The sequence below is a fragment of the Opisthocomus hoazin genome, chromosome 1 (assembly GCF_030867145.1).
Source record: "Opisthocomus hoazin isolate bOpiHoa1 chromosome 1, bOpiHoa1.hap1, whole genome shotgun sequence".
NCBI classification, from domain to species: domain Eukaryota; kingdom Metazoa; phylum Chordata; class Aves; order Opisthocomiformes; family Opisthocomidae; genus Opisthocomus; species Opisthocomus hoazin.
This window is the reverse complement of record NC_134414.1, coordinates 155,398,446-155,504,990: the sequence shown is the minus strand read 5'-3', so window position 1 is coordinate 155,504,990 and position 106,545 is coordinate 155,398,446. Positions and strand designations below refer to the sequence as shown.

The 106,545-nt window shown below is 44.7% G+C and overlaps 1 protein-coding gene across 1 annotated transcript; it reads right to left on the bottom strand.

The window, feature by feature from the left end:
• Positions 1-6,351: 6,351 nt before the first annotated feature.
• Positions 6,352-81,016, bottom strand: LOC104334099 (ephrin type-B receptor 5). The gene is made up of 18 exons (XM_075442735.1): positions 80,739-81,016; positions 62,568-62,786; positions 51,089-51,153; positions 47,346-48,042; positions 31,059-31,214; positions 28,589-28,927; positions 20,332-20,456; positions 19,033-19,195; positions 18,114-18,228; positions 15,283-15,338; positions 15,048-15,167; positions 14,397-14,644; positions 13,249-13,464; positions 12,049-12,198; positions 11,709-11,902; positions 10,305-10,460; positions 8,576-9,242; positions 6,352-6,402 (listed from the first exon to the last, which is right to left on the bottom strand). The coding sequence occupies exons 2-17, from the start codon at positions 62,659-62,661 to the stop codon at positions 9,134-9,136; spliced, it is 3,003 nt and encodes a 1,000-aa protein (XP_075298850.1). The 5' UTR covers positions 62,662-62,786; positions 80,739-81,016; the 3' UTR covers positions 6,352-6,402; positions 8,576-9,133.
• Positions 81,017-106,545: the final 25,529 nt, after the last annotated feature.

Sequence of the window (106,545 nt, the reverse complement as noted above, 5' to 3'; positions counted from 1 at the left end):
CCTAGAGCTACCCAGACAGAGAAATACTCAGTTCCAAACTAACTAGTCCTAAATCAGAAAGAAAAGAGGCTCTTGTACTGATAACCTATTCCATCCACTTCAGGATAGCAGCAGACCACCTTTTTGATATTTTTTCTTGTCTATTCAAAGCCTCTACTCCGCAGCTGCTATCCTTAGTTTTTAAAGTGGATGTGTTTGTAGTGCATTGAGGGGATGCAGGATGCTAACAAATTCCTTTCTCTTACTGAAGCTGAGTAGGGACTACCTAAGTGTCTGTCATAACTAGGAGATGAGGTTTTTTTTAATCTTGTTTCACAGAAGTTCTCATTTTCTGTCAGATCTCTACAGGTAAAACTGTTCTCCATATCCTGGGTCTTCAACCCAACAAGACTTATGCCTGCCATGTGTACAATCTCCTCCCCTCTTATGAAAGGGATAACATGGGGCAGGAAGCTCTGGACCAGATTCCTAACAACTAGGGACTCCCTCCTTTCAAGCTAGCAGGTGTAGAAGGCAACATGATAGCAAGCATGGGAATAGCATTCAGATTACCTAAAACTGTTATCATTATCACCTCCCGAACTGAAAGAGTTGATGGATTACCTGTGTATGGGACCACTTAGATTCATAAATGCAGCTGCCCAAGGTACAATGTGATAAGACTGGACGTCTGCTGAGATATAGTCAAGACAGCAGACAGGTCCCCACTATGTAGACTAGCTAAACAAGTGGCTATTACGTGATTCTGTATTAGTCTGCCTGTTTTATTCAAAACCTCTTCCCTTATTCTCTTTCTGCTCTTGTGTGTGAAAGGTAGGTAAAGCTGTTAATGGAGAGCTCTGCTTATCAATACCTCTCAGAAAGTGATGATTTATTTCCATTTTATGGATGAGGAAACAGTCATGGAAGAGAAGAAGCTAGCACTTCGAAAACCGCTTGCAATTTTTAGCGCCCCAGTTCAACTGACAATATGAAATATCCATGGCCATAGTCTGTGGAATAGGTATCCACAGTTCCAGGCAAACTCTTTGGCAATTCAAATGCCCGTTTTTCTCTGAAAATCATCCTCTACTAGATTGTCTACAGCTGTCAATCTGTGAGATGATTAGGTAGGCATCATTAGCAGTGGAGACCTAAATCAGTTTTTCTTAGACTAAGTCATGCACGCTTCGCTGGGCTGCAGAGTCTCCTAACAACATGGAGAATTATGACAGAAGCTATACCATGAGGAAGAGTTGTTTGTGTTGGTCACCACCGGGCCTGCTTAAATGGTGCCTTGTGGTCATATCTTGGTCGGTTTCTGACATAGTGAGATCTCTTTCAGGAATCGTATGTGACTCCTGAGGATAACCACCGGCTGGTGGCAGAACTGGTCACAGTGATGGGGGCTACAATAATACTGATCTTGGAGGCAAGAGAGAACAGTATACCTTTATAATATTTCCCCAGTTTGAAATTTGACTGAATATAAATGTAAATAATGTATACCTCTTAGATTTCAGATATCTTCAGAGTTGGAGCAAATACTTTGGACAAACCATGTTGGGAGGGCGTTTCCACATCACCAGGTAAGGTCCCATTCTTCCAGGTCTCAGCGTGATTTCGTTTCTGGGATGTATGTAACAACATTTCCATTTTATAGATGGATGGAGGATGGTATCAAGGAACATTAATAAATGGAAGGTACCTGATGGGACAGGGATGTAGGAGAAGGTGTGATTCTGACTTTGCATTTTTGTCTCTTCTTCCTTTGCAGCATCACATATGCTTGCATGATTCTGGTAACCATGGTGATGCATCTCACCAGCACAACTTGAGAGGTGGTGCCCATGTCCTTTGCCCTGAGCTAGGATGGTGCAATGTCATGTATATCGCCCAAGGCTTCCAGATGCTTGGACCCTCATCATCCAGAAGGTTGTGCTCACTGTATTTAAGAAGAGCTTACAACTCAGGAATAGCTAGGTGCCTGATTCTTCTGACAAGGAGGTCCTGAACAAGCAAAGGAAAACTGTGTCTAGGGAAGAAGTGGCAGACACTGACATATTTTCCTTAATTCAGGTGGTTCTCGTGAGTATTTGGTTTGAGATTTGTATAGCAAAGTTGTGATAAAATGGACCTTATGTGGTCCAAACTTGACCTATGGACCATTTTATGGTCTATTATTTTTGAAGATTAGATTGATAATACTGACTAAAGACTGCTTAGCATTGTAAAATACCAATATAAATATCTGGTTTTTTTGAAATGTCTCATGTAAGGCTATTTCTTGACAGCTCGGAAAATAAGAGCGCACATTCTATCTACCAAGAATGGATTTCCTAAAAAACCACTTACGTTGGACGGAGCTGGGTGTCCTAGTAGCCAAAGAACTCTGTTGTGAAAGGCTTACTGTGATCGACGGGTGAACAAACAGCAAACAGAGTCAGTGTCAGAAACTGTTTTCCTGTTCATGTATAGTATTAGTGAGACTGATTTTGTCTGTTCTTGATATTCTCCTCTTAAAAAGGATGCCCAAAAATGTGATGGAGAACCATAACAATGAGAGGGTCAAACGAGATGTGTGACAGGGAGACATTTAAATATTTCAATTTTTTAAAGTATAAAGAAGAAAATACGTGACCTGATCATGGGGGGAAATGCAGAAATACTAGATTACAAACAGCTCTTTATCCTCATTGAGTAGTGTACAAAAAGTGCCAGGCAAACAGCAATTTAAAATTATGATAACAGTAAGATTGAGTAGCCATGGTGGAAACCAGTCCAAGGTATCTGGTAGGTTCATTATTCCTGAACTAATCAAGATTAGATGCTTACCGTTATTAGATGAACTTACAGTTCAGCTTGCCAATTGTGCTGTATTCTGCTTGGGTAAGAGAAGTCTCAGGAATGGTTCATTTACTTTACTGAAGCTAAGATCCTCAGTGTTAGCTTAATAACTCAGTACTATTTCCTAGAGAGGTCTAAAAAAGCATCCTAAATTTTAATACGAAGTCTAGCAGTCCTAAAAATAAATAGTACATCCTCATCGAGTTCTATGTGCATGCAGTTAAGCAGCTGGTCACATGATCCTAAGTATATCCCTAAGCTGACATTTAATTTCCTAACTGGTAGGTTTACAGATTGAGCTTTCAGCTTGCAATAATATTTCACCTGTCAAAAAAATACATTGCTTCTCAGTACAAACTGCAGGCACCACAGCTGTTGGACTACTGCTATCTTACTGTAGTTCTCTTCACTGGGGAAAATCACATTTGTTTATCATGACCATTGTTAATATTGTTGTTGTTTGCTCTTGCTATGAGTCTGCAGCGATGACAGGTTAAAACAGCAACAGTTTTGCGACAACTTACAGCAGAGACATTAGGGTACGTTATAATCACTGCCTTTAACAAAGCAACACGAATAGATCTATTTTCAAATAGCTTATTTCAGCTAGTGCCTCCTCATTCATATCTGTCAAACTAGCTGGCTTCTCTGAATAAACCCAATTTTCTTCTTTTTAATCTCCTGTTCACTTGCAGAGTCAACGTGGTTCAAAGAGGACTACAGTGTGTTCTCAGCTACCGAATGGTTTATAAACCATCAATCTGCTACAGTTGTCCAAATGCATGGGCAGTAGCAGGTTTGTATAAAAGTCGCCAAAATGCCATGAAAGAGCAAGTTGCACAGATGTAACTAAAATTCTCGTTATAGCCAGCAGCGTGTGTAATGTCTAGTGCTACTGTAAACTAGAAAAAAATCTAACCTTACTTATTAGCATGGCCTGAACTTCAAGGATTAGTTTTCAGAAGCAAACAGCATTATCACTGTTAGCTAAACAGAATCACAGAATCACAGAATAGTAGGGGTTGGAAGGGCCCTCTGTGGGTCACCCAGCCCAACCCCCTGCCCAAGCAGGGTCACCCAGAGCAGGCTGCACAGGACCTTGTCCAGGCGGGTCTTGAATATCTCCAGAGAAGGAGACTCCACAGCCTCCCTGGGCAGCCTGGGCCAGGGCTCCGTCACCCTCAGAGGGAAGAAGTTCTTCCTCGGGTTCAGCTGGAGCTTCCTCTGCTTCAGTTTGTGCCCGTTGCCCCTTGTCCTGTCGCTGGGCACCACTGCAAAGAGTTTAGCCCCCATAAACACACTTGGTCTTGTATAAGAGCCAGAAATAACTGACTCCATTATCTAGTAAAAAGATCTATTAACTAGTTGAGGCATAATTGCCAAGATGCCAAACCATTGTACTGCTACTTGTGACTTGCTCTTACAGCAGTCGACTAAAAGACCACACTACTCTGTTCACTCAAGGAACAAAGATCACAGAAGAAACTAGAAGGAAATGTTGCTATGTTTTCATGACTCTGCATGTTTCAGCTGAGGCTATTTCAGGAAAACAGTTTTCTCATCACCCAGAAAAGGGAGACAAAATAGACGAGCTAGAAGGCTTTCTGAGGGCTGCTAAGCCTTCTCTTCTGCCTTTCAGGTGGGAGTGATTCCTCTTTGGACAGGCCCGAGTTACAGAACGGCACACTGAAATTCAGACAGGGCGGTTTCCCATCAGCTCAGCGCAGCCCGCTCAGTCACGCGGCAGTGGAACAGCTTCATGCACAGAGCACGATGATCCTGAATGCCACCACAAAATCTGTATTCTGAGGGAGGTGCCATTTTTTCCATAGATTTGAAAGGTGAAGGATTAGACTAGCTTTTTAGTAGAACATGAGGTTTGCTCTTCCATACTGTCTTTTAATGCTATCCAGAGATTCAAATTTAGGTTATGATCCACAATGCTTAGGATGCTTGATACCCATGAATTGTTGCTAGCATGGAATGCACACGGACAGCCTATTGCACTGCCCCCTTTAGCATCAGCTGGTTTCAGCCAAGTGGAAGAATCGGTTTTGTGCCGAACCCAACTCTGTTGCTTAGCTGCACCTATGTGCAGAAGAGCTGTGTAGCTGACTGCTGAGACAGCATGCCAAAGGCAGGATGGATTCAGGCTGGTTACCTTCACTCGCACTACCCCCCAGGTAGAACCATCAGCTGGAATCCCTGACCAAAGAAGATCCAGTGGCAGGGACAGCTCTACCTTTGCTTATTAAAGGTAAGTTCCTTGGTGTTGCTCATCATTTCCCACCACACCCAGAGCTTTCAGTTCAGCTTAGTAACATGTGAATTGTCTGGGACTAAAGAAGCTACAGCAGCTTCTTTCTTTCTAGATAGTCCCATGTGCTGAATATCTTCGTACTAAACAGACAGACTCCTTCAGCTCTCCTTCAGCTGCATTAAGCAGCTTGTGCTCCCTCAGCTAGCCCTAATATAGTGTTATCAAAATATGCACTAAGATTACATCCTTGAAATTTATAAAACAAGCAAACCAAAAAATAGGGACTGCAAGCCATATCATCTGCACATACACTGAGGATACTTGGGTGCCAAAACACAGAAACCGCTGTGTAAGTCATGCTGTCATCGAGCCTTTCCTCAACATCATTTCAGGCATGGATGCAAAAATCTCAGCTTCCATGTTTGTCTTTGAGCACCCTGGGTGAGCAGGGCCTGCTTTTGACAGGAACATGCCATGGCTAAGTGAGGCAAGGGGGGCACAGACACGTAGCTCCTGGCTGAGAATTCCACTTGGCTACTGACCCAGCATAGAGGGGAACTTGCTTGTTTGACACGCTCTTTGGCAGCACGATACGTTAACTGACATGATGGTGCAGACCCTTGTCTGTCTGGGAGACTGTCCAGCAGCAGACAGCAAAAAGGCAGGTGCAAGGAACCTCATCAGGAATAATTACAAACCAGCTTGCCTTAAGGTGAAGTTCCTTCCTGTTTCCGGATAATGAAAAGTTGGTGTTCAAGCAGAAGAGCTATTAATCGTTGCAATATATTCTTTCTAACTGTAGGTATGACTCTTAAGACTTTTCACACAAATGCCAAATGCCCTCATGAAGGTCTACGCTCTGATACCTGTGCATTTAATTTACTCAGTCTCCTTACGCACCGCATATTATAGATATCAGATGGAGTAAATGTGGGCACCACCTTGTTAATCTCCTGTTGCTTCTCTGGCAAAGAATATGGCTCCGTAAGACTTTTTTGCATTGTTTCTCCGGTGAAGGACAGGTATCAGGTGCCTAGGTAAGCCCCAGTCCTATCCCTCCTGATTCTCATCCCTACCTGTTGAGGGTGCTCAGGATATCCCAGATGATGTCTGTGGAAACAGAATGTAGGATTTCCGCTTTCATATGATTGAGAAAAGTGAGACCAGGATATTTTTAATGCTTTTGCCATGACTGCCTTTCCTCCATGCTTGCAGAGTTCAGGACCGACATGATGCAAATAACACAACATGCATTGCGACACGTGAGCCTCTGCATCCCAAATTACGGAAGAAGTACTCTGAAAATAGGGAATACCCTGCAAATAAAGAAAATGGAGAGACTTCTTACAGAAAACAGTCATCATTTTGCTCTCTACGATCCCAAGCCTGTCCCTGTGCAGTTCTAGCCACAACCAGGACATCTTGAGACTTCATGCCTTTGAACTATCATAGGGACATTTCAACCTTGCCTTAGAACAGGAGAAAGAAGTGATCTATGATGCCAAATCACTGCTTGCCTGGCTTGGTATAGCAAGTTCATCCCTTTCCTCTGGCTGTGAAAACAACTTTGCCATAAACTTCACAAGCAAAAGTAAATGTCCTACTGCCCAAACTGCCACCAAACAGTTTCAGGGCAGCTCCCCATAACGGGCTATTAAATCTTACTGTTGTTGGTACGAGATTCAGACAAGACTCCTGTTTTGTCTCCAGCTGCATGAAGAGAGAGAATGTATTTTTTTGCACTAGGCTGAAAAAAGGCCATAGGATTTGAACTAGATCACTAATTCCTCCACGAATCTTGACCTCCCAAGGCATGGAAACCATAGCCTGCCGTGTTTCCCTGAATGGCCCACAGAACTTCCAGAATACACTCATATATGAGTACGCATACACGCATTACTTTCTCTGGTGAATACACATGGAAGGTGCTAGAGACCACAGATTCCCCTCAACATCTTGTGCTCAATATGCTTTCTGAAGAGGACAACACTTGTTCAGTCTCAGATGCTGTAGGTGGAGCTGACAGTCAGTCAGCATACGTGTAACTGGATTTGTGAGTATTACAAGTTTGTAGAAACCCCTTAAAAACCAACAGGCTCAAAATTTCTAGGATTGGACTTACTCTGGTCTGAGGTGGTTTTTTTTAAATCTTCATTCTCTCTCTGTACTGTTAATGTTTTATTCTTGTTTCCTCGTATTCTTTTTGTATTGACTTTTTATACCTTGAAAGAATGCACTGCTCTTCTCCCTCTTTACATAAAAAAACCAAACACAACAATGTTGCTCTAATGGTGTAATAAAGAGTGGGAACTGTGTTGGCCATTCTAGTGCAACTATTCTAGAGCACCTCCTATCATATTATGGGACTCTTCAATACCTACTAAATGTGGCTTCTCAGTCTGCAGTTGCTGGGTTGACTGGGGGAATCCTTAAATCAGTACAGAGTAGTATCTGCAGAGGTTGTACTTTTCTAACCTTGACAGCTGGAGAAATACAGTAAGTTCATGACTAGTTCAGTGAGCCAACAGATGGGCACTGATGGGAACAGCTAGGGTGATTTCCTCTCTACACAAAGAAGGTATCTTTTTATGTAATGTCTTCACTGGGGTCTTGCTTAACAAGGCCATTTCCATTTCTCCTCCCATGTGTTGGCCTGGTGGACAAGTGTATAGTTTGAATTTTCCTCTCAAACTCATGTGTTCATGCTCCTGCATAGGGATAGATACAGAGGTACAGTCCTGAAGCTCTGCTCCTCCTCAAAGCAGATCTTTCCTTGCACAGGTACTAGTCTGTCTGAAGGGAGACCTAAACTCTGTCATTCTGGTCAATCTTATGCACATCTACCAGGTAACACAGTTGATCCCAAGGATATTGTTATTGCTTTTTTGAGGACTGAAGTGACTTGTGGGACTGGTACCCTTCCCTGATCACTCTTGATAAGAACTTGTGAAAGCCTGTCACCTCCCTTGTTCCAATTTTCTATTTGGAGTTGGCTACTGCAGGTCTGCATTTTATTCAGAAACAATACCAGCCAGCTGTGCCCATTGATGTAGCTGGTTAGGGTGAGAAAAAGAGCAAGTATTTTTCAACAGCAAATGGGCTTCAGATTTTTTTGTCACATTCTTCAATGTCTGTAAAGGGGTCAGAAAAAACCCCAAGAAATTCTGGGTGCTCAGGATTTCAGAATATCACAACTTACACCTTTCCTCTCAAGAAAGGCTTTGTGAGGACCAGAACCTATTAGTTTCCCTCTCCACTTGCAAATCCAGCAGGATGGATTCTAGGAATCCTCATTGTTCCATTCTGTTGCAGTCCCATAAATAGAGCTGTGCAGGACCAAGGACTTCCAGTTCCTTGTGTCAGCACAAAGGATTGGTAAATTTTCCTCCTGGATCATGGAGCAGACCCAAGAACTGCACATGAAATAACACAGAATTTTCAGCCCTTTACTCTCACCCTTTTTACCAGGTAACGTGTCTTATTGCTTACCACATACTGTGCACTAAATGGAACTTGAGTTCTGGACCAAGCTGGGATACCAAGTGATAGCCTGATGCTCATCTCCATCTGAGTAATAATCTCTCACACCAGGATGGCATTCTTTTGGAAAAAAAATGGTAATTTTTTGTTGCTTTTATTGTGTCTTTGTAGCTTTGCTGGGCTCCCAGCCACAGATAAAGCCTGCTAATGGCTTTGTAAAGTTGCCTGCTAACTTCTGTGAGCACAGAAGAGGTTACATGTGTTTGTGATCTCTCCAAGCTATTGTTCCATCTCCTCCACGTGTGATTACAACTCTCCCGCCTGCAACCCACTCCCAGTGTATGATGTCAGCCACAGTTCAATGCCACCAGTTAATTAGCTCTGCTTTCAAATCTTGGCAGGGCTTTGTTTTTGTTCATGAAACGGGACATGTAGCGTGCACTCTCCGGGTGCATTAAGTCTTCAAGCAGCATACTGACATCTCTTCTTCTTAGAGTGAAAATCCCTCTGCATTCCTGCAGAACCCTTCCAGAGTTTGAGACTAGTGGAGTAAAGTCGGTGTAAACATCACACTTCAACTGGTTCAAGCTGATTCAAATGGACTCGCATGAGCTGGATGCTGTTTAGAATCTTCTTCTGGTGACCAACGAGCGTGATGCCAATACGCTCAATATCTCTGCAAGAGAACAGAGGATGTTGAAGGTGTTAAAATGGGCTTCTTGTTCTAGAACAGTCCCAGTTCATTTCCCTGTAGATTCAAATTAACATGTGTGGATATATCTGTATCTTTTCTAAGAAACAATTGACAAGGCTTCTGCTTTTGCTTGGCAAACGTGTGGGTGGAGGGGGTGTTGGCAGAACTTGGTAGGTTATGACACAAAAAGAAGCAGCGGAAGTGGGCCATGAAAATGATCAGAGGGATGGAACACCTCTCCTATGAAGAAAGGCTGAGAAAGTTGAGTTGTTCAGCCTGGAGAAGAGAAGGCTCCAGAAAGACCTTCTTGCAGCCTTTCAATATATACAGGGGGCCTACAAGGAAGGAGAGAGACTTTTTGCACTTTTTACCATGGCCTGTAGTGACAGGACAAGGGGAAACTGTTTTAAACCGAAAGAGAATAGGTTTAGATTGGATATAGATTGGTATGGTGGTAAGACACAGGAAGAGGTTGCCAGGCAAAGTTGTGGATGCCCCATCATCGGAAGTGTTCAAAGTCAGATCGGACAGGGCTTTGAGCAACCTGATCTATTGAACGATGTCCCTGCTCATGGCAGCGGGGATGGACTAGATGATCTTTAAAGGTCTCTTCCAACCCAAACCATTCTACAATTCTAAAAACATTCCTTTTCCTGACTTCTGTCTTCTGCATAACACTTCAAGCCAGCATATGGTACGGCTGGTTCTACACGTCCTCTCAATAGTGGTTGTTACCTGTGGCAGCTGCCATGAACGTTCTGATGCAATGGTCTCTCTCAACACTGCCAATATGTTTTGTAGTGTACACAGGATCAGTATTAGTGCTTATAGAAATGGATTACAAGTGTACAGTTATATCGAGGGTGTCCAGAGGCCCTAGTAAGATGCAAAAAACCAGTAACTGCTTTGCTCTGGCTTCCCTCTCCTTTTTCATGTGTATCTATTCTCCATATAGCCCTTACTAAATATTTCTGAGACTGCCTTCACTTTTCTGCATAGAAAACTCAGTGTCTGGTATCTTCTGCTCTCTGCCCCGCTACTTACTCCAGAGTCATGCGTGATATGACATCAAATGTGATCAGACCAGCCTGGTCAAAATTCTCCTTGTAACGGCCCATCTTGATAGCATCCAACCACTCATGGGCATTGCTGAGTGAAGGGAAATCTGGAGGACAGTTGCTCAGGAGAGGCTGAGATGGTCTGCAAAAGAGGCAGGTTCTAAAAACCCAAGTTATCAACATCAGCTGACCACACTAGTAAGGGAAGAGTTACGAGAGGGAGAGAATACAACCTCTGAAGAGCACAGAATGGAGGAGAACAATGATATTTGTTCTTCATGCCCTGATTCCTGAAGTCCCATCTTGATGCCCTGTTTCTAGGCTACCTGGGTTCCCTTTTCTGCCTGAAAGCAATCAACCCAACCCAAGAAATAGATTCTTCTTTCCCATTTCATACTCTCTGTGGCACATTTTCTTCTTGTTGCCCCAGATCTTTTCACACTTTCTGGGTCTAGACTTATTAGCTGGGCAAAGAGTTGCGGTGAGGAGTTTTCTGAGGCAGAGATGAGACCTTCTATCTTTTTACCTTTGTGACTTGCTCTCCCTCTGCTAGATGCACTCCTTGGATCAGAAAATAACCTGTGAGACAACGAGTGCATCGTTTCAGCTCCAACACCCATCAGATAACAACATAGTAGTAAAAGGCCAAAGAAATGACTGCTTATTCATGGCGTTTGCTCTTTTCCCCATCATCTGAACCTGTCCCAAAGCTGTAACTCTCTTTATGTGCTCTTCTTAGTAAAATGGGCATGACTAGGCACTTTTCCCCTCCCCCAGCTGTGGAGTACATTCCACTATGACAAGATTTATAACCACGGGGAAAAACCCTCCAGGCCAGCAGGATATAATTCCGTCATCAGCCCAACAGACATTTAATCTTGGCACCATTTACCCCCCCGAGACTTCTCCTTTGCTGACCTTCTGCCTCTGGTTCCATCAGGCTGCAAAATGCAGCTGGGAAAATACAGAATGCAATCTGCAGTTCTACTTAAGTCTTAGCTACAGATTTCCTTCCCTCCATCAGTCTTCTCTTCCTTCATCACCGCTTGTAACCACATTGTGTGTGATCACAGAATATCTTGTGCAGCTGCACCCAGATGTGTCCCTCCTTTCATTCCCTAAGATCCCTCACTCGTTCATCCTCAGTGCACTTCATCAAGAGATTTATGTTCCCTCACATTCAGCACTCACAACTCCTCATCACCCGTTAAATGAATCAGGATATACAGTTCTTTCAACCCTCTCCCTCACTTTTTTCCTTCCTATTTGTTCCCAGCCTCAGATGAGAGGGTTGCAAAAAATACTATATAGCCTGATCTACTCCTTTCTTTTCCTCATGATACCTACTGAGAGAAAAGCCCTATTATTTTGCACTCAATACTCATCTCACCTGCTGCTCCCAGTGCCAGTGGCTTTGAGGGCAGACGGCTTGCGGATGATTTTATCTAGGGCACTGACGATTTGCTCAAATTTGGGTCTCTGGACCCGCTCCTTCTGCCAGCAGTCAAGCATCAGCAGGTGCAAAACAGTCGGGCAGTCTGGGGGTGGTGGCAGGCGATAGTCCTGGTCAATGGCATTAATTACCTGCAGGAAAAGAAGAACAAAGCTTGATCACAGCTGGGAAAATAAAAAGACAAACTTCAATCATTTGGTGGCGTATGACTTTCTTCTACTCGAATCGATATGGGACAGAGAGGCAGATGTAGATTCTCATCACTTCTAAAACTTACATCCTGATTGGACATGTCCCAGTAAGGCCTCTCACCATATGACATCACCTCCCACATGACAATGCCGTAGCTCCAGACATCACTGGAGGAGGTGAACTTGCGGTACTGGACAGCTTCAGGGGCAGTCCAACGGATGGGGATTTTGCAGCCCTGGAAAGCGAGAGCAAGCGGAATGCTGGTGAGACAAGGACTGCTTGTGAAATGGACACCACTGAACCGATCAGATGCTGGTAGCGCGACACAACTCTGAGCATGGGCTGACAGTCCAGCTGATGCTGTCTCGTAGGCATTGTTGGTTTAAATTCAAACTATGTTCAAGGTTTCCACCTTGTTCTATTGGCAAATACAGATGAAGAAACAGAATCATGCCTCCTTGCTGCTACAAATCCCAGCATGTAATAGATTTTAACTTTTCTAGCTCTTCTTTGCAGCGTTTGAGGGGTGGCAGATAGTAAAATACTCCTGAAAGCCACAACCATTTGGAAATCTAAAGCTAATTAAACAATCCCAACGTGCCACACTAAGGACAGATACACTGAGTGGGTAGCATTAACTCCTTCCTCTTTCCATCTTGACCTCTCTGACTGCAGGTATGACCTGCCAGATGAAATACCATTAAAGTGTCGGTTCTTCCAAACATACACATCTAAAACTGGTTTCACTTTTCAGTGACTGAATTCTTCTTCATCACCAAATGGTAATCACAACCCGCCTGTTCTACTCCCATCATTTCTGTGGTATGTGTAAGACATGTCAGAACTTCATAGGCAAGAAGTTCCTTTGATGGCTGGTTGTAAGCCCATAAATATACTTATGCCAGTTAACTTTTCTGTTAGGAAAAAAACAGCTCATCAAAGAGTGGTAGTACAGGACTTTGATCCCTCCTTCAGTCCTTTATGCTTCCTGTATGAAGCTAATGAAAGGGGAAAGATAACACCTACACCAGGTTATGAGGTTTGTGCTATTCACCATCATTCCACAAAGAATGGCATCGAGACTGTATTTCACACAGAGTGGATCAGCTATTCAGATATTTTTGGTTTTTACCAGTTTGGTAATAGTCCACAAGACAGAAGGCTCCACCCCACTGGTCTCTCTGGTCTCAAGATGGAGTAAAAAGTGTACTCTAAATCAAGGAGTAACACAGGAAAAATCATAGCTGGCCGCACTGCAGTAACTCACTCCACAGTGGTAACTCACCAGAGCTCCAGTATAGGTGGGATTTGAAGCATCATCCTCCAGAAAGCGGGACAAACCAAAGTCTGACACCTTGCACACAAGGTTACTGTTGACTAAGATGTTACGGGCTGCCAGGTCACGATGCACATAGTTCATGTCTGAAAGGTAGCGCATGCCAGCTGCAATTCCCCGTAGCATTCCCACCAGCTGTAACACACTGAACTGTCCCTCCTTCTGCTGCAAGTGAGGAGGCAAACATAGGCTTTTGTGACCACACAACATGAAGCCAACAGGGCAGACTAACAAATAGCAAGGTAACAAGGTGAACTTAGGAAGTCAGAGAACATACATCCTAGCTTCAGGCAAAATCTGAAGGTTCAGGGACAGCAAATAGAAAGGAGGGTGGGCTTAGGGCAACGAATCTCAAAGTCAGACACTGCTGATCTATTTCTGAAGACAAATCTCATCTTGTGGCCATATCCTCCTTTAGCACCCTTTGCCTAGTCTCATTAACTACTAAGACGGCTAAATGAAGGGGAGCAGACAAACCTGCTCTTACTACTTCAAGGTCTTTACAATGAGTTCTATGCAATCCTACGCAGTGGGTTCATGTGCTCTTCAAAATGTACCAGCCAAAGCATCTGTAGGTGAACTGGCATAGGAATCAGTTAAAACAAAGAAGTTAAGCACCTATACTACAAAAATGTCTATATTTATGTTTCATTACTAGAAAAAATCCTGGAAACTGAGTCCAAAAATAACTACAAGTTTCATTACTTCATTACAATGTTGAAACTTGAAAACATTGAGTGGAATAAAGTCTGAAACATTATTAGAAAGGCAAATGTTGGAGCATGCACATAAGGAACTGGAAGGCTGTGTACGAAAATAAGGAATTCATATTGTTTAGCATTAATTATTTGAGCTGGAGAAATCTATAATAACGAAGAAATTTTATATGATGCGTGAGCTTTTGGAATATTTTCACCATGTTGGCCCAAAACCACTTACTCTGGTAATCTGCTACTATTTCTATTGCACCTGAAGAGGGCAATTGAGGACGTATAGAGACAGGAGTGAAGAGGAAGGACAGGCAAAATTATCAGATCTGAGACTGGAACACAGCAAGATGAAGAGGTAACAGTTGTGGGAGACTCTGGTTGTGGTACCCTGAGGAAGGAATCCAGTGATCCATTCTCCATGAACTCTGTGACAATCATGACTGGTCGGCTCTTGGTGACCACACCCTCCAGATGGATGACATTGGGATGCTCAAATTGCCCCATGATGCTGGCCTCGCTCAGGAACTCCCGTCGCTGTTCATCTGTGTAACCTGACTTCAGGGTCTTAATGGCTACTGTGTATTCACGCTTCCCTGGGTGTTTTAGGCGCCCAAAGCACACCTCTCCAAACTCTCCTGTCAGGGAGGGAAGAAACACACCTCAAGTGAGGAAACACAGCAAAGAATTTTAGTCAGGTGCACTAAAACATTCTACTGAGGAAGACTCCAGGTGCTTCATGGAAATAAGTTACTAGGACTGTTTGGATTAAGGTAGAGTTCATGATGAAGGCTCTGAATTCAGTCAGGTTGGAGACTACATCTTCAGGGTTCAAATGAGCAGCTCTGAGTCTTCAAGGGGTGTTTTAAACTTGGTTTGGAGCCAGCATCTAAGAGTAAGTAGGTTAAGATGAATTTTGGTAAAAATGAAGGTTAGCTATCCTGAGACACTTGATGTACCATGGTTGGGTCCACTGCAGGACAGTAGTGTGCCAGGCCTCACGGTGAACAAGGCACTTCAGAATTTGCATTCTCACACTACCTGATCCAATGACCTCCTCAATCTTGATGAAGGACACATCGATCTCCTTGGCAAATTCTCGAATAGCTTCATTGGGATCTTCATAGGTTGAAGGATCAATGTAATACTTCACTCCAAGTCCTGCAGTGGAGGAGACAGCCCAAAATATCACCAGAATCAAACCCTGAGAGAAATGGGTGTTAACGAGTCCTAAAAAGAGACAACCCGTTGCCATCTGTTGCTCAAGAACACTTACCTCGTGCACTGATATACTGGTGCAGGCGGTCTGTGTATGGAGTCTCTCGCCTTTTACTGCAGGACATAAAGGAAAGGAAAGTCAAAACACACACAAGAGCGTCTTACAGGACGTAGGGGTAGGCTTCTCAATGCAAGACTCAGGGAATCCTTGAATTTAGGACAGAAGACGGGTGTTAAGATCCCGCCCATCTCTTGGTAACCAGTGCATGCTTGTTTTCTGTCTGGTAGTTTGTACACAACTGTTTGCATCCCCACTTTAGATACGACAAATGATAGGGCCTCCAGCACTATCCTGAAAAAAAAATATTACAGTCTAACACTACTGTCTTGGAAGTTTTCTTGATATTCAGGCTAAATTTGCCTTTTAATTTCACTGAATTACAACAAATTACTCTTTTCAATACTAATCTAAGGCACCTCCTGTGATGTCTTTTAAGTTCTTCAGAAACATTCTAAGAGCCATTTACTCTAATGCTTAATTCGTATAAATTTTCCCCCAAGATTAATTCTTCTTTACTTTTCCTCCTGGTCCCTTAACAGCATTTACTTTGGCTATTCTTTTTATAAATTTTCTTTTTTTACCCAAAACCAACCACACAGAGCCAGATGGACAGAAATCTGTTCCATGATGTGATTTTCGCACGTGCAGATCAAAACAGGTATGGTCTTTATTAATGTAATATTGCATATATGCATCTAATTTCCAGTAAGCATAGGTCCTTCTCAGCATAGGTGTTTCTCAGATTGCTTCTCCTCTTAAATGAGTGTGATTCAAGCAACTTTTTCCCACGTGACCTAGATGTTTTATAAGTTTCATCCCAGTCTTGGTTTGCTTTAAACATATTTTCCATTTTCAAGTCACTTCCTTTGTTTCCAACAGTGTTCATGTTTTTTTTCAAAAAATGTACAGCTTGTGCTAGCTTACAATCTTTTCTAAATTAGACCAGATTGGAAATCAAACTCTGTGGTATCCTGTAATATCCCTGCTGTATGCATGGATTTGTGTCAACTTGTACGCTTTGCTGTTTCAGCACAAGAGCTTCTAGCTGCTGATTCAATTAGCATTTGAAGACAGTGTCATGAAACATTATGTTATTTTTCTTTCCTAAGATAACTAATTCTGTCATTCTAAAAGGTAACTCTGTGTATTATTCTAACTTGTCAGGCTTATCTCTTTAAATCCTCCTAGGACTGCAAAAACAGAGATAGTTCCACCTTCAAAATCTGTTCTGTTGCAGAAAGAAATTTGCTCTACCGGGGGCCTATACCTAAGAGTTCTAACTCTGCTGTTGCAGCTGAAAGCCAGGTCTACATTCATTTTTTTTAATAGGTTACCTGACGTACTAATGGTTTTCCATCATTAAAAAGAACTCAATTAGCTAAAACAGGTATTTGATGTTGTATATGGCCTGGAAAATGTGTACCAACAATTGACAAAACCAAGTCAAAATTATAGTATTTGACTCTTCATATATTCAGCCTCTTCAAGAACTACTCATTTCACGTGGTGTTCCTCATTTCCTACATCTTCAAATTTATTTTGCTTAGCAACGACAAATTTAAAATAGAAATTTGGTATCTCCACTTTTTCTGAACAACTGTCTACTGCGTAAGATCCTTCAAGTATAAATGAATCTATTTTTTATGACATTTTCTTTTATCTAGATATATTTACAGAAACCCATTAATGTCTTTCCCCAACACAGTTTTGGTAATATTAATTTATTCTGGGTTTGGTTTATTTTTTTAGAAAAATATACGCTTTATTGAGTTGTGCACATAATATCACATTTCCAGCTGTAACAAGAAATTATATTTTTAACAGTTCAAAGCTACAAAAGGAGGCAACAATACAAATATAACAATATTCGATAATTCTTTTCTTTCCAGAAAGAAAAATATTAAAAGAGAATATACACAGAAGGAGAAAACAAATGTAGAAACGGGAAGAGAACAAAAAAGAAATAACTAAACCTAGACGTCACTTTCTAAAGTTAAGTAGTTTATACATTTTTTAGGTCATCAGAAAAAACTAAAAAGTCCCTCTAGTGCAGAGGCACAGTAGAGCAAAGATACAGAAATCCATTGCTGACAATCTAGGGGATTATGTTCAAACCTCAGTAAATTCAAGGAGTGGGTAATGACTGTTTCTCTTCTTCAAATCACAAAACACCCACTGTTTGTTTTCGTACTTCTATAAAAGTAGCGACCCTTACTCTTCTCTCTTTCTCTTTCAAATTTGTCCTTCTTTTTTTTGCCATAACAGATTATCTCTACGTTGACTTATCTACCTTTTTTTCTTTCCAAAATGGGAAGTGGTATTTGCTTTCTTTAACCTGTATTTTATGAGTCAGTGTTGCGTGGAACCATTGGGGTTGTACAGATTTTATTCTTCAGCAAATGAGCTACTGTCTCTTGGTCCTTGGTTAAAGGGTATTTAGCATCTTCTAAATAAGTGGATCTAAATACTATTCCACCAGTCCTTCTTCACTACATTGCTTCATTCTCCACTTGCTTGCCTAAAATGCAATTTACAGTCCCTTCTTTACAGTGATGCATTTAAATATCTTTTGAGCACCAGCTTTAAAATGCTTCCTTGTGTTCATATTGCTAACTAGCCAAATATCAGCTAAGTACATGAGTGGTTTACCAAAGGACAGGCTCCTCAGATAGGAGTAATGGGGCAGGATCCTTCCTGAATTAGAAAATGGCATCTCAAGGACATCTGGATAAATGTAGATCAGGCTGTTTCCCTTGGGATGGGGTTATGCAGCGGGGGTAAGAAAGTTCCACTGTCTGCAGTGCACATGAGCAGGTCAAGCAATTCACCTCTTGAAGATGATGGCAAGGATGGCAATGGCAGCAATTACCAAGAAGGCTAGACCACCGAGCGCTGAGCCCACGATAAGCGGCAGTCGGTCCTGCACCATCTCCGAGCGCTCCCCTAGCAAGGAAGACACATGCATACACACACACAAATGCAGAGGACAGGATCTGTTAGAGTTTCCCTTCTACTCGACTAGGTCTCACCCAGAATTCCATCCCTACAAGCCCTTTGCTTCCCAGGCTGGTCCTGACAGTTCAACAAATGCTTGCCTTGGGTATGCCTTTAGCCCTTCAGTCACTGTGCTTCTCCAGCGCTCCCTCTGAACTCACTTTTCCTTCCCCTGGTCCCCTGACCGGACACTGAAGTACAGGTAAACTCTACACCTGGGCTATGACCCCATTGTCCCCCATTAATTTAGCTTGTAGATGACAGACACGAGCGCCTTTGATCCAGACCAAAGAGTATCACAAGGTAATACACAGCTCTTCGCGTGGATGGATGGTGATACTGCTGGAAGGCAAGCTTCTGGGTATGTGTCCTGTCCACCACCCATCTTTAAGCCTTTCACAGAGCGTTCAGCTGTAAGCTGTCCTGGGACAGCTGGAGACCAAACTACAGCAGTGTGTAGTGCTACGTACTGTAGCACCCTGCTACTAACACGCTCTGCTCCGGCTGGTCGGAGGCGCAGAGGCAACAAGGAGCAGGACTGGGTGATATGGCAGTAGTGTAAACAATATGCTCTGACAGCCTGGAGCTTCTATAAGTGACCCAGTCTGCATAGGCAAATTATGATACACAGAAATATAAGTTGACTGGGAGTGTCTGGTAGCTGTCCTCCAGAGGGTAAGCTACTACACCCCAGGACACGCACAAGTGGAAGATGGTCGCATGCAGATCTGAGTAGAATATGGTAGCACTTACCTCCAATTAAAGTCTGGAAATACATCTTTCCACTGTATGGCCCATAGCCCACAGCTGTTCTAGCTCGTACTTGGAATGCATAGATCTTGCCTGGGCTCAGGTTTGATATGGTGGCCATGTTGGTTTCGCTGGTCAAGGTGAATGAATTCTCCTCATCTTCTGCCTGTGAATGTCAGCGACCAAAAAGGAATGTGAGACTTCTGCTCACACCACTGGGTCTCCTCATCAGGGAATGCTCATTTCCATGTTGGCCCAGTATTCTTTGAATCTGTTACAGAGCCTTCCAGCCACAACTGCTCTTCCAGACCTGACTTCTTCGCACCCTACTCGTTGTTCCTCACTGCTGCTTTTCATTCCCTTAGGCCTGGGCTTCCCACAAAGCTCTGCAAAGACCCTCAGTCCTGACCTAAACAAAACTGAGAAATGAGACTACCTTGTCCTGAGGTTCCTTGCAAAGCACATCCATAAGAAAAGCCCTGTCCTGTCCTGAAATTTTGCTTTCTACAAGCTCCAAACTCATGTATTCTCCTAGGAGAATCCAGAGCAAGAACACATGCAATGCTGCATCTAGGAAGCTGCCAGACATGTTATTACAAATAGCAGGCCCCTTTACTGCTAGTAAAAGAGTAGCCCTTCACAATCCTGCAAAAATATGTATGTCAAAGATCAAGAATATGGAATGGGAGCTTGTCTGAACAGCCCTACATACCTCTTCCCCTCAAATCAGTTGGATTAGGAGTCATGAAAGATGTGAATGGAGAACAGCCTTCTACTTGCCACCCTGTAACTCCAGCACATAAACAGGTAACTGATATCTGCCACTCAGTGAATGAAAGAGTGCATTCCTCCTCCCAAAATTTCTTAGAGATGTCTGTCCAGGCATAAATGGGGACACAGGACTTCGCTCCACAAACACATGACAGAACGTTGCATGGAGTCCAATTCCAATATACACTTTTGGAAACTTCAGCTCCTTCCACTGTTACCTGTGCCAGCTGGTGCTAAACTCACTGAGTTGTTAGCCACGGGTTTTTAGCTTAGCTACAACTGTCTTCTCTTTTCTTATTTGCATTGTCCCTAGATGGATCCCAGTCAGGAAATGCAGATGGACTGATCTTAGATAAAGCTTATATTATGAACTTCTGGTTTTGCTACTGCTTGTTCTTCCCTGATAACCGAAGCCTTTTTCTTCACCTTCTCCATCCTACTCCAGGGGTGCATCTTCCCAACAGAAGATTTCCCTGTTCTCTCTTGCATAAGAGCTACAAAACAATCAGCGCTGCATCACTTTCTGCTCACCTTGTCAAAGTAGCGTAGCTGGTAATCCAGGATGATCCCATTGGGCTGGTCTGGTTGAGGCCATGACAGTGTGATGCTGCTGGTAGTACGACTCACCTGGTGCATCATCGGGACAGCGGAAGGGACTGGAACAAAAGCGAGGAAAGAGATTGCAAAGGGATAAGCTTAACAGCGAGCTATACTTGAATATTCATTATGATGAGTTAATAACTAGGTCAGTTCTTCCTTTAATTTCCCTTAATTTGCATTATGAAGTACTTTATAAAATAACCAGAAGAAATCCAGGCACAGTTCCACTCTACTGAGAGATACAGTCACTGACAACTTGGACAGAAAGAAAATAAAGAAATGCACATCCCACTGAGAGTGCACAGTGAAATGGTCTACGTTGTGGCTGGAACATTATTCTGATCTTCAAATTTGCAATTTTTACATGCAAGACGACAAGGTGTCCAGTGCCACTGCCTTGTTCTAGGATCACGCTTGGACAAACAATGTGATAGTGGGCAGAGCAAGATCATGGCACACTACCTCTCTTCTGCTTCTCCCCCAGCTCATAATTCTTTGCCTGGGGAGAAAAAAATCAAGTATGGGCTACCAGAGTAATGGAGTCCTTTCATTACCAGATCCTGATTGCAAACTAGAAGATGGAGGCAGATGAGAACACTGATGTGTAAAGGAACAGACTTTCAAGTATTCCTCAGTTCAACAGCCCCAGTTCAGCTGCAGATCACAGAGAATGAAAGCATCTCAAGTTCATAGCCTGATACACACCCTTGAGGTGTTCAGACTAGCTCCTGGATCTCTGTTAGGACTGTTGCCCAGATGTCAAAACTGCCACTGTCTTTGAGACTCCCAGTCCCTCTGTGGGCCCTTAAACCACAGAAGTCCAGTCTGAACGGGCTTCTAACCAGCACTACTGCCTGGAACCACCACCCAAAGGTCACTGCCGAGCGTGTAAGTGTGGAAGCTTCACGTAGAGTTCTTCTGTCTGTTCTTAGACAGCTTGCTAAGTTTCTGTCTTTTGGTAAATAGACCAGCCTGGTGTACTACCCAGATGGAGCTGCTAGCTCTCTTGATTCCATTATGATATTAAGTGCTTATATTCTGTGTCAGATATTAATTACCGTGGGAAAATGTCAACTTCCCTTTATGTACAAAGCAAGGATCTGGACAGCAAACATAAAACAGGTCTTTGGAAGCATGAATCTAAACCAGAAAGCAAGCAAGAACTTGTGTCTACCGACTGTAGAAATCCTTTGATTGGCTATTCCAGAAGTCTGAAGTTCAGTTCAAGACTTGCGAAATTGCCATACTTATAACCTGAAACTCATTAAATCAGTAGGAAGGAAACACAATATTATCTTGAAGATAATATGATTAATGATTGCAAACATCGTTCACCGGACTAGAACTAGATTACAACGACAAACAACGCAAGCTACTATTCGGAGTAGTTTGGCTTTTCACTTTTTTGTCTTCCTAGAGGCACCATTCCCACGTTCGGAAGACAAGAAAAGTACAGGACACCCATTTAAGAGCCAGCCCTTTCCCGAAGTAGTGCTTCTAAAAACTGTCCTCCTATCAGGAAGGGAGATGAAGGGTTGTTAAAGCCACTTGCACGTGAAGCTTGCTGGAGAAGGAAAATCCACTTCTACAAAACACGTCCATGAATCTACACATACATACACACTCCCCAGGTTCACGCAAAAGAATACGAGTTTCTTCTTAGAAGGGATTCATGAGAAAAATTTCAGGAAGATCTTTCAGCCTGCCTGCTGTCTGTCCACAAAGCTCTTCCCCAGTTTTATATTCTCTCTGCAAGCAAAATGTCCTGTTGCCAAGAAACCCCCAGGCAGGCAGCTAGGGAACCCTCATTTTCCTAATGAAAGTAACATTTTCAGCAACATTTAAATTTTCCAGAAAAAGCACGCCAATGAAAAGCTGCCACCTAACTCCATTGGTTTTACACAATAGACAGAAACTTTCTTGATGTGAGGAATGAAGCAGAGACATTTGGCAAATGATCAAAAACTGCAAAACAGCATTTTCTTCCCTCATAATTGTGAAAAAAGGATGGTTTTTAATAACAAGATACAATTGTTCTGAAAGACGCCATTCAAATGGGCTCCAGTCAAAAATGTAAATGATACAAAAATGTAAGAGTATAAACAATCATGCTTCCTCTCATCCTTACTCCTTTTATTTCTTATAATTGCTTGTCTTTCAAACAAGATACACCACTACTTCACCTACTAATGACAATGTTGTGGCAAAGACGGGCGACGGCAGCAATTAACCAAAACCATATGTAGCATTTAAGACAAAAAATGAAGAACAATGTATTCAAATGACAGCGTGAGGAGAATGGGGTAACTGGTCAGTCAACATTTGATCAAGGCAGATTCCGCTACATTTTAATGGTGCAAAAAGTTTAATTTCCTTCTGATGGGACATTAAAAACACACAGGGAGAGGTGCAAACCTAAATACACAGCTACACTGCCAGGGAAGAGCCCACTTCCTTCTAGTTTCAAATGAAGATTTTGCAGAGTGATTGGAGTTAAATCTCCCCTCCATTCCTGCCCTCCCTCTTCTTTTCACAGAATCACAGAATGGTCGGGTTGGAAGGGACCTCTGTGGGTCACCAAGCCCAACCCCCCGTGCCCAAGCAGGGTCACCCAGAGCAGGCTGCACAGCACCACGGCCAGGCGGGGCTGGAATATCTCCAGAGAAGGAGACTCCACAGCCTCCCTGGGCAGCCTGGGCCAGGGCTCCGTCACCCTCAGAGGGAAGAAGTTCTTCCTCATCTTCAGCTGGAGCTTCCTCTGCTTCAGTTTGTGCCCATTGCCCCTTGTCCTGTCACTGGGCACCACTGGAAAGAGTCTGGCCCCGTCCTCCTGACCCCCACCCTGCAGATATTTATGGGCATTTCTAAGGTCCCCTCGCAGCCTTCTCTTCTCCAGCCTGAACAAGCTCAGCTCCCTCAGCCTCTCCTCACAGGAGAGGTGCTCCAGTCCCCTCCTCATCCTCGTAGCCCTGCGCTGGACTCTCTCCAGTAGCTCCTCATCTTCCTTGAAGTGGGGAGCCCAGAACTGGACACAGCACTGCAGATGGGGCCTCACTAGGGCAGAGCAGAGGAGGAGGAGAACCTCCCTCGACCTGCTGCCCACACTCCTCTTGAATGCACCCCAGGATGCCACTGGCCTTCTTGGCAGCCAGTCCTAAGTCTTTTCTGCAGACTTCAGTTTACTTCTGACCCTTTCTCTAAATACCTGAAAATCCTTTAAAAGTATCTTGGGTTGTCTTCTGTCATAACCTTGTATTTTACTTCCTGTATTCTATGAATCTTGAGTTGTCTTCTGTCATAACCTTGTACTTTACTTCCTGTGGATTAAGAGTACTTTGGAAAAGCCAGTTGGTTAGCGATTCTCACTTCCTTTATCTCTGTTATTACCACTTATCGTGTATGGGTTCCACTCATGCGTAATCAACAGGAAAAAAACCTTTATGCCACGTTTTACTATGCACCTCCTATCTCTACATCCCCAAAAAGTATCTATCTTCATTTAACAGCTGCTAAAACCTGAAATTTGAAAACAATCACACTCATTCTCTGCTCATGCTGCAGAGAAAGGGCATAGTAAAGAGAGAACGTGGAATAGTTTCTTTTTGTGGAGTGAACACAGACATTTTTATTGAGGCCCAGTCATAACTGGGCAAATCTGCTGAAGACAGCACAGCTGACAAATGCCACCACAGAAAAAATTAAACCTTAAGAGTATTGTTGTTGTTCTTATGTAAGAAGGAAACAGTACAGTTAAATTCTTAGGTGTGTGCTCAGAGTTGGCAGTTAGATCGTAAATAAACAAACAGCGTATTACTTTAAAAATAATGTAGTTCATTCAGAGGACAGCGAACACAGAGCTCCCATTCCACTTGCTTTGCCTGCTCGTTTTAGCCTGGCAAAATACAGTAGTGTGTCGCTTTCGACAGCTCTCTTTTTATTCCTTTCCTGTTATGGTGACCAAAATGCCTTGCCTGTGTCCCTGCTCTTGCCAACTGCGTCTACTGGACTTTTGTCTCTCTTTGGAAAAGCAAACGTGTTCAAGCAACTCCTTCATTTCACTTCACAATCTCATAATCATACTTGGCATTTAATTCTTTTCCTCTTCTCACACCATTTCACCTGAAAATCTCCTGTCAGGTCCTCTTAAATTTCCTGACACTACCCCTAACTGTCCTTGTCCCCATTCAGCCTCTCACACAAGCCTTCAGACTGTCTACCTTCCCTTTCTGCAGTTCTGCAGAGTTCTGGTACTGCCAGGTCCCACTGCTCTGAATCCAACTGATGCAGAAGGCTGCTACAGATCTTTTCACAGGTACGAGGCAACCTGGTCACATAACCTTTATCCTCACATATCTCCATCAGCTCTCATAATGTCTGGGTTCAGTTAAAAAAAAAAAAAAGTACTTGTTTTTAGAAGTCTGTACAGATTTGCTCCAACATTTGAGTGTCTGCTGTCTTTATCTCTCCCACTTCTTTCTCTACGTTTCTGTGTAACAACTGCCTGAATGAGTAAGTTCCATAGCGTGTCTCTGGCGACAGACGTTACTGCCTGCTTCAGTGGAAGGTGTAGGGAAAAAAATGGACAGGTAGTTACAGCTGTGTACAGAAAAAGTTTTTTCACAATCCCTTAAATGAAAACCTGACTTCTGTCCTGAGACATGAGATTATTTGTTTACCTGATAAATCCAACAGAAGATGTTAAAATCATCGTTAAAGTTTTGAACAGATTGATTTTTTTTTAGTAATCTGGTTAGATTTTAAGTTCTTTGCTTTCTTTGTGTTAGGTTCCCCTCTGTGAAGAAGCAGAACTCCATTACAACTACATAATCACCTTTCATCATCCAGTTCATGCTATCTAGAACTGCCTCCCAACATCTTTCCACATATCCTGACGCTTCTTTAGGTATCACCCTCAGCACTTCAAACCTGCGCTGAGAGCAATTCCCTTCTCTCATCTCTGGACAGTTTTTCCTTCTGGTGATTTGCATATCATATTTGCATATCATACTATTACTGTCCAAACAGGTTTTATTATTAGTATCCAAACAGGTTTCAGATGCTTTTTGCTCTGAAAGGTTCTGTCTTACTACATTAAAGGAAATTTTTCAGTGCCAGCCCATATTCTGTCTTCAAACACATTGTCACTGAGGAGCAGCAACACCATACTCAGGCTGCCACAGAAAAACACAATTATGCAACCAAAGGATCCTACCACACTTTGAAGCAGGGCTAGCAGACTGCTAGGGGTAAGCAAACTCTTCGATGAACAGTGTTTTGGAGACAAAGATGAAGAGTGAACAGATTGCGGAGGAAAAAGAAAAAGAAAAGTAGAACTGTTCCAGTACAGAATGTTGCCTAAGATAGCTCTAACAAAGGGGCAGAGGGTGGGAAAGAGGATTTTTTGGATCAGCAACTGGAAGAATCGAGAGAACTCTGACTGATACATGAGTAAGCAGAATATTCAGAGACTGAATATTCAGAGACTGAATATTCAGAGACTGAATATTCAGAGGCTTGAGGGCCTTTCTTTGATCGCCTTTAATTCAATGGAGCGAAAATTTTTGCTATGGCCATTTATTCTGAAAGCTTATCTTCCCCCAGTTTGCTTTTTTTATACCCTTCATCTCTTCCTGTCCCCTCCTTGTCTCTTTCAGAACACAACAACCTGAAATGCCCATCTCTGCTTGCATAAAAGTAACAATAATAGTTATTATAATAACACAACGACAAGCCATGCCGAAGTGAAAAGCTGCTGAGGGGATGGAAGGGAGGGGGCACGGACGAGACAAGCCACGTGATGGGGGACGCAGGGCCTTGTTCGTATGAGCTGTCACTATGAATTGAGGGCAGCTCATCTCAAGCTCACTCCCAGCGATCTTGAGGAAGAGCAAGGAAAAAAAAAAAACCCAAACATCAAAAGAAGCCGTTCAGCACACACTGCTGTTTGTTCACGCTGGCCTCCCCTGAAACTGCTTCAGTGCACGAGAGGCACCTCAGCGAGAGACACCCAATGCACCCAGAGACACCAAGAGACGCCTGGAGCAACAGGAGTGGTCAGAAAAGTCAAACAGAAGCAAAAGGGTAGATTTGGTGATTCCAGGCAGGGGAAGGAAGCAGCTACTCACTGAAATTCCCTCCGATATAGATGAAGAAGGCTGAGATGAGAAGCATGAAGAAACAGAGCTCTTTAGGATGTTAGTAGAACACCCACCTGTCTTTCAGCAGAAGCCAAAGGAATCGCCTGCCATTGCCAGACGATTACCCAGCCATATTTTTGCTGTAAACAAAAACTGATCATCCACTTGCAGCCAGCTTCTTCAGGGGACCAAGGACCCTGTACATGTTCTGCTGCTCAGTGCCTGTCAGGTAACGTCTCAAAGGGAGGAAACGGACCTTGTCAAACCCCTGGCATCTGCTAACCGTAGGAAATTACTTGGGGTGTATATATATTCCTTTCCTTTCCACAGCATAAGAGCAGAACTGCAAAGATGTGATTTAACAGAGATCATGATGCCACATCTGGTTTTGCAGCATTTCTCTTGAGCTTTACTAAAGTGTGGTTTTGCAGGGGTTTCTACGACTACAGTGTGGAATCTCATTAGGGATTTGTTTAACATTTACACATCTCTAAATATTTACAGGCATTTTCTGTCACTTAATTCAAATTGTTCCCCCTCTTTCTCCTCCTCATCACTTTACTCCTCATTACATCCTCTTAAAAAAGCTGTGTACAACTCCTCTCCATACCAGCTTACACATGCTTATAAAGAACAGCATATGCCCAGTCTCTTATTGCTGACATTTAGCAGAACTGCACGCCTGAATGCATGCGGCTCTCTCCAGCTCCAGTCCTTGTATACGACATTTACAGAAAATCAGAATTTGCTTGATGCCATTCTCCATCTTCCTCCATCTATAAGCCTTCCTTATGCCATCCATCGGTCTGACCTACTGTTCAACTCTTTCATCTCTCCCCTTCCTCTGACTGCCCACACAAGCCATTAGTATCTTAGCTTAGTTTAGTGCTTTAGTTCCTAGTTTCGAGGATCACAACACCTTTTATACAACCGTACAACACATTTTAGTATTTCTACCATGTAAAAGGCAAAAAAAAAAAAAAATTGTTTCTTATTTGCAGGATAATAATATTCCAAGACCACTTATCAGAACAGCAAGGTTGAAAAGACAAGAACAAGGCAGAATACGATACATGGCACGTGGAAGAACTCAGCTCAATTTCAGTAAAATAGGAACGGTAATTCTGCTTCTGGATTCTTTGTCAAAATTCAATTTAACACCTCTCCAGGAATTGTAAAAACTGTAGTTTTCATATCCTTCTATGACCCACAGGACTGTGCAGTATCATCACATGCCACCCCAGGGTCATGTATATTTAGGTGACGAGAAAATATCATTGCATGTGTTCTTTCTTGTCATACAGTGCCTGTCTGTATCTTTAACTGTACCTTCACCTTCAGACAGTGCCTATCTGTCTCTCTATTTTCCACTTCCTTACTTCGATATGCAGGCAGGCAAAGGTGGACAGATTTGACAAAACACTCAATACAACCTGCTAAAGTGCACTAGAGTACGAACTGAAATGAGAAGAATGGAAAGTGGTGTATAGGAACATGAAAGAATGGAAAAACAGTACCTCAAAATATAGACACACCAAAAAAACAAGTGAAGAGGGGAGAAATGCTACAAAGACTGACTGAAATATAAGAAGATGAAATGAAGAAGAGTAGGAGAGAGACAAGGTGAAAAGGAAATGAAGAACTGATCTCTAAGAGCTGCTGTGGAAAGCTGATGCTCACAAAATCCCTGTCAGACCCCGATCGTGTCTCCTGTCTCGCACGGTGAAGCGACATGCTTTGTCTGACCCACAGAACTACCTCTCCCATTGCTGTCTTCTCCAGAGCAGCTTCTGCCCCAACAACTCTACTCCATATACAACCACATCAGCTGCTAAATTCAGTTTTTCCACCAAGGAGGAAGAAAGGAAAGCCCACTCAGAGAAAGCAGGAATGAGAAGGGTGGAAAAGAAATCACGTAACTAGCAGGGTAAGATACAAAAAGGCACAACACACAAGTAAGAAGACAAAGCTCCAGGATTCAAAAGACAAAAGCAAATCAAATGAGAGGCAGAAGCAGAAATTTTGGGACTCCGATGCAGGGGTCTCCTCACCTGACTGGCTGGTGCTAACATTGATGGTGGCATAGTGGGGTGCTTCTGAACTCAACTCCGTCACCAAGTTGACAGCCTGGACCTCAAAGGTGTACTGCACGCGGGCCAGGAGGTTGGAGACTTGCACACGACTTTCGGTCAGGCCCACCTGGCGTGGCTCAAACTGCACGGTGTCCCCACAGCGCACGCACGGCCCCGAGGAACCTGCTGGGCACACTTTGCAGACGACGTTGAAGAAGACATCCTTGCGGCCGCCCAGGTCCTTGGGCAGGCGCCAGGTCAGGAGCACGTTGGAGCCCACCATTTCATAGCTGAGGTCACGGGGAGCAGAGGGGATGCCTAGAAGACAGAATGAAAGATCAAAATCTCATGAAAGAATGGGAGAGAGGTGGGGGAGGGGAGAAGACCAAGCAAGGGGAAAAGAAGAGAACTTTTTCTTCTCATTCTTACTCTTCTCTGGTTGTTTCTCTGAACAAGGCTAAGGAAAACATATTCTTTGCTACATCACGCACACACTTACATACATGAAGGAGTAACTGTACCATCACATTTTAAAGAAACAAAATTAAAAAGAAGAGTTTTTGTTTGAAGGATGGATCTTTTGCTTTTCCCTAGAAGAACAGCCAGCATTTAGGGAAACTCCAAGCCTTTGAAATTTTAAAATTTGCACAAGCTTAGTGTACTGAGACGTCTAATTCTCTCCTTTGGTACCTAATACCTCTGAACTCTCTCAAGACTTCAGTTAGCCCATTCCATCTCTTGCAGGAAATGAACACCAGTTTCCCTGTGATTATTCCTGCTGCCAGCCAGATTCCTGAATGGCATCAGGATTAAACGGACAGCTGAAAAACTGCCCATTCTGTGCATCCAGCACTTGCTCTGCTGGTACAGAGATAGTGAAGAAAAGGAGGAAAAGGCAGAGGGTAAGAAGATAGCATGGCAATGAGAATGGGACAAGACACTAGAGCTAGTAAGTGAAAAGCTCAGATGGGTAAAAATAAGCAGTACCACTGCACTACTAAACCTGGGCACAGACACAAAGTAAGATGGGAAAGGCAGGGACAGGGCAGCTGAGCTCAGTAACAGACAGGGGCAAGTGAAACATAATTTACAGCACATTTCCCTCCAAAGGCTGGAACGAAACCCAAGAATCCTCATTCTCACCATTACTCTGTAGTCAATAAATATCGATGAAAACCACGGGCAAAACCTTTTCTCTGTCTAACGCTGATCAATATAAAGGATGACACCTTCTGTTAGTGCAGGTGGATGAGGTCTTTGGGGGGGATCTTTCTGGCTGCAACCTAGTTCAGCACTGGAGCATCAGAGTATTCCAATAGCTGCATTTCCCTGCGGACTCGCATTTCCAGTGTTGTTAAAAAAATAATTTATGCTGGAAAATTGCACGCGGAAGACTGTTTAAAAAAATGTATTATTGACAAGACGAAGCATTTGTACGCCAGGAAATGTCAGAATTAAGTTTTCTTTTGTGATCTTAACTGGACCACTCTGCATTTGCATTGTGGTACAGTAATTGATTGCATGACCATACACGTAGTAGTCCTCCCTGAGGACTATCAATGCAGTGAGGGATATCACAATCAATGCAAAGGACAGACAATTCCTCAGGAAAAATAATCCCTGTGAAGTAAAGATTGCTTGATGCTGTTGAAAATGGATTCTGTGGAGTACACAAAGCAAGAGATTACACAAAAAAACCCACAGTCACATTTCCTAATTTCTGAGTGTTTAAATTCAGGGCCATAAAGTATTTCCAAGACATTTTAGGAAGTTATTTCTTTTCCCTGTTACTTCCACTAAGTTCAAGGGTGATGTTTGAAATATTATTTAAACTATTTATATTTATATATATATATATTTATATTTTATATTTATATTTATATTTAAACTATATTTTTGGGTGCTGATCACTAACCCTATTTCATTTTCTGCATCTAAGTATCCTTTATTGACTTATTAGCATTCATAATCAATTACTGTGAAAAGTCACAAACTGATGAGAAACACAGAGAAGCCAATGAAAAAATTAATTCCCACAAATAAAATTTGCAGAACTTGAAATCTATGCAGTAAATATGGTCTTCACATTTTCAATGATAAAGGGAAGAAAATATTGGCTAACTCCTTCAATGAACAATGTTTACCCTGCGTATGAAATGAGTTTAGCATTTCATAAGAAATTAGTACATTATTCTCTCATCATGCATACTTGCAATGGACTTGTTTAAAGTTTCATAAGTCACCTAAAATTTGACATACTTTGATTTCTGAGCACCTGGTATTGCAACATCTCAGCATTCACAAAACGCAGTTCCACCACCGTCTCACCATTGTAAAGAGCAGGTGGACAGACGATAAGCAGTGAACTGCAACTCCTCTGAATCGTTCAGGCACGTTCTCTCTCATTAACTGCCCTGCCTGCCTTCAGACCCTCCATCCCAACACCTACCAGTGCAGGGAGCGTCAGCACTGTCCGAAGCAGATCGATAGTAGCGGTTCTGACACGCGCATTCACTGGAACCTGGCAGCGGAGCGTGGCTGTGGGCAGGGCACAGACGGCAGGGGTCATCTCCCACAGACACTTTGAAGAAACCAACAGGACAGGCTACGAGGAGGAAAATGAGAGAGGCAAAAGCAGGAGACTCGTTAATACAGATTCTAGAAGCAACGTGATCTTCACAGAATCACAGAATCACAGAACAGTAGGGGTTGGAAGGGACCTCTGTGGGTCACCCAGTCCAACCCCCCTGCCCAAGCAGGGTCACCTACAGCAGGCTGCACAGGACCTTGTCCAGGCGGGTCTGGAATATCTCCAGAGAAGGAGACTCCACAACCTCCCTGGGCAGCCTGGGCCATGGCTCCGTCACCCTCAGAGGGAAGAAGTTCTTCCTCATGTTCAGATGGAACTTCCTGTGCCTCAGTTTGTGCCCATTGCCCCTTGTCCTGTCACTGGGCACCACTGAAAAGAGCTTGGCCCCATCCTCCTGACACCCACCCTGCAGATATTTGTAAGCATTTATAAGGTCCCCTCGCAGCCTTCTCTTCTCCAGGCTGAACAAGCCCAGTTCCCTCAACCTCTCCTCGTAGGGGAGATGCTCCAGTCCCCTCACCATCCTCGTAGCCCTCCACTGGACTCTCTCCAGTAGCTCCTCATCTTTCTTGAACTGGGGAGCCCAGAACTGGACACAGTACTCTAGATGAGGCCTCACCAGGGCAGTGTAGAGGGGAAGGAGAACCTCCCTCGTCCTGCTGCCCACACTCTTCTTGACATTTAGCTCGTACTGCTGCTGTAGGGAGAAGTTATTACGTACAGTAGCTACTACTGGCTTTGTTGCTTTATGGAGTAGGAACTGTAAAAGTTGCCATTTCAAAACAGTTTGTTTTATGCTGTACATTAGGTGCTTAAACTGATCACTGGCAGTTGAAAAAGAACGAGTCCAGACACAGCTTTGTCCATGCGAAGTAACTGTCTTCTCGTTACTCATGCAAAGAGCTTTCGTGTCGGAGGAGCCAAAGATCACAGTCACGTGATCTGGAAATAGCCGTAATTTTCAGTGAGTATCCACACCTCCTCCTCCCCACCCAGCACAGCCACAAAAATGGATTTTTTATGCTGCCTTCAACAGTTTCATTGCTTAAAATAATACAAGCTATCATGGCTGATTTTGCATCCAGGTTAGGAGCAGGCACTCAGAGTGGCAGTCCTATGTTTTCCTGTAGGTCTGGAAACTTCCCAATAATGAATTAATCTAGTCAAATTTAATCTGCAAATGCATAGGAACATGCCTATGCAAAAAAGCTGAAACAAGGATGGCAATCCATCCTACAGGGAAATAAAATGAAAAACTAATATCTTCTCTATATAACTTCTAAAATGATAACTATGGCACTTGCTAGGTTTGGCAAAGATGCCATGCTGAATTACCTAACAGAGGTGGTTGGTCCTTACACTGAAGCGCTAGGATAGAGTTTTTACAATTTTTACCTAAGTTTTCTATAAGTTTTCTAAAGCTGATTTTCTATATACATAGATACAGCTCTTTCAGATTTTACGGACTGACAAGCTCCGGTGAAATTTCATTTGTGGACTGATATCTGGTTAGTCAAATTCATGATAAAGAGCATTGACAGGGAACAGGCAACTTTCAGGTAGACCTCAGATGAGTGTTTGATGTCAAAAGACACAAGAGACACAGAATGAGAAGAACTGTACTAGTGATGACCATAAGCAGAACAATCCAAAGGACTGTGGATAGTAACAAGTTATATATAAAAAAAAAGAAAAATATGTAAGAGACAAATACTGCATAGAGGTGTTAATACGAAATTACGGTATCTAATGAACGTTCCAAAATGGAACACCACACCAGAAGCTGAGGAATTAGCCCATCTGGTTATTAATTACTGTACTTAGAGGATTCCACCTCCAATAACAATTGTTTGGAAATGTTTCTAACCCACATAGATGTTGAGTAGCCATTGATGCATCTTTTTTAACAAATAAACAACTTCAGAAAAACGGAGTAGCTTGCTTATCTAACCTTCTTCTTGTGTGTGTTCAGTTCCCTTTGTTCTGGGTTTTCAAAGCCCATTTTAGAATTTCTGATGTATACTGTGGGGCTGCAAACCTTAACAAAGCTGAAAAGGTTACAGCTGTAGTCCAGGCATAACAGCCAGTAACATCTGTGGAGTCCCATCAACTTTATGCCTGTTGTTTTACTTCATCTTTTATGTCAGACGTCTTCTTGGCTGTAAAGTAACCTCCACATGTACTGTGATAAGAGTGGTAAGTCCTGGACCAGGTAAGACCATAAAAGGGGACTTTAGTAACTCTGAATTATAGCTAGATAGGACAACACTTCTTCTTCCCAGCACTAAGAAAGTGACAACACCTAGTGTGTGATGCATTGCCATATGGAAAGGAAAAAGTAAGAAGAGATTATAATTTTGCATATGATGGATGATGGTAAGAAAAGAGCAACTGCCTTTGCCTTCAGGTCTTTATCTAGCAGAAAGTCAAATTATTTTCATATCCAAGAATCACTGATTCATAGAATAATCTGGGTTGGAAGGGACCTTTAAAAGTCATCTAGTCCAACCCCCCTGCAATGAGCAGGCACATCTTCAACTAGAGCAGGTTGCTCAGAGCCCCGTCCAACCTGACCCTCCTTTCTACCCTTTTTACGAAATGTGGAAAGATCTGTGTGGGCATTTAAAAAAATATGGAAAGATCTGTCTCTCTGTTCCTGTCGGCAAAAAAAGTAAGTAAGATATTGCTTTCATTCGGTTTAAGGCTCTGCTAACAGCCACAGATGCAGAATATAATTTTCACATTTCTTGGCAAACGCACCTGTACTGAAACGATGAGTATTATGAATGGGAAGTTCTCATCCAACTCACTACACAGTCATTCAACCAAAATTACCACTTTCAGGGATCTTCCTTTATTTATTTCAAATTTGAGAATGCTCAACTGAATAGGAACATCTTTATTTTCTTACAAGTCATTTCATCTCATTCATTTCTTCTTGCATCAAACCCCTTCTCAAGCTTTTCTCCAGACTTAGAACTAATGGCACATTCAAGGTAGACCCTGGAGAACGGTTCTTCTTCTTCATTCAGTACTAGAGTCTGACATCAAGTGAGACAATGACCTTTGCTGCTAGTCACAACAGTGAAAATGAACACATAATGATAATGCCTTCAGTCTATGTGATGCTGAAAGGAAATCTGTAGAGGATACAGATTTACCCCTGCAGTGCAAAAACATATTTACACTACAAGGATAATACTAAGAGAGCTCATGTAGATTAATCTCTAGCCCAATTGCAAATCACATAGAAAGCAAGACAAAGCTGTGAATGAAGAAGATTTTGTCTGGTATTCAGTAACTAAAATTTACTTTAAAATAAACATGGTTGGGTTAAAAATAAACAAGCATTTATTTTTACATGGTGCTTTGAAGTGTAATGGCAACTTGCCGTTGAGCCTGGGGATGCAGGGACGAGCTCTGCAGGGATGGTGCGCTGTTGATGAATTAGACAAAGCTATTCAACAAAAATGCAACACTGTACATTTGACATAATGGAATGAACACGCCAGCAGCACTAGCACCTCAGCTAAGAAAGCCAGTCTGTATTAGGCAGAGAAAGTCTATTGCTCAAAAGGCCATGCAAGCTTTCATTGATGCTGTGGGCAGTCACTCCAGTGACCAGCAGCGTTCAGCAGCTGCTCACAGATACCAACCAACCAACCAACCAACCACCCAACCAACCACCCACCCAGCCAACGCAGCAAGAATACAAATCTTTGCACAGAGACAGGGTGTCTGCTAATGGATACAAACGTTATCTACTCATACCACAGATACAGTACAATACTACAGAGATATCCACAGAGATATGCACGTGGGTGCATTCCATCGGGGCCCATGGATTTGTGTCCAGTTCTGGGCTCCCCAGTTCAAGAAAGATGAAGAGCTACTGGAGAGAGTCCAGCGGAGGGCTACAAGGATGGTGAGGGGACTGGAGCATCTCCCCTACGAGGAGAGGCTGAGGGAGCTGGGCTTGTTCAGCCTGAAGAAGAGAAGGCTGCGAGGGGACCTTATAAATGCCTACAAATATCTGAAGGATGGGTGTCAGAAGGATGGGGCCAAGCTCTTTTCAGTGGTGCCCAGTGACAGGACAAGGGGCAATGGGCACAAACTGAGGCACAGGAAGTTCCGTCTGAACATGAGGAAGAACTTCTTCCCTCTGAGGGTGACGGAGCCCTGGCCCAGGCTGCCCAGGGAGGCTGTGGAGTCTCCTTCTCTGGAGATCTTCAAGACCCGCCTGGACAAGGTCCTGTGCAGCCTGCTGTAGGTGACCCTGCTTGGGCAGGGGGGTTGGACTAGATGACCCACAGAGGTCCCTTCCAACCCCTACTATTCTGTGATTCTGTGATTCTGTAACACTCTGGAAAAGGTACTCGTAACACCACCAGAGATCAAATACAGCTATTCTTTCACATTTGTCTCGCAGAATCTAATTTCTTCACCCACGCCCCGTGCCTGCCATCATACACCTGCCCCACATGCAAAGGTGGGTTAATGCTGTCTCCTCTGGCATGGCCCAGTGCGCTCCTCTTTTCACGCTGTCACACCTGAGTGGTTTCTTGCTATCTGTTCTCTGGCTTACTCACTGAGGCAGCATCTATTCTTGAATGCCATCCCAGAACTGTAAAAGTCAGTGAGTGAAGAACTGTTTATTTATGCTGAAGAGCAATGTCAGCATGAAAACAGATCACTTGAAAGTAAATCACAGGTTTAAAGAAGAAGAATGCTTACACCAAGTAAAGCAGAATGCTTCTGAGAAAAATTTCCAATACAAGCAGCACACAAGCGAAGAAGAAAAAAAGCCTAACCACATTTAAGAAGGAACCTGGCCCGTTTCTGAAGTGATTTTGTGGTACAGCTGCCACTGACAGCAAAGTAGCAGACAATGTAAATATATTTCCCCTTCCAGTGACTCCTGGTCCAATACTCCCTTGTCCTATATTTAACATAAGCGGAGTCCGAAGCAGCTCATGTATAAGCACTCCACCACAGTGGAGTAAATTGGACAAAAACCCCCCCACTGCAGCCATTTCACCAACAAAACAAATTTCAGTAATATTTCTCAGTCCTCACATTCTCCCTGCCTTCTGGGAGAAGAGGTGGGATTTCTACCATTTTGGCTATCCTGTTTCTCCTCACTGACCCAAAGCAACAGATGAAAGGGGGGCAAAACAGTGGGTTAAAACCTCAAGCCTTTAGTTAAAAGTTAAACCCCAAAATGTGAAGTTACCACATTGGCGAGAACGGAGCTAAGAATCACAGAATCACAGAATCACAGAATCACAGAATCGTAGGGGTTGGAAGGGACCTCTGTGGGTCACCCAGTCCAACCCCCTGCCGAAGCAGGGTCACCTACAGCAGGTTGCACAGGATCTTGTCCAGGCGGGGCTGGAATATCTCCAGAGAAGGAGACTCCACAGCCTCCCTGGGCAGCCTGGGCCAGGGCTCCGTCACCCTCAGAGGGAAGAAGTTCTTCCTCATCTTCAGCTGGAGCTTCCTCTGCTTCAGTTTGTGCCCATTGCCCCTTGTCCTGTCACTGGGCACCACTGAAAAGAAGGCTCCCTGCAGAAAAATATCAGGAGAGCAGAGCAGTGTAACAGTACCTGGCGATCCCTACTTGTGCAGAGCACAGCCAAGTGGCATTCTCAGTAGACCATGAACATCTCTGGCATGTGACATCTAGTCCATATTCCGTGCAGATACCTAATGACAGGCAGCTGAATCCCATCCTCGGTCAATACAACCAGTGGAACCTAATGAGCAATTCAGCTCACTCCAAAGCAAAGACCCAAGGAGCAATTCAGTTGCCCACACATTTGAGAGGCCCCAGGTATCCATTCTCTCTGTCATTCAGGTGGCATTCTAGAAAGTGCTGGGTCTTCCAACTGTTCCTATGTCGTATCTGCTAGCTCGGAGTAGATGTCTTGGCTACACCAGCGTGTCTCAGATGGCCTTAATTCTTGCACACGAAAAACTGAATGGTGCTGACAGAGAACAGCTCTAAGGAGCCTCACATTTGGAAGCACTTATCCTCAAGGGGCATTTCAACCACCCTTGTATCTCCTGGAGGAGAAACACAACAGGGCGTAAGCGATCCAGGAAGTTCCTGCAAAGCATCAGTGACTATTTCCTGACCCAAGCAACAGAGGACACAATGAGGGGAGGTGCCATGCTGGACCTCATGCTCACAAACAAGGAAGGACTCATTGGTGATGCACAGGCTGAAGGCAGCCTTGGCTGCGCTGACCATGAGATGGTGGAGTTTAAGAGCCTGAGAGAAACGAGCAGGGCAAAAAGCAAGCTCACAACACTGGACTTCAGGAGAGCAGATTTGACCCCTTTGGGGATCTGCTTGGAGGAGTCCCATGGGATAAGGCGCTGGAGGGAAGAGAGGTCCCAATAAAGCTTGTTAATATGCAAGGATCACCTCCTCCAGCTGCAAAAGAGGTCCACACCAACAAGCAGCATCTCAGGCAAAAATGCCACCAGGCCTGCATGTTTGAACAAGAGGCTCCGCGGTAAACTCCAACAAAAAAGGAAGCATACAGAAGGTGGAAGCACACACAGGTAACCTGGGGTGAACACAGAGGCACTGTCTGAGCATGCAGAGACACGGTTGGGAAAGCCAAAGCCTGCCCGGAATCAAATCTGGCAAGAGATGTCAAAAGCAACACAGTCTTCTCGAAGTACATAAGTGGCTACGGGAAGGCTAGAGAAAATGTGGGCCCACTGCTAGGTGATGTAGCGTACCTGCTGACATAGGACATGGAAAAGGTTGAGGTACTGAGTGTCTTCTTCACATCAGTCTTTACCAGCAAGACCAGCTTTTAGGTCCCAGAGACCAAGGCGAAGTCTGGAGCAAGGAAGATCTTCTTGGTAGAAGATCAGCTGAGAGAATAGTTGGGCAAAGTGGACCTACATAATTCCATGGGCCCTGACAGGATGCACCCATGAGGGAGCGGACCGATGTCATTTTGAGGTCACTCTTGATAACCTTTGAATGATCGTGGCAACTGTGAGAGGTGCCTGAGGACTAGAGGAAAGCAAATGTCATTCCTATCTTCAAGAAGGGCAAGAAGAAGGACCCAGGAATATGCAGTCAGCTCAGCCTCCCCTTGATCCCTGGGATGATGATGGAACAAAATACCCTGGAAACCATTTCCAGGCACTTGAAGGACAAGAAGGTAATTGTGAGCAGCCAATATGGATTCTCAAAGGGCAACTCAGGCTTTACCAACCTTCTACGATGAAATTACTGGCTTGGTAGATGAGAGAAGAGCAGTGAATACTGACTACCTTGCTTGAGCAAGGGGGGTTTGAGAAGATGTTCTCCAGAGATCTCTTCCAGTTTCAGCTGTTCTGTGATTTCCCTTAAACGTGAGCAAATTAAAATGTCTGGATAGATCCCTGTGGTCTTGGCTGCCCCACTGCCAGATCTGTCACCAAAGATGTGATTGTGGGTGGGCAGGGAACAATGAATGGAAAGTTCTTGGCACTAGGCTACATCTCATTTCTGATGTTCAGAAGTGAAATGAGAATAGGATTGGCAGGTTCCTTCTAAGGGAGGAGCCCGAGAAAAGTGTTTAAAGGAGACAGAAAAAAAGTGTAAAGAAAAGCAATAAGGAAGAGACTCACCTGCCTAGTTCAAGTTACATGACAGAACTGGCAACTGAAGAACTATAGAGTGGAATCCAGAGCAACTTAGGAGGAAAGATCTCTCTGCAACGACTGTTCTTATATTGTTCTACTAAAAAACTTAATGACTACATAAATCTATAATCTCACGCTGGTATTTCCAGGAGGGATGGTAGATACAGAGAAAGGATCATGCTTTGAAACTCTCATTCTGCCCCTGGGTATTTCTCCTTCCAGAAGAAAAAGAGCAAAATGAAATCATACAGTATACTGCAAGCAAAGCTGATTTGCAGTGATTAAACATGACTCACATCTCCCCAGCCTCCTTAATGAAAAAACAGTCGGAAAAAAAAAAAGAAAGAAAAAGACTAGGACCTAGAATTTGTAGTTACTTGTATTTCACATTTGCAATTTTGGCTGATAAGGCTGGACTGACTGGAGTAGACACTAACTGTTCTTCATGTAGCACCCTTCACGGGCAGGGACTTCAGCTATCACGCATCTTCTGCTTCCACCTAAACCCTGACCCCTGCCTCTGCAGCCAGTCAGGGAGCTGCTTACATGCACGAGCACCTTTATCCCTTTCCAAAATTGCCTAAGATATGCTAGCTCCCTGCACTCAGCACTTTAGCCCAGAGATGGCAACAATAGTTGTTCCCATGACATGGAGCTGCTTCTGACATTGCCTCAGTCCAGTCACTCCATAAACAGCATAGCAAAGGTCAAGTTTGGAGGAAAGAGAAAACGATCCCCTGGCAATGTAAACTTCTTTTCATTCCAGCAGTTACAGTGAGCCTAGGGCTGTCTTTCCACACACAGACAGAATCCATCTCCCATTTGTTTCTGAACGATCCCTTTTTTCAAACCATGAGATTTTTCAGTTTTCATGAACCTTACACTCCCTTCTTAACGCAGATCGTGGCATCATGTCCACTTGCTGCGGTCCTACAATCTCTGTGCTCACCAGAGCCAGTGGTAACGAATACCCAAGCTGAAGCAAGCCCACATCACTAGGACTACCATGTTCTGCTTTAGTGAACGTTACCATTCCAGGACCACCACAGAGAATGCCTGAACAAGGGCAGCTTCTCCTGGATCACCTCCGCTGTGTGCCTGCAGAACAGCTTCACACAAAACACTGACACCAGTTAAGCCACAGGCCTTGTCACTGGGGATAGTAAGATTCGATCATCCCCCAGGCACTGGTACTTCCCAAGAAAACACAGATTTAGCTCTCATTGATTCACAATACCCAAGGCAGGACAGAGGGCTGCAGAGCTAGCACCTCAGGGGCAGAGCAAGCTGCCACTTCCCATCAAGTCAAGGTTACTATGAAAGCAAGTGCTTTGCTCTCAGCTTGTCTCGGTCATTTTTCAGATCTTGGCACGGTGTTCGGAATGCCACAACAGTTCAGCTGGGCACAGCTCATCTTCGAGACGCTGACCCAATTTTCCTCAGCTCCCCCTACAACGCTCGCTCCTGTGTTGTCTGTATTTGCCTGACTGCTCGCTGGAGACAAGTTCCACCAGGGAGGCCAGAGCAGCAGTTTCGGACAGACTTCTAACCATAACAGATATCAAAACCCGCAGAGAAAGGTGCTGGAATCATGGAGGGGGGGGGGAGGGGTGTGAAGAATATGAAAATGGGGAGGGGACAGACCAAGAACCAAAGAAATGAAGAGAGAGAAAGAGGCACTGAAAAGCCTACTGGGACAGTAAGGGCAGAGAGGAAATATTCTGAAAGCAAAACAAATTGCAGCAAGGGGAGTGGGATCAAGAAGGGCAGTTGGAAACTTCAACAGAGCTTTATGTACCCCCAGCAGGGTTTTTAGGGAATGTGATACAGGTGACACTGACTTTTTGTACCCAGATGTGATCTGGAACTGAACTGGGATACAGAAAGACATTTAGAATTGCATAAAACTGCTCTTTTCTTGACTAAGTGAGCTCTTAGATGGGAGTTCTGCTCCCCGGTGTACCGTGGGGCAGCAAGAACGAGTACTACATGTGAGAGCATCGAAAACAACCAGGGTCAAAGCTGGCCCTGGAGTCATACCGTGAGGGATGAATGGACACAGCTGAATTGGAGGCCTAAGGAAAGCTGGATGTGCAGAGCTACAGAGGACCTCAAAGGAGAATGGCTCCAGGCAAGGCAGAATCAGCATGGAGCTCGAAAGAGAAGGTAACTGGTATGGGCGATGCCACGTGCTTTACCTAGATAATGGGTGGCACTGCTATAGTAAGCTCTGAACTCAATCAGCTAGAAAGAGGGATGGAGTTTGGCAGTTACAGAGGGCAGGATGATGGAAAGAATTTAATAATTAATAATACTGTAGAAATGCGATTTAGATATTACTGTCTCATAATGCAAGAGCAATGGCATAATTAGCACGCAGAAGACACACTAGAAAATTCTAAGTAACCTTTAGGTAAAACACTTCTTTTATTCCCCCCAGAAATAAGCCTATGACTAGCTTATGGTGATAGGAAGTAATTTCCCACTGGGGCAGGCTATTCCACAGCGACCATTACCATGTATTTTTGCATCTTGTTTTGAGTAAGAAAGGATCAGCCAGAATAAGAAGCAAGGCATGGTGAAGCGATAGTTGATCTAGAGTCTCATAGTTTGTTTTTTTTTTTTTTTAGGTGGGGAAGAGATACTGGAAAATGAAAGAAAAAATAAGGAGACAAGGCTTTTGGGTTTTTTAAATGGAAAAGGAGAGCATGAAATCAATGGAGATAAAATAAATGAAGCGACGAAGAACTGCTTCCTGATAAACCGTTGATAGGAGATCAGTTGAGCAAGGGATTTTTAGGTGAAAGATGTGGAGCTGAAGCAATTACTAGCTGGTTATATATTGGGAGGACTGCCAGGGAACGGGCTGTGTGAAGAAAAAAAAGGCAAAATGAGAGGAAAGATTTGGGCAGAGGAAGGATGAAATATGAGTGCAGAGCAACCACGGGATACAGGAAAAGCAGTGAACCTCTTGAAAAGTGCCAAAGTGTATACGCATGTAGCAGAATAAGGCTGGAGAAGCTGATGAAAGGAGTAATACATAAGAAAAAAAAATATAAATAGGTAATCTAGCACAAGGCACCAAACACCGAACTTTGTTATCAACTGTGAGATTACCTCAAAGTTAAAGCTCTTACCCAGCAGAGGCTAAGACAGTGGGTTGGTTTGTTTTAAAGAAGAGAAGGCTTTTGGGGGGAGGAATTTACAGCTGGCATGGGAGGATATAAAGAAGGTGTAAGCACAAGGTGGTAGAACATGAGACAACAGACACAAGTTGTACTAATCTCTTACTACATCTTATTACAGTCTCCTGTATAGGAAAAAGAAATTTCACCACGAGTGTCGTCAAACATTGGAGTAGTTGCCTAAGGTCATTGTGGAATCTTCATCTTCAGGACTAATGAAAACTAGGCTAGAACAGGCCTTGAGTGACCTAACCCAGTCTGGTCCTGCTTTGAGCCTGGGGTTGGAGCAGATGACTTCCACGGGTCCCTACAATGTAAATTATTCTATGGTTTTAAAGGAAGCATCTTCTAAGTGATTAAATTTTGAGAAGAACTTGTGTGAATTTTTTTTGCAAATAGTATATGCATATTTTCAGTAGACTACTGAAGCTTATGCTTTAACATAAATCTTAACATTTCCTCAGCCTCACACACTAAAAAAGTTAATCCAGGCTGGTGAGGAAGGGCATCTTTTAATAACACACAAAAAAATAATGCAATATTCTTTCCAAATGAGCCTTCAGACAGTGGCGTGCACAGTTACTAGCTCCTGCAGTTATCAGTAATACAGATGTGATTCCTTCTGCAATCAGAAGGGACTACATATGGCCACAAGACACGGGAAATCTTATGGAATCCTCTTCTCCATTTTTCTTCTTCATACGCCCTTGCATCCTACAGAAGGAGGGTCAGTTACAGCTACTACAGAAGACAGGTGGACCTTTTGCTTCCTTGATGCTCTCGGAAACATCCAGGGAAAGCAGAGAGGAGAAGAAGCCGTGTGGTGGCTTAACCTTGGCAAACCTTGGCCAAATGCCCACCCAGCCACTCTCTCACTCCCCCTCGTCAGCAAGACATGGAGAGGAAACAGGATGAGGAAGCTCATGGGTAGAGATAAAGACAGGGAGATTGTTTAGCAATTACTATCACAGGGAAAACAGACTTGGCTTGGGGAAAATCTATTTAATTTATTGCTGATTAAAATAGATTTGGGTAATAAGAAAACAAAAACAAGCATTAAAACAACACCTTTCCTCCTCTCTCTCTCAAGCTCCACTCATTTCACTCCAAACTCTCTTACTCCACCCAACCATCACAAGGTAGTCTATGGTGCGTGCAGTTTCTCTCTGTCACTCCTCCCCTCTCACACTTCTCCCCTGCCCCGCTGTGGGCTCTCCATGAGCCACAGTTCCTTCAGGAAATATCCATCTGCTCTGGTGTGGGATCCTCCAGAGGCTGCAGTGCGGTTATCTGCTCCAGCGTGGGCTCTTCCACACGCTGCAGAGACTATCTGCTCCAGCATCTGGAGTACCTCCCCTGCTCCTTCTCTGTCCTTGGTGTTCCCTCTGCTGTTTCTCAGCCTTTTTATTCCCTCCTCCTCTCTCTGGCTGGCGTTTGGACAGAGGTGCGACACACATGGCCAACGAGCTCAGCTCGGTCCTGTGGTGGATCCGTTCCGGAGCTGTCTGGAAAAAGTGATGTCTGCCATGGGACAGCCCCTGCCCTCTTGCCACAGAGGCCACTCTGTCAGCCCCCACCACTACCAGAACCTTGCCACACAAACCCAATATACTATGATACCCAACAAGGGGATCAGCAGTCCAAGTCCAGCAAGGGGACTTCAACAAGGATGCAAAGACCTGCCCCCAGTCTCATGACTGAAATGCCTCCCTCCACCCTATCCCTTTCTAAATACGGTTCCATCTATGTTTTTCTCCTATGGTCCTGTGATCTTCTCTCCCTCAGACATCAAAACTGGATAAAGGGAGAAAAGTCAGTCTTAGCTACAGAAACAGCAGGTGGGTAGCTGGAAGGTAACCACAGATGCAGGGGTGTCCTGATACAGAAATGGCACATTTTCAGTGATGTGGGACAAACGTCATTTTGGATACTGCTACGGGACTGAGTAGAAAAGCAGACATGGAACTTGATTGGCAGAACTGACTTAGAATGAATCTGTATTTGGACTTGAAAGAAAAAACAAGATAAACTCCGTATTATTAAATTCATAGTTCTACTTCAGTGATTTTTCAAGCTAAGAGCTCACCTTACTTCTTCATTTGGAAGCCAGCTTAGCACTTTACCAAGTAGCCATTGTTCCCTTCTTTTTTCTCCACACTGTCATTTTGAAATACTTTTAAAAATGTCTCAGTCATGAATTCTAAGTATTATTTTCAAAAGCACCTGGTAACTCCAGTCCCATGTGATGTATAGCTAAAAGGTGACGATAAGCAGCAGGCAGCGAATCCCAAGAACATATTATATTGTAAAATGGTTTGTGGGGATGGAATCCAGGAACAACTGCGTTCAATAATCAGTCTGAGAGTAGACTTGGGAGAACAGCCAGTCAGTCCAGAATTTTGGGAACCAGGAGTCTAGGACGGCCTAATCATCCAGAACTTTCAATTTCTGGCCTTCTATATGGAAAAACAAAGTTGCAGGAAACCTTGCAAGGCAAAGCACCCGACAAGTACACATCTACAGAAAGAAAAGGTGTTAAGGTCCTTTTTCCTCTGTAAACTGCCATTCACCTTTCTGACTGTTCAGCATGAGAAAAAGCCTACTTGGTTCAAGTCAAAAGTGAATTCCCCCCACACCACATCCCACATCACCTATAGGGCTACCTAAGGGATGTTGTTTCACTCTTGTATTTAGCTGGAGAAACTGGCCATATAGTAAGAAACAGCAGGCAGTCTTCTGAAACTAATGAAAGAAAGTACCTTCACTCATGGTAGGGGGTGGGAAAAAAAAGGTTTTCTAGCTATCTGCTCAGCATGGTTCTTGTCAGATTCTTTGTTCTAAATAAAGAGGTAACAGTTGGTCCAGGGAGGCTCTGCAGGCTTCCATATGGTGAGGGGGAAGGCAATGCCCACACACTGTTCTACTGAAGTGCAACAGGGAAACTTGCTTTTCCTTCCTACCCTTGGTTCGTTCTTCGGTCTTACTAAGAAGAGCTCTCTGCAGGATCATCAGTAGAAATCTGCTCTGGGGCTACTGCTTTTGCTCTGTGTTTCATACAGAGCACTGCAGCAACGCTGTATCACAATGTACTTCAGTTCTTAGGAAGCAGAGAGAACAGGCAGAGGAGAACTCCTGGAAAGGTCTCCACACAAATAAACACCACGCTGAACGGTGCCTCTGTTCGGACAGGACAGCAACATACTGTTACCAGTAGAGATCAGGAATGGCGATCAAGCCAGAGGTATTTACGAGAAATACGAGGAGAAAAAGCACTTTCTAACACTACGGTTCATTATTTGGTTGTCTTTGCCTGTTCTAAGCTGCTCATGGAATCTCAGGAAGTAAATGATGGAAACAGTGTTTTATAGTTTCATAGACTGTCATTATATCAGTTATTCCTTAAAATATTTACCATTTTCATCTATCTCCAGCTTCTGTGATAATGGGGCGGCGAGGGAGTATCAGCTTTCGCTGAATGCTACAAAAAAGGGAAGATGATAGATTTTTTAAAAATCTCTAATTTGCCAAGCCTCATTTCCACACTTTTGAGTGCTTAAAACTACTATCTGATACTAAATTACTGACTGGTGGTTTACCTGGCTTGTGAACTAACCATGCTACTGATGCAGGCAACAAAGCTTGTGCCATACAGAGCTGCTCTATGTCCATCCGAGCGTCCTGTCTCAGGAGCAGCACTGTAGGTAGTTACATTCCTTTCACGATGAGCAGGCTAAAAAGGCACACACATTTTAATCGTTCTCCAAACTTAAACAAATAAAAAGCACTTACCAATATCAATTGCTTTATAAGCCTCCAGCACAACGAACTGTATTGTAATAAAGCTATTCTGCACGACCACAATCACTTCATGAAACAGGAATTTAAGGTAACATACTGACAACCATTAACTACCCATTGCATTTCCACTTGGTGTTAACCAGAATATTTGTACTCTCCATGTCCCAGTCCCAGTTTGAATAAATTACAGTCCAACTTTAAAATTGTGTCTGCAGCCAAACCTGGGTTCCACATCACATTTCATTATTTAGAGCACTAAGTGTGGTCCAGCAACGTTTTACATTGCTGAGAGATAGTGAGTGAGATGCATATTAAAACCACGGAAGCACCAGAGGAACATTATACACAAAATTATACAAACAACATAAGCAATTTGGTCTAATGGACTGTCTCAAGCTTGAGACAGGAAGACAGTCATGACGTTAGACTGGGTGTTCAGGCTTGGCTAGATCATGGCCCAATACCATTGCTGGGTGATCACAGAATCACAGAATCACAGAATAGTAGGGGTTGGAAGGGACCTCTGTGGGTCATCTAGTCCAACCCTCCTGCCCAAGCAGGGTCACCTACAGCAGGCTGCACAGGACCTTGTCCAGGCGGGTCTTGAATATCTCCAGAGAAGGAGACTCCACAGCCTCCCTGGGCAGCCTGGGCCAGGGCTCCGTCACCCTCAGAGGGAAGAAGTTCTTCCTCATGTTCAGACGGAACTTCCTGTGCCTCAGTTTGTGCCCATTGCCCCTTGTCCTGTCACTGGGCACCACTGGAAAGAGCTTGGCCCCATCCTCCTGACACCCACCCTGCAGATATTTGTAGGCATTTATAAGGTCCCCTTGCAGCCTTCTCTTCTTCAGGCTGAACAAGCCCAGTTCCCTCAACCTCTCCTCGTAGGGGAGATGCAATGTGATATGTACAAGTACTTCACATAAAACACCATGGATGCCAGGGCAGAGAGCACCTTAGAAGTAATAATACCTTTATAACTGTTTTTTCATACCGAGCCAGGCTCACAGATCCCTGCTGCACGTTCCCCACCCCACGACCAGGCTGCTGCCATTTCCCCTTTCTTTTTTTTTATCACTAGTTCCAACAGCACTAGGAAAAGGACCCAAACTAGTTAGGACGGTAGAGTGTATTAGCTCCGTGCTCAGCTTTGCTCCATGCAGCATCTCTCCTCCAGCACTGTTGCCTCTGGGTGAAGAAGTGGAACTGTGTGAGAGCTGCCTGGCCACAAGTCCTGCTAACTCTGTGTGTGTAGCCTAGCAGGCTGTCTCTGGTGGCAACTTCAACTAAGGCCTGGGTGGAGTTTCCAACCACGCTCTTAGCACCAAGGTGGTCGCTCCAGCTCCACTCGGAGGTACCAAAAGTGTCAGAAGAGGCTCCTAGTAAGCATTCTCTGTGAGAAATCATTAAATCTCCAACCCCTACGAACTTTTGGCAAATGCCAAATACTACTAATACAGAGAAACAAGAAAGAAGTGGCTGCCTAAGAGTGGGGAAAAGGGTCTCTCACCTTGGCAGGCTTGCTCATCATCAGCAGGCTGGTAGCCAGCCTTGCAGGTGCATCGTCCAATGGCCACCATCCACTCCCCTTCTCCATTGCAGTGCAACCGAACACCTGAAGACCCAGTCGTGCTTGTCTCTTCAGCATTTGGTACGCACACCCCTGGTGACTCCACCAGGGAGGTCCTCTCACCTCCAGCAAAAGTCTCAGGGAAGGAGACAAATCCTCTCACCACAGCTGGGCACTTGTAGAAGAAGACTTGCACTGCCACCAGGGACATGCAGGCTCCTGAGTCCTGGAAGGCCAGGTAGAATCCACGCTTGGTGAGCGGCCCAAAGCTACGCACTTTAACATTCATCTTTACCACCCTCCCGGTGCTGTCCACCTCGGAAAAGCTTTCATCAGCTGCAATAGTATCCACTTTGGTCCAGGGGCCTTCACGCCACTCTGGCAGCTCCTGAGAGGCTATGTCCGCCTCCGACTGGTGGTAGTAGAGTGTGAAAGTCTCCTTGCAAGAAGAGGCCACAGTGCGCATGCTGGCACAGTCTCTCACTGAGAAACGGAGGCGGACATGGACTCGGTGGGCTCCACGTCGCTCTATGAAGTGAGTACGCAACCAATTATTCTGACCTGGTTCAGCCACGTTACAGACTTCAAAGGTTCGGATCTGGTGCTTCTTGTCATCCAGGACACTTACCTCATCCCACTATAGTGGATGTATGGGAGAGAAAAAGAAGAAGAAATAGTAAAAAAACATACGGATTCAGTGTTCAACTGCACCAAAAATACAGGACAGGCCTTCTCCCTCCCTCCCTTCTCCCTGCCATGTCTACGACAAGACTTGATCCTGCTGATGGCACATGCAGCACAGCACTCTAGACAGGGCAAAGTATGACCCTGTAAAGAAGAGCTGTTGAAGCCTGTAAGAAATGCTGCGACAGAAAACATGATTCATGCCTGCCACATGGCACTGAGAATCTTAAAATCAGAGAGTCACACCTTCTTCAATCCTATTTCCCATCTCTTTCCTCCAAAGACAAGACACACGACACAAACGAGACAGGGAAACCAGACACTGTTCTTTGGAGAAAACATTGAAGCCGAAGTCCCTTCAACCCAACTTTATCCCAGCTGGAGCTGTGCACTGCCATCTCCAACGCACACAAGCCAACTCAGCATGCCCGCTACCAGGGCAGCTCCAGGATCTGTTCTGTGCCAGGAGGAAGGCACAAAGGAGAGACAGGGAGGGGTGGAAGCAGGTTAGTGCACAGAGCTGCAAGAGAAACCCCTCCTTACCCTCTCAACCAGCTTTACAGAATAGGTACAAGGCCCTGGGTATGGCAGACGAAGCGCACAATGAGACAGAAGTAACCTGTGCAGCCACTCTCGCCAAGGTCACATCAACAAGTTCCTCACAACAAAACCTCCATTAAGACCAGTGCCGAGAAGAAACAATGGCAAGTTATGGTCATTGATGACTCCGTCCTGTGCAAAATGCAAGCGTCCACTTGCAGACCACTCTTTTCAGGGAAGTCTGCTGTCTCCCTGGGGCCCCAATTAGGGATGTCACCAGATGATGGAAGAGGTCAGTACAGCCTTCAGACTATTATCCACTCCTCCTTTGTTACCTGGGTACTAATAATTCTGCAACAAAAACTCTAAGGTCACTCAAAAGAGATTTCAAGGCCCTAGGAAGAACACTAAAAAATTCAGGAGCACAGGCAGTGTTTCCCTCAATCCTCCCAGTAATGGGGACAGACTTTAGAAGAAACAGGTGATTCCAAGATATCAATACTTGGCTTCAGGACTGGTGCCTCTGCCACAGCTTCTGGTTTGGTAACCATGGAAGTCTTTCAGGCACAGGGTATGCTGGGGCCTGACAGAATCCATCTGTCCCGATGGGGGAAACTTGTCTTTGCTCATCAGCTGGCAGGACTAACTGAGAGAGCTTTAAGCTAAATCCGTGGGGGAAGGTGATACCAACAGGAGAGCTGAAGGTAAGCCAAGAGTTGGCATGGCATCACCTGAGGGTGGCAATGCTAGTGGGAACATTTATGCTGCTCCTGGGAGAATGGAGGGCTCAGGAGGACATCTGAAATGCTTGTACACCAGCGCATGCAGTACGAGAAACAAACAGGATGAACTGGAAGCATTGGTCAGTTCCCAGAGCTACGGTATCGTTGGTTTTAGTGACACTCGGTGGAATGAGTCCCACAGCTGGAGTGCTGGGATGGAGAGCTACAGGCTGTTCAGGAAGGACAGGCAGGGCAGGGAGGTAGAGGACTTGCACTGTATGTAAGGGAGAGGGTTGATGGTACAGCCCTTACTGTTAGTGATGATGTGGTTGAGAGCCTCTGGGTGAGGATTATGGGGATGGAAAATAAAGGAGATGTTACAGTGTCTACTACTGATCACTCAGCCAGGATGTTAGCACTGATCAGTTATTCCACAGGCAATAAGGAGAATCTCTGGATCGGTAGCCTTTATCCTTAGGGGAGATTTCAACTTCCCAGACATCAATGGGGAATACCATACCGATTTGATGAGGAAGTCTGGGAAACTCCTGAAGTCTGGGGAAGAAAACTTCTTGTCACAAGTAATCAGTGAGCCAACTAGGGAAGAGATGCCCTTCTAGACTTGATATTTGTGAATAAAGAAGGACTTGTGGGAGATGTGATGGAAGCTGGCTGTCTTGGCCACAGTGATCACAAAATGGTTTAGTTTAAAGTTTTTGGTGTAATGAGAAAAAAAGCACAATAGAGTTTCTGTCCTGGATTTCCAGAGAGCAAACTTCAAGCTATTCAGGGAGCTACTTAGCAATCCCTGTGAATCTGCTTTTGAGGGCTCAGGAGTCCGCAGTGCTGGTCCGATTTTAAGAACCACCTTTTAGAAGCACAGAAGCAGGCAATTCCAGCCTGTTGGAAGGCAATCAAGTGGGGTAGAAGACCATCTTGGCTGAGCAGGGACGTCCTCATGGAGCTAAAGAGGAAAAATAATTGTATGATCTTTGGAAGCAAGGTCAGGCTTCGCAAGAAGATTACAGAGCTGCTACGGTTCGTATATGCAGGCAGAAGACATGAAAGGCCAAAGATTAATCAAGAGTTGAAACTGCCCAGTGTTGTGTCAGACAAGAAGAAAGGTGTCAACAGCAAAAGGAGGTCTAAAGAAAACATTGGACAGATACTTGTTCAGGATGGTCACCCAGAATAGGGACGAACAAAAAGCGGAGGCATTCAACGCTTTTTCTGCCCCAGTCTTCTATAATACTGAGAGACCTCAGGCTGCCCAGTCCCCTGAGTTAGGGGACCACGAATGCAAGAACAGTGACTTTCCATTTATGAACACTGGCATTTGGACAATGTCCTTAATAACACGCTTGAACTTTTGGTCAGCCCTGAAGTGGTCAAGCAGTTGGACTAGATGATCACTGTAAGTCCCTTCCAACTGAAATATTCTATTTTATTCTACTCTATTCTGTTCTATTCTAGTTGGTCTGTCTGGAGGGATGGCTGGAGACTCCATGAGTATTTCTGAAGGAGGGTGGAAGAGGGTAAGGAGGTGGCAATAGTATCCCACCCAGCACCCCCCTCTCTTAACAGTCTGGCTTTGCACAATGTACCAGGTTCAAATTGTCCACATATACAAAATTCATAAAGCAAGTCTCATTGGTTCCACTTTCCCTTTCTCCATCAGCTGCATGTACGTCTTCCCACCAGAGGTGTGGTCAAGAAGAGGACAAGGGAAACGCTTACCCCATCAGAAGGGTGGGTGGTCCAGCCAATCTCTGAGGTCTCTCCAGTTGTATCCAGAAGTATTTCTGTTTATATTTAAAAAAAATTAAACAAAGAAAAAGTATTTTGTGCTTTTCCAAGTCAGGCTAAAATCTTATCTTTCTCTCACAAGATTGCAAAAAAAACCCTAAAACATGTCTTGTAGAGGGCTTCTACACACCCAGAATATAAATACATGTTATGAGATCAAATATGACAGGCTACATCTATATTAGTGAATCAAGCAGGGCCACAACAGGGGCAGAGGCACTGGGCACATGATCATGCTAACTCACGGTTAGCAAGTTGCTTGGCAATATTCTGGCCAGACAAAAAGTTTCCCAGGCAAAGTGTAAGCACACGGACAGCATGGAGCAAAGCTATCACAACGAGCAGTACCAATGAGGCCACCCTCTTTTTGGAAAGGAAAGGGTGGGACAGAGAGATAAGTTGTATGAATGCACGCCATGTCTGCCCGTTTTATTTGCAGGTGTAAACGTGGACGCCAGGCTGAGAGACGTCCGTTCCCAGCTCTGGAACCAAATTTCTGTGGGAGTTTGGGATGACGACCCAGTTGATCCTGTAACGGATTCACTTTGTTCTGGAGCTGCGCATGAGGCTGCAAGCCTGTGTAGGAGTTCTAGTTTAATCAGAAAATCAGTATTATCTAATCTCTTGCATTATACCACTCAGGAGCAGAGTACATACAGCACTTCCCAGGCCTAGCTTATTCCCCCAACCAGTCTGCATTTCAGTTGTTACTGAATCTACCACTGGAGACAGGCACTAGACTTGACTGCTCTTGGAGATCTTATTCTCTGTTTAGGTACAAAGAAATACAGAAGAGATTGTGACAGTGCTAGCTATACACAGAGTATTCTGCAGAAGTGAATGTCAGGGTCCGAGGTGACCCTGGAAGTTACTGGCACGCATGTGTGCTTTGCTGTGTGCTTTTATAGTGAGGACATAGGGGAAGAAAAAGACTCTGTTAAACAGGTATTTACCTGTGTTGATACATACTGTACAACTGTCTGCTTTTTCTAAAATTTTAGGAAGTCCATCTCTTTTTTTTTGATTATTTTAATTTTCATTTTTCTACCTTGTTGCTTTGTTTAAAAAAAACAACCCAAAAGCAAACAGAAAAAAACAAACCCCAACAGCAACATTCATCTTCTTGACAAACAGGATTCATTATTCCCCTTGAAAAGGTTTAACGATGTGATTTTCCCATGTTTTACACAGGAGAGATCCTCAATAGTTTCTATTTCCCCATTATGGACTGCTGACTTCACTGTCCCTATCAATGCTCCTGGGGATTCACTTCACGTTCACCAGCAGGAAGGAAAGACTCGACTCAACCTAACGCAGACATGGTCAAGTGAACAAGTTTATCCAGACCTCAGGCTTCATCGGTGACCCTGAACTGATGTTCCCTCTATTGCTATAGGAGAGCATATATTTTTTAGACCTTCCTTAGGAGCCGATGCAGTTCCTTGCTCCAAAAGCAGTGCAAAATATCTGAGCTGGCTTGCCAGAACTGGAAAGAGCTACTGGTTACAGCTAAAGCACAACCTCACTAAAAACACCTAACAGACCTCAGGAAATGCTGAGCAGCTCGGTACTCAAGGACGGCTCAGCTCAGGTGGCTCCTCTGAGGGGTAAAACATCTGTGAAAGGCCTATGCCTGCTTCAGACATAGTCTTACCCCAGGCTGTCCTGGCAGCAGAGGGACTTGGCGTTCCCCCATGCACGTTACTGTCTAAATTTCACAGTCTGGAGCAGGGGTTGCGCTCTGTGATGTCAGTACTTTGCCACTGGGTTTCCAAACACGGCTTTGATATGCTGGAATAACATACAAGGTCATTTTTCAACAAAGAAAGAACTTTTTTTCTAATCAGGTCTGAGTCTCCCATTTAGCAAAGTATAATGCAACTATCCCATGGAAACTCTAGGAGAAAGTAAAATAGAGAAAAGTTAATTATCTGGCATGGAAAGACAGATAAAAAGTGAGAAAGGAAAGGAGAAGAGAGAAAACAGAGAAGCCTTGCTCAGCAGCCTTGGCTTTGCCACAACTAGCAGGAAGCATATTCTCCAGACGTCTTCTCACCAGTAAGCAAGGTAATCTTTATCAAGCACATGAATATTTCACAGGTGAGCAGATACAGGCAGCCTGAAGCAGACAGAACTGTCCCTCTCACACTGAATATTTTAAGTCAGGAAGCATTAGAAAAATAAGAAAAGTATACAAGAATGTTGCGTGCATAAGTCTCATTTAGCAACCTACGGTCAAAAGTCCCTCACTATTTTTTTTCTTTTTCTCCCTCTCCTACTGGCTCTACACCTTAAATCAGATCTCCAGTCACACTAGCTGTATGTACACTCATAAATCTAATAAGCTGTCAGATTGGTCTCTAATTCTGATGACAACAGGCACAGTATGGCTCGTGTTCACATGGCTATAAACTCCAACCCCACAGAAGTGCACGGTTGCATCCCAACTATCTCTCGGGAATGGTCCTTGGTCCATCCTAACTTCTGGCCTACACCCAGGTACTGTTTAGGAGAAGGTTAGCTGGCATGAGCCAAACCCATGACTGTGCCAATAATTTAGCAGAATGAATGACTACATACCAGTGTACAGGTATAAGCCACTCTGCCACTTTATTAGTACCGATGTAGCACCCCACATCCTCACTGTGCTGGGCCAGACCGGCATTCTGCTGTTTTTCAGAGCAGACAGCAATGAACTGTTCAGCTGAATTCACGAACCTGGAAGAAAAATGGCTTACACCCTTTCTATCTGGCTCAAGATCAAGGGTCTCACAAGATCAGATCAGACCCAGGCCCAGGACAGTCCATGCTGCTGCTACAGACAACACTTACTGAGGTGATCTCAGAGCATCAGCTGAACAATACTCCACTCTGGATTAGAAACAAGGAATGATCAAGGCATCAGAGCAGTCAGGAGGCTGTTAAACACATGAAATGATGACAATTCTTCTTTGACTCTTGCTTTAATCTTACATTTTTGGAGAATGAGATGCCAATTTCTTACCAAGGCTGTTACTTTAGTTCAAAGGAGAGAAAAAAAGCTGGAGAGAGATTCTCCTTATTTCTCTTCCCTGAACTAAAAAAACACTTCACCTGTTATAGTAGAATCAAATGGACTCATTACATGCTTTGTAAAACAAAATTCAGAATTAACTACACTCTCATTTCAGTGCCCTCTGTTCTTGCATGCCAGAATGGGTGAAAAAAAATCCTGAAGACTTCTGTTAGTAACAGTTTATACTTAGACCACAAGCCAATCTCTTTCTTGGGTGCACTATACTACAATGTCAACATCGAGATCAGCTGGGCAGAGGTTGGAAGTTGCTACTACAGATCAGGCTGAGATCAGCTGGGCAGAGGTTGGAAGTTGCTACTACAGATCAGGCTGAGATCAGCTGGGCAGAGGTTGGAAGTTGCTACTACAGATCAGGCTGTTCAGACTAGGCACGTTAATGATTTTCAGATTTGGTTAGCATATACGTTCAAGCAAGACACTTTAATGCATGTGTCACAGGCGAAACGTTCCCCTGATGCACAAAGATGGTAATTCACCCCAGCATGACTGACCCTTGGACAACAGTCATGAAGGCAGAGATGGCCTAACAGCTTTCTGGATTGCAGAGACAGCCTAACAGCTTTCTGGACTGAGGCACGCTTGTCCTTAGTGTCTTAACAGTGGAGTGGTGCAAGAGGGAGTTCTACGACCCAAGTCTAGGCAAACTACAGCCACTGAGAAGAAAGCTGATCCTGAGAAGACAGCGAAAGAATCCCTTTACCTGTGCGATTAGAAGCTGGTGCTAAGAATGACCAGCCCATAGAATCACACCATGAAACAAGCTAGAAGGGAGGTATGGAGGTCACCTTGACCAACACCCCTCTCAAGGCCAGGCTAAATCGCAGCAGGTTGCTCGAGGCCTTGTCCAGCTGAAGTCAGAATATACCCAACTGCACATGTGCATTGGCAGACAAGGCAAAGGGCACTAGTGTAAGAGGCAACACTCAGAGAGCTTGCTTTGCTATGCACCTGAATGCCCCAAGCAGCAAAGCTCTCTGGCTTAACAGACTTCTTGAAAAGAACTGAAACATTACTGGGCTTATTTTGCCTCGTACGATCATGCCTTGAACATGAACAAGTAGGAAGACTGTGAACGTTCTCTAGGAGGGCTGGAAAGAGAAAGCATTCTCTGGGCTTGTGCAAAAATATTGTCAGGGCTTGCCCAATCCAGTAACCTTACATAAGCAAGGCTGCTGCTGCTCCATGTCCCCAGGTCCAACCAACAGCAAAGCTGCACGGGTATTCCCACCGGACATGCACACACAAACACACGTAGGCACTGCACATACGCAGCCAGCCAGCCAGGAAGACCACGACAGACAGAAACACTCACCAGTCACGCAAACAGAGATGTACAACACACAGACAGCACTCCCAAAGGACCCCCAGAATTTATGGTCTCCCCAGTAGTTGGCCCGGACCTCCTGATCTTCTCAGTAGATAGCTCCTCCAGATGTCTTGCTCACAGAGACACATACACGCAAACAGGTGTCTCATTCGTCCCCCGGACTCTGGTCTCTCCGTGGCTTCCCAACCTACTTCCTACACTAACCGGCTAGTCTGGCTTGCTGTTTCCTAGAGATCACAGACTCACTCATACAAGCTTGTTCACTCCAGCTACTGGCATCACAGATGCGCAGATCCTATGACCTGTGGTCCAACTTCCATTCCTGGCACTTTATTTTCATCCATTCCAGGGTCTGTAGCTGCTGACAGCACCGACACATGGGCCCCTATGACCTGTGGTTCAACTCCAGTTGCTGGCATATACGTTATGTATCCCTACCACAGAATCACAGAATCACCAAGGTTGGGAGAGACCTCCAAGATCATCAAGTCCAACCATCAACCCAACACCACCATGCCTACTAAACTGTGTCCCAAAGTGCCACGTCTACATGTTTTTCGAACCCCTCCAGGGATGGTGACTCCACCACTTCCCTGGGCAGCCTGTTCCAATGCCTGACCACTCTTTCAGTAAAGAAATTTTTCCTAATATCCAGTCTAAGCCTCCCCTGACACAACTCGAGGCCATTGCCTCTCACCCTATCGCTAGCTACTTAAGAGAAGAGACCAACATCTGCCTCACTACACCCTCCTTTCAGGTAGTTGTAGAGAGCAAGAAGGTCTCCCCTCAGACTCCTCTTCTCCAGACTGAACAACCCCAGTTCCCTCAGCCATTCTTCTTAAGACTCGTTCTCTAGACCCTTCACCAACTTCGTTGCACTTCTGGACACGCTCCAGCAACTCAATGTCCTTCTTGTAGTGAGGGGCCCAAAACTGAACACAGTATTCGAGGAGCAGCCTCACCAGTGCCGAGTACAGGGGCATGATCACCTCTCCCTACTCCTGCTGGCCACACCATTCCTGATCCAAGCCAGGATGCCGTTGGCCTTCTTGGCCACCTGGGCACACTGCTGGCTCATGTTCAGCCGGCTGTCGACCAGCACCTCCAGGTCTTTTTCTGCCGGGCAGCTTTCCAGCCACTCCTCCCCAAGCCTGGAGCACTGCATGGGGTTGTTGTGACCCAAGCGCATGACCCAGCACTTGGCCTTGTTGAACCTCATACAGTTGGCCTCGGCCCATCGATCCAGCCTGTCCAGGTTCCTCTGCAGATCTTTCCTACCCTCGAGCAGACTGACACTCCTGCACATACACACACATACACACAAAATAAAGCCCCCTCATCCATGCAACCAGTGAAAAATTTAATTTAGCAGGAAGATAGGACAGGCTGTGGTGTACAGGTGCAGGTCAAGACCTGACAGGCATACTGATCAGCAGCCTGTTTATACATGATTGGCCCCTTATGTCTCTATTTTCTCACACTTGGTCCTCCCCAAAACCACCTCGATCCCTCCCTTTCCCCACCTAAAATTCCTCTCCTAAACAACCCACAGTAAGTTTTGCAGAAGCCCCAGATGACCTTCCCTACATCCCATAAGAAGTCCCATAACCCTGCTGGCAGTAACCCTCCTCAATCTGCAAGGCGTTCCAGAGACCACTGCCATTGACTTCTCCTGTGGTGCAAGAGGGAATTCTACAGCCCAAGTCTAGGCAAGCTACAGCCACTGAGGAGAAAGCTGATCCTGAGATGACAGCAAAAGACTCTCTCTATCTGTGGGATCAGAAGCTGGTGCCAGGAACGACCAGACCATAGAGTCACAGAATGAACACACGGCCATGAGCAAAGGAACGGGGTGAGCGAACAGCTGCGTGGTGCTTAGCTGCCTGCTGGGTCCAACCACAGCACTCACATTAATGGGTTCTGCTCCCACCCAGTGGGCTGACCACACTCCTCTGACAGCCCTGGGAGCAGCTGGGTCAGGGTGCTTATTTCTTTGTCAGGTTATTTGGGTTCCCCTGCCTTTCAGTTTTCTTCTGTGCTCCTTTGAGTGCGGAGAGACAAGCCTTTTATCACGCAACTGAACAAATATATTTATACGTGTGGGCTAGCACTTGGAGACAGAATGCAGTGAAACCTTTGTGAAGCCATAAATATGCTAGAACTTCTTTCAAAATTGAACAGTTATTGTGTTGAAGTAAGTAATATATCAGTGGCTAGTGACATAGGCAACTGCGACAAGTATTTCATTTTTCAAGAATGAGTTGATGAAACAAGTAAAGAACCAAACAGAAACAGCCAAAGAGTCTGACTTGTTCATAACCACTCAATAGAAAGACTGCTGTTATTTTTTAACAAAAAATGTCTTTCTTACATTATGACTTAACATGAAAGAACAAGCTATGGAGTTATAAAATATGCCTTCTAGTATAAGAGAATATATCTAAAACCAACCTATATGGGACAAGTGAGTTTGATTTTTTTCTTGGATAAATCTATAGTGTGAAGTCATTCCTGCAATGAATGTTCCTGTATTACTTCTGTACTCATATGCAATTGCTAAAAAAAGCTATTTGGAACCAATGGGATATGTATTTAGTGAGTTCCATGAAGTACAATATTTTTTAACTACTCGCTATGTCAGAGCAAAATGCTGACACTATCAGAACATCAAAGCTGTCATCCAAATGGAGGGATTCTGACACCCCAACGAGGAGTTATGTACCATCTGTGAAAGATAGAAATGACAGCCAAATGGTCTAGGATATGGAAATACACAGCTATTTGCAAGGTAGCACAGCTTTTAAGCTTTATGAATGACTGTGTGTTTTTCTCTCTACCTCTTCTGTTATTTTGTTAAAGCTCTAGGGAAACTGCCAGGGTTAGCATGTTGCACAATTCCTCTGCTGATGTCACGAAATGCAGATATCAGGGAATAATAAAAAAAAATTACATTAAATGCTTAGTTTCAACTTTGCGTATGCAATCAAATTAAATTATTATCTAGAACTTTCCTAGTCATACAATATAATATATATTCTTCCACAGCTTAGGAGATTCATTTTGCAAATGCCCACTACTGAGTCTAGAACTTATCCAACTGCCACTGCCATCAAACTGGATACTTTTGATGACAGTACAGTGTGATTTCTGAAGTTTATCTATGCTTTCCTGCTTATTTTTTGTTTCATAAACATTAAACAGTGAGCTTGGGCCTTCCAAGGTTTCAGTGAAGTAGATACTGAAAGTCCCAGATATCGTATATTACAAGAATGCTGTTCCTTCTCTTTGAAGCTTTAATTAGCTTTGAACATAAATAGCATTAGCTGCAGCATGAACATCCTCTGCTGTCCTACCGTCCTCTGAGCAGCGAGAGCTAGCCTGCAGCTTGTGAGCAGTTTCACACAGGGCTATGGTACATACCTGGGAACGGGCATGTCCTAGCAGGGGGACTACATGGTGATCTATCACGGGAGAAAAAAAAAATCAGGAGGAGCTGCTGAGACTGAGCAACGCGATAACCCAGACACTCCTCCTCTTACAAACCAGCTGCACATCCAGCCCAGTCCCTTTCACCTTCTGAGTGTCTACAACAGGAGATTCCTCCGCCCTGGGCTCTCCAAGCTGCGGCAAAGATTTTGGCATGCAGGGAAGTGTCAGGAAAGAAGCAGGAAGAACAGAACAGAAAATCTTTGCTAGGATTTTAATAACTAATGTGAATCACAAGCAACTGAAGTAAAAAGTAACTCAACTTCCCCCCACCCCCACAAAGTAAAATCATATCCATTTAAACCTTTCTTTGTACACAACGAAACCAAAGGCAATGGTATTTTTTACTCTGAAGACTACCTTTGAGGAAAGCATAGTTTTCCCCCACTTCAAAGTCAAGTCAATTTGAGCAATCACTACATTAACAACCAGTTAATAGGAAAGATGGGGAAAAATGAAATAAGAATGCCTGAACTTACAACCTTTTTCTTGCATGTTCCCGTTTGCCAAGGAGACACTTTTAATGCAAAAGGTTTCTACCAGAGCAGAAGAATTATCTTCTCTATATGTATCTTCTGGAAGATATTTAGAAAGGCTGTCCAGCCATTCTACAGGCTGGACAGTTTGTTGTAAAATAAATGCAGTCACTCACATGCTGAACACATCATTCCGTTGGAACACATAATGAGTTCTGCAAAATGAACTCTGCTTGTGTTTACAGCTGTAAACATTTAGAAGTCAGTCAAACCAAAACTAATATTCCACAGAAAAATCAACTCTGTGCCCTAGTGAGAGCTATTTCATTAGCAAGTTACGACTTACTCCCAGCTATTTTGACCATAGCCCATCAGGCATTTTTACATTGTATGCTTCACTAACTTCTACAGTCAGAAAGGTTAATCTACAAAAATGTTAAATGATAAACTGTAGACATCAATTACATACATATAGAGACACAGAAATAAAATATCTGTGTATTTCTTTAAGTATTTTTGAGAAAAAGGAAAAAATCTATTTTTTCATCCAGCTTGTAGCTCAAAAATAATGCTCCCCAAACTAAAACCTCAAAACCCTTGCAGAGCCATAAACACTGGGAAATGCAATCGTAATGAAAACTTTTGCGTAATCTTGTTTCCTCTTATAAAGCTGAAATAGTAATTTTAGAAATGTCTTCTGTTTCCAAAACAGCTTTCCCTCCTGCTTCCCATGCAGGTTTTTTTCTAGTCTAAAAATTGCGTCTGGAAAATTCTGGACTGACATGCTCATTCCTCGTGAAATCAGTGTGTCCAAATAGGAGATCTGTATCCAGTACGTTCAGCCTAATGATTCCTTTTTATGCATTAAAAACAACAATAACAACAAAGACATTACCAGTTGCTTACAAGAACTTCTTTACTTCTGAGTCACGAAGGGGTTTAAAGTCCCATTAGGTCCTGTAAAAGGGTGCTGCGTTCCTTATATCTGGAAAGCATTCTGCATAAAAAGTATTTGCTGTCTTCATAATGCACAGAAAGATGGTTTGAATCCTTTGGCTACTTTTCTTCCCCTCTCTACAGCTTCTCCTTCTTTTCTTAACCATTCATATTAAGGTTTGATCAATACTGTGACTGAAACCAGGACGTCTTGTCAGAAACTTTCAAACAAAGCTTAGTTTAAGACAAAAAAGTGATTCATATTCAGAGTGTTTAAATCTAACTCCAATGCCTGTGAAACACTTGTAAGAAAAATTACCTGGACCACTTTTCCCATTCAGTCAATCCTCTTCAGTTAAAGGCAAAATGTATTTTAGACATCATCTAAAACTTTTACGAAACCTTACAAAAACTAAAGACCGAACTGGATATTCCCTATATTTTTCAACTTCAATCTGAAACCTGAATTTCAAGTTTCTATCATCTGTAAGAATGAGGCAACAAAATGGCCATGAGCCTTTTTTCTTCCCTATGGATAACTCTGTAGTAAAGCAAAGTTTTCTACATAGTTATCATCAGACTTTCGTTCCCCTTCTGCCTTTTGACCACAACAAAAATACTTGTCTCTGAGATGCAAGATGCTCTGGAGCACAACCCTAGGACCATGTAGTACAGTCACAATGCAAGATGCTGACTCCTCTGACTCTGAATTGAGAGTTGAAATTCAGCTCATGGGCACCTTTACCACTTCAAGCAGAATTTTACTGTCCTGCTTTACTCCACAAGCAGCATTTTACTGTCCTGTTTAATCCAGGCAATTCAACCATGTGATCCGTGAAGCTGTACCACACAGTGTTTTCTAAATTCTTTTATCTTTATCAACTCACAGTGATCACTGAATTCCAAAATTGAGTCACTGAGTGATGACTGAATTCCAAAAATGTCAGTTCCTGCAGGCATCACTGAGTTACTTCATATTTGTAGAGAACGGACATTTCCTCTCCCTTTTCCATCTCAGTTCCTCTACCAGTTACACTAAGGAATAACACAATATTTCGTAAAATCATTTTTAAATCAGCAATTAACAGAGTTGCAGAGATCTAAGAATGTGTATTATAACCTTACACCAACTATTTCCTCTCTGAATTCCCTCACTCCGTTCCCCTCCCATTAAGAGAAGGGATGCTTTAACAAGCTTCCTTCTTCATTATTAGTAAGTAAAAAACAGTAATTTTTTCTTTGCAATCTCCACTCTCTTTTTCTTACATCTCACACTATTCTCCTTTCCCTCCCTCTAGGTCTTTCCTTCCTTGTCTCCCTCGGAATTCCTCTCTTCCTCCTCTCCTTCTTCAGAGCCTTTCACATACGCAAGAGATGAATATTCATCACAAAATAGTGCAGTTCATTGAGCACACCTAGCTGCAAGTATTTTTCTTGGAACAAACAAGAGGATGCCTTACAATACCTGTGCCCCTCTCTAGCTCTGTCCTATAGCTCTTATCTTCTGCTCTCATCACCCTCTTTCCTATCATTTGTTCTTTCTTCTCCTGTTTTCTTGGTCTCTCTTTTCCCCTGCCCACCTTCTCTCTATCCTGTCTTTACTGCTCTTTCCTCTCCTCTGCTGGCTCAACACAAATCGCCTCTTCTTGTTAATGCAAAGCATTCTCTCCATGTCTATTATATGAGGCAAGTTGGTCAGATGGCAGAGACAAAAATTCCTCATTTCAGACCACTGAATGCTGCCTTGTAGAACAGCATAAACATGAGGAGCTTGTTTCAAAAAACAAACATGGTGGAGGAACAGGAACACACCAATCAAACACACACGAAGCATAAACAAGGAGCTTATTCCTGGGGCAAAAAGTTTATTCTTTGACTCGGTCACTTCTGAGATAGCTAGTAAAATGTTCTTTAATGATCCTTCATAAAAGGGTTTGCCTGACCCACTAGAAACAATACTAATACCTTTTTAGATCTCATGAGATAGATAGTGATCACCCACCAAACAGAAGACATGCTCAATGCTTACCCAACCTAGGACAACCACACTTCTTTTTTCTCTAGAGAAAACTTTGATAAATTGTAGTATTACATAAATTCTTTTCTTACCTTCTAGCGAGGTGACTAGATGAAAGAAGCAGACCATCCAGAGCCAACCCATTCCCGCCACTCTGCTTGCACTGGTGCCAACATTAGAATCCATGAAGATTCTCTGTAGATACCACCATCTCCAAAAAACACGCACCACTCCCTTGGAAAGGTCAGAGATTTCCTGGAGTGTTTTAGTATCTTCCCAAATCAAAGCACGGAGGTCTTCATACAGAAATACTGGTGAAGAAAAAAACAGAACGTGGAAACAGAAATTAGGTCACAATAATACAGAACTGGCAGTTTTTACACATCTACTCCATCATTTACTGCTCCTGAGATACAGGTGAAAAAGAGTAGCACAGACTTCGTATTTACCATACACCCACAGCTCCCACCCCTCCAGGCTTCCGTTCCAGTTGTTTTGTACACTAACAGTACACACAGATTTTGAGACATCCACGGCGTCAGCGAGAGGGGGTTCCCAGATCAACGTTAATCTGTCCCCCATAAAGGCTGTAATTTTACTTATAACCGTGACCCTTTGCACCTTTGGCAATGTCCCTTGGCAGGTCTCCATTCCACCTCCCTTGTATGCTTTCCAGATTCTGTCTCTTCTAACCACACTTTGGCTTTCAGGACTCTGCAGGGCAGCAGCCTGACAGGAGGTTTTTGCCATTTGTGAACAATACAGACCCGCACTGCTGACACACGTGTAACTGCATTTCAGACACAGGCTTCTGTCCCTTCAAACACATGACAAACTACTACTGAAGCTGGACAGTATTTTTCCCAGTAATATGTCGTAGATGAGGATGCAAACGTGATATTTAAGTTCACACAGGCAGCCTGCGTTACAGCCAGAAAAAGCACACAAGTCCAAATTTATTATCTTAAGCAGGGAAAAAATCCAAACAAAACCAAACAGAACTCCACCACTACCACCAAGAACTGGACATAAAGGCACATCTCACAGTCACGGAGCAGCATGTAGCCCAATCCAGCACAGCATTAGATCGATCCAGCACAATAATTTTGCTAAGCAAGATGTTTCTGCCTCCATCTGCCCAGCTCCCAGCTCACCAGAGAAATATCATGGAAATATGTAGGTTACATGCAAAAAGCCGGTATGTTTTGTTTCTTTAGGTGCTCTCTGCACAGGGCATTGAAAACACTCAAATGTCTTCAGTGAGACAGTGAAGCGTAGCTAAGGAGAAAGAAAAATGTCTCAGGCAATATAAAGAAATGGCTCAATAACTTGGCTGAAATAGGGGAGAGAAGAGTTGTAATTAAAAGGGGCGGCCTCACTGCAATTATCTGACAACCTAGCAATGGGCGATTCGAGCAAGTTCAGTGCAGCAAAGAAGAAAGCAGCCTGGGGAGTATAAGAAAAGGCAACAGAGCGCAATCTGATTTGCTTTACTAAAGAGGGGGAGAAATTACTGGACAGGATGGAATAGTTCTCTTTTACACCATCCCCAGTGAGAACCTGGAGCACCAAACACAGATGAACCAAAGGCACCCTGGGCATCACTAAAACGTAAGGAAACTAAAGGGGCCTTAGGAAGAAGCAAAAACTTTGATTCATGATTTATGAGGAAAGAGAAAAATAAAATCAGTTAAGTATAACTAAGGAAAAATGAAGATTAAATGAGAGGATGGATGTAATGCAGTTACTGCATATTAGGTTATGAAGTATATACACACCACAAAAGAAAACCAGCACTGGATGACACTGCAAAAAGGAGAACATTCTGAATGATCAGAAAACCCTTCTTTACAGAAAGAGCTATCCAAGCACATAGCAGTGTTCTCCAGCAGCAAGGCTGAAGACTGCTGCCTGAGCCACCAAAACCAGGACTGGGCAGACCAGAATCCAGCCTGCATGACGACTCTACACGGAGACGTACATACTCAGCATTAGTACTGCCAGTCAATCTGTAACACGCAACACCTAACCTCCCTTTTTTTTCAGGCCAGCCAACTCCTGAGAGATGGGGACTTTTAAACATTCATTTTGAAGGCAAATAAATGCAGAAACAGAGGTCAAATACACTGAGGAAAATTTTCATTTCAGTCAATGGGACTGCATGCATTTACAGGTTTGAAAACAGTCCACAATTCAGACCTTCTCAATGTCACATAACTTGAGTGGCAGAGCAAGAAACAGAACCCAAATACGCTCTGGCTGCTGGATCTCAGGCCAAAGTCTTCAAATTACTAGGTAATACACAAGGAGGAAATCAGTTTGCTACCACAAAAAAAGATCTATCCAAAAAAAACCTACTACCATGAAGCAGACACAAAACTATTTCTGGCTCCAAGGAAACCAGTTGTTGTCCTCCTCTCCCTACCTGCACACCTCTCTTACAACACCTGATCAGCTTACGGAATCATAGAAGGGTTGGAAGGGACCCTTACAAGGTCATCTAGTCCTACCCCCCTGCAGTAAGCGGGGACATCTTCAATCAGATCAGGTTGCTCAGAGCCCCGTCCAACCTGACCCTGAGTGTTTCCAGGGATGGGGCATTTACCACCTCTCTGGGCAACCTGTGCCAGTGTTTCACCACACACATTGTAAGAAATTTCTTCCTTCTGTCTAGTCTAAATCCACCCTCTTTTAGTTCAAAACCACTACCCCTTGTGTTCTATCGCAACAGGCCCTGCTAAAAAGTTTGTCCCCATCTTTCTCCTAGGCCCTCTTTAAGTACTGAAAGGCTGCAATAAGGTCTGCCCAAAGCTTTCTCTTCTCCAGGCTGAGTAACTCCAACTCGCTCAGCTTTTCCTCATAGGAGAGGTGTTCCAGCCCTTGGATCATCTCCACGGCCCTTCTCTGGACCCCAATCCCACAGCTCCATGTCTTTCCTGTGCTGAGGGCTCCAGAGCTGGATACAGGACTCCAGGTGTGGTCTCACCAGAGGAGAGTAGAGGGGCAGAATTCTAGTTTAATATACAGACAATATGTAGTCACAGATCAGAAAGCAATGCACACTGACCCTATTCCCCTCCGACAGATACCACCTGCAGAACCCGACATTAAATAGCAATTCAGCATTCATCTGAACCATGTATGTGTCTGGGTTCTGCAGGAGGAATTCAGGCATGCCTTGAAGATTAATAAAAAAGCTAGGATTGTTCAGGCACTGTACAAGATGCCTGGAGAAAAGATGAGGGCCTGACAGGTTCTTCCTCTCCATGAATGGAATGTAGCTGTTCCTTTGAGTTCTGTGGAATTAGAGCAAACCAGAAGCAGCGGGAAGAACTATTAGTCCCGTAGCCCCCAATTCCTACAGCAGATCTAAGTTCAGTTCCAATAGTCTGTTCCCTAAAAGCTGAGAGGAGTTTGATCCACTATGGAGAGGATGCTCCATCCTGCGCTACTTTGTAGAAATCTCAACTCTAATATTGGTCCAAGTATCTCATTCCCAGGAGGCACAGAGCCAAATGGAAACAACGGGGTTGCCAACACAGTATAAAAAGTGTCAGTTTTTCATCAAGAGTTCCTGACAGCCTTCTGTACTGGAAGAACACTTGTGGTTTTGAACGTGCAGTAAAGAGGATAACAATTCTTCGTGCTTTAGTGCAAACTACACTTCAAAACACAAGAAGGAACACTGAGGCGGATCAATGTCCATCTAACCCAAGTTTTCTCTGTGTCTCTGGTGCCAGGAAGAGGTGCTATTTGGAGACAGCTTGCAAGTCTGACCTCTGTGTGGTCCACTCCTCTACTATTCCTCCAGCACCCTCAAATACAAGACTAGGGTTGCTGGAGAGTATACCCCAATCCATTCCCTTTAGTATCTCTCCATGAATTTACCTAATCCCTGTTTTGAATTTGCAACAGATTTGAAAAGCTATCTATCCCTCTGCAACAAAGTGTTTGTATGTATCTTAAATTGTTCTACTTATAGAAGCTGAAATCGTAACAATGCCAGGTTTTTACTCTTCCTATTCTTCTTAACTGTCCCAAGAACTTTTGTAAATCATCTGGTTTCCTCCCGCTGGAACAATGCTCCTTCCTCCTTCGTTGTTAACTGACTCCTCCGGGCCGCTTTCGCAGTAGAAATCATTCTCTGGGTATAGCTTCCCTCTGCTACAGTTGATTCAACAGATTTCCCTCATATTTGTCATACTTCTTCCTCAAGCAAAGCATCTAGATGCAAAATAAATGCACCTCAAAAATTCTTCAGAAGAGAGAAAATGCTGTACCTTTGCTGGCACAGTCTTTCCTCCTCTTACACATTTTGCACTATGACTCATAACAGCTTAATGTTATCTCACAGTGGGAAGCATTAAAAAGATAAATGAGCACAACATCTGGGAGAGTCAATAAACTACTACGCCAATTAATTTGTGCTGCACACTGATTCATCACACTTAGGCAGAGCACAAAAAGCGGGGTTAACACTTCTTCTCATTCATTATAAACAGGGAACCATGATAGTGTTATCCAGCAAGCAAGAGGCCTTTCCTCCTCCTCTCCCCTCAGTTCTCTCCTACTATAATTGCTCCTTCGCCACCGAGATGCCCTTGCAGCCACATTCGTGGATCTCATTAGGATAAATCTCACAATGCTGTTGTGAAAAGCTGTCACTCAAAGCCTATGGAACGCTTTGAGCATGACATAACACTGCCTACCTTCTTCCTTAGACAATAATGACAATAACGGCTATTCAGAGAAATCTTTCTACATTCCAGACAGGAAGGGAATGGAGGTAAAGCAACACATAATTTATAGCTCAGGGGTTTAATATTATGAAGTCAGTGTGGTTTTCTTCAAAAAATTTATCACTGGGGCACATATAGCAGCACATAGAAGTGTTTAACTAAACCTATAAATCATTTCAATAGTTGCTGTATATCCTTTTATGCTCTGTTACTATTGGGGATTATTTTGAATTACTCCAAAATACTTTAACAATATCTGAGAGGCGAGTGGAATTCGTAACAAAGCCTTGCAGATCTTTTATGGTCCATTCAGTTTACAAACTTAATTTTGAGAGAAATAAGTTCTAGGTGCTAATGTGTAACTAAGCTCAAAGGAATTCTTCCTCAACCACGTACTTCGTAAAAGATTTGCTCTAGCTGGCTTGATTTGTTTCTTACAGATTATCTACATAGCGTCGTGCCTGTGACTTTTTAGATTCAACAACAATCCAAAGGTTGATTTTGAATGCTCTCCAAAGAAAGGGATTTATCTCCTTGTCTGCCATGGAAGCACCAGGAGACTTACAGCTGATCTTCCATGCTCTGATTATACATTTCCTAGTGGGATCCCAGTTAAGAACTTCCATAGCCCTTAAAGGCAAGAGATGCTTCTTTTCATGAATTTTTATTAAGCCCTTGAGGGTTGGATATGGTGCCCAAACTCGAAGCATAATCACTCAACCAATCTCTACAGTCAGTGGACTGAGCTGAATCATTTTCAGCAGGTACCCAAGATCTGCACCAGTTAAAAAAGGAGCTATGGGCAGCCAAACAGCACCCTCCAGACGGCTCCTTAGGCGCAGCCGAAAGGCATCTGGGGAGATTCTGAGTCTCTGTGCCGTCTTCCAACCCATCCAGGTGGCCACGTTAGCACTTCTTTAGATAATCACAGTGCTTTTCTTGAAATCTCCCTTCTCTGCCATGACACATACATCTGGCTAGAGCAGCCCCACAGCTCTTCTTGCGATCCTAGTTTACCTTCCTAACCTGATGAGGTTCAACAAAGCCAAGTGCAGGGTCCTGCACCTGGGGAGGAACAACCTCATGCACCAGTACAGGCTTGGGGTGGACCTTTTGGAGAGCAGCTCTGCGGAGAGGGACCTGGGCGTCCTGGTGGACGACAGGGTGACCATGAGCCAGCAGCGTGCCCTGGGTGCCAAGAAGGCCAATGGGATCCTGGGGTGCATCAAGAAGAGTGTGGCCAGCAGGACGAGGGAGGTTCTCCTTCCCCTCTACACTGCCCTAGTGAGGCCTCATCTAGAGTACTGTGTCCAGTTCTGGGCTCCCCAGTTCAAGAAAGATGAAGAGCTACTGGAGAGAGTCCAGCGCAGGGCTACGAGGATGACGAGGGGACTGGAACATCTCCCCTACGAGGAGAGGTTGAGGGAACTGGGCTTGTTCAGCCTGAAGAAGAGAAGGCTGCAAGGGGACTTTATAAATGCTTACAAATATCTGCAGGGTGGGTGTCAGGAGGATGGGGCCAGACTCTTTCCAGTGGTGCCCAGCGACAGGACAAGGGGCAACGGGCACAAACTGAAGCAGAGGAAGCTGCAGCTGAACATGAGGAAGAACTTCTTCCCTCTGAGGGTGACGGAGCCCTGGAACAGGCTGCCCAGGGAGGTTGTGGAGTCTCCTTCTCTGGAGATATTCCAGCCCCGCCTGGACAAGGTCCTGTGCAGCCTGCTGTAGGTGACCCTGCTTCGGCAGGAGGGTTGGACTGGGTGACCCACAGAGGTCCCTTCCAACCCCTACTATTCTGTGATTCTGTGATTCTGTGAAAAGTCACGCGCTGCTGCCCTGTGTTTCTGCGGACTCTCTCAGTGCCTCCCCATGATGTCTCTGCTGTGCCTAACAAGATGGACAACGATCTCCTGAAACTATTGCAATCCAAAAAACCATTTTTTTTTCATTAGAGATACAGATTCGCTCTTCCACCTGCTTATTAGGTACTTGAATTAAATGCATATTAAGTACAACACAAGCCCCCGAATAAAATCTGTTCCCACCTCACAAGATTCGGCTTAACTGACAAGTTTTATAATGATTTGTGTACTTTTCAAAGCAACATTGGTAATTATACTCAAGTTTCTACCATTAACACCTGGAAGCAAAATCACAGCTCTAGAATATTAATGATGTTATAAAATGAAAAATGTGAAGAAATGCATTGCTGTGTATGTTATCCATCACTTCCCTGATAGAAGCTCTCCTAAAAAACAATAGGAATTGGGGTGAGACATAAACTACTCTCTTTACATTTTCATACAGTAAATAAAGGAGACTGCAGAAAGAAGAGGGAGAAAAAGAATCAGCAGCTGCCCATCACATTTATCGTCTTTGATGGAAAGACAAGGCGACAGCTGTACCTACCGGGTCTGGTTTCACTGTGCTCTTATCAGTTTTACTCTCATTTCTCAGGAAACTTCTCTCAGTACAACTGTGCACAATGCACTTTTATCCACGTGGAAATAAACATCATGTTTTCATCTGCAAGTATGATTCACCTTTAAAAAGCATACTTTTATCTGTACAAAAGGAGGATGTGAGGCTTCAGAGAGGAAAAAAACAGGTAATTTGCAAGCTTTGGGGAACAGCAGCAAACCCTCCTCAAGCACTGTGTAAAAAGTTGTATCTCCAAAATTCTACGTCCAGAGTTTTATGCTTAGGGGATTCAACTTTAGTATGCATGAACACGGCCACATCATTAACTTCTAGATGAAAAAATTCTGTTGCAGTAAAAAAACTTTGAGAATTCACATTTCCTTCTCTGGTACAAGTGGCAATAGCTAAGTTTAAGTAAGTGCTTCAAATTCCACAGTACTTTTATGATAGAACCAGTTTGAAAACAACAAGTAAAAGATGCATACTATTATGGCACTAAAAAAGGGAAAGAAAATAAAACTTTTTCACAAACAGTATTTAACCAAAGGATGTCTGATGTAAAGAGTATATCCCTAAAATCATGTTCTCGTCTACTCAGCAATGCTCATCTTGCTCCTTTCTCATCTGAAATTAAAGTGTTATTATATATGAAGCCCTGCTTGCTGATGGATGGCAAACGATAAGGAGGTCATGCAACAGAGAGACAAGCAACGCCTCAAATCAGACAGATAACTTTGACGTTTGCTGACCGAGTCTGCGAGAGCATCTGCAAATCTGCGCGGACAAACGAAGGACAGAGCTGCGAAAGGGCCTCCAAGGCCCTGTCAAGGTGCTGGAAAGGAAATCGAGGGCCTGAAGGGCTGGGTGGGGGGAGAAGTCAGAGTGGCTTACAAAGGCAAGATATGGACGAGCCTCAGAAAAGGGATACTTTATATTAACCCTGTTTCCCATTTTAAGTTAATAATGTAGCCTTACATGGCATGTCTAGAAATACATGAACCAAGATCCATGCACAAACACTCCAAACAAACAACGGAGGGCAAGAAACAAACTGAGAATACTTTTCTTAAACTGTTCTTTGTGGACAAAAGTTTGCAAAGCCCTTTAGTAAGGATTAAGGTTTTCTTCAGTTGCAGTAAAGAATCTTCATTTTTTGTAAAAATATACTTACTGTCTTCATCTCTAATTTTGCTTTTGCCTTTATGAGGGTTTTACAGCAAGGAATATTTAGCATAAGCAGAAAATGCTGGTTATTCATATTGACAGCATCCAAACACGTGCTCTCCATTAGGAGACAGTGGCAGCACTGACAGTCAGTTAAAAGATAATGTTCCTCTTCAGTGGGAATTCCCTGCATTTTGAAATTACCTTTCATTCTATGAGAGAAACGGGCATTTCAAAACAGACTACAGGAAGAACTAACAATATTAAAACATCTTCATTTAAGTGCTGCTCTTTTGATTAACCTCCTTTCTGGTTACAAGGAGGCACCGTGGGTTTTCAGAGACTGTGCTTCATAACGTAACGGTTAATTATAACGACTTTGTTCCATTTTAATCAGTTTCACAGCCTTGGGCTGTCATAGAGCTTGGTTCTCAAATTATTGGCTGCATGCATTTGCAGATAGAGGCTACTTTTATTTTTAAAACTATATAATTATTAGCATTATTTACCTTCAATGTTTTTATCCCTGTTAAGAGAAGCAAGGAAAGCATGCTTCTTTGTAAAACTACAAGGTAGAAAAGCATTGAAGCATAATCACTTTACCGACTTGTTCGTTGCCCTGATCTTGCTGTCCAAACCTCCTCTCCCAGCCCTACTCCACGCAGGTGATTACCAGCTAGCTTCCATCAAGTTACAGCCCCACAGACCTATTGCAAATATCAGTTTTCGAGTTCAAAAGGTTGCCCTAACAGAAGCCCGTAACGTAACATATTCCCTGAATGGAAGTGGGAATAAGAAATTCTCTTCAGTCAAGCTTAGATTGCTTTAAGATTCCCTTAAATTTTGCTGACTGCACCAACAGGCTACACAATGCACAAGCTTTAGCTCCGGCATGTAAATTAGAGCGTTTGATGTGGAAATACATGCACAAAACTAGGAAGCTATGACGGAGAGAGAAAATGGCTCAGCGAAGAGTTCTACCACACGGTTCTCATCCTAATACGGCCACTGCTTGCCTAGATGGGAATTCTGCCTGTTCCACCACTAGTTGAGCCTCTTGTTCCCATTAGGCACTAAAACACTACCAAATAATTCGGCACTGCACTGATCATACTCTACAGAACTGCACACCAACACAAACTATACTCTGCCCATAACCATTTTTGCAGGAGGTGTTCCTGCACTGTGCAGTAGCAAGCAGCTAGGGAGCTACTTCGGTAGCCATCTCTCAGGGCACAGTGAGAACTGAGACAGGAACTTTGAGACCCAGAGCTCAATCTGGGAAAACTTTAAGAAAATAGAGGATTTCTCCAGTTTTGCTCTCTTCGGTTCCAGTCTCCAAATCCATTATCTTCATTCGGACTCAGTCTCCTTCCCTCACAGCACCTTGGTCTCACTGCTCAAGTGACTGAGCTGAGCAACAGTAACAGAGAATATAAGGGTCCTAGTCAACTTCAGAAAATCTGACTTGGTCTTTAATTTTCTTTTACCTTTTGGTCAAGGCTATATAGAAATTTATTCAGAGGACAAAATTAATGATTCATGCTGGTTCAAGGCTTAGACCAGGCCCTCACTTTGATTCTGGGAATCAGATTGCCCCAAATTGCTTCTTGTCTAGGAGACAGTTGAGAGAGCAATGAGGCAGAAATGGCAGCTTGAAGAAGCGAAGTGAGATGAAGGCTGCAACGAAGAAAGAGCTGACCTGAAAGGGAATGACTGGCTGGAACAATTAGCTGAGTTCAATGAAGCATCACAGGGAGCCCGTGTGGAGTGAAAGCGGGTTAGGGAGCCCCACCAAAAATTTGAACTTGCCACTGGCAGAGCCTGCAGAGCAGCCAGTTCCATTCTCAGGTCCTTCCCTCCTCCTCCATCCTGCATTTCCAGTTCGTTGTTTCCACCCTCAGGAAACAGGAACATTATGTGCCACTAATACTTTAGTAGAACAGAAAAAGTCTGAAGAGGAAAAGGCAAGGCCAAGCGGGTTACAGTAGAAAGCTATTTCAGGCTCACAGCATCTCTTTCTAATGCATGTTTGTATTATTTTTCGTGCCAGAGATGAAAGCAGAAACATATAAATCTCAGAGCTCACCCTGCCTTCTCTGTGCCTCAAAGGCTCATCTACATTTCAGTGTGGAAGCTGGGGCTCACTGCTCTTGTTACAGCCACGTCCAACTTCAAAGCCAAAGGATCACACCTCAAATGGAGCAAGCACAGCACACCACCTCCTTTCCTTGGACACCGACCAGTCTTCGCTGCAACACAGCAGATCCACAGCACGTTTTCTGTCAGGGAGGTAGTCCCTTCCCCAGTCGCTGGTGAGACTGCAATCATAGAAACTAAAAGAGGGGGATGGGTATCTTTATTTAGACAACATCTGGCCTGCAGTCCCAAGTCAACTGCAGGATTTTTGTCTGTGCATTTCTTCAAGCATTCCTCGTTATATTTTTAAAGGACATAAGAAACAGGGCTTCCACGACTTCCTACAATCTACTTAGACCCTTGCTGGAAGAAAACATAACTTAATACTGAACTTCATCTACCTTGGGCAATTTGAGCCAGTGCTTTCATTTAGCCACCTTGCCTAGGGTCCTGTCAATAGTCTCCCAGGTACTACACCTACTCAAGAACAACCCTTTTTCAGTCAATTTTAAGCTAGTTCTTTTTAATCTCATGTCAAAAATTCTCTGTAGTCTCCTAATCACTTCTGCTGCTCATCACTGACCTGCCAGTTCATCACTGCCATGCCAGAGAAGCTCACACAGCCAAATACAAATGGCCCATGTGCATTTGCATTAGTGCCTCGAAGTCAGAGACTGCTCAGTTTCAACACCACAAGTTCAGAGGCACAAGCGAAAATATAGCAGAAAACACTGGGCTGATCTGCTATGATCTGGTGGAAAGAAAAAGAAAAGGCTTTTTCAAAAGAATCGTCTAAAAATGGCTTTTAAAAGAACTTTCTGAGGTTTCAGGGTAAGTTATCCCTTCCCAGTCTGATCTCTGTCCACACAGCTCTTCGTAACACCCCTAGACACAGTGGGCTGGTACAGACCATCAGTCCAGAGAAGCAAGACAGGTACAACAACTCAACAAGCCTACTCTGATCCTTTCAATTACAGTTGTCCAGCAGGTGTTATTTTACCAAAGAGGGTAAAACTTGCTTCAGTTTAATTCTTTTGAAGACTTTAACATTTTTATTTTTACTCTGTTTCCAAAGACTGATTTGTTTTCTTTACACCCTGTCACTGCACACACTCTTTTGGGCGTAATTCATTAGACAAAATTGAAAAAAAAAAAAATCTATTTAGGAAACAATTTTTTAAGCCATTCTCTTCCAGTAACAGGGACCTAGTCACTAATTTGCTTTCCTTAGTTGCAGGAACCTGCAGCTCCCTGAGACCATGCAGAGCCACTTCTAACTCCAGACAGGTAAAATTATCCACGAGAAACATGCACTTGCCAACACGATTCTCCCAGGCAGCGTTAGTAGGACTTTTGAGTGAAACAAGGCACACAGGTCATGCATTATTCCCATTACGTTATTTCACCAAATGTCTTGCTGGTGCTCAGCCTGGGGCCCAGAGCAAAAAGGTGCTATAGTAAGACTCCAAAAGAAAACTAATTACTCTTCAGCATCTGAGTCCGTGTGCGTGTCCCAGCAGCACACAAGACCAAGACACAGGCAAACTACAGAAAATTCCCTCTGTCGAGCCTCTATCTATCTGCTAGATTTGAACAGACCACTCAGGTCAGCGCAATTTGTTCTCAAATCATGTTGTACTGCACCTTTACCGATTTCTAACATGCTTAGATACCGGAGGAGGAGAAGGCCACCAAGATCCTCTCTACACTAGTAATTAAATGAAGATTCTTCAACAGAACTATTCCATTCCTGATGCCATAATGATGGCAGTAATAACTTCTGATATGGTGGCCCCTTTACGAACAACATATGCTCCAAATGGGATTAGCAAACTCACTGCAAAGTGAATATGCCAGTATATATTTGCATTCCCATTGCTGCTGGCACCAGCTCAAAGCCTACTGACATGAGCAAGGGAAGCGACGATCTGGGAGACAACTGCAGGCGAGCACCCCAACCCAGCTGTGCTTCCAGCAGCTTCTTCCTGGCTCAAAACCAAGAAGGAATAATTTCAAACATCTTCCTGGTGCAAAACACATTTCAGACTCTGCTTACTGGAATCACATTAATCCTAGCTGTGAGTGAGGCTTGACCTTTAGAAATTCAGTTTTACAAACAGTCCAATTTGAATTTCCAAACTGAAATTATTCAAAACCTGCCCAGAAACCTCCACAACATCCCTCTTGTGACATCCCACCCTCTTTTTAAAGAAGAGTTAGGAAGATAAGAGAGTTCTGCCAAGGAACCTTGCTTCCATTTGTAGCCACCCTCGGGATCTGAGAGAACATGTGGTAAACCTGATGCTCAAGGCCTCCACGCAGGCGTCTGTGTCCTACACACTGCCTCTGAAGTGGTCAGCTGGCCCAAACAGATTCACACCACGGGAGTGTTTTACAGTCAGCGAGAGAGAGATCGGGTCATTCAGGGAGCTTTGAAAGTTTTACGGTAACTTGGAGGAACATCAGGATGCTAAAACAGAAATAATTTACCAAGAGTCAGGAGTCCTTAGTCTCTAGTTTCTAGGGTTTAATTACATGATTTAGACACACTGGATGGTTTCCAGAGACATGGCACCGAGAAAAAAAAAAATGTACTTGGAAACTGCAGAATCAGCAGAGGAATCATTTACTCGTCAAGCTTGGGGAGAAAAAAAAAAGCAGCGGCCTGTCTGAAAATGAAGTCATGTACGTTTCAATATACAGGTCCGGGCTAGCAAGAATTTCCATCCTAAACTGAACAAAGACCTTAAGGATCCAGCCTTCGTATGTAAGCCTACAGTCTTCAGACTGGACAGGCTGTGTTCTCATCGTGTCCAGCATTTTATCTACACCCAGGACAGAACTTTTGTTTCTCCTGTCCTTGTGTACCTACACGAGCACGTGCACGTATGCATGCACGTGGGAGGGGGTGTATGCACGTGAAACACAGAATCACACACAGAATAGTAGGGGTTGGAAGGGACCTCTGTGGGTCACCCAGTCCAACCCTCCTGCTGAAGCAGGGTCACCCAGAGCAGGCTGCACAGGACCTTGTCCAGGCGGGTCTTGAATATCTCCAGAGAAGGAGACTCCACAGCCTCCCTGGGCAGCCTGGGCCAGGGCTCCGTCACCCTCAGAGGGAAAAAACATTGGAACAAAAATTCCGACGAGCGAGCCCTCGGTAGCAGAATGCCCAGGGGCCTCTGGAGGCACGGAAAATTGAAACCAGTGAGTAGAAGAGCTCGACATCCAAAGCTGCTGCTTTGCTCAGAAGCGGCCTCAAGAACAATCTTCAAGTAGCACCTCCGCAACAGGAACAACAGCCTGCTCTATGGCAACTTTTTAAGAGGCAAGACAATGTCTTCCATGTAAAATATTGTGCCAGTGCCTCCATAAAGTACAATTTTTTTTTAAAACACCACATGTATTAATAGTACACTTCAAATAAAATACTATTCCAGGTGGCAGAGGAACATTTCTTGCTTCTGAGAAGAACGTACTTGCACAGTTCTTTAAGTTTAAGGCTCCTTGTATAAATCAAACACCAAAAAGTGACAACATGAACCGGCATTTTCTCACTTCACAGATTTGCTGCTCACATGTCGAAGTACCGTGGCTGACAGGAGCAATTAAGAAGCTTTTATCCTTTTTGGGGTCTGCTTACCTAGCACAGTTGGCACCACCCAAGACGGAAAGCCAGCGTGCTGCTGTACAACATCTACAGAATTATTTACAAAATCCATGCAAGTTATACTTGTGCACACTCCCTGAAGTCCATGACACTGCATGGTTGCCAAAGAGAACAAAAATGGAGAGAAGAGGGATGTCCAGCCCAAGACTTAACAGGCAGAAGCTAAATGATAAGGTTGCAAAGAGCTGGAAAACTGCTGAATTTGTGGAGTCAGTAGCTGGAAATAGTATGTTAGCTGTATTGCTGTAAGATGATATAAAACTTCCTGACAAAATGCAATTTTTCCTTTATTTAAAACAGTAAAATATAATAGCAATACAGTATCAAAGCAGGTTTAAGAAAAAATAGAAGAGAAAATGATGACAAAATTACAGGAGGCTCATCAGCTTCCTCCTAAAGCTTTAATCGACTTTTCTCTTCTGAGAAATGAGTCTCTTAGCTTTTTGAAAAAAATCATTATATGTTTATGACTGAGAACAGCTGTTCTGCAATATTCTCAACAAACACTTTCTCACAATAGCACCCTTTTTGGTGGCTAAACCACATTATAAAGATTTAGCCTGGCCATACATACCAGTTTCTACTTCTTCCATCTTCTATTATTTGTGTGCGCAGTGAACACGCGCAGTACGGCCACGGAAATGAGAAATAAACTCTGCAACCTAAATGTGCTCTGAAAGCACTTTGCACTCATCTGTAGGGACTTCAGGAGAACCTTCTGCACAGGGGCTGCTGAGGGATAATGCATGGATAACAAGGAAAAGCAGGTTTTATGGGGAGGAAACGTGTAGAGGGAAGCATTCCCGAAGCCAGAGGAAAAGCGTGGATCAATCTTGTAGTAGTGCAGGTCCCCTGGGAAGGAGAGGTGACCACAAAGCAATGCCATCTTAATGGAGGCACACAAGCTTTGGGGTGAGAGACCAGTGATCTCTTACACGATTCTCTGCACATGCAGTATCCAAGGGAAGACATCTGCACCTGGGCACAACGAGGAATGTACACAGTGAATTTGTATGGGCATGAAGATGAGAATTCTTAATGGACTGAGGGATCAGTTGTCTTGTCAGACACAGCTGCTGGCAGCCTGTGGGAGCATGGTGGAGAACAAGCAGCCGTCCCCTTGGAACCATCAGCTGCCTTTCCCCCAGAAAGCATTTACACTGTGTCACTGGTCAGATACAGAAGGCAAAGACAGCAGCAGCCTTTGGCAAAAGAAAAGAGAGGAGACAACTCTCCCCAAACCCCCTCCAGAACAGTCACTATAACCCAAGCTGTTCTTGCCACAGATGACAGCTTGGAAGAGCTGAGCTCGTCAGAACAAAGCAAGAAAACACGCCTTTCTGCAGGGTTTTGGTGATTAAAACAGGATACAATCCTGCTTCACACAGCCTCCAATGCCCCTAAGTAACGGCATTTCCAACTATCAAAACACATGGTTGTACAAACAATTCCGTGCAGCTCAGTGCAAGCACAAGAAAGTCAAACAGAAGAACTCAGAAGACAAGAAAAGATGTTTATGGGCTAGTGGGGCACACGTACGTGTCAGGGAATTAAAAACTCCACATGTGTAATTCGGCTCAGAGGACATACATGCAAAAGGCAGTAAAGGAAAGGGTACCATTACATGCAGTTTTCTGAGGCTTCCCAAAATGTTACCAAAATAAACTGAAATGCTGAATTTACGGAATACACTTCTTGACAAAAACAGATACTATTTCTTTTCGGCACAGAGATGGGGCAACATCCAAGAAAAAAGATTATTAGATTGTGGATTATCTTTTCCTTTCCCGCTTCCAAAGAACTTCAGCACTGGAATTCTTTCAAACTGGGAATGAAGAAAGGCCTAAAAATGGCCACTAAATCTTGTATTAGCCTCTTGGGGCAGGTGGATCAGCTCTGACTAAACAAGAGGTGCACCCATGTCCAGCATCCATGTTTCTGATTAGAACCGACACAGCGAGGAAGAAGGGATCATCCCTTGTTGGCCCCAGCTGAGGCTGCGGACCTCTGGCACAGACGTGTCCGGTGGCACCCACCCTTCCCACCGTCTTGACTTTGTTGTTTCCATTTGCTCTCTCACTCTCCCTCCTCATCCATCTGCACGGCTTGATAGGACTGCTAACGAAGGACGCCCCTTGGGAGATTTGAGGGAGGTTCTCCTTCCCCTCTACTCAGCCCTGGTGAGGCCCCATCTGGAGTACTCTGTCCAGTTCTGGGCTCCCCAGTTCAAGAAAGATGAGGAGCTACTGGAGAGAGTCCAGCGGAGGGGTGCGAGGATGAGGAGGGGACTGGAGCATCTCTGCTACGAGGAGAGGCTGAGGGAGCTGGGCTTGTTCAGCCTGAAGAAGAGAAGGCTGAGAGGGGACCTTAGAAATGCCTCTAAATATCTGCAGGGTAGGGGTCAGGAGGACGGGGCCAGACTCTTTCCAGTGGTGCCCAGCGACAGGACAAGGGGCAACGGGCACAAACTGGAGCAGAGGAAGCTCCAGCTGAACATGAGGAAGAACTTCTTCCCTCTGAGGGTGACGGAGCCCTGGCCCAGGATGCCCAGGGAGGTTGTGGAGTCTCCTTCTCTGGAGATATTCCAGCCCTGCCTGGACAAGGTCCTGTGCCCCCTGCTCTGGGTGACCCTGCTTGGGCAGGGGCTGGGCTGGGTGACCCACAGAGGGCCCTGCCAACCCCAACCATTCTGTGAGTCTGTGATTTGCTTCCCCATCTTTACCCTCTTCTTTCTAGAGCTCGGGGGGGGGGGTGGGGGGGGGGGCAGGTGATACTCACTCTTCTCCCCAACTGAATGAGCGCGGTAATAGCCAGAGAAACTTCAGAGTAAGTGAAATCACCTCAGTGGATCCACGAAAGCCAAATTTACAACCACCCGTCACCAACAGCCCCTCACGGATTTACTTAGCGTGAGTGGCCGCAACTCGCGCCAGCTCCTTGAAAAACAGGTTAACGTGGCTTTCCCGCACCACGAGCGCTCCTGCGGCCATCTGTCCCCCCCCGAGAGCACGAAACAAGGCTCCACAAGCAGCCTTCAGCTGTTTTAAGGAGCTGAGAGACAGACGACACGCACGGGCGCAGACCGAAGGCACCATGCGACGTGTGGAAGCCGCCCGGTGTTGCCAGCATCTCCCGTGAGCGGAGAGGAACCGGGCGCGGGTCTCGGCGAGCTCCTGTCCCCCGCCGGGCGCTCCGGGAAGGAGCGGCGGGGGGAGAAAAACCCCGCAGCCTTCGGGGTTTTAATCCCCCCCCCCCCCTCGACGGCAGAGACCCCAGGATATCCTGTGACCCCCCCCCCCGACGGCAGAGACCCCAGGGTATCCTATGCCCGCCCCCCCCGACGGCAGAGACCCCGGGATACCCTGTGACCCCCCCCCGACGGCAGAGACCCCAGGGTATCCTATGCCCCCCCCCCCCTCGACGGCAGAGACCCCTGGATACCCTGTGACCCCCCCCCCCCCGACGGCAGAGACCCCAGGGTATCCTATGACCCCCCCCCCCCGACGGCAGAGACCCCAGGGTATCCTATGCCCCAACCCCCCCCCGACGGCAGAGACCCCGGGATATCCTATGACCCCCCCCCCCCCCGACGGCAGAGACCCCAGGGTATCCTATGACCCCCCCACGGCGGCAGAGACCCCGGGATACCCTGTGACACCCCCCCCCCGACGGCAGAGACCCCGGGATATCCCATGACCCCCCCCCCGACGGCAGAGACCCCTGGATACCCTGTGACACCCCCCCCCGACGGCAGAGACCCCGGGATATCCCATGACCCCCCCCCCGACGGCAGAGACCCCTGGATACCCTGTGACCCCCCCCCCCCGACGGCAGAGACCCCAGGGTATCCTATGCCCCAACCCCCCCCCCCGACGGCAGAGACCCCAGGGTATCCTGTGACCCCCCCCCCCCCCGACGGCAGAGACCCCGGGATACCCTGTGACACCCCCCCCCCCCCCCGATGGCAGAGACCCCGGGATATCCTATGCCCCCCCCCCCCCGACGGCAGAGACCCCGGGGTATCCTATGCCCCCCCCCCGACGGCAGAGACCCCGGGATACCCCCGACCCACGCCTCTCCGCCTCGGAGCTCCCCGGCCGGCCTCCCCGCGCCCTTCCCCGCCCCGATACCTTTCGCGGGACTCCGGCAGCGGCCCCTCCGCTTCCCTCCGCGGCAGCCGTGCCCGCCGCCGCCGTGCCCGCCGGCCTCCCGGCGTCAGGAAAGTTCCGCCAAGGCCATTTTCCGCCGCGTTCAGCCGACACCGTCTCGGCGGGGCCAAGCGCCGGGTCCCCCCGGCCCTGCAGCCGCCGCCTCTTTGTTCGCCGACCCCCGGGCTCGGCCCTCGGCCGACGCCTCCAGCGAGCCGGGCGCTCCCGAGCGCTCCCCGCCAGGCCCCGCTCTGGGGACCTTTTTCACTCTCCTCTTCCCCTCCCCGCCCAGGATCCCTCTCCCCCAGGAGCCGCTCTTCCTCCCGCGATCCGCTTCCTCCGGGATCCTCTCGCTCTCCCTCTCGCGCCTTCCCCCTCCCCCCTTCGCCGTGCCCCTCCTCCTCCTCCTCCTCCTCCTCCTCCTCCCGCCCCGCTCTCCTTGGCCGAGGCCCAGCCTCCCGCAGCCGCCTCCGGGTGCCGTCCCCGGTTCGAGCCTTCGCTGCTCGGGCTCCCCCCGGCTTCCCCCACACGGCGTGGGGGGGGGGGATTCTCGGCGTGGGTCTCCCCTCGGCACCGCCCGCTGTCCTGCCTTGATTCTTCGGTCCTTCCTTGGTTCTAGGTGCTAACAAACCTCAGCTCAGCCAGCAATCACAGAATCCCAGCATGGCAGGGGTTGGAAGGGACCTCTGTGGGTCCCCCAGCCCAACCCCCTGCCCAAGCAGGGTCACCCAGAGCAGGGGGCACAGCACCGCGTCCAGGTGGGTCTTGAATATCTCCAGAGAAGGAGACTCCACAGCCTCCCTGGGCAGCCTGTTCCAGCAACGGCACGGATGAATCAACCGGGGCTCCTCCGTTCTCCCAGCGTAACAAAGGACTTGGAAGCATCTTTCTGGGTCGCTCCTGCCTCCTGCTAGCGTAGGAACAAGAGCCCACCTGCCCCATCTGCAGATGTCACCAGGCGGGATGTGGAGAAGTGCTAGAGGATGAGGCACGCTGCAGAACCCTCTCGATTTCTCCTTCTCTGGGGATATTCCAGCCCCGCCTGGACGCGGTGCTGTGCCCCCTGCTCTGGGTGACCCTGCTTGGGCAGGGGGTTGGGCTGGGTGACCCACAGAGGTCCCTTCCAACCCCGACCATTCTGTGATTCTGTGATTCTGTGATTTTACGTGCCGTTCAGCGAGCTACACGGACTAAGCGGCAGAAATCAGGGGTGCCGCGAGATACGGTGCAAGCAGAGCGTGCCCGTCAGGGCTGAACGGAAAACACATCAGCGGCTTGCGATTCACAAACGCTTCTGAGATAACACAGAGCAGAATTTTGGACTTCTGCTGCCAAACCAACTGCCCTTGGTTTCATGCACGAGCTTCACGTTACGTACGACACGAAGCGACGGTGATTCCCTTCACGCAAAAGCGCAAATGCACGGCGGGATAAAACGTATAAACGTCTGCTTGCGAGCAGTGCCATCGGCAGGCAGTGCCACATCGCAGAGTTCAAAAAGCTGGGGCACAGCCTCTTCTAACGCTTCTGTGAGCACGCAGAAGAACACAAAGACCTACACGTCTTTCCAGACAGCAGCGTTTCTTTCCTAATCCTCTCTGGGGGGGTTTCTAGACACCGGTTATAACAGACCTTTCTTCCCTTCCAACTTCCCCCCCCCGGCCTGAATCTAAAAGAATCACAGAATCACAGAATGTTTGGGGTTGGAAGGGACCTCTGTGGGTCATCCAGTCCAACCCCCCTGCCCAAGCAGGGTCACCTACAGCAGGCTGCACAGGACCGCGTCCAGGCGGGTCTTGAATATCTCCAGAGAAGGAGAAATTGGCCTCAGGAGAAATCGCAGGTACTCAGCTCCTCTTGGAATCTGGTCCTTAGTTCCATAGTACTTTTTTGCACATACGCTTTCCTTTCTTCCTCGCTGTAGTACTACGAGGAGCACCTGGCCCCTGGGAGGGAGCGTGGGACCGTACCATCGCACTGCGGCCGGGCAGCGGGCGAGCTAAGCGGCTTTGTTCAGCAGCTGCAGAAACGCTTCCTCCCTTCGATGGTGATGGAATATTCCCCCCCAAACCCTCCTCCTCCTCCTCCTCGCGGAATGAAAGGCAAGAATGAGCGAGCTGCTCCTCTGAATGGGGAAGTTTGGGAAAAGTTCCAGTGCTACGGGGACGCGCGCCTGCACGTACGACAGCCAAACCCCGCTGCAAGTCTCACGTAGTGGAAGGCAGGACGGCAGCCAGTCCTTCACCAGGGATTCATTTGAAGGCAGTGTCTAAATGTTCTTTCTTCAGCGCTGCGGCACTTTGCAATGCATGCATTTGTATCTTCAAAAGCTTTTTGCAGTTTCTGAAACCTTCCTCTACCGGGCGTATTATCAAACCATACCAGAAAAAATCACCCCTTTCAAAAACGTAGGCAATCACAGTCCAGACGCGACAGAAACAGAGAAACAAAAGCTTTCCGTCCCAAGCTACCATGGATGGATCACACTCTTGGGTCAATCTTAAACCTTGGTCACAAAACCAGCGTACCTTACGCAACCGTGCGGCTGCATGATACAGACGAGGGGTCTCCCAGGTGGGGTGCAGGCACCCCGAGGGGTGTGCGAGACAGCCCATTGGTGTGGAGCAAGAAAATATTAGAACTTCAGTCGTACATTTATATAATTTATAAATAAGGAAATACACATTTGTTGGGGGGGGTATGCTAAAGTTTTTTACTGATATAGGTACATGATCAAAAAAGTTCGGAGACCACTGATACAGACACTCATGTGCTCCAGCCTATGTAGACAGATACTCATTTATATTATAGACAAAGAATTCCACACAATAGTGAGTTTCAAATATCCAGACACACAGATCTCAGTATTTAAACCAGCAGAAGAAGGTGCTTTTATTAAAACAATGGTCAGAATAGCGAAGCATAATTCAGTTCATAAGTAATCTCCTCACTGGGTGAAACGTGTTGGGTCTTGAAGAGAAAAGAGTTGGAATGTGCAGGGCAGACCACACAAACCGAAGGGAAGAAAACCGCCCATGAGAGAATAGCTGAGGAGGATAAAAGGGAGGGGTGAGGCTGAGACAAGGGGAATGGAGTTTCACAAGAAAAAGAGAGAAAAAGGAGGGTGAGAGTGAGAGAGGTGGGAGACAGAGGTAGAGAAAGCAAGATACACACAGAGCGACTACAAAAGACAAGCAAGGAAAGAAAGGGAAGCGAAGAAGCAAGGGAGGAGCTAGGAATAGCAAACAGAATAGCAGGCGGAGGAAAGAGTAAGAAGGGTACTATTTATACATGAGAGGACATGTTTGACAAGCAGTTTTGAAGCAGAACTCTTTTCAGAGGATAAAATCTTCAAGAAGATTTTTTTCAAGGACAGATTTATCACTTCAGAAGTCTAAAGCAGCACATTTTCCTTCCTGGATTTCTGAAAAATCATCATACAGATCAGTAAATGCAAACCTTACAATACCTTTCCGGATACCATCTTCCACAGCCTTGTTTTGTTTGTTGATGTGTTTGGTGGAGTACAAAGGTATGTTCTCCCTGAGAAAGCCCAGCATAGAAAGAGGAGAAGTTTACAGAAAACTAATGAGAGACAACTGCAGAGAATTTAGGGAAGCTCAGAAGTGCAGAAGGGCTGAGGGGCAGCCCAAGATGGAGTGTGAAAGACCAGACCCTGCAGCTTCACAGTCGCTGTACTGGCTCTTTGTAGCCAGTAGTATACAGCCATGCATTTTTTTGGGTGTATTTTTTGTTCTTTATCACAAATAATGATATTTTCTACAAGTAAGAAGGCTTCTTATGGGTTACAGCTCTCCCTTGAAATAAGCAGTGTATTTCTGCTTACAGAGCAGACTTGTTCTCTGCTTTGTTCCTTCTCTGGCATCACTCACTTCTGCTGAGAGCATTGTTTCTTCAGCTTGAATGGAAATAAATCTAAACCAGAGAGGGGAAAGAAGGCAATCTACATTAGCTGAATGTGCACCTACTTGTGTTGTTAATGACTATTGTTATTAAGTATGTGTATCAGCTGTTATGAAAATTCCCCTCCTTAATTATTATATCAACCAGTCTTTATGGCATGACAGTATATTAACTCTCTTAATATGTATATTAGTTCACATTATACACTGTATTGTCATGAGGTAGTGAAATTTTACTGGAAACATTATTGTTCCTGCTTAAGTAAGAGAAATTAAAGGACAGCCCGGTCCTGGAAATAAGGACTTTGCTGCTTGGAAGGTTAGAGATGTCCATGAAGGGTAAGGGATACCCCAGGACAACCAAGACAATGCCAGCATTCTAACCTATGTCTTTGAAACCCTCCCAGCATCATCTGCCATCACAGAGAAGTAACCACAGCGAGACCGACACCAGGGACGTTGTCCTGGTTTCAGCTGGGACAGAGGTGATTTTCGTCCCGGTAGTTGTAGTGCTGTCTTTTGGCTTTGGGATGAAAATAATGTTGATAACATTCTGGTGCTTGCAGTTGTTTCTAAGTAATCAAGGACTTTCCAGCTCCTCATGCTGGCCTGCCAGGTGCGTGGGAAGCTGGGAAGGGACACAGCTAGGACAGCTGAGCCAAACTGGCCAGAGGGATATTCCGTGCCATATGAGGTCGTGCTCAGTATGGAAACTGGGGCAGCTGGCCGGGGGGCAGCGATCGCTGCTCGGGGTGGGGTCTGTGTCGTTCACTGGGTGGTGAGCAATTGCTCTGTGCATAGCTTGTTTTGTAATTATTATTATTGTTAATTATTATTATTATTATAATTGCTTCCTTTGCTGTCCTATTAAATTGTCTGTATCTCAACCCACCAGTTTTACTTTTTTCCCATTCTCCTCTCCATCTCACGGCGGGGGGGGGGGAATGAGCAGCTGCATGGTGCTTAGTTGCTGGCTGGGGTCAAACCACAACGTCTGGATCAATAAACAAGCAGCAAGGATGCTGCAAAAATGTAGTTGCTTTGCAGACTTTTGCTATGATTAGTTATCGGTAATGTGGGGGTTAGTGATTAGTCAAATCGTGTAGTACCTGAACATTTGATATGTGTAAGAACCACTTGCAAAACCACATTCGGGTTGCCTTAATTTGGCTGGGACACCCCAAGCCCATGAATAAATACTTACCCTTGTAATTCTCTGCTTTGCATCCTAACCTCCCTCAGCTGGCACAGGCCAGTTGCAAATTTTCGTGACAGTCTCAGAGGTGAAGAAACAGCTAGACTGGTGCCAGTACAATCCCACTGCCTGTTTATCTGCTCCTGTTTGAGCAGCCTGCCTATGCAATCAAAGCCTTTTGACACACTGGTCACACAGATGGAGTGCTGGTGTTCGTGATGCTGACACCCACAGGGAAAACCAGCCATTTCTGCTGTAAACCAGGATTTAGGGAATATATAAAAGGAGAAGTGGCTGCCTGGGAATCCATGACTGGTTTTACAATAAGCCTCGTTCTGTGCTGAGACTGGGCACTTTGAGTATGTTTAGTCAATTCTGTGTAGACCTGCAGTCCAGCTGGGTAGGTTCAATACTGGCTGCAAGCTTTTTGCCTGAATGCCCAGACCTAGCAAATTGATTTGAAGCTTATTGCAACGTGAGGCACTACAGGGTTTCTGAAGCTGCAAATGGGGGAAAAAACAAAACTCATGAGCCCCACAGCCATGGCTCGGGAACAGAAATGTGCAGCCATAGTGAGAGAGATGTGTATTTGTCTTGTGCATGTTGTCACGAAAGTCCTATGAACTCCCACAAAGCGTGAATCCATAGGTGTATCTCTTAGAAAGGTATAGATACCTCTTGCAGCCTTCTCTGTATTCTGTCAAGCAGCTGAGACTAGCCTTTTCTCCCTGCTGATCCGTGTTGATCCATGTCCCAAGCTTCTTTCGCTTCCTGTGGAGGTGTGCTGTGTCCCTGATTCTTGACCAAGCGTGAGATTTCTGATTTCTGCTGGATTTGTGAACAAGAGGAACTGCCAGCTCTTGCTGGAATAGCTTAGACAAAGTACCACTGTTCTTTTTTCTGTATTGTCTGTTTGACTTGGAAGGAAGAGGGGCTCAAATAAACTGCAATTATCCCAGTGGTTTGTTGCTTCAATAAGAATGTTTGGAAGTAGTCCATACTTAGAGCAGATCTGTGCTAGATTCAGGTGACTGTTCCTCGTCTGAAGAATGACTCCAGAAAGCTGCGGAAGATTTCAAAAAGCTCTGTTTTCTGTTTCATGCTTATGCTTAAGCGGAGCAAATGGACCAACAGTTACGTAGCTGGGAGGAGAAGTTGCATTTGCTGAGCAGATGGACCAACAGTTACGTAGCTGGGAGGAGAAGCTGCATTTGCTGAATGCCCTGGGACTTAAACCAAATTGCTCTGCTAAGAAGATCCCGTAACATATAACTTGTTCTTGGAAGCCCTGTACAAAAACAAGGACAGTAAATTACTGCAGCTGAAAGGGAGAGGGTTGAAGGTTAAACACTCTCAAGAAGCAGAAAGGGAAAGGAGCTGAGGTGCTGTAAGAGAAGGTGAAGTGCCAAAGGACTGCTCCTCCTCGGCTGCCCAGCTGGGCAGCTTGCGTCACCCGATGTCAAAGCACAGGGTCTCTGAGCCTGCTCCAGGTTATGGTAAAGGGTTGTCCAAAAGACTGCAGTTTCAGTTTAGCTGTAGGCGGAAAAAGGAGTAGGAAAGGAGAACTATGAATTTAGTTTGGATTGGAATAAAATTATTTCTTTTCTTTCTGAGAGAAAAAGAATGTGGGAAGTGTTAAAACAATCAATTTTGTTTGGCGTGAAACACTCGTCTAATTATTTCATGAACTCTTCAGAGAAGGAAATGAAGAGATAGATACATCACGCTGCTGGCAGCAGAAGTGTTTCATGAACAGAACAAGTTTATAGCCTGGTAGTTCCTGGATCCCAGTCTGTAGCCTGGGTGCCAGTTTCTTTCCAAGGGAATGCTTAATTACTAATAAGACCTGGAAATATCTCCAAGGAAACATTAATTTCTCCATTCACTCATTCCATCCTCCGTGCGCAGACTGGCATGCTCAGGAACCTAGTGGTGACAACTCATTTGTAGAAAGCAGTTTAAAATCACTGCAGTGCAAAATGGGAACTGCCTCCAAGGCTGCGTTCTGACATTTTAACCCTGCCAGAATCCAAGCTTCTACTGAGATAGGCAACCTTGCTCTCTCTTTTCTCTGCCCAGAGCTTTATGTCCTCATCACCTTCCTTCTGCTGGCAGCAAAGGTTTGTGCAACCTGGACCAAGGAACTGATCTGGCTGAAAACGAATTCAGCAAAAAAGATATGTGAAATTTTGGCGTACGTGTCGGAGACTTTGTGGAGCTGGATAAATGCTACAGCTGGAAGACGGATGGGAAGCCAAAGGATGTGGAGGCTGGGGAAGTACAGGCAAGACTACCCCTTTAGGCAGCAACCAGGTAGATGTATGTGTAAAGTGGACATATGCCAGTGCCCAGAGCATGAGCCCTTTAATACTGAGTATCCCATACCAGGGATGGGTTTTCACCATCCCTTGGTCTTGCAGTCTGTGAATGAAGCAGTTCTCTTCCCACCAAGCATAAAGCTGGAAAATAAAGGAAAACCCTTCAAAAACTATGCGGGAAACTAAAGCTAAACTTGAAAATGCCTCCAGAAATTGTTGAAATGCCATTGGTCAGTAAATCTGCTGAACTGTGGGAGTGTGAGGTGGGAAATCACCCAGGTTTAACCACAGCGTAACATGAAAAGCATAGAACTACGATGTATCAGGCAGCACTCCTGCAGAAGGTGAGCACCTTGAAGGTAACAGTAGCAATGAACAACTGCTTCCATTTGTCTTGTTGGGGAACGATCTACTGTAATCATTTCGACTTGCTTGCGTATCTTCCTAAGTGCTTATTAGAATCATAGAATATCTCGAGTTGGAAGGAACCCATAAGGATCACAGAATTATTAAAGTTGGAAAAGACATCTAAGATCAAGTCCAACCATCAACCCAACACCACCATGCCTGCTAAACCGTGTCCCAAAGTGCCACGTCTAACCATCTTTTTTAACACCTCCAGGGATGGTGACTCCACCACTTCCCTGGGCAGCCTGTTCCAATGCCTGACCACTCTTTCAGTAAAGAAATTTTTCCTAATATCCCATCTAAACTTCCCCTGACACAACTTGAGGCCATTTGCTCTCGTCCTATCGCTACATACTTGGGAGAAGAGACCAACACAAACTTCACTACACCCTCCTTTCAGGTAGTTGTAGAGAGCAAGAAGGTCTCCCCTCAGACTCCTCTTCTCTAGACTGAACAGCCCCAGTTCCCTCAGCCATTCTTCTTCAGACTTGTTCTCCAGACCCTTCACCAACTTCGTTGCTCTTCTCTGGACACGCTCCAGCAACTCAATGTCCTTCTTGTAGTGAGGGACCCAAAACTGAACACAGTACTCCAGGTGCGGCCCCACCAGTGCCGAGTACAGGGGCATGATCACCTCTGTACTCCTGCTGGCCACACCATTTCTGATACAAGCCAGGATGCCCTTGGCCTTCTTGGCCACCTGGGCACACTGCTGGCTCATGTTCAGCCGGCTGTCGACCAGCACCTCCAGGTCTTTTTCTGCTGGGCAGCTTTCCAGCCGTTCCTCCCCAAGCCTGTAGCGTTGCATGGGGTTGTTGTGACCCGAGTGCAGGACCCGGCATTTGGCCTTGTTGAACCTCATACAGTTGGCCTCGGTCCATCAATCCAGCCTGTCTAGATCCCTCTGCAGAGCCTTCCTACCCCCCGAGCAGATTGACACTCCCACCCAGCTTGGTGTCATCTGCAAACTTACTGAGGGAGCACTCAATCCCCTCATCCAGATCAGTGATAAAGATATTAAACAAGACCAGACCCAAAACTGAGCTTTGGGGGACACCACTTGTTACCAACCACCAACTGGATTTAACTCCATTCACCACCACTCTCTGCGCTCGGTCGTCCAGCCATTTTTTTACCCAGCAAAGAGTGTACCTGTATAAGCCATGAGCTACCAGCTTTTCTAGGAGAATGCTGTGGGAGACAGAATCAAAATCTTTACTAAAGTCCAGGTACATAACATCCACAGCCTTTCCCTCATCCACTAGGCAGGTCACCTGGTCCTGGAAGGAGGTTGGGTTAGTTAAGCAGGACCTGCCTTTCATGAACCCATGACAGCTAGGCCTGATCCTCTGGCTGTTCTGCACATGCCTGCTGAGCGCACTGAAGAGGAACTGCTCCATAATCTTCCCTGGTACCGAGTTCAGGCTGACAGGCCTGTAGCTCTCTGGATCCTCCTTCTGGCCCTTCTGCCTGACCACTTCACTGGGGAGCCTGTTCCAGTGACCAACCACCAGCTCAGTGAAAATCTTTTACTAATGGCCAATCTGAACTGCCCCTGATGCAGTTTCGTTCCATTTCCTCATGTCCTATGTCTGGTCACCAGAGAGAGATCAGCACCTACCCTCCGCTGCCTCCCTTGAGGAAGTTGTAGACTGCGAAGAGGTCACCCCTCAGCCTTCTCTTCTCTAAGCTGAACAAACCAAGTGATTTCTTGCTCTCGAGACCTTCACCATCTTGGTCATCCTCCTCTGGATGCACTCTAATAGTTTGATGTCCTCCTTATATTGAGGTGCCCAAAAATGCACACAGTACTCGAGGTGGGGCTGCACCAGTGCGGTGTAGAGTTGGACAATCACGTCCCTTGACCGGCTGGCCATGCTGTGCTTGATGCACCCCGGGACACGGTTGGCCCTTTTGGCTGCCGGGGCACACTGCTGACTCGTATTCAACTTGGCTGTTGACCCAAACTCCCAGATCTCTTTCCACAGGGCTGCTTTCCAGCCTCTTGTCCCCGAATTTGTATGTATTAGAGTCCAAGATATGAACAGAGAGGACTAAGATTTGTGAAAAAGATAGGAGAAAGAATTGAGGAAGAACTCGGAGAAGGGAGTTTACTTTTGAACTGAATCTCAAGAGAACAGAGCACCAGTGGAGGTGTTTGAGAATGAGTAATAAAATATTTCTTGCGCTGAAATCTGCATATGGGGGTTCAGAGGCCAAAGATAATACGTGTAGGGTCTAAAATTTCTCTAGTTTTTTCAAGAGAGCATGGAATTCTAGTTCACTGTGAGTGTAAATCACACAAAGCATACAATTTGAAAGTGCCTCACTCAAAAACCACGTGTGGAGCACAAAGGACTCCACTTTGCATTTCTGTAATTGCGCAGTGTCACCGGGTGGACAGAAGTGGTATGGGTAGCTAACAGCACTGCGTGCTGCTTAATGACATCCAAGCCTCCCAGAGCACGACCTCTACCAGAACCTGCTGGTAGAGATATCAGCCTCCACTGACCTCCAGCTGATGCTTCACATGCGTACCATTTACTAGAAGGAGAGGCAGAAAAGCACAGTGTATAAAAATGTTAGAAACTCCATGGAGAAAACAAAACTTGGAGAAGTACCAGCTCTCTCTGTTTAAAGGCATTTATTAGCACTGCACAGTTCGGGGTAGGTTTATTTCCTTCAACCAGATGAACTCAGTAGAGAAGGGATTTTTGAAACTACTGACTATGTCGCTAGCATTGCGAGGATACTCACAAAGTGGGTGTGTGAGGTAACTCAGGAGGACCGGGGACTTCAGGGCTGGGTAGGCTGAGAGTCTCAGGCCAGTTTCTGGGATCCATCATGTGAGTGTGTGCGTGTGTGCACGCATTGATGAAGGACGGCATGAGGGTCTGTATTTGTGAGTGAGGAGGTCTGTACCAGTGAGTGGCCTCAGGTGCTCATATGTCCAAGTGTTGGTGCATGAGGATACCAAAGATCCAGGGCTCATATGTCCAAGTGTTGGTGCATGAGGATACCAAAGATCCAGGGCTCAAATGTCCAAGTGTTGGTGCATGAGGATACCACAGATCCAGGGCTCAAATGTCCAAGTGTTGGTGCATGAGGATACCAAAGATCCAGGGCTCATATGTCCAAGTGCTGGTGCGTGAGGATACCAAAGATCCAGGGCTCAAATGTCCAAGTGTTGGTGCATGAGGATACCAAAGATCTAGGGCTCAAATATCCAAGTGTTGGTGCGTGAGTATACCAAAGATCTAAGGCTCATATGTCCAAGTGTTGGTGCGTGAGGATACCAAAGATCTAGGGCTCAAATGTCCACGTGTTGGTGCATGAGGATACCAAAGATCCAGGGCTCAAATGTCCAAGTGTTGGTGCATGAGGATACCAAAGATCCAGGGCTCATATGTCCAAGTGCTGGTGCGTGAGGATACCAAAGATCCAGGGCTCATATGTCCAAGTGTTGGTGCGTGAGGATACCAAAGATCCAGGGCTCAAATGTCCAAGTGTTGGTGCATGAGGATACCAAAGATCTAGGGCTCATATGTCCAAGTGTTGGTGCATGAGGATACCAGAGATCCAGGGCTCATATGTCCAAGTGTTGGTGCGTGAGGATACCATAGATTGGGGGCTCAAATGTCCAAGTGTTTGTGCATGAGGATACCAAAGATCCAGAGCTCATATGTCCAAGTGTTGGTGCATGAGGATACCAAAGATCCAGGGCTGAAATGTCCAAGTGTTGGTGCATGAGGATACCAAAGATCCAGGGCTCAAATGTCCAAGTGTTGGTGCATGAGGATACCAAAGATCCAGGGCTCAAATGTCCAAGTGTTGGTGCATGAGGATACCAAAGATCCAGGGCTCATATGTCCAAGTGCTGGTGCGTGAGGATACCAAAGATCCAGGGCTCATATGTCCAAGTGTTGGTGCGTGAGGATACCAAAGATCCAGGGCTCAAATGTCCAAGTGTTGGTGCATGAGGATACCAAAGATCTAGGGCTCATATGTCCAAGTGTTGGTGCATGAGGATACCAAAGATCCAGGGCTCAAATGTCCAAGTGTTGGTGCATGAGGATACCAAAGATCCAGGGCTCAAATGTCCAAGTGTTGGTGCGTGAGGATACCAAAGATCCAGGGCTCATATGTCCAAGTGTTGGTGCATGAGGATACCAAAGATCCGGGGCTAGCTGCTGGACAGGCTGAGTGTCTAAGGCCAGCTACGGGAGCAGTCCACACCGTGGTGAAGTTACATGATTCCCACGAACAGACCTTCATCCTGATCAGCCTGAGAGGGACGCAGGATGAAGGTCTGTTAGTGCCATCTGTGTTTGCGTGAGTGTTTCTGCCGGCGTTGATTTGTGTGGCTGGCCGTGTGTAGTTGTGATGTGTGTGTGTTTGGGTGCCTGCTGGGCATACACACGCAGCCGTGTGTATCTAGAGACAGGTGAATCTAGAGACAGGGAGCTGCAGCATCCTCACCAGGATCTGCCAGCATCAGGTAGCTGCTGGGCTACCTGATTTCTCAAGTCTCAAGAGGTACCTAGGTAAACACCTACATAGGTCTTATTTTTAATTTTGCACTGTGATTTAAAGTACATTAACATATTTTCATTTCTTGTAACAAGTTCAGAAGATGGTTTGAGTTGATGTTTCTTTTATGGTTGAAGTCATGGAAATTCTGAGACGTGGCTATAAATGTATTCATATATATCCTAGGTACATAGGGCATAAAATATCTAAATATGCTCGTCTAGCTTTGCGTAATAGCCTGGTAGGATGCAGCAGTGTTCAGTGGTCTGGTCTCACAGATATTAGCGCTGCAATTTTTCAAAACAATTGCCTTATTTGTCCTCAGGTGTAGCTTTCGTGTGTTCCCGGATACCAAATTCATGAAGCCCGTGTAGCAGACAATCATTCCCACTCAGAAGAAAGTAAGCCTGTTCCAGCACTGATCAAATGATCTAGCTCACACAAGAGTTCCCTCTCTCAGCTGTGTTATGCTGGTTTTGTGAAATCTCATTCTCAATATCAGCTCTGAGATCTTTCTTCTACCGATAAAGAACTTGTGTATTTCTGAGTCAACACTTTCGATTCAGCATTTCCAGTCACGGACATACATATCTCTGACGCGTGAGTTCCAGTGCCCTTTCTGTGCAGTTCTGCCAATGCAAAAATAGAGAACTGTGGGGAGTACAGCCCCTAAGGATCACTGTAGACACTGATTCATTCCACTAGATGGTATTCTTTCACTGAAATAAGAAAGAATAATTTCAGTAGCACAGATCTTCGGTTGTTTGATTTTGGCATTGGTCTCTGGGACCTCATTTCAGAGCTGTAGATGGCAAAGATGACTGCTGTGATGGTTCCCATGGTGCATCCAAAATACCATGGTAGGACAGTGATCAGTGTTCTTAACACAGGTTAAAAGATTGTGTCAAAACCAGTGATATCACTCTGAATTCTGGAAGTTGGGTTTATACTTAGAGCAGGTACTGCCGGGGCAGCTAAGGCAAAAGAAGCTGTTATATGTTTGCTTCAGGAGCAAAGCAAGTTTCCTTCAGTTTTGGTGTGTGCTAAGGCTACAACAGGCTCCCATATAAAGCTGTTCCCAAAACAAGATTGTGAATGCTGGTGGAGGAAGAAAACAATTAAAGTCCGAGCATATGTATTGTATTTGCTCTTTTACCAGAAAGAAAATTTCCAGCAGTCACGAATAAAAAAAACAACCAAAAAACCCACCACTTAGTTACAGTAAACATTTTCTGTTGTATTCTGGAAACAAAATACCAAAAGGTAAAATACAACGTACAAGGGCAAATAAAAAGTCAATTGTCATATATGACAATACCTTGTCTGACAGAATAAGAAAACTTCCGAGCCACTTTGAAACTTTCTGTGTTTGCTTGAAATTTCTGGCAGGAAGGAGCTTGGTTTTCAACACAGATTTAGCTGTTACGGAGATCTCTGCTATTGGTTTGAGAGAACCATGTGAAACGGACCTATATAAGTCCTTCATAGGGGCATGCTCGCTGACTACTGAGGCAGAAGTGAGGATGTGGACAGCTTGGTGTGTGGTCATGTACTTCTTTGGAGCAAGTAAGACATCAGTAGAACCACGATACCTGCTCTGCTCTGGGACAAAGTAGTTTCCTTGTGTTACTGGTTTGTTGTTGCTGTTGTTTTGCTTTGTCTTATAGGAGCTAAAATCACCCAAACCTCAAGCCTTGTACTGAAAGAAGATGAGAAAGCTACTCTGACATGCAGTCAAAATGATAGTCACAACTATATGTGCTGGTATCTGCAGCAGCCAGGGAAAGGGCTGCAATTACTCTATCATTCCGTTGGTCCAAATCAGCTGCAAGAGGGTGACATTCACACTGGGTACAAAGCTGACCAGTTAAACCTCGCAGACTTCTCTTTGGATATTTCACCCGTGAAGATGAACCATTCAGCTGTCTATTTCTGTGGCAGCAGTTTGGACACAACACTTCAAAGTCACTGGCTTTCTTTACATAAAATTCTCTCCTTTCCAGCACCTTCCCTCAGAAGCTCTCAGCACAGAAAAGGCGCATGTAGGCCTATTGACAAACCAGACTTTGTTGAGGAGTTGGAACAAGAGAAGCAGAATAGGTCTTTGAAGTGCAGGTTAATTGCTCAGCTCCTCTTTCCTGGTCAGCTGTTTATTCTCTATCTCATAAGAACAATCAATAAAGATTGTTAATCAAATGCAGACATGAAAGAAAGTTAAAACTGCAATCTACACAGCCACAATTTATTCTCCCCTAAGCCGTTTTCTTACCTGACACAGAACAGTTACTTGAAGTTACACGTCTAAGCCTGAAATACTTTAGTCATAGTGACTTGTATGTGCACTCTCATTCCTCTCTGAATATTATCAAGCAGTGAAAGCCACAATGCTTTTCATTGTGCTTGGAAAGGTTACCCTAATCACAAGAAATACATAGAACTAAGATGGTCAACAGTAATGAGAAGGAGCCTGACCAAAAGACTCTATAAGAATAGAAGCTAAACAGAACCAATATGCCACAGATTGCATTGAACTGACAAAAGAGCAGCCATCACCATGGTCTGCAAGTGCAGAGGCACAGTCCTGAAAAGTTACAAGTGCATGGAGGATATGAAGAAGAAAGGGAGAGAGTACAAAGTAGTATGCAACTTAGAATGAATTCACATTCAAGAAAAATAACATGTAGATTTCTGTTTATTCAGAAATTGTTCTGACTGTCCCCTTTACTTCTGGCTACGTAGTGAAGCACATGCCACTACGTGGGTCACATCTACCTGTTTATGCCTCATACTGATACCTCTTTCACAGCCTAAGAAGCAGCAACACATTCTATATTAATCTGGTTTATTCTTTCTCTCTGTGGATGAATTCTGAGGGGGTTTTTTCTCCCAGACAACTTTGTGGTGTTCCTCATTCAAAGTCTTCTAGTTCTCTCTGACTTTGTGTTAAGCCCTAGTATGAACAGTGATCCAGAGACCATCCATATTTTGAAGAAAAAAGTGCAGAGGGAAGAAGAAGCAGGATGTGAAAGTGATTTTATTTACTCTGTAACCTCTCCCTGATGGAATATTTCAGACTTGGTATGAAGAGTCTTGTATCTCACACACAAAGACCTACCAGTGTCTTTCCAGCACCATCGTTCTCCCAGATAGTGTCACTGATGCAACAGAATTAGTCATAGCATGAAGTATTCTTTGGTGTAAGCATTCCATGATGATAATATAACAAATTGTCCTAAACTGTCCTACAGCAAGAAAGCACTAAGCAAATTCCTTGTGATGTGTAAAAGTCATCTGCATTATTTGCTAGTTCTGAAATAAGTAAGAATAACAATCTGTTTCCAGACAGAGGGTTTTGGAAAAGTTTAAAGAAAGAATGTAGAATGGGGCCATTCCATAATTACAGGCACAGCATCCATATTCTGCGATTTTTCTTATCCCAATCTGAATTATGTCAAATTATATTGTAAATGCTGTAGGGCAAAGGAATATCTGTATTACCGCATATGCAGGATAAGCATACCGAATTTATAGGGAAAATTTGAATTTGTGGTTATTATGCAGCATTTCTTCATTGGGAAAGGAGTTATTGGATTACAGGCACATCTCCTGGAGAAAAGGTGAAAGAACCTTTATCTGAATCATTTAGATCTCAACTGACTGGCTAGGGAGCAGCTTTGCCGAAAAGCAACTGAACATGCGTAAGCAGCAAGCCCTTTAAGCAATGAAGTCTAATGACATTTTTGGTTGCATTAAGAACGCAGTCAGCATGTTGAAGCACTTGTGAGGCTATATTTGGAATACGATCTCTACTGTCCATACACCCCTGCCCCCCCTGCCCTAGCCCTGGTACAGCTGAGACATCAACAAGTTGTAGAGAGTCTAGGAGAGAGTCACCAAAACGATCAGTGGACTGGAGCAGAAGCATAAGAGGAGAGGCTGAGGGAGTTGATTTTGTTCATCTTGAAGAGGAACAGGCTAAAGGATGGCTATTTGCATGACTCCAATTGCCTAAACAGAGTTGGAGTCTTAGAGGGGCAAGGAGGAAGCTGGTGGGAACAAGCTGCAGCAAGATGGACTCTGGTTAGACGTAATGAAAACATGTTTCCTCTTGAGGGTCCTTCAGCACTGCAACAGATTTCTCAGAGAGCTTGTCAAATCTCTGCCCTTGAGGATACTCAGAAATCACCCAGACAAAGCACTGAGCAACATGATCTAGCTTTGGAGTCAGCCCTGTTTTGAAGAAGAATTTGTATTGAGAGATCTCCAGCAGTTCCCTCCCATCACAATTTTTCTACAAGTATATGATTTTTATCTTCTTGTTTTGCTGTTTTGAGATACCAAGAAACAGCGTGGGGTTTTTTTTATTTGTAAAAGCAGGTCAGCAACTCCTCGAAACCCACAAGTCTTTTGTTTTTTGTGTGTTGCACAACAGAAACAGCAGCTGCACATGCAAAACCCATCTGCAGACTGCAGTAGCAAGAAGATTGTGTGATAGCATGAGATAAAAAACCCACCAGCTTTCATAAGGCCCGTATGTGTCACTATTTCTGTCCAACTGTAATAGGGCAGAGAGCTGCACCCTGTGCCTCATCCTGGGAGGCTGGGGTAGTGTTGTGGTAAGAGAGGCTGATGTGTTATCGAAATGTTTTTTAAGTAAATGTCAAACCGCATCCTGTTTTGCCTAAAATTCAACTGCTGTTCCCTTAAACAGATATTTTCAAGCATGTTCTGACATGTCATCTGCTCTAATTCTGAGGTACTGTTTTCTACTGAGGCCTTCAGAGATATTTCCCCCTTCTGTCGAAGACCCTGCCTATGCTAGACAGAAGCTCCCTTCAGGGTCTCCACTCCATGCCTCCTACTTCTTCTGCATTGCTATTGCATTCCCAGATGTTCTGCTTCCAAAGCTCCACAAGCACTCCTCTATTTTGACCTGTGTTATACCTACCTCTACTTAGGATACATTTATACATTGAAGTTATGACTGTTCTCCATTTATTCCCGAGTGAGCCACCTCTGAATTACCAATTGTTTAACATGTGCCTTAAGGCAATAGCTTAATGAGAGGCAAAGTGGATGAAAGATCTCCAGAAACACTCTCCAGGATCAGTAATCCCTTGGTTTTACAATTTATGCTGCGCAGAAATAGTGCCCACAAGCACAGGTTTGAAGAACCAGTCCCTGGTTCCCCTTTCCTCTTCCCCCACAGAATAGATTCTCTTCCCTTTTTCGGAGTTTTTCTTTCCTTGTTAGCTTTTCTTGGTCTTTCTTACTTTTCTTATTTTGTTGTTCTTCCTAATTTTCCTTTTTACTCTTTTCTTTAAAAAGACCACACATTTTGATAATAGTTCATTCATTGTCTTGTACAATGTCTCCCTGGAGTTCTTACCCTCTTTTTTGTCTAAAACTCTCCTCTTCATTCTCACTAGCTAGCTCTCTTGAAAAAGATAAGACACACAATATAATTGCAGAGAAGTGGGTTTATGCAAATATTAACTTTCAGACTTCATTTTCTCCAAAGTGGTCTCCTTGTAATGTTAGAATGAGTTAGGATAAATGTGCACACACTAGAACTCTGTTTCTCTCCTTGGACTTAAGCATTAGCCCCTTCTCAAACATCCCGTACAAAACGCTCTTGGAAATGAGCACGATGTGCACAAACTTCCCAGCTGTAGCATTTCTCTGATAGTCTTCTGAAAAATAAGGGAGAAAGCAATAAATAAAAAACGACAGAGAAAACAAACATTTCTTTAGAAAACTTTACAAGACAAGGGCTTTTTTTTTCATTTTGCTGAATAGAAGGACTTGTTCAGTGCTCATTTGCACAAGTTATAACTTGGCTGCCCTTAGCTGAAGTATGATGTTAACTAGTAATTGTATTGGACTTTTCACATTCACGTTGATATGACTGATTAGGAATCGGTCTGAAGAATGAGAAGTTGGGGGCATGAAATGAAACTGGATTTGGTCTTTCTCATGGGAGCATAATTTATTCTAATTCTGCAGTGTATTTAAGGAGGTAGGGTACTGTAGTATGTGGAGTCAGTGACTTAGCAAAGTGTTCTAACTGCTTGCTAGAGTATCAACTTGTGTCTTTATGCTGCAGGTAGGTCTGCTGCTCTAAGTGACATTTTTATACTGCAGTATGGAGTTCTAGCACCCAGTCTCATGGAAGATTTCATGAGAGTATACCCAGAAAAGCCACTCCTGAAAGATTCCCCACCTCTGAAAGAGCTGTACTAGCCCCTGGAGATGCTGTATGTTACATCACTTAGGTAACGTCTACAGCATTGAAATACCAGGACCACAGGGAATACCTTGTACATCCATCCCTTGCAGTCCTTCAGTCTCATTACTTCTCTTTCTTTCAAGCTTAGCAAAAATTATTTTCATTTAATCTGTTTGACTTTAAGCATTGTCTTCCCCATGAACCTACAAATACTGCTTTTAGGTGTGGGGTTCAACAAAACCCTGTTAACAGTCCCAGACAAGGACTTTCGTTTTTTTTAGGCCACTTGCCATCATATATCCTACCAGCAGACTGAAGTGTAATCACACAGTCTGACATTTGCCCTCATCCCTTAGCTAATTCTGCAGAATTCTGAATCACCTAATTGGAAATCCCGTACCTATGGACCCTCCTTCCTATCATTCATACAATGATCGGGTGCTTAAGCCACAAAATCTGTTTTCTCCTCTCCCATAAATAATGTTCTGCCTGCTTCAAGTAATGAGGGAGCCAAGGTAAAGTTTTTCTTATATCCAGCAGAAAGGATTCCTACTATATGTATTTTGTGGGAGATGTTGCTTCCGAGATGCAAATGCTGGCTCCCACAGGAAGGTCAGTACCTCTGGCATGTGCTAACAAAAACGCTTCTCGAGGAGGGTGAAAGAGAAATGACAGATGCTCTCAGTTTTGCTGCCAGCCTCTACTTCTCGCTCAGTGTTGTCACGGAGGGCTGCTGTCTGAAGCTGAGGGGGACACCATAAGAAAACAGTCTATACCTGTTGTAATAGTGTGAAGGTTTGGAAGCACCAGGGACACAGAAGCCTCGATCAGCTCCTCTCTTCCCTCACTCCTCTCCCCATCTTCTGTGATCCAGGAAGCTTTGAACACAGGATTTCACCAACTGCGAGGAGTGGGGAGCTGTTTATTTTCTGTTCTCAGGACCCTGGCTTGTGCCAACAGATTATTGTCTCCTATTCCATGTCACACTTGGCAAAGAACTTGCTCACCAACCTTTTTTGCTTACTTCACTTCAGATTATATCCATTTGTTTCAAATGCTGTTTCTCAATTTTTTTAGTCTTTTGCTTGTATTTTAAAACAGCAGTCCCTTGCCATCAATCCTCCTCCTCCTGATAAAATATATAATTAAAGCTCAAATTTATCCCTTAATCTATCTTTCAATTCCTGAATGAAGTGTTAGTACCTTGATCTTCAAGTTTTCTCTGGTTTATGAGTTTTACTTCAAGGACCAAACATCATCTTCTTTCTTCTAATGGCTCCCCCACTCATACCCCGTCTGTGTTTCTCTTTTGATTTCTTCCCTTCTCCTGTATCTTTGTCTATTTTCTTGAATCTTTCAAAAGCAAAAAATGACCTAGAAGGTGTTTTGCAATGATCAGGGCAAATGTGGCAAAAATTATTTGTGAAAATAATAACTGCAACGGTAAGACTGATCACCTCTCTCACTGATACACAGAGTAATTTAAACATGACTTGACTAAAATAGAAAATATAGGTATAAAAAGAAATAATTTAAAGACAAAATTATTCTGGGTTTCCTTTGTTTTATTTTAAACATGCTTTGTAAACAACATTTTCTTAATTGTAGCAGTTAGCTTAGCCCCTCTTCCAAACTGAAGTGTCTCTGTGTAAACACAGCTAAAAATTATTGCTAAAATTGCTGAAGTCGTGCAGACAGAAGTCCAAATGGCTAAGATTGTTACTCTGTGTTGTCTGAGTTTGTGTAAAGGAGAAATCAACTCAGATTTCCTCCCTTAGTGGGGAAGCAAAAGCTAAGATTTATGTCAATTATTGAGGGACATTACGTTGTTTAATTGAGGATATAAAAAATTGCTCCTTTTGGTCACATCTTGTGAATTTGAGATCCGTGAAGGCATTGCTGTAAAAAGCAGTCTCTCAGAAAATAGTTCTTTTTATTTGAGACAGCTGTGAGGCTGCATAAGTAATAGTTGTAATCTCTTGCTCAATGTGATATTTTCTGCTGTTCTGAAGTGTTTTGAGGAGGTTGAGGATGTGACAAGCACAGAGTAGGAAAAACGACTCCATTTTATGGCATTATATCCATCTGCCCTCTAGCACGACGATATGCTTTTTTTTCTGATAAAGGCTTTAAAAAAGATATGCCAGGTTCCCCCCAAATCTATCATCAGATCCTTTTCGAACAAAAAAAATGCTGACAGGTGACTTTTAATATATTCATTAATTTTTTTTCACAACGAGCCTGGTGCTGTGACCAGACTAATCCTGAGTAAGAACACAGTGAGTGAACAAGCAGCTACCGTGCCCCTCCTGAAAGGGTGTCACATCTCATCTGGCTACTGTTCTCTTCCCTACCACCCTTGAATTCTTCATGTATTTTGGCTAGAAATCAGCCTGGTTTTTTATTAGAACAGGTGTGAGGATTTGCTTAGATGACAGATACAAGAAATGGAAGAGCGCTTCTCTTTTCACCAGTCACCCAGGCAAATGTAATGGAATATGTTCTAAAGCTTTGCCCCTTCCTGATTTTGCTGCACTTATTTTAAACAGGAATGTAAAATTGTTAGTATAGCTGAGTTGGTCATACTGAAAGGTTCTCCTAGACTAACACGATCTGAAGAGAGAATGCCAAGCAAAGACTAATGAAGTCGTTACTTTCCTAAAATACTCTTTTATCTCCAATGTTTTTAAGTTCGGGGATCACAGTAAAATTGAAGAATCATTTGTAGTTTTTTTCCTTCTTTCCTGATCTCACACTGAATCCAGATAATTTAGTTTATAAATGTGCTTAGTAATAAAGACTTCTTTTCCTCCTTTATATCAGTAGCCATGGATTTAATAATTACTCTAAGCTGCCTTTTGCCAAGATAATAAATCTTTTTAACCCTGTTTCCTAAATCAACCCTTTAGCACATTTTGTTGGTTGTGTCAGCATTTTATTCTCTAATGAATTAATATTCGCCAGCAAGAAACAAAAATACCTAAGGAAACTTACCAAGCACTGTCAGCTGGGTGCCCTGTCCAAAGCACAGTTTGCATAGTATTTTGAAGAAGTACCAGAACTGTCTGCCACTAGAAGCTCTCAGCTGCACATCAAGCCTGTATGATATCATGCAGTATATTACCTTTCGTGAAGGCACAAGCAGAGGGGACCTTCAACCTCTCCTCTGTGTTAGAAAATACTGTGCTTTTGCATAACAATATGCTGCAACAGATAGAATATTACTACAAGAGGTGCTGTACGTCGTGAATTCAGCCTATCTTGGAAGTAGCTCTTTACATCTCTATCTGTGTCCTGTTCTCAGTTGTAGTTTCAGAATTCAATCTGAGACACCCTCTGTAAATAAAAACAGAAATGGGGAATCGCTCCCCTTTCTGCCATGACTAAGCTGCGCTGAAGAAGAATTGAGTTTCTGGAACTCACCCAACCTGCACCTATTTTTCCTAACTTCCCTCTTGCCCAGTTTTCATACAAAAGACTTCTTTTTGTCTTTAAAAAAACCCAAACATCCAGTGTCATGTATTTGTTAAAAGTGTAGGCTTCTTATCCTTACCAACTATTGTTACCTGGGTCCCAGGAACAACCTGCTGAATATGTATGACAACACTGCAGAGACTCTCTCAGAATATACCCCTCCCCATCACAAACATGGGAGTGAGCAATACGAACATCCCATGTGAAAAGTCCAGGAAGGACATGTGTCGTCCTGGGAGACAATTCCAGGGACCGACGCTCACAGGAGACATTGCAGGGATGCTGATAGTGCTAATAAGTAGGCCACAGAATCCACTTCCCCAAAAGAAGTGGTGTAAATGCTGCTTTACAGCAAACTGGAAACGACCCTGAACAACATCCTAAGGAGTATCTTATTGGGTATGTTGTCAAAAGGATAATATGGGAGTGGGAGGCTAGATCTAATAGATGTTCTTGTAGCCTCCTTCCTAGAAGTCACTTACCTGATGTGGTGCTTTCTCCTAGTGAGAAAAGTTTTTTTAAACATGTTGAATTTTTTTTTTATGATGATATTGTATTTATTTGTCCTCTTCCCTCGGCCAGACAGAACCTTCCGAGGCTGCATGTAGGAGAAGAAAAACATTGCCTGAAGCAATCTCATTGGCATGTGGCTGCACCACAAACCTGCTGACTTCTGTTCAGAGGCTGTCCTGCTTGAAAGTATCCTGTAACCATGGAAATCTATATAGAACAGTGATGGACCAGGCAAAATGTTTTTTCTACACACACAGTCTGCAACGGAGACTAGATTAGAAGCCCTCCCATGTGAAGACAAATGGGAATGCTGCCAGGATTTCATTACAAGACAAAAAGATTTTTTTACATGGATGACTTCTGGGTACCAACAGGAGAGGATTCCCTCTGTTTTGTCCACCTGTTCTTGCTGGGCATACTCCTCAGAAGTATGATCTCAGAGTAAGCTTTAGAGTTTATCCCTTCTCAGGGAGTTTTTTGTAAAGGTCTCCCAAAGGAATGCATCACTGCCTCACCAGTGTTCCCACAATGGCTGAGCTTGACACAAAACCAGTGCTTCCTTCAGCTCCACCACCAGTGGATGAGGACAAACTTTTAAAAGCAAGTTTGTGATTATACACACTGCACTCTAGAAGGGCTTCTATACCTCTGTATGCAGCGTTGTACTGTATTATTTGTCTCCTGTGACCCACTACCACTCACCAAGCCAATCTTGTATTTGTATCTGATGAGAAACAGGAAGGGGAGATGGCTGAGATAGACTGCAAACTGGAGATACACCGACACGGGTATGAGCACGTAGTACACACGCTAACTACTAGTAGGAGGCTAAACAGCACAGGTGCACTAACAAGGGAGAGTGCAGAGTTGTTGTCGTGGGGTGATATAGGTGTGAGGTAGTCACAAGAAGAAAAAAACACTCAATGACATAGAATCTAAAACGTATTTACAAAGTGGGCTGGGTATAGTGGGTGAATAACAATTTCTATTCTAATATTTCTTGTGTGTGCACACACACATGCTGTACAGTGAACACATTGAGCAAGGCCCCCACTGCAGCAGCGACCAGCACCCTGGACTCGGGTGAACAGGGCGTTCATGCCAATTGGTTGAGGTGTCTAAGTCCAGGCTAGTCACCTGGATTTTAATGTGGACCTCAGGCTCAGTCTTCTGCAATATTGGACATTCATTAATGTCTTTGTCTGGAGGAGCTCTTGTCTCAAATATTTCTCTGACCTAGATGGTTGGCAGAAGTCAACATTGGCCTTCCGAGTCATGGCACACCAGGCCGATCTCTTTGACTTTCTCCATATCTGAAGCCAATTAGCTTTTGTTACATGGGTGACTAATCACCTCCTAGCCTCTCACTGTGTATGTAAGAAGGATGTAAGATTTGGTGGGTGCAGTCCAGAACTCTTGGTAGGCCTCCTCGATAACAGTGACCTGTGCTTAGCACACCCTGGAATCACCTGATGAGCGAGAACAGGATAGATGTAGTCAAAGTCTCGTTCTGAGTGGCACTTTCAGGCAGGTTTCACTCTGTTATACTTTCTGTCAGGGCCTGAGTGTCCATGTGGGCACTGAGGTCCCCAGCCACCCTTCTCAGGGACCTCCACCCTCTGCCCATGGACCCAGGATCTCCGTTTAAGCTTAGACTTCAGGCTTCGGTTCTTTCCCGATCTATGTTGTATGTGTGCCTGTATCCAGCCCTGTCTCTGATGCTTCCTCCTGGATGGACTTTGTACCTATATTGTAGGTAGCTTGTCTTCTGGATGGACCCCTCGTATGCAAATTGTAGCTTGTCTCCAGCTGTGTCTGTGGTCGTGTATCTTGGATAGACTCTGAACCATGAGCCAGTGTCCCAGCAGTGTGCCCTTGTGGCAAAGAAAGCTAATGGTTGCCAGCAGGTTGCGGGAGGTTCTCCTTCCCCTCTGCTCAGCTCTGGTGAGGCCACCTCTGGAGTCCTGTGTCCAGTTCCGGGCTCTCCAGTACAAGAGACACATGGCCATACTAGAGAGAATCCAACAAAGGGCCACAAAGATGATGAAGGGACGGGAGAATGTCTCATACGAGGAGAGGCTGAGACAGCTGGGACTGTTCAGCCTGGAGGAGAGAAGGCTTGCAGGGATCTTATCCATGTGCACAAACACTTGAAGCTTGAAGAGGGGATGCAAAGAGGACAGACACAGGCTCTTTTTGGTGGTGCCCAGTGACAGGCCCAGAGGGAACGAACACAAACCAATGCTTGATGCAGTAGAACAGCCTGTTTATCCTCTAGCGATATGAATACACCAGCATCACCCCAATCACATATCAGGATGGGTCCAGACAAAGATATAGGAGGACATTCTGAAGAGCCTTGTGAGTGTTAAACAAGAGTATGCAATAGATGGAATTCTGTTCACACATGTACTGACAGTATTTCCTTCTGTGCAGGAGTTAAAAAATATATTTGTTATTTTTATTTTATTCCCACTCCCAAATACACAAATTCTCTGCTGTCCAGATAAATGTATTTGTATTTTTTTTGTTTGTATTTATTTGTATTTACCCATATTTTAACTTCTGTACTATGAGTGAAAGAGCAACTCAGTATTCATGGCCTATTTAGTACTTGGCTTCTGTGACGAGAAAGGCAGCAGTGAGACCCTTCTGTAACAGCAGTGGGGGATTACATTTCATAATAAATTAATGGGGGAGCTTGTCTGGTGTGTAGATGCTTCCACATTTCCCAGCTGCCAACATGCATAGTATCACAGGCAATAAAAAAAAAAAGACTGAAGACTTCTAAATTTTTCCTTCCTCCGCTCCCAGTGAATTTATGCCTGTAAAATCAAAGGATCACCCCTTCTGCCTTCCACCTCCATTTTTCTCTTCTTCATCATCTTCACAGATTCTGGTGTGGCACAAAAGCTGTTCACTATGTCGGGATGAAACATAGGAAGCCTATTTTTCCTAGTGCTGACAAAATGAACCACTGTCCATCTAAATAGTGCTGTGCAGTAGGCATGGGTTTGTTGGTGTCCCGAATACTCTAAGATGCTTAGCAACTGGCCCTGAACTCCCCGGTCCTCCAGTCCCCTCACATGCCCACACCCACACTGGGATCCACACTTCACACTGGATCTCCCAGAAACCAGCCTTAGACACGCAGTCTGCTCGCTGGCTGGCCCTGGATGCTCGCTCTCTCAGTCGCTGG

Bases quoted from the DNA above. Each gene is read 5' to 3' on its own strand.
- LOC104334099 (XM_075442735.1), bottom strand. From the start codon at position 62,661: ATGGATTCTAATGTTGGCACCAGTGCAAGCAGAGTGGCGGGAATGGGT. The intron at 31,215-47,345 runs GTGAGAGACCCT...TCCTCCTCGTAG, and splicing joins TGATGAGCAAGCCTGCCAAG to CCTGTCCTGTTGGTTTCTTC. The intron at 13,465-14,396 runs GTACCACAACCA...CCTCACTTGCAG, and splicing joins CACTGGATTCCTTCCTCAGG to CAGAAGGAGGGACAGTTCAG.